This window comes from Pieris brassicae, chromosome 2 (genome assembly GCF_905147105.1).
Source record: "Pieris brassicae chromosome 2, ilPieBrab1.1, whole genome shotgun sequence".
In the NCBI taxonomy this organism is placed as follows: domain Eukaryota; kingdom Metazoa; phylum Arthropoda; class Insecta; order Lepidoptera; family Pieridae; genus Pieris; species Pieris brassicae.
In genome coordinates this window covers 22839823-22982094 of record NC_059666.1, presented here as the reverse complement: position 1 = coordinate 22982094, position 142272 = coordinate 22839823, and the positions used below count along the sequence as shown (strand labels likewise).

At 32.9% G+C, this 142272-nt stretch overlaps 8 protein-coding genes, 1 long non-coding RNA gene and 1 other non-coding gene across 16 annotated transcripts; 7 read left to right on the top strand and 3 right to left on the bottom strand.

The window, feature by feature from the left end:
- Positions 1-24145: 24145 nt before the first annotated feature.
- Positions 24146-37685, bottom strand: LOC123719986. Of its 6 annotated transcripts, none has more exons than XM_045676361.1 (11): positions 37558-37685; positions 33093-33154; positions 29092-29179; positions 28829-28933; positions 28496-28635; positions 27402-27713; positions 26798-27118; positions 26458-26554; positions 25680-25789; positions 25069-25137; positions 24146-24381 (listed from the first exon to the last, which is right to left on the bottom strand). In XM_045676361.1, the coding sequence occupies exons 2-11, from the start codon at positions 33147-33149 to the stop codon at positions 24274-24276; spliced, it is 1407 nt and encodes a 468-aa protein (XP_045532317.1). In that variant the 5' UTR covers positions 33150-33154; positions 37558-37685; the 3' UTR covers positions 24146-24273. The 6 variants fall into 6 exon arrangements, 3 of the variants coding, with proteins under 3 accessions (XP_045532317.1, XP_045532319.1, XP_045532318.1); XM_045676363.1 differs by having other exon boundaries at positions 27513-27713; positions 37558-37684; XM_045676362.1 differs by having other exon boundaries at positions 37450-37652.
- A 22534-nt stretch (positions 37686-60219) lies between these two features.
- On the top strand, positions 60220-66378 carry LOC123720338 (juvenile hormone-binding protein-like). Its single transcript, XM_045676900.1, has 5 exons — positions 60220-60372; positions 63883-64111; positions 64858-64982; positions 65265-65417; positions 66134-66378. Exons 1-5 carry the CDS (start codon positions 60264-60266, stop codon positions 66295-66297), a joined length of 780 nt encoding a protein of 259 aa, XP_045532856.1. The 5' UTR covers positions 60220-60263; the 3' UTR covers positions 66298-66378.
- Positions 66379-70089: 3711 nt separating this feature from the next.
- On the top strand, positions 70090-73774 carry LOC123720632. The gene is made up of 5 exons (XM_045677329.1): positions 70090-70194; positions 71970-72204; positions 72647-72771; positions 73267-73398; positions 73608-73774. Exons 1-5 carry the CDS (start codon positions 70104-70106, stop codon positions 73772-73774), a joined length of 750 nt encoding a protein of 249 aa, XP_045533285.1. The 5' UTR covers positions 70090-70103.
- Positions 72423-72494, top strand: Trnaa-cgc. The gene has a single exon. It is a non-coding gene; the product is annotated as a tRNA-Ala (tRNA).
- Positions 73773-75106, bottom strand: LOC123720631 (replication factor C subunit 3). Its single transcript, XM_045677327.1, has one exon. The coding sequence runs from the start codon at positions 74936-74938 to the stop codon at positions 73871-73873; it is 1068 nt and encodes a 355-aa protein (XP_045533283.1). The 5' UTR covers positions 74939-75106; the 3' UTR covers positions 73773-73870.
- A 3161-nt stretch (positions 75107-78267) lies between these two features.
- Positions 78268-90070, top strand: LOC123720054 (beta-secretase 1-like). Its single transcript, XM_045676498.1, has 9 exons — positions 78268-78654; positions 78908-79027; positions 79552-79704; positions 80740-80914; positions 87865-88112; positions 88180-88254; positions 88331-88438; positions 88516-88647; positions 88775-90070. Exons 1-9 carry the CDS (start codon positions 78520-78522, stop codon positions 89081-89083), a joined length of 1455 nt encoding a protein of 484 aa, XP_045532454.1. The 5' UTR covers positions 78268-78519; the 3' UTR covers positions 89084-90070.
- Positions 90071-96442: 6372 nt separating this feature from the next.
- Positions 96443-100159, top strand: LOC123720171 (protein takeout-like). The gene is made up of 5 exons (XM_045676695.1): positions 96443-96571; positions 97602-97827; positions 98170-98300; positions 99258-99413; positions 99673-100159. Exons 1-5 carry the CDS (start codon positions 96511-96513, stop codon positions 99828-99830), a joined length of 732 nt encoding a protein of 243 aa, XP_045532651.1. The 5' UTR covers positions 96443-96510; the 3' UTR covers positions 99831-100159.
- A 4774-nt stretch (positions 100160-104933) lies between these two features.
- LOC123720378 (circadian clock-controlled protein daywake-like) lies at positions 104934-106832 on the top strand. Its single transcript, XM_045676964.1, has 5 exons — positions 104934-105007; positions 105233-105455; positions 105701-105831; positions 106035-106190; positions 106374-106832. The coding sequence occupies exons 1-5, from the start codon at positions 104947-104949 to the stop codon at positions 106523-106525; spliced, it is 723 nt and encodes a 240-aa protein (XP_045532920.1). The 5' UTR covers positions 104934-104946; the 3' UTR covers positions 106526-106832.
- Positions 106047-108676, bottom strand: LOC123720379. The gene is made up of 3 exons (XR_006756052.1): positions 108548-108676; positions 106346-106393; positions 106047-106170 (listed from the first exon to the last, which is right to left on the bottom strand). It is a non-coding gene; the product is annotated as an uncharacterized LOC123720379 (long non-coding RNA).
- Positions 108677-114195: 5519 nt separating this feature from the next.
- LOC123720854 (trace amine-associated receptor 1) lies at positions 114196-137400 on the top strand. 2 transcript variants are annotated; one of them, XM_045677667.1, is made up of 9 exons: positions 114196-114372; positions 133884-134253; positions 134340-134465; positions 135186-135302; positions 135575-135714; positions 135829-135991; positions 136342-136473; positions 136603-136728; positions 136798-137400. In XM_045677667.1, exons 2-9 carry the CDS (start codon positions 134035-134037, stop codon positions 137260-137262), a joined length of 1488 nt encoding a protein of 495 aa, XP_045533623.1. In that variant the 5' UTR covers positions 114196-114372; positions 133884-134034; the 3' UTR covers positions 137263-137400. The 2 variants fall into 2 exon arrangements, with proteins under 2 accessions (XP_045533623.1, XP_045533624.1); XM_045677668.1 differs by lacking the exon at positions 114196-114372 and adding an exon at positions 133348-133494.
- The last annotated feature ends 4872 nt before the right edge of the window (positions 137401-142272 follow it).

The following is a 142272-nucleotide window of genomic DNA, read 5'->3' as shown; positions in this document are numbered from 1 at the left end:
GATGTCTTGTCTTATTTATTAAGTAAATCGGTTTTTTTATGATTTGCACTAGGGACCGATAACAATTAATTATATGTGTTTATTGCATGATGCATCTTATTTAGTTTTCCTTGAGTGAGAAAATAAGTGTGAGGTTAATAAACTATAGCCGAGACTGTAAGTTTCATTTATTGTTTTTCTTGATAGTAATAAAATAAATATAATATCAAATTAATCGAAAGCAAAAGATGAATTAACTTTACGCTTAACTAATGTTGCAACAAAAAACGAGCCGTAAAGGTTTCGTGATCCTGAATAAAAAATGGAATGTTTTGGGGGTCTACCCAGGTTGTCCATTAAATCTTGAACCAGGCAAAGGCTGTATCTTTATAAAGGTGACAGGTAAGTTGACGAAGATTTATCGAGCAAACATTAGCACTAGGACGTGGAACGGGCACCTTCTTACAAGATTAACGGCTTACCTTGACCCTTTAATGTCCGGGGAATGAAATTCATGAGAAATTCTTGATTTATGCCTACTTTTGGAAGGTTCGTTATGGCGATCAAAATAAGCGAAACGAAGAACAGAGTCACATTGTATCAAAGTGTAATGGTCTGTAAGAGGGGATTACACATGTTATTCATAAATCTTTTAAGCAAAATATTGCGTAATTTAGTTAAAGGCCCCCTGCCTTAATGCCGTAGTAATATATTTTCTCCTATTAAATATTAAATGCCAGAAAGAATGTTTAATATTACAACATAATTTACACATAATATAAATGTGCAAAACTATCACGTTTAAAATATGATATATTGTTAAATCTAAAACACTTAAAACGTAACCCTATTTGTACCTAAATTGAAAACGTATCGTATTAAATTCTGAAAAATAATTTCCTTTTAACGTGCTTTTCACTTACATACATTTTGTGTATATGTTAATTAGCACATTTTATTATTTAAAATGTCAAATAAAACATGGAGACATTTATATGTAGATATTAGATATGAATTAAACGCCGTTATACTTAAGTATTTACCAACTTTCTTCATTACTCTTAGTACTTAATAAGTACTAGAAAATACCTCAAGTGGTATATACTTCGGTGATCCCATGGGGATACTGAGGCCGTTCTGGATTGGACACACTTTTTCGTTTAAGTTCACGTATCAAATCGGAGTATACTACAACATAATAAATCAGCCATGCCAATCGATTTGAACTTAACACTAATTAGTAGACTTTACGTAGCATCAACAAAATATATGAACATAGCAATTCCATTAGCAATCACACTTCTAAGCTTTCATTTGATTGATATAATTTCCAATTTATTAATATTGAAAATATCAAAACTTTAATATTAAATGTGGATGAAATGATATTGTTCGAACATCAATGACTATAATAACTTCGATCGTAATTAGTACTAATTTGGTGATGAAATAGCAGTAAAACTAAGACAATGCTACCTGGAAATCTTATACAAGAAATAAATTACAGAACATATATCCTACTCATCCAATATTATTAAAATGGAAAATGATTGAAGACTTGTGACATTTTCGTACCCATAGAATTTCATCAGTTTCATATTGCACGTTGTAGATCTGATGTACACAAGAATTAAGTATGTATGTTATGTACATGACAATTGATTATTATTGTCATACCAGCAGTGTTTCCTAAGCAGTCTCTTAGGTTAACGCTAGTGTCCCATCAAAGACTATTTTAAATAACTCACACTTCACACAGTCGGGGTTAAAATGTACGGAATTGGGAACTGTTGCATTGTTGCTTTAACATACACATTATTTTCTAGTTTAAATAACTAATGCATTTGGGATACTTCACTATACACTTAGCCCATTTTTGTAAACGATATGATATATGTATTCGTTTGTATAATGTGTCCTCGCGCATTACGAGGCTTTTGTGTAAGCAGATGTAAACGGCATTGCAAGCGATCTAAATTAAAATGTAGGCTAATAAAAGAGATTTCCATTAAAAAAAACGAATGAACTCATTGCAATGAACTACTAGGCTAAAATTAGCCTCCCATTGCTTTATACGCAACTTGCGAGTACCTCAATGTTCCTCCAACAAAGGTATTAACTTCTTTGTTCACAACTTTAGTGACGAGGCTAGGATTTCAGGCGACATAATGCTGTTTTCTAAGTACACAGGTATTGTTCAGCATGTTTAAGACATTCAAGGTTCTTCTATCTTTTAAGTTTTACTTCGTTTTTAAAAATATATATCCACCAACGACACATTAACCACTCTCTATAGAATAAGCGTTAATATTCAAAAGAGTTTCCATATTTACGTATGTCGAGAGTATTGACCCTTCCTCTCCAGTATCGATAAGCACATTCACCAGAGAAGAGTAGCTGTTCGTCACGTCCGTAATGCGTCAGCATTTTATCAGAATGGGGAACGAAATTGGACAATTGTGTCACAACTGGAGGGCCCTTGCCGGCGCTGGCTTTGTAAAACGTAATTAAATAGCTCAAAATGTTAATAATCGGATAATAGTATAGTTGTAGAACTGTTATCTAATCTAACTAACGATAAATATGCACCTGAAAGAAAATACATTTTCAGTTTTCAAACTGTGTCAAATCTTATAGTATATCAAATATTACAACAAATATGAAATATTTATTTTATATGATTAAATAAATGACACACGAAAGCGTGATCCATAAACTGTCTAGACTCAGATATGAATTGCTAAAATTGTACAATTTGTAGTCTAATATATTTTTCAGTTTAACAACTTTTGAGTTTATGTGAAATATTAAAAACTTTACCGAAATATTGCTTTGTAAATTTGCAGTGAAGCTGTCTTACATCTAAGACGATCTTATTGCTTTTATCGAGAAAACTTTTATCTTAGTCAAGCTTGAAGATTTTGATGGAAGGGCGATCGCAAATATTAATAAAATTTCCTCTACCTAAAATTGGGGTTTTAAGGTTTGTATTAATAGATATAATTAAGTAATATATCACCACGGGAAGTAGTAATCGTAAAATATTTCTCTTCAATAATAATATTTAATATTACATCATAAAAATATTTGCACTAGTCATCTTAAATCTAAAGCACAATATGACCCTCCAGTGTAGATGATTTACGAACAAAGATCTTATCATAAAATGATGTTTTTGTGTTGGTAACACGAGGAAGAAATGTACGCGCCACGACCGATCCTAAACCGTTTTCACTTCGTTTATATCATTTTTTCGTCATGAAAATGGAATAGTATTATACATTAATACAAAGCTGTAAATAACTGTATTTGTATTCATGTTCATAAAATGCATATACTAAAAGAAATGTCACCTTCACACGGGACTTCACAAGTATGTTAGAGCTAAGAGTTATGTAACCGTATTACCACTACATCACAAAGTCTGTGAAGTCTATCATCTCATTGATCGCGATAAACGCAGAATGTACAGAACCAACAGTCATTCACTATCGGTGGCGAGCACCGACTGAGTGATTTACGAGGTGGGTATGAGAACGTGTTCGAATCGTGGTTTTAGAAAACAAGAAGTAGTTAGAAGGGATTCAATTATTTAAAAATAATAGAACAACACAAATAAGACAGCTCCGCACCTTTTGTAGCCCACGAGCAATTATAACACAAGCGTCTCTGAGAATACATATCTGTTGGATCGTAAATAGCAAAGAATAATATAGCGTTCTTAATGTCTAATGTATATTTCGAGTCACTTAGAATTATATTCTATATCATTTCTTTAGCAAACGTTATAATTAATTCAGCCAGGACCAGTTATCAAATAAAATGCTAAAAAAGCGAATAATTTTTTTCAGCGGAAAGATTTCCATTTTTATACTCATTAGCAGGACGAAGCAATACGAATAAAAAGTGCAAAGTATTATCATAATGTGAAATCACATTTCGGCCGAACCGCTTCTTGTCTTCGCCAACATTTTCAAAAGAATTTTTAAACAGAGGATATGATTTTATATACAACTGCCCAGCAAATCAACTGATAAGCAGTGCTTTATAATAAAACTTTTTTAATTATCATTTGCGTGACTCGAGTTGAATTAAAAGTATTATAACAACTTTGTGAGAGAGAATTGTGATACATATATTAATTACTTTTGTCAACTGTCTCCTTTGCGGTGAGGTTTCTGTGGCTGTATTCCTGCTATTGTGCGTGGCAAATTCACGTTCAACATTTAATACATATAAATAAACCAAATTATATATTTAATACACGTTTCTATCCTGTTAGTATATTGTATTGTGTGAATAGCCTATGTTACTTAGGAATAAGAAATCTTTTAAAATGAAGCCAGTAGTATCAAATCATAAGGACTGAAACAGCTTTTGAATCAAACAACCAATCCTGAAACGCATAGATAACTTACAGTTTTCAAATATATTTTTAAACTCAACACGATAAATTCGAGCGTTTTGCTTGAAATTGTTTCGTAAAGTAGACAAATGGTTGTCTTCAAGTTTCCCTCGGGGCACATAGTAAGATTTATTGTCAAACACTATATCTTCGAAGATTCACATCACTTGTGTTCGACAATAAATATTTAAATAGAGTAACCATATATTGCTTCCCATATTATACCCGAAGACAGTCAATATTTCATGTACGATGTAACAGTAAAAGCTAATATAATCGAAATCGAACAAATAATCATTTTCGATATTTGGAACAAGAAATCGTAAAAACCCAGTTATTTGAATAAGGGTAAGTAATAAAATAAAGGGGTGCCAAAATGTTAAGTTTTTACGGAAGCAAACACACGTGTAAATCGTAAAACATATTTGCTTAAACATATTATATATATACATGCTATCGTATAAGCCTTAAATGAAAATATTACATGAATAATTCGTCAGGCAAGTGGATAAAAACTATTTGTTTTATTCTACCAGGAGCGAACAACCGGAAATTAATCGGTTTTGGAAGTAATTGAGTGCTTTATTGAATGCAATTGATGTTGTTTAATTTTTAAACCTTCAGCCTTAAAATAAAATCTCATTCAGACTTGGAAACGTAATTGACGAGCACAACATTTTGCACTTTGATAATGTTTGAAACACACTCGATTTTAATCGAATAATGACATAAAAAATAACTTTAGTAAAATGAGACATAAGTATTTATAAAAGTAAGGTATTATCTGCTTTATCCTTTTGTAAATTGTGATTTGAAGGATCGGTCAAAAGGATCTTCAGTTCATGCTTCTAAGACTGCCTTCTGGATTAAATAAATTTCGATAATAGAAAACAATTTCATGAATTATGTTGAAAAAATCTCAAAGCCGAGACTAACTTCTCAGTTCCAATGTCCGACAAGCGTTATGAAAAGGATTTTCCACTCACCCTGATAAATACCTATTAAAAAGGATTACTCACAGCGAAGGGCCTGCCCAAATAAAACAAAGTTTAGGCCCTACTTATTTGTTATACTGACAACTGTCAGTCCCAACGGAGACGGAAGAACAAGTTAATTAAATGCTGTTTGAACTTTTCCATGCGACAAAATTTAATTAGAGACACCACTTGCTTTTATGTCAGATTGAAATAACGTTGTATCATGTCCATACATTCATTCATCGCCCACTGGTGAAATAACCTGTGACGGAGTGTATTTTACCAGTGTAATCGGTCAACCTCCTTCCTATAGACAACCCTTTTCCAACCCTCATATCAATGAGATGTTGCAATTTGACCACATTCATTGCTTAAGCGTCCTTAACATGTAAACCAGCAACAATAATACACAGAAATAATAGCGTAAGACAACAACCGAGTCAAACAACACTGAGAAACGATGTACTTAATATAAAACGATAATTTAATTTAATTGATGACAATAGTCTTGAACGTGTTATATTTTATTAACTTAATAAAATTTAATTCATCTGCAGACGCTAAAAGTACTTACAAAGAGAATTTATTTTCTTTAACAGTGTTCCTTTTGGGTTTAGATAGGTAGTACCCCAATTAACCAAACAATTGCTTAATTTACATTACAAATTCTACCAAATTAAACTCCCTCAACGCTTGATGAAGCTGTAGCTGAAAAAAATTGTCGGATGTTTTCCTTTATACTGACTTTAAAAGGAACTAATTTATTCATCTACGTGTTTCCAACCGCAGGACCTAAGAAAACACTTCGGATGGCTTTACTGTGTTTTTCTATACAAATGTCTTGCTCTGCTAAAAGTGGACCAGGCCATTGCGTCCTACGTTGGTTCAAAACACGCGAAGTTCACTTTTACTAGAACTTTCTTAAATAACTATTACGTAAATCACCAACTAGAATATTAACGCCATGGTTTATGATTAACGACTAAAATTTAATCAAGCATAAGATCCCTAAAGGTAGTCGTATTCCACAACTATTGCTTTGAATTATTAATCATCTCTCAATGGGACAAGATACCTCCATCATACTTATGTATATCTGTCACCGGCAATTTACCTTTAACCCAGTCGAATGTCTAAAATAGAAATTACTTTTTTAATTTGCTCTTAAACTTATTATAAATTATATTAACTATAATTAAAAAACAAAACAAAAAATATAGCATTTTTAATTTCTGTTAAACTTTATTTTATTATCGAAACTGATTTATTTTCCGTCCAAGCGAAACCATAAAATGCATGTTTGTAAGAAGAATGTGGTGCACGGAAGTAGAAATATATACATTCTGTGGGATGTAAAAATACCTTACTTGATCTGTAACAATGACGGTAGAATGAATAAATGGGAAAATTTGCGTATTTTGTCTTTCTTTATTATCATAACACACAAAGAAATATGTAGTAGAATTATTTATTGTTATATAGCTGATCGATGTTATCTTTGCGACTCGTTTGAGAAGTTTATGTCGATAATAATTGTCTTACTTATCACTAATTAAAATCAGAAATTATTAAGCGTAAAAGAAATAAGCTTAACTAACCGTATTTTCAACCTAATCAGGTTATCGATGCCCTATTTACGGTTCATACATTCCTATGGCTTCCCTTTAAGCAAAAATAATGCAAAATTCTTATCCTATAAAGATACGCGATTTTACAGATAATAATACAGCAAAGTTTATTTCAGCTATTTTCATAGCATCATGTGGTATGGTGTTATTTTGTGGGGTCATGCAATCATTCAATCGATATTTGTAGAGCAAAAGCGGGCTATAAGAGCGATCTGTGGGTTGTCCCCACGGGAGTCAGTCCGTAGGAAGTTTAAGGAATTACATGCGGACAAATATAGATACCTTTTTAAAACAATAGTAGCTTCCATAATTAAAGTACTCGTAATAAAGACAAAATTAGCGCACCAACCACAAGTCTGCATAAAACGAGTAATTCTTTCCAAGTCAATTGTATACGTTTTTTCAACAAAATGCCTAGTGAGATACAAGTGTTATCAATAAATTAATTTAAATCGTACATTAAAGTAAAACTGCTTACTAAGGCCCATCATAATATAAATGAATATTGAAACGATCCTAGTGCTTGCATATGAATTGCTCCAGTATAAAGAGGTAACGCGACTGGATCTCCCTCGCTAAGTTCATATTTCAAAGATCGTCGTGCTTGCTTAAATGTCATTCTGGTGGCGTCCATGCGCCAGGTTGTCTCTCTCCCTAAAATACAGCGAGGGGGCTGATAGCTGGCCATTCGTCAAACTGGTGACTGGTCGTATTTGAATTCGTGTATGCGGTGATGTTAGTTATTTTGTCTGTATATTTGCCTGTTGTTGACACGAGAATGTAAGTGCGTGCTCTAGCTATTACACCATGCCTCCAGCTGATGTTATGTGTAACATGGTGAAATGGTTGCAGCTCCTTACAAAAGTTGTGCAATAAAAAAAAAGCCAGTTCTTCTCTTGCTTTCTACGCCCTTGTTTTGAGAACTGGTAGTAAATGTAAAATTAGAAGCATTTAATGTATATTTCTTTTTTTGACGTTCATAAGTGTACACTGTGTTACCTATATGAATAAATTATTTTTGACTTTGACTTCAATTTACATAAAGCTTATTAGAAAAGCTGTAATCGATATTGATAATATATGACATTTTCAAAGATGATTTAACGCAAAAAGACGAAAGACTCACGTATCGATTTTAAACGTCATTTATATTGCAAAGTAAAATATAAACAGTCATCGTAGTATACAAAGGGGGCTTTTGTTTTAGAACTTTTAGAAAAGCTTTGTTGTTGCCGCCTTTTATGTTTGGGGGCGTCATTAGTACACGTCGTTGACTCAAAATTGAGCCCAAGTCCTGCCCTACCAACTTAAAAGTAGGATTTTTTGAGTATTTGATTTTTATGCAAAAAAATAAAAACACCGAACTACAACCTAAATCAATGTGGCAAAGAAGTTTTACTTATTTGGTTCGTTGCAATATTTTTTAATTATTATTAATTTAAAATAAATAAATATTTATTATAGCTAGCTAGTTTTAGTTTAACTATGTGTCAAAGTAGTATGTATAACGAAAATGGTTAGGAGTACAGCATGAATTTAAATTCCCAAAAATCCTTTCGGCTTCCGCATAATGTAGTCATAAAGAATTTCAAAGCGATTTGGGTGAAATTACGTGCTTAGACCAAAACCAACATACTTTGCATGAGCATGATTATTACATTTCTAGTCAACATATTTTATGATTAATTGCGGTTGATCGATAAACAATATATAGGATAAGAAATATTTTAGTTATCAAATATGCAATAGAAAAAAACAAAAATCGTAAATACTCTTTCAACAAACTAATCAATTGACTTGACTTTTTAAATTTATGTTTTAGTCACCAGCATACACCATAAAAAATAAACTTTTATTTTTTTCCTTATTAGTATTTTTATGACTGTTTTACAAGCATGAGTCACGTGACTTCTTTCAGATATATTCTCGGGGGAAATCTAGATCCAAGTTTCAAACTTAAGTTCTCTAGGGAGTATATTTTTTAACGAAAAGACAGTATCAACTAGTTTCTTCACGTGGAGGTTGGATATAAGGCGATTAACTCTCCTCAGACGATAAAGGCTCAAGAAATTGTTCTATCAATTCTAGAACGTATGCACCTCTGTTCAAATGTTCAGTCTGCCTTTGAGAAAACTCCGATTTTCTTCCCTTATCAATTCAGTATTGTCTCACTTCTTGAGAATTCACACTGGAATATTCATTCATCACCTGTTCTGTAAACAAAGGTAATTATGACAAATTTAAAATCTCCGGTATGGCCTCTGTCTTAACGCTCATTCAGATTTCAGCTAGCTGGTAACTTCTCTAAGTTATATAAATGTCAAGAAACATTTCTATAATTCCCTCTTCGTAACAATATTATTAATATGACCGAATCTTTTTCTACCGCTGTATGGATTTTAGCGGATTTAGATGTTTTAACACAATATAAACGCAACTTGTTAGAATTGCAGATGTTGTTTTTTGCGCACCAACGACCACCGTCACAAATATTTATTTTAGGCGGCCTACATTTGTATTTTTTTTGTATCTAATTTATTATTCCTTTGGGTGTTTCTTTTGTATTTCATCTAGACATCTTTATCAGTCAATGTCAAAGTCAAAAAACTATTCATATACGTAAGTAAGCAAGGACACTTATGAACGTCAAAAAAGAAGTTAAATTAATTCTAAATGAACACTTACAACCAGTTCGCAAGTCAAGGGCGTAGAGCGGGCAAGAAGAACTGGCAAGGAACTTTCCGCCATGTTTAATCGCTAAGTTTTGAGTCATACATATTGTTTGAACTGAAGCAAATCAATCCCAAGGATTAGGATTATTTAAATATTCGTTAATATTATAAAAAAAGCTTTACTGATTAATTTAACATTAATCAAGAAAAATAAAATAAACGAAATATTAAACAGATTCTATTAATCTGTAAAGATTGACTGATTTAAAGATATCTCAATAAAAGATTATTTGCGTGAAACACTGTAATTATATAAATTTAATAACATTTGATATGATACGATACAAATAATATAAGAATTTACCAATTTTAATATGACTAATAATGTAAAATGTAAAACTCCTTCAAAGACAAATTTGCGCGCCATTGTATGGCAGAATATGCGAAATTACTGTTGTACCACCTTTTTGTACCATATTCTTGCAATAAATTATTATTATAACGCATTCGCGAGCCCTCTGTCATTGCGAGTGTCCATGAGCATCACTAAACATCAGGTGTGCCTCATGCCCGTGTGCTATAAAAAACTTGTGTCGAAATTATAACAACCATTTCTACCATTATTTTTTTTTGGGATTACCAATTCTTAAAAGGCCGGCAAAGCACTCGCGAGCCCTCTGGCATCGAGTGTCCATGAGCGGCGGCGTGTAGCCTTGTATAAATATATCTTTGTAATACATTCAATAGGTATACTTTTCATTATATTGGGTAAACTTACGTTATTAAACTTGATGTAACGTATCCTATTAATCTCACTTTGTTATGATTTGAACACAAGCGAACTTAGCGATAATATTATTACGTGACGTTTGTAGGTATTTTTTTAATTGGTCCGACACACGTCAATGTGCGGCGTTGAAGTTTTGACCATCGTCTAGTATGAATAAATTTACAATGGTGTTAAATTTATTGACTCATTTTACCTTAATTTGTTTGTATGGACAAATGGGTTTTATATGCATATTGGCACCGATACCCTTTAAATAGAAAAAAATGCCATAACGTATGAAACATATTGTATAATGTTCACAGAAGAGAACATGTGTCACTTTAATATTGATTAAGGATTACAGTGTGAACACAATTCGACAAAAAGAGTACTTTGAATGAGAGAGTCATATTAGACTAATTTAGTTTTTATAAATATAGGTATGCGACTCAAGAATACTTAAATTACAATACAATTACTCACTATCACAAACAAGTGTCCTTTTGCAAATATTTTAAATTTATGACATTCAACTGTAGAATTCTGTTATGTCGCACGCATGCCAGCCCATCTTGCAACGAAATCAGCAAAGTAACCAGTAGTTATAAAAACACTAAATCAAATTTAATATGCTATTTCTACAGGTAGATCTCAAAATATCCAATAATATAATATTGATACAAATTATGATTAAACTTACATAAACATTAATAGAAAAACAAACGGTTTTTATTACATTAAACACTACACTACTGTAGACTCATTCTATACGTAGATTGGTCTTGCGAATCCCTTAGAAAGTACAATCCTCTATGATTCTCGTCAGGAAAAAAAAGATTAATTTAATAGTCAATATCATCAGAAATGTCTTGAAATGAAAATCTTTAACCTTTAACTTGCTTATAAGTTGTAAGAAAATGGTAAAAATATCTTTTATATAGGTATTGTAAAATACCCTAAAAATTCAAGAAACACATTGAAACTTAACAAAAATTGATGATGAAATCTCGACTTAAACGATATTTTGGCAAGGCAGGGTTAAAAAAAATTAGAATTTCGTATATCATCCATTACGATGGAGGCGATCGTTAAATCTCTTTTTAGAATACACTCTATGCTTAAAATATAACATAGGATGCTGACAAAAGAAATAATCTGCTCGTCCATCTTGCCATTTTATCAAAAACGTATTTTTTGAAATATTGTAAAACAGTAAAGAAACTACCTCATCTAAATTGCGAAACCACATCTCCAATCAGGATAGTCACCTCTAGATCAAGAAACTTTCTTGACCAGGAAAAATACATTTGGACAACGGAAACTAATTGCAAACACATCCAGATCAAAGACAAACATCATTGTACGTATTATATCTTAGTTGGTAACTTTATGCTGGTCACTTAGAGGAACACCTCATCATTGCATCTTCTGGCGTCGTCTCGGTCTTATAATAACTTTGGATATTATTTGCAACTTCCTAGCAAGTTCTCATGAGCATACCTTTTATTTTTTATAGAACAAACGGCAAGAGGAACACTTAAGTGACACCTCCGCCCATGGACCCTTTCAATGGCAGAGGGCTCGCGAGTGAGCAGTAATGGACCTTTAAACTTTCAGTTCCTACGAGTGTATAACTTGGTTGTTAAGCTTTCTTGTTGTAAATGAGCTATTGAATGAAGTTTAGCAATTCCTCCTTGATTGCTCGGATACCGGACATAAGTTCAGTTATTGAATATTTTGTAATTGTTTATATGGTATTATTAAATGCAAATTGAATGTTTGGTAGCTCATCACGCCATGTCTGGTTATGGTCCGTTACAATGACGACATTTGCCAAGATTTTCTACTATCCGCATTCTCCATTTGAGTTTAGTTTCTTCTAATAATATAGTGTCGAATATAACGGAAACGGAATATTACTCAATATTCGAAATAATTATATGAAATTATTTGCTAAGTGCAAATACGCTTCTAATCGAATGGTCATTACTGCACTAAACCGAAATCGTAAATTCGGTCATCAGATCCCCCGAGATCTGAAATTTAGCCTTAAATTTTTTGGAGTTGGAGGTGATGCAGTACAAAACAAACCCAAACAGATTTGTAAAATTTTCTGTCTCGTTTGTTTCTGCAATTTCTGGGCACCTAAATGGATGATGTATGGATGGATTGAAAATGGATGATGAATGGCTGGATGAAATGGATTATGATGATGACACAAATACATTGGGTATGAAAATATGAAAGTAATTAATTAATATACTCTTCCTATAAAAAGTTAACAACAAACAAATGTTGATTTGCCAAGACAATGCTCTTAACTTTTTTAATCATTTATTCAGTCACTACAGATGTAGGACATCCCGTGCAGGGTGAATGGATTTCTTCCTAAAATGGATTATGAAGGACCGTAGTCAAGTTTTTCAAGCAGGTACATTTTATTACAGCGCGAACTTCTATATAATCTATTTATCAGAACATGTCCCGGAACTAGGCAAACAAATGACTTCTATTTATATAAAAAAATACCCGGAAAACCCGACAGAACTTCATTTAAGGAGAAAGAATCGCATAATCATTATTTATTGAACAGCTCTCGTATTTTATACAAGGTGGTCACAATCACCTTATACCACTACTTCCTAAGGTTATCCACATTCATCATTACATAATTTTTACAAAGCTTATTTATTTTGTAAAAAAATAGAATGAGAGGTAAAAGAAATCTATTAAACGTGTATCAATCGTCCGGCAATAAAAAAGGAGCTCTACAATAGGAAAGATGTGAACAACTTGTTCACTCACAGACAAAGCGGAGTCTTTGTTGTTTAGGGAAACCGCGCTTTTTACAATACGTGAGTGACGTCACGAGATACAATGTTTTGCTCAGCTCCGAATGTCGATTTATACGAATTCTTTCAATTAATGTAATGAGATACGTTTCCATAACTGTTTTACTATTTTCCCTAAAGGTAAGAGCGTTTTAGTTATTAGGTTTCCGGGAAGCGCCGACATAGAAATGAACATACAACATAACCGACATAAAATTCCTATACACGATTCTTTTCAGTCATACCATTCACCCAAAATACGTTAGTAATATATTATGTTTGTCATTTTTTTAGCTTCTATGGCCAATACAATATTTCAAAACAATAGGAAATTACACCAGTTTACCCCTGTTAATTAAATGTGTAGTAAATACAACTTTTGAAATAATATAAAAGATAGTCTTTAATGTTATGTTCTTACTCTAATTACTATTGTAACTTTACGAATTACGTAGTTATATAAGAAACTTTAAATGTCAACGAATAACACGGTTATTCATTATTATAGTGCCTTTGTCAGTCTCTAAGTAATACGTTTTTCTTGGCAAAAACTTAATTTTCAGTGAAAGGTAACGATGCGTAAAAGCGTAATGCCACGAAACTCATAGAAATCAAATACCAACTTTCATTAAATAATATACTTTTATTAAAGCTATTGAGTTAACTTTCAACATACAACTTCAAATATATTTTAACATATTTTTTAGAAACGTCACTGGTCTGAATTTTGTTGTAAAAGTTTAGATTCTATCGTAACTATCAATATTCTATTGCCTTAGGCCACTTTTCGAAGAACATTTCAGTTGAAGATAGAATATTGGTATCACTTTCAGTCAGTTGATTAGTTATTAAACAAGAAAATTAGTTATTATTATTGTTGTTACTATATTAACTAATTGTGTAAAGGGCAGTCTCATCCGTCTTAAAGGATGTGAGGAATCTGGTATGGTTTTGGTGGAAAACAAAGTCGGGATAAAAGGCAAGTTAGTTGAAATAAGCATATAAATAACAAAAGAGATTGTAATTATTTAAATAAAATATTTATATAGAGACATACACCTATATGTTATTTATTATAAATGCAATAGTCAAATCCAATTTCAATTTTGCATTAATCATAAACTATCCATATTTGTTCTTGTCTATAAACAAATGACGTATGTACAAATATTTCTTAACTTAATAGGATGATACGTGATAAAATATATTGTAAATATGACAGGTAAGAATACAAAATGTCTCGATCTAGTTTGTAAAGTAGCTTCAAAAGGCCAACAACTCTATGTATTATTCAGTATATTTCCTGTCGCAGATTGATGAGGGTTGCGGTTACTTCGACTTCGACTCTGCTATTCGCACATATTCAAGGTAAATTAAATTTATATTTTCCATAAAATCAACAGAATCAATTAACTACAATTGTGTCTTATGTCATACAGTGTATGGCGTGGCCAGATTGTGAACATTGAATCCTCAATTGAGACAAGTTGTGGCAATTATTACAAAAATTCAAAACGTTGAGGTACTTTTAAAATTTAATATAAATAATTGAAACAAACAGTTTAATTATAAACACCTTTGTAATATTTATACGATATGATAATTACTTCGAATTTATTTATTTGCTTTTATCGTTCCTTGATATTAGGCAACAACTTTTAAATTTTAATAGTAATATAATTGATAACGAAAATTTCAAGTTTCAACAACAATACAAGCTAACGAAGTATTTGATAACTTCGTGTCCAAATTTTAAACTAGTTGCGAGCTCCACACCATATCTCTTTTCAAACATACGTCGAGAGACTGAGTTCAATAAATTGTGCGCCCAAAACTCGGGTTGAACCTAATACAAGAAAACTGCATACGACATCTACCAAAAAAACATTTTACCTATATATAATTCATAATATTACGAATTTTTTTCACTGAGTCAACTATTTATCTCCATATTCAGCGAATTACTTAAGGATTTTAATGTCGGTCCCGCTTAATCTTCGATTCCGGAAAATATGTTGAGCAAAACCAATTCGAAAACCTCATACATCCCGCCCGAGGGATCTCAGTGGTACAACTATCCTGTTCATTAATAAACGAGAAATATATGTAAGATTATATGAAATATTGTACAAAAGCTACCCAAGGGGCAGCGATTCATATTAGCACATTATTTTACCTTATCAAGATTTGCAGTGATCTTATCCAGGGCGAATGGAGATACATCCATTTCCCATTTGTAATTTGCTGTGACGTTTACCTTACATATACAAATACTATTACGTCAGTTTTAAAAGTAAGATTTTAGAATTAAAAGAGAATAAATTCAATGTCTATCGTTTCTACCATATGAATATTTTATACACCCTTCTAAAACTTTACAACCACTCAGCCGTCCCAAAGTTTCCAAAAAGTTTGAAAAGCACCGCAACTAAGCCATTTGTGAGGTCATTTTTATCTCACCCTAGCAAGTGTTCAGAGAATTTATTCTAGCCTCAATCCCTCTGGCGATTCGATAAGCACGCCCCGACGCCGTGAAATATTGCCGGAAATATATCTTAGAATTAATTAAATTGTCATCAAATTAAAAATATTCGCGAAGCTTGTTTCTGCAAGTAACCATAACTATATTTTTATTTACAATTAAGATTGCACAATTCTTAACACAAATGTATCGTATCTAACTCATAAAAGGAGTGAAATTGGCCCGAATTTTAAATTCTTATTTGCCAGACAACTTCAGAAATGGGAACTGTTACAATTTAATATTGGCCGCCACACACAGATTCAGCTCGTGCAATCCAGTATTCATCGCATTAACACTATATCACGCGTCTAATAGAAATTTCGCAAAGCGGATTTTAAGTTAAAGTCACGCCTGGAATAGACAATGGCTCACTCGAGCAGACCGTCGAGTGGAAGTCCGCCGACAAATTGCTTCTCTCGAAACCCGTATTATTACGTATATTCTAAACACGTGACTACGGAATTTTTAACAGCATCGAGGAAAAGAGGATTTAATATGACTGTAAATTATGTGTTTGCAGGATAATGTTTAAGTTTCATACCATATTTAAAAACACTTTATGGATGCACCATAAGCTTACCCAAATATGAGCTTAAAAACTGAATTATAATATAACTGCGCAGTGGGTTAGGCCACATTACTTATGCTTAAAGCAGCCGTCGCTTCGACTCTCTCGCCATCGCTCTTCAAAACTTATTGATATGGAAACTTTAAGATCCATCTTTCCTACCTAACAGTTTTTCCATTTTTCAACAAACAATTTCTTGTTTATAGCTTTACTTGTTAAATATATGCAATTTGAATTTGTTATAACGATAGCCGTCTAATAGTCTATAGACATTGGGCGTGGCTATTCCAATTAATCCATAAAATTCAGAAGTCATCCGTCACCTTGTCGGACGGTCGAAGGTAGGCCGTTTGATAAATAGCGTCAACCATCTGGATCCCTTTCGCTTTTTACAGCTTATATCCTAATATTATTTAAAACTTCCTAACACTATTCCTCTATGACTAAGTGAACTCTAGAGTTTCAGAAGATTATATTCTCTTTTATTAACATAACTTCTTTAAAAGAATTTATTATTAGATCTTAGTGATTTTCGAAAAGGTTTTTTGAATAATTTTTGTATTCCTCAAATAAAGATGGTTAATTGATTTGCAATAACCTATATAAAGACGAAATGACCATTTTTGAAATCTCGTTCAGTTTTAACATAAGACGTAATTAAACTTGAATTTTTACAATTTAATATTTTAAAACAATTATTTTATTCAATAGTGGAATCATATTACTTGAATAGTAATATTTTATCCCTTTTAAAACTACATTCGATATTTCATTAGTTATTCGTTTTCTGTATAATTCTTTTTTGAAGTACCGATTCTCAAAATACAATCTACAAATGTAACGAATACCTATAATATGAGATCAATTCCAGAAATAGCTAAGGAGATCGGATAATAAGGTCATCTAACAAATAATCTCAATAAGAATACCAAGAAACGAATCCCAACTATTTATTGGTTTTGATGCTTTCTTGACCGGCTCACTAAATTAAATTTTCTATTGAATAAAAGTCAAAAAACACCCTTACACTTTACGCAGTCTGATAATCTTCTCCATTTTGTTTTTGCCTGTCTTGGCATTTTCAGCCAAACCACTAATAGTTCTTTTTTAATTGTACCTTACTTTAAAACATAAGTTATAATAAAAGAGCAGAATATGAACCCTTAATTTATAACGAACACAATTTGAAACGGCTAGACGTTTATATAAAAAAAGATTGACTCTGAGTTGTTGAGAAGTAATGAAGAATACTTAAGTGTTAATTATGGTTAATTGTTGCTAAAAGCCAGAGGTTTCTCGCCAGAACACTTTGTCATGGTAATCATCATTCACTTTTTCAGTATCGCGCCTTGTTTCACAACAAGTGAGGTAATTAAGTAAAGGTTACTTGATATAAACTTAAGATAAATTTTAAAATCTTAAGTATTCAGCTATCGTTAGAAATCGTCTGTAAAAAAAATTCTTCTGCATAAATATGATTTTTGTAATAGTCGTCTTGTTCTTTTAGGCATTACCTGTTAAAAAGTTGACGTTAAACAAAAGTTATTATGTCCACTTTGTTGCTGGAAAGTACAAAAAAAAACAATTCCTTTAAAGCGTATAAAAGGAAAATTCACTATTCTTATATTTGGACTTTCGTTCTTGTTTTTAATCATCTCTTTAAAGTGATACAGCTAGTTGTTTAACACCTAACACGGCCATTATGTGTTTATGAACAATAAATTCGCTATTACCTACCTAATCGTTTGTAATGTTACCACAAACATTAAAATAGAGGGTAGTGAGTAAAATAAATACCGTACGCGTATAGAGCACAATGTTGTACATATTTTTACGTGAACAATGTTTGTACCTATTTAAAAGTCAATCGGTTAAGATTATTATAATGAGCGTGGAATGTTTCACAAGTCTGTATGGCGCGGTAATGCATTATGCAAAAGGCACCCGCTCATCGGCGGTGTATCGGCAGCACGGTGTAACATGGAAGTGGGATAATATTCAAATTGTTCGCACAATATAATAGGCCAACGTTCGTGCGGCAACGGATCGAGATATTAATTTCGTAACGAAATACGCGCCCATTGAACGAAAGGTCTTACTGACGACCTGATTGTGAGAGATATTCAAAACTACATTTGCATTGTTTTAATATCACTAAATTAGGCTACATTTTATTTTTAAGTAAACACTTTTTAAACGGATTGAAGCTATGTATTATTATTATAAACTTATAATTATTTACATAATTTTAATTATTTTTTCCGACATTTCGCATGCTTTACAGCGTGCGTGGTCACGGTGACTGAAGAAAAAAGGTGTTAAATGTCAAAAGTATGACAGCGTCAGCTTGAGCGTTCATTCAAACGTTGGAAAAAATTATAATACATAGCTTCAACCCGTTTTAAAAGTGTTTTCTTAATGTGTAAAATCTATCTTAACCAAAGACAATACTACATTTCATTTTTATTTAAAACTAGCAGGAGATATTTTATTAAATTATAGAAACTTGTCAGCGAAGAAGTTACATATTCCACCCTATCTTGAAAATTAAATAAATATGAGTCAGATATATAGTCAGACATCGTTCGAGAAACATTTTAATTTTTATAAAAACTCTCATTCGAGCACTTCATTAAATAATATTCCTTACCTTGCGACTCCTTATTTCTTTTATTCATCGTAAGGCTATTTATAAATATGAGAAAAACGAATATCCCATCCATATCAAAGTATTTTTTTGTTTATTTATAAATTATATATATGCAATGGTAATAAAATCAGCAGTGGTCTTGCACGCGGCACTTACTCGAATTGGTACTGAATGGACTTCCTATATGTATTAAACCAACACATACGTTTTTATTTTAGGATAAAATAGAATTTTCGAATTTCTCGTTGAAAAAAATGAAAAAAAACCCTTATCTTCATCCTCGTCAAAACTTGCCAAAGTTATATAATATTGCTAGCTATATTATGAAACTTATAGAATACAATAGTTACTATACAAACATTTATGAGTGAACTATTAGTTAAGTACCACAAAAAACCGTTCGGTGACCATCGATACACAATCTTATACTAGAATAATAGGTCCTTAGTACATACCTCGTTACAATATCTTCTTACCAGGAAGAAAGGCACACAAGCCGTAAGGATTTGGAGAAATTCTATTAGTTCTAGGGAACAAAGAGAGGTTAGACTGATATTAAGCTAATAGCTAATACCTTGCCTCACGTTCTCAAAAACGCACTAAACACTCACTATAAAATTCTAAATAGTGGACGTAACTGTTATCAATTATAATTAACAAAATATATATCAAAATAAAAATGTGTCTAACGTAACTCGATTAAATCTCAACAAAGACTCAACTAATAAATGTGACGATCGGCCGAGAAAAAATATTTGAGATAACCCAAAAATATTTCGAACAATTACTACCTAATGAGTCGTCCTGTATTTTACTACATCATTGGTGATTCAAAATCAGCAAACCTACACAAAAACGATTTTGCTTTAGCGTTTCTATACGGCTGTTTGAATTTCCCGCTCGACGCCTCGCATTATGCGACGCTAAGCTTTGCGTCTTCGACAAACAATGGTTTACGGCTTATGTATATCGTGTCTATCATAGTCTATCATGGAAAATGGATACATTAATAATATATTGTAAGTATCGAATGTATATTAAGTAAATTATAAGCGCTTATAGATGGGGGCCGGTTGCCCTGTCACCTCAGAAAGTTGTCACCGAGCTCCAACTGCATCTACCTTTAAATGTATTAATTTGTCATTCATATAGGGTATATAATATATTTTTTATTTAATATAACGCACAATAACACCTGAAGTTGTTGATCTCCGCTACTCTAAAAAATATGAAACCGAGGATCCAGTTTCGCGGTGTAATCCCGTAGCGAAGCAGTTTTTCCAAGAATGAAACGAAGTGGAAACATAATGGATGGAGACAATCCAGTACTGCATTTGTGGGTGCGCCGAGACCATTTTTCTCATTTTAACTTTAAAAAATCTTTAGAAAAACTTGGAGAATACCGGCAATCTTGAAAGTTTTAGTCTGTGAATTCCGAATATACGAGTGAGTAAAAAATCGCTCAACCACTTCGTTTCCATTTGAAGCATTCTGAAATTCATACTACGAGAACTTTATTGGGAATTGTTTCGAGCTCGCATTTACAACTGAGTCAAAATTAACATATTATACGAATTATCAAGGAGGTGAAAACATTTACTTTATTTGCATAAAATTTATTTCATTCTCTCCATACAATATTCAGTGAAGTTTCTTTATTTTAATTACACCTTTTTTTTCAAAGTTAAACGGAGTTATTTCATTTTTATGTGTTGCTTTACTTTAATTTTAGGCTGAAATTTTCTTTTTTAAATTATCAGCAGCTGTAGCACTATTGTGAAATAGCTCTACAAGTCCACTTTTTGTGCTCTACTGGTTAACGCTCCAAATAATGGTGGTGTGTGGCAAAAAGTGCTCGGCGTGAATTACTCAACGTTCAGTTGTGGAACGGCAGACGTCGCGGTGATATGAGGATATTTACTTCGTATTATTCAGTATAAATTTAATACAAATTTATCGATCATTCACTCGTGCGGTAACAATAAAATTTGCCTAGATAATCTCTTCAATATTTAGTTCAGCCCTAAGAATATTTCAGAATGTACTAGATTGAATCTAAACTTTTGCTTAAAATATATTTTATCTGTCTTAACAAAAACATAAAAAAGGATAAAATATAGAAGAAGGAAGAAAAAAGTGTAAAATATATAGTTTAAAACATATTACTACTTTATTCATTTACTTCACAACTATCATTTGGAATTCATAAGAACTGGCTTATAACTTCAAGTTAGTATTGAAACTGAGAGACTTAAGTAACTGAAGTATACCTATTATATACAATACTGTTATGTTTTGTTACTAAGTTAATATTACTTCAGTGACCAGTTAGGAACCTGAGTTTCTACCATGCATATTATATTTAACGATGTCTTTTAATAACTTCCCCTTTATAACTTTCTTGGATTATCCTCTGCCTAGAAAGTTCGTTCGTAATTTCCACAGTAGGATTATTTAAGGCAAAGCACATTATTTTTAACAGAACTATTTATATGAAAATTTATTACAAGGTTAATCTAGAAGACATATTATCTCAAATTATATAAAGGAACTGAAAACCAGAAGAAACGAGTTGTCACGTAAAAAGCGAAGAAAAGAAGGAACCAACATTTGTATTAAAATACATCGATACAATCGATACACCTTATAAAAACCACTTTATCATGGACAACATATAATGGATTATACTAATTGAGATAGTTAATAAATTCTACGCTGTCCTAATCTAATCCTAAGTCAGACAAAAGAAAACAACAAAACAGAAGCATTGTTAAATCATCTAATATAATTTTTCCTTAATCCATCTTTTCATGCAACACTCGCACACATTTGTTTCGTCTCTCACAAACACATTACATAGTCATCATAATATATTCATATATTTTTTTTAAACCAATTGTGTTGGTTGATGAAACTTTGTAAATTTAAAGAAGAGCGAAGCTTGCCTGTCACAGGTCTCTGACTTACTAGGGAGGCCTAAATCTAAATTCTATTGTACATATATCTGAACAAATAAAGAATTTTGAATTTTTTTTTTAACTTTATAGACTGAAAGATTTTCAAGTAATAAAAGTCATGGAAAAATTAAAGATAGATAAAGACTGGACTGGAAATTAAAGCCCCTCGTTTCTGATGGCAGATGTATCAGAAAAGTCCGTACATAGTAGGAAGCCCAACAGAAACTTTCAATAAGAATAATTGGTAAAAAATATCGTAGATCAGAGGAAACTATAAAAATTTGAAAGACGCGTTCATTCCTTCAGAGGTTGTACTTGTATTTAAAATAAAACTTAATATTCATTTAATTGTAGTACTCGAATGATGACTTTTTTATTTTTATTTATTCCAGAAGGCTGTATAATATGTCAACCGGAAATGTTATTTGTATGGATTTCATTGTGACAAAACAATTTGCTTTGTCATTAATAATTTTGAAAAACATAGATTTAATATTTCTACTCAAAGCAAACGTATATACCAAAGCAAACATCTAGACGCTTGATGTAAAAATATAATTTGCGATATGAATGAAACGTCGGTTAAATAAACCCCTGTCTAATCCCTCAGGCTTTCGTAAATACTTAAAGTAACAACCCTTACCTTTCAACGATTCAATAGTAACCCTATAAGATGCTCAAACAAATTTGGGTCTTTGGAAGAGCCCTTGAATACGTCGTGAGGTCTTCAATCAATTAGGCTATGCGTTTAACGATAATTTACATGATGGAGAACCGTTCAAGAACATAGATGGCTCTATTCTAAATATGGTGTTAAAATGTAAGGATTTAACATAACTTAACATTCTATCGTATTACACTTATTTTATAATAATCTTTTATGAGTCTTAGCTTGAAACTTTAGCATATGATTATTAATATTTTTTTCATTAGGTTCTGAGCGTAAGTGGTAGTAGGTTTAGATCTAGCGTGCCGTGCTTGAACGCGCGTCTTTAAGGAGCACGCTCGAGTGAACACTTCAGTATCATTTTAATATCGCATTTTTAACTACAAAACCCTGTCTTTAAACAAAAAATAAACAAGTTAACAGAAACATTAGTCTTGGCTTTTCGAAATAAGAGCCATAAAAGCTTATACGGCAGCTTTCTCGCAAGCTGTAAACAAGTTGTCTGGTTTACGATTCCACAGTGCGTGTTATTGCAAATTTACTGCTGTTTTTTATGTTTTACTTTGCTTGAAACATGTATAAATATATTTTTTTAGTTTTGTAAAATACCTATTTATTGTTTGCATGTGTGAAGCTACTACTACAACATTTGGCCGGTAGAATCTAACCACTATAAAGTTTGTGACGCGGGTTGGCACGCTAAACAATACCTTTAAGTCTGTAATACTTTTAAATGTTATAGTTTGAAATCATACAAAATCCATCACCAAATAATTTATCATTGTGTATCGTATACAAAGTTATTTATATTTGCAAGTTTATTTGAAAAAATCGCGAACGTATTTAATTCTCTTAAAAGGTAAAGCGTAGAGCGCTTAATTGTGTTGAAACACATTCATCAAAATATTTTCTCCTAAGCATATATACATTTTTAATTCCAATGTTTTTTAGATACAAAATAACTTGGTATATTAGTTGATTAAATCGTTGATTAATTAGGTCATTATACCCAGTTGCTAGCCGGTAAGCGTTGAATACTAAATTGAGTTAAAGTTATTATAATTACACAATACAAATTTAATTTTGTATTGTGGAGATTAGTATTTAGTAATTTTTTGAAATTCTTAGAATAGTTTAAATATGACTTTACGATCGTATAGAATAAAGCATTGTTCGTGAGTTATCTGATATACAAAACCCTTGCATAAACATGGTGTGAGGTTCACGAAACTAAAGCATTGTCTTTATAGAATTTGTATTTAGTTGTTCCTTTAATAATTTGTACTTGGCCAGAAATAAGCAAATTGACGAGACGAATTGGTTTGCGTTCTCATATTGCTTATTAAATTAATTTTCATCACAAATTCTAGGGCAATTTATTCACGTTATTTCCTAATTTCATTGTAAACATATAATATGATACAAATGAGGTTTGTTCTGCATAGTCTTTCGATTTGAGTAACACTTCGATTAGATCATTTTAAAAAGTAATTTTGGAAAAGTAAATGAAACTTATTATCATCGTATAATATTTATTTACAAACCGACAAGACAGTTGAATTTCAAAACACAATATTGGTACACATGCTCATACTCTATAGACACAAGTACATTGCGTTTATTTCTCTTGTGTGAAATTTTGTAGCTCATTTTGTACTAGCAGAAGGTTGTTCACCAACGACCTTATTAGCTCTTCTGCGACCATGTGGAACCCTTCTGATTCTTGACGGTGCATCAACAACTTCCTGGGATACCTATTGATAATACCCGCTGTAATCACTATTATATATTTGTATAATACGAAATTAAGGGAATGATCAGCCAACTTTTTCGGTTATTCTCTATGAATTTCAAAACAATACCCTTTGCCGGTAAATTACATTAAGTAAACTGAGTGCATGAGCGACTTTTGACAAGAATCGTTTGAAGTTAGAAGGTAGGTTTGAAGTGTTAACTCAATTCACATAATTAATTCATTCAACTTCACAGCATATTTAAGATTAATACAATTCAATGAGAATTGTACAAATACTTTGACAGCTGACAATCTAAAACGTGGATTTGGATTATAAAGCATCCTTTTAAACGTTATATTCGAGAAGTATAAATAAAGGCTACATTTCTCTTATTAACTTTATAGTTATTATAATACTATTTATCTAATTAGGAATACCGTACTCTAAATGAGCTTTAAGCAGTAGAACATCAGTGTCGGATCGTGGTTTTCCAGCTTCCCGCTACTAATGATTATATTTTTGTATATAAATGTAATAAGATTTTAATACTTGTGAATTATTTATATTAGTACATCTAAAATATTAGATTATAGTTTAGAAAAAGGGGTCGGTATGGTTAATTTCATGCAATTCCTCAAATTTTATATACAGTATATGACAGTCATCAGAAAATTCTCACTATAAACGAATGGAAAAAAATCTTACCTGAACGCTTTTCCTCGCGACGTTATTTTCGAGAAATCGATTTACGGCTCCCAAGGTGCTTATTGGAATCTAAATCGTTATACAAAATTATTCACCAATAAAAATAAATTTATTTCTATATACATTTGATAATCATTAGTATTTTAATCTAGTTTATCGTTATATTTTTCATCGACAGGGTAATCAAATCGGAAACGAAAACCTTAATAGGATATACGTTTGATATATTATTATGATGAAGATACAGAATATAAAAATAATATATCTCTAGACTTCGGAATATTTATGTTCAACATATTCAAGCAACAATTTAAGAATGAAGGAATTACAATGAAATATACATTGATAACACAGAACAATGTTACTTAAATCATACGTACCTCAAATCCTTGCGGTTACAATACTGCGCCGTATTCGACAATTACCCCTTTTTATGTTAATATTTTCAAGCAATTTTGATCATTACCTAAGCGTTAAAGAATTAGTGTTATTATAACAGGACAATTAATGTAGTAATGGTGCAAATAAATGAGCCCTATTAAACGATATAATCGAATGCACTTAGTTGTTATTAAGCCCTCGTGAAACATGAAATTAACAAATGGACTTACAGATAGTATATCATCAATAAATTTAGATGCAGTCGGTGTCTGTACTGAGATGTGTGATGAAGATGATGATGACGATGAAGATGGATAATGTTTCAGCTCAGAGACAGTTCCTGCAAAGTGTTCAAAGAAATTAAGAATAATGAATTGTTCGCGAATCACCTTGGAAAGCCTTGTTAGGGAGAAGGAATAGAGAGGTATAATAAAATCAAGAGATAAAAACATGACCAGATTTACGAGGGTAACAAAAATGATGTAATTATGTTTAGTGAAGTACTACCCGCAGACTTATGTTGCTTTATGACTGTGAGGAAATGAATAATATTATGTAATCCAATAAACAATAGAACTTTTATTGGAGAAAAACAAATTTATACCAATAGATTGTATACTGACAGTGTATTTGGATGATTAAATGATTCTTATTCAAAACAATGGTTGCTTGTTTCTATATTTTATTCCTCAGTTATAAACACCCTACATATAATATAATCTCATGTCAATAGTATAATCTAAGTAATGTACCCTCAGCATAAATATCTAGATAGTTGCATCAAGTATTCGTAGTAACTTACTAATATATAATAACTTATAAATTACACATACACAATACGGCGTATCCAATATATTTTATACTTTACTATACTTAATACTATTCGAAAATGACTGTACAGTACTGGACCAACCAGTACATCACAAACGACAATACGACTTTTTTGTTATAACTATTTTTCAGTGCTGTTTTATTTGTGCTGAGGGTGCGGTTTACTTTAAAAAAAACCTGTTTCAACGGAAGCCGACTTTTGGACAGATATATTTGTATTTGACGCTGTATTTCCGAGGAAATTTCCTACAGCTTTCAGTGTGGATATGGGTATCTGAAAATTAAAATAAACAAAAGAACTTTTATGAAATCATTTTTCAGTTATTGAACAGATTAAATTATATCTTGCATTTCGTTCTATTTTCAATTAATTTATATGTATCAGAGTTTCAGGTTAAACTTGTATAACACTATGTTTTCTCGTCCTTTCTATGTTATTAAAATATTAATAATATATCTTGAAGAGCTTTTTCGTTTAATACAGGAAAATAGACAAATCTTAGTAGGAATAACTTACATTGAAAATATCACTAAAGAATGAAGGATTCCTTTGAATAGATACTTCTTTTCTATAAACATTTCTGATTCCTCCTCCTACATGCGGATTAGCATCTACTCCAGCAGCTGCTGCAGCCTGTACACCGACGTCTAGTCGTTTGTCTATAGCCGGTTCCGATTGGTAAACTACTGTCTCGGCTGGCTGTAAGTTGCCTCCTCCACCGATGTAGCCACTGACAAACGCAGTTTTACGTACATGCGGGCGTTTGTGCTTGTGATGAGTGTGGATTATGTGTTTTTCGACAATATGTGGTGGCGGAGGTGGGGATTCTACAATAACCTGCCAAATTTACTTAATCAGATAAATATTTATAAATTTATAGTACTTTAGAACATAGAACTCATATTATGTGATGGCTGCCGCAGCAGTTATTAGAGACACGTTAGAATTTTATAAAACATTTTAAATGTGAATTAAGCAAAACAAATATATATCCAACGATAAGTGATTGATGAAGTAACACATTGATTTGGTTATTACATTTATACATCAACACATCTTAAACATCACAACAATCATATTGTTAATCATCAGGTGCACGATCAAATAAATAAAAACGAACCTTATGTTGATTAACTAATTCCTCATCTAAAGGAATGTTATATACTCCTGTGATAAAATCATTAAATCGATAAAATGGTGTTTGGTGTCTTGGTGACCATACGTTACTCACTTCTTTGACAATAACGGGAGGTGGAGCACTCTGTTTAATAAAAGTTTTATGTATCTCAACCCGTGATTCGGGAAGAGGTTGTACTTCATTTACATTAGCGTTAACATTAAATGCGGCTTCAGCACTGTGTGCTGGTATAACGGATACTTCTTTACCGCTGTAAGTGAAGCCTGATGATCCTTCAACACCAGCGTGACCACCCTAGAAAATTAAAAGTATTATAAAATTGGTTTGACAAATATGATTTAAAACTGGCCAATGTTGGAATAAACTTCAATACAATAATCAAATTTATTTTTACCACCGGAGATAGTAAATGTTTATGCAGAATAATTTCGAGTTGAAATCGCGATACACATACAAACTTTTATCCAAACATTGGTTATAAAGGAACTTGAAGTGCATCTTATTTATATTAGAGCGGTGAGACTAATCCATTTATTAGCCAAAGCGTGATGTGAATACAACGTAAAAGTTTCGTATCGCTCACAATGTCGTTGTGGGTTTGAGATTTTGTTCACTAAAAACCTTTTTTAAAGTGCTATGCTGCATCTATAGATAATAAATACAGTTCATTCATGCATTTAAATTCCATGCTTGTAAAAGTTACTGTTTTACCTTCGTTTTCGCTCTTTGGTATTTTCTTCTGTTAAATCGAAATTAAATTTAAATTAAATTAAATAATTATATGTTATTTGTTTATTAAAATCTTTAATGTACATAAAAACCAGCTACACTAAATTCTAAAGGGCTCGTATTCTAAACATAACTCAAATAAAATATCTTTATATTTCGGTGACGTTTCGAAGCAGTTTACTTCTCGAGTCACGTTTAAGATTACGGCCTAGGAAACATTCAGCCAGAGCTATAACAGAGCCTTAATAATTTTTATCTGGAACTTGGCCTTGTTTTATAATTTCCTTTCGTTTTTGTTTCTCTTCCATCCGTTTTCTTATTATTTCCATTAGATTCCCTCCACCTACCAGTCCTGAGGAAGTTATACGGTTCCCAGCTTGAGCTGTGGCGAAGCCGGTTCCAGCTGAGTTTTCAGAGTCGAGCCCACCCGAAAGTCCTGCAGCAGCTTGAATATTGTTACCTGCTGTCGCTCCAGCAAACAGTCCTCCTTTAAATGTGATGAATATAGTTAACTTGATTAACCTTTAAGCTAAAGGCCATTGTATCTATATACTTTAAAATTATATTTTATTTGTTTGTATGCGAACAATAGATGTCTATAACTAATTAAAAACATTCGTGGGAAAAAAATATTTTCCTAAATAAATCTAATGTATATAAATAATAAAATAATAACAAACCTGTAGCATGCCCGTACTTGTTCACAACACCGCCGAGTCCGGCTGAAGCCGATTGCCCTGTTGGTGTACCAGCCTCTGCGTACAGTCCTCCAAGAGTTCCATTAGCTGTGGAAGATGTTGATATTTGCGGTGAATTTGTAGTAGTGGTTAGCATTGTGGACATTGCCTTGAAATAAGTATTTTTAAGAAAATACAAGTCCAAAACCAAATCACAAATGCTTTAAGACATTAAGAGTTACTCACGATTATATATAAGTACTTACCCAATAATCCACCAACTCCAACTCCAGCATGATAGCCAGCAAAGTTAACTCCTAACTTTCCATCTTGAAATGTAATGAATTGTGGCGCCTGTAAAAAGTTTTGTCAAGATTTAATATTATAACGTACTGTAGTAAAATAATCAAAAACTCTTACAACTGCCAGGAATGTTATTTCAAATATGAAGTATGAAATTACTCCCTTTTACCTGAAAATGTATTTGACGTATATAATAGAACCGTAGAGCATTTTTATTTTGAAAATAAAGCGTGGGCATGTTTGTTCATATCGATGAACAATATAAACAAACATGTCCATTGTATTACAAATATTTCAGGATATACGATTTGATTACCACTTTATTTTGCTATTTTTTTTTTAAATCTTCTATATATTTTTCTAGAAAATTAATTAAGAACCTAAAACGTTCAGCATCGACTTTAAAACGCGACCAGTCAGTCAAAAAAAAAATGAAATTAACTAATTAAAAAAACTATATATCAGAAACGTTATTTAATACCTATGGTCATGATTTTATACATGTTAATCTTAACATTAATCTTTCATTTTAGAAGTTTAACCTATCAATTCCGACTCAGCGTCCTTAAAACTTGATCCAATTAGTACACTTAGCAAAGTACTTCAACAAAGTAGGAGGAAAATTTTAAAAACAAATTAATAACTTAAGGTTTATCAATAGCATTTCAACTTTCTTTCATGTCAATATTTTGTCTTCAAGGCTACATTTTTGCCTGATTAGTTAATTACTATAAATTATCATGTTCAAAAGTAATAAGCGTTTTGGCGATTGTATTAAATCAGTTTTTCTAATTAATTACATTGACCTTACATTCTAAGGAGAACTCGTGCATTAACCATCCAAACACATAAGTTAACATTCGCAAATATAGGTTAAGCCTCGCCACATTGCAAAATGAAAATCCGATAATTTCTATTTCTAAAGTCTAATCCAGAGATAAGAGCATTCATTTGAATAATAAGGTCCTAAATTTATTTCACAAGGTTTTCAGTCAAATAGTACTTATTAATTCAGTTTCAGCTTTCATAATGAACGTGAGTTTGCTTTGAGGCTTTATTTTGTTATTTGTGTAATTATTTACGTGACAATCGTTAGACTCGAATAGTTAGAAAATTGTGTAAGCCATATAAAACAAAGTTAAGCTAAATTATTGTTAAAGTTGGCAAAAGTCACTCTTCACACTTAAGAAATAAATTAAGCTTCTTCTTATTATTAAGAAATTAATAAGAAGAATTCAGTAACACCTCGGCATCCCCATGAGATGAAAATAACTGTACGAAACATGAAAGGAACATGCATGCACAACACACTTGCCTGTGCTATTCGTTAGAACAGATAACGCAAACATAATCATAGTACATGTTTGTTCATTTCCATGACCTAGTCATACACAATTACGCGCTGTAATAGGAACCGGTGTTGGTGCAAGAACGACGAAAAACAAAGTCTAATTGTATATATCTATGTTTTAGGTAATCAAGGACTACAACTACTACTTGCTATCGGCTTTTACTTTTTCTGTTGAATGAGCGTATTCCTATTAAATACAATTCAGAAGTTGTTGCATTGAGTTTTGTTGTTAACAGCCATTATTATAATGCCGACACGCAAACGTAGCATTAAAAAGTATTTCGCCATTTCTCTTCGAGAGGCGGAGCACGGCGCTGTTAAGGTCTTTTGTTACAATACTCTACAATAAACGCAATAACCGATTCAGTAAATTTTCAACGAAAGTTAATTTTATTGATTATTCATTAATGTTAAAAACCTTACACTTTTGTTTTTCTGTTTAACCGAAATTGTGCTTAATGAGTAAAATACCTTGACATAGTATAGACATCTTAATCCAGTATTTTCTTAGGTAAAAATAGGTTGTGATCTTTATACTTACGGCAATGAATAAGCTGCAGTGCAATAATGATCCATTGTATACAATTAATTAATAATTAAAGACAATTCATACTTTAACCAGATAAACTGCTGCACTGTGCGCAGTATATATTTAATTAACAAGTTATAATTGCAAGATTGATGTTATAATTTATTTTATAAGGTGTTCAATAAACAATTCTTGGAAAATCGTAACATATATTGTACAATTTTAGTTTTTTTCCTACTATTATTTCTATATTGATTTTTTTTAATTGACTCTTAAACTAATTTACTTATTATAAATATTCTTCTATTGTGAGACATCTAAGGCAGTAACTACCGTACAAATGTCATAACTTGGGCTGCGAAAAATATTAGCGATACACAAAATACCCGCTGATAATTTTCAGATCGAGTACTCAAAACAGACAAAATTGCTGCTGCTTTTTTTGCCTCGTTGCTTAATTTCAATATATTCCTGAATAGGCAAGCGAAAGAAAAGAGACTAAGATCCTATTACAAGGAATATTTTCTGGCCATTCTATGTTCGTTTAAATATTACATTAAAATCTTGTTTAAGTACAGGACAACTCTCATTATATAGAGCTTTATATAGAGCCTAATAAATGTCCGTTATCATAAGTCATTAGCTCTGCGAAATACATTGCTTGGACGTGTCATCTGCAGAAGTATATATTTCCCTTACTTTGAACTTAATATTATATTATAATATTTTTTTTAATAACTACCCCTGTGGGCTAATTGCTAACGTAAGCATACGTGCTCAGGTTCGACCCCAGGCAAAACTATAACTAGGTCTGCTAATGACCTACGTACATTGATGAAATATGTGTTGCTCCATGCATAGTGGAAGTGTTGAAACTTGGATATATGATATTTCGTATCTATAAATGGAGAAATTCACAGAACAACGGGTTTTATTTAATTATTCAGAGCTGAGTATACATATATTATATTTACTACGAGAGTTTTATTTAAAGCAAAACTATATCAAATTCTCTTCACTGGTTAACGTAACGAAAACAAGAACATTTAGAATTTTACTACCAGTTAGAGGAACCCGTACTGGGTTAAATCTCTAATAGTCAAAGTTAAAAAAATTATTTAAAATTCTCTATATTAATAACTACTAAATCTGGTTATTCTTAAAATAAGATACGTTTAACTTCGACTTTGACCTTGTTGTGTACTCACTACCGTGTATAATATTTCGCTGTTTTTATAAAACCTTAGTAACCAGGGCAAAACCCAAGTGCAGCCTTCGAAAATCAACTTTCTAGGTCCACTGACTCATGCATCTTCGTGGGGGATTTTTTTTTAGTTACAACAACTTCATTAACTGTACAAACCGAATTCGGCATAAATATTTACGTTTCGTAAAACTAAACTTACTTTAGTAATAGGAAAACACATAAACAGTTTATTTATCAACCAATTACCACAATGTTCCGCTTAAAGCTTAGTAAGGTAATTAGTATGATATTCATATGAGACAAGCAATCAATCACAAACGTCGATCTTTGATTCATGAGCATTTTGTGAGGATAGATAATGGCGTTATATTAAATTACATCAAATAACTGATTTTATTAAGATGAGGCTATGTTGATGAATTGCAATTCTTAACTAAAAGCTAAGACTTAAGATATCCTAAGAACGATTCTGAAAATTTCAAAGCTGTCCTTTTTTAATGAAAAATGTAGTTAGTAAAACAGTTTGCAAGAGAAAATTCCGTCCGGCGTGCATCGTTACTGAACACAACGGAATATAATCAAACGAGCGTCGATTTGTTTATTTGCGTGGTCACAACAACATCTGGTTTTTATTTTTCAATTATCCAGTCACGTATGCCTGGATATAACTATGCACTATACCGAGTTTGTTCAGCTTTTAGTTTGAAAAAATAAAAATGTTCTGCAGAGTTGTGAATTTTTGTACCTGCCGAAACCAGGTAAGTGTGTAAGATCTACAAAATTATGATATGATAGATTTTGTAAATAACTTCCGATTCTTATTACAAACATAATATCTATAGAGATAAAGGAAATTGTCTAGTCTTAAAAAACATACCGCAAAGGCCAGGGATAAAGCTGCAGCGAAGAAAACTATGGTCAGGGATGACTTCATGTTATCTGAAACAAAAGTTATGTTTTACTTCTGTGCTAACGAACAATCAGGAAAATATCACCGAGCCGGCTTTTCCCTATATTGTTATCGTAAAAGGATTTCAAAATAATGCTTTGTCTCGTCGGATAACTGAGCTTAATATAACAATCATGAACTTATGAGCTTATTGTGCTGGGCTTGAGAAACTGAAAGCTTTTTTAACACAATATTTTACATATTATATTTGCCTTTGTGAAGGTGCATTATGCAAAATCTCTTATTAAAAGCAACTTTCTTAGAATCTTCTTCTTATTTATCGATATCTCTTCCTTGAAGTTACGTTTGCTACAAAACACATTAGTGCTTCATCTTTATTAGATGGATATTTATTTCGGTTAAATATTATGTCTTTGCATAATTCGTTTATTTTAACTAATAGCGATCGATTAACATAAGATGAAACTACAGTAATTTGTATCACTGGTCAGCTGAGGAAACAGGCTGAATTCGATTATATCCTCAAACAATATTAGCGAGCGGTCGATATCAAAGCAACCGGGTGATTGGATTATACACTACGGCGCAATCAAACTTGCGAAGCGTCGCAATGCCAAGCCACCTTATACGGGGTGAACTCCCTAACTTTAACAGCCAATTACAATATCTTAACTAAAGATTTTGCCTTGGTGGAAGACATCAAGTACCAAACATTTCATTGATGAACTAAATCGATGTGTTAATTGTATTCTTAAAAACGTCAAATTAGTTTTAATTAATTTTTATCACATCGAATCGAAGCGCATCACTCCGAAACATTTTCTAACCCTGTGTTCAATTAAAGATCACAATATTGTTTCTCGCTCTGCCTCTCTATAACTTCCAGTAGCTATAGTGATACCAATCCTGACTTGTTTGTCAGTTCCAAAGTGCTGTCGCCGGTAACGGAAAATTTCGACTACATTAATAGTACAAAAATAAGCAACGTAGAAATATTAACTCGTGGTTGGAATATATTAAACGAGCTATGTCCCTTGAATTTAGTTGTGATTTATTTACACAAAATTTTGTTTCTATCATTTTCATTAGGTCGAATAAGTTAATAATTTACTGCACCAAACTATACGTTGGTACTATTAAGGAAATAAGCCTCAGCAATTAGACTGCCATACAGACAACAAACTACATCAAAAATAGTATTGTCTTTTGTATTGTGGTCACCGTGACCACGCACGCTGAAAAGCACGCGAAACGTCGGAAAAAAATAAAAAAAATAATAATAATAAACTTATAAGTTTTTAATAATAATACATAGCTACGATCCGCTTATAAGTGTTTTCTTAATACATCAAAAATTTTAATTTTTTGTTAAACAATAAATTTTTGTGTAACGTATTTAGTCTGTTCTTATAGTCAAAGACGTCAGTTCCTCCTATGTTATACCGAAGGTTGTGACTAGTTCACAAAGCTGCGTGGATTGGCTCGTACAGAATATATTACACTACATTAGCAATTATGCTTCACGCGTCGTAGCTTTGATTCAGGTATGATCTGCCTGCCAATGCGCTAGAGGAATTGATAACGCTCAGTCTGAGGGATTGTGGGCAACTCGAGTAAGGAATGCTTGAATAGTTTTCGATATTCTCCCTGAGGTATCTTTCGGAACCGCCGACACATACGTGAAATATTTACATACGAACGTGTTTCCGTATGTTTTAGAATATTACGTTTCTTTGAACGGTTTTTTGATAGAAGTTCTAGAACAACTCATGAATAACGATTTAGATGGTGTTTGTGTTTATGGGTACCACAACATTAAACAAAGAAAAAAGATTGCTATGTTTAATATGCTGTACGGACTAAGATAAATCATATTTGCATTGTTGCGTGTGTTCCATTGATCCTGTTTCTTTAGGCAAGTGATTAACCTTCAATGCGTGACATATGTCTATATGTTTTGATCTAAGCCGGTGTAGCATGGAGCCGTCCATGAGAATCACCCCTTTCAAAATTTCCCTCCTATTTTAAAAATAAAGAGTTGTTAATACTGCGTTAATGAAACACATATATATAGCTAAGGTCATTGGAATTACACCAGCGTGTAATACAGCATCCGCATCATAATATAGTGTTACTACAAGCTTCGTAATGTTGGAATTACTACACTTTCACTTTATTTTACGTAATTATTAGTGCAATAATGTTTTATAACTTCTGTCTAACAAACACAATATTCTCATCTTTTAAAAGAAAATGGATTTAAAATATATAATGTTTTAAACATTAACATTTTTATTTAATTTCTTAATAACACTAATGTATAATACGATTTTTAAATAAACTCAAATATGATTATGTTCAAACAGACCTTACGCGATCATATTTTACTATTGGCATCTAGTATGTTTAAATAATCAAAAACCAAGTTATTTACAATCCAATTCAATTTTTTTCCTAACCCATTGGCAACCGGTTTCAAATTTTGAATAATCATAATGATCAGTTATAAGGATGTTTATAATTTTATTTATTTACGAAGATTTTTTAAAATGTATTTATGATTTTTGGGACTATTTATTTTTTACACAGAAGATATAAAAACACTGTAAAGAAGAACTTGATCAACTGAAAAATCCTCGCGTAATCTTCTAATCTAATTTTCATCTTCACTCGATCCTAGCTCAAAGAAAAGTTTTATTTCATTAGTATTACCGGAAACGCGAAGTAGCGGTATATAAATTTATAGAGATAACCCTTTCCGTAATATCACTAGGTATTCAAATAAAAAACTCGTGACCTTGGGTGTGTTCTTACCAACGTCACAAACAATTAATATTCCGCAGCTATTCAATGCATGCTTTTATCGCAAAAAATATATTTTATATCATTATTACCATATATAATATATGGTATTAGACTTGCTTAGATACGAAATCTTCACGAAAAGAAAGAACTTCTTCTCAAGTGTCACAAAACATATGAACATGGCTTTACGACGTTCAAACACATCTCTTCTTGATATCATCATTGAACTCCTAGAGTAAATTATAGAGACTGGTTATGTAAATATTAATAATGAAATATATAAGAATTTAATAAACAATAAGCATGTATTTGCTTACATTTTACCCTATATCTTATTTGTTTTTACGTAAATAATTGAATAAAAACAAACTTGTTTTGGCTTTAAGGAATTAAGTTAGGACTGGGATTAACATATACTGAGGAAAGAATACACGTTTATACAGAAAACAATGTTTATAATGAAGGTTATTTATGAATCAGAAACTAAGGTCAGTAATTAAAAAGCAATTACTTATTCTAAAATTAATAGGAAAGAGAAAACTTGAGTATAATTGTTGAGACATGAACGATCCATTTCTTTCATAACGTCAGGACATAAAGGGTAGGTCTGCTATAACTAACACTCGGTTTCTACGTTTATTTAGTTTTATGCCATTTGTCCATATTTTGCTATCTATGTGCTACTAGTTGCTTCCTTTGTAAATTATTGTTAAGAAGCTACACTGCAAGCAAAAGGAATACATCATATACGAAATTACCTTTTTACTGTATTTATAATTAATGTTAACTTGACTGAAATCAAGTCCCGATTTAATAATAAATCAAATCATAAAGGAATTCCAATTTAATTTGAAAATACCATGATTACGTTACAGTACCCAATAATCGTTTGTTATCTGTTCATCTGTTGGCTATGGACGTTGATGACTTGAATTCGAAATTAATCTATTGTTTCTGGTTCGGTGTACAATAGAATGAGATAATAGACGGACAAGGGTATGCAATACCCGACGCGATGGAACTTAAACAATTAATGAGGTAAATTATCATCATTGTCCTTAATTTCGAAACAATAACTGGTTCCTTTGGTTTATATTGTTTTAGATTTTATCACTTTGTCGCCCTCTGTTTATAGTTTTTACGAATCATTTAAAATAAAGAGAGATAATATATAAGAAAAAAACTGTTAACGAAAAATAACACTTGCGTTTTAGTTTTTTATCAACCTAAATAAGGTTAAGTAACATCAAACATGAAAATAATTGTTATTACTACTTAGTTTCTGTAATTTTCTGTCATTATTCTTAGATATTTATTTAACTAAAAATATTGAAGAAACTTGTATGTAATTCCATTTATCGTCCTTTATTTACATAATATCAATATATCCTTCTTCGCAGCGGGAGCCTAAACAAACTATTTTGTTTTATTAATAGAACAGGGGCCAAACGGGCAGGAGGTTCACATAAGGCTTATTACAATAAGTAATATTGAATTCTAGAACACTAAAAATACTTACTGTGAACTATTTAACACAAAATAATCAGCATTTACTCTGCGTATACACTAGTTTTAATCTTATTAAACTGAAATGTTAAATTAATGTTTAAGACAAAACACTACGTACCGGCGCGTGCGTCAAGGAAGGCTCTAATGTTGTTACTACAAGAACAGATTTTCCATTCACTTCGTGCTGGACCAATCAACCGTTGAATATGTCCTTATTATAAGTTCATACACCTTTATATTAAAACCGGTGGCCTAATATTTAACGTATGTAGATAAGACAAATGGCATGTACCATCGTTTTTAAGGAATTCGTTAAGTTGTCATAGGGGAAGCGGATTCATCTAATTGTGAATCTCTGTGGATAGTAGGTATTTGCATTTAAATCATGCATTATCCATGAATTCTTCGTATGCGATTATATCGCACAATAATTGGTTTTAGAATTGTTATGGCTCATTCTAATAGATAATTATTTTATTTTATAATATAACACTTAAACAAAACTAAATTTATTTTAATAGATTTAAAAAATGGCTGATAGTGCCTGATAGATAGATTGTTTACTAGTAGGACTAGAAAACAGTCAAAAGTCACATTTATACTCTGACTGTAGTTGATTGCATAATTCGATTTCAGTCATTTTGTGTAAATAATAAGAATTTTAAAATAATGTAAAAAGATGATGTCACATTCTAAAATAACAAAAATTCTCTCTTACCAAGTCAGGTAATCGTTAAAATTATTTATTTTTTACAATAAGATGATAAAAAACATACCAACCCACCAGTGTGTTTTAGTCAATTAATTATAACTACGTAATTTTAATCGCAGCTTTATCGCACCATAATTTCCTGTTTTTGTAATTGAGATAATATGACGTATACTCGTAAGACTTTACGACTTCTATGGTTCAGTCAAACCTCAGAAGCAAGTTTTAAACACACGACATTTTAAATGAATACCTTTAAATACCTCAACTCTATATACATTTTAAATATTACAGAAGATGATAAAGGAATTAAAAATGTATGTTCTAGATTCTAGAATATTTAGACCACTTGGTCACTTCGTTTTCAGTATTTTGATCTTGTGTTGAACATAAATTCTCTCAAATACTTTATAGTATTTATACGAGTTTAATAATATTGTTGCTTAAAAAGACAATGTTATCATAATTAACTACGTGGTCGAGAAAATAGTAAAATTGTTTTTCATAAATAGCATACCTACAAATGTAATAAAACAACTCAACGCAACGAGCAATGTTGAAAGAAATTCCAATTTTTCAGAAAGGACCTTTCAAATTTTTCCGCTACCTTGAATCATTAAATCCATCCACAAACAAGCAGTCGGCTCATGCCTGATAATTATTGAAAACCTTTTCTTAACCCTCGTCACAACCTTTTGGCATATTTTTATATCCAATTTATAGAACTCACTCAGTTAAAGCCTAACATTAAAATAAACAAAATATTTTAACGGTTTAAAAAACGGTGATAAAATAGCAAAAGAATATATAGTATTGAGAACATGATTTAATATTAATTAATAACTCAATCAATTATACAAAACTCATGAATGTAAAATTTTATTTTATTATAGGACTACTAAACAGTTTGCAACAGAATTTGTACTGTCAATCATCTAAAGTAAGATAGGTATGGTTAACGGAGGCGCTGCAAACACCTTAATAAACTTTTTTATGACTTTAAAAAAATCAGCATTCACAAATACATTACAGCCGAAACTATTTCTAACCAATATTATACTTAGGTTAAAATATGACAGAAAAAATACGTTTACACATTATTCAAAAGTGTATTTGCATACAATAGTCATGGCAATTTGTTTCGATACTCCAGGGCATGAGTTCGGTATCAGAGTTGGAATGTAGAATACATAAAAAGCAATGGAAAATAAACATTTTCTTAGCTATGAAACATTGGAATATGTATTGAAAGTGTGAAATTAAAGTTATTTTATTTATTTGTAAATGTCTGTATTTATAAAAACAGTGTAATGAAAACAACATCGACTCGGTTCACAATAAATTACTGTAAATCCAAACGAAATAAAAATACCATAGATTATAGTTATTTAAAACAAAATGACTTTTCATTTCAACATCTGATATGGATTTTTTTCTATTTGTCTATTTTTCGAAGCTTGCGTACGTTGGTGAATTAATTTAAACTCATCGTAACTTAACTAACTTTATTTAAGTTCGTTGCATATATTTATTATTCACTAAATACTTTCAAACACTATTTATATATAGCAATCACTATAATTAATATTGTCATTATGTTATATACTTAAAAAAAACAAATTAATATTTACAGTTAATACATTAACTTTACTATAATGGTAAAGCGAAATCACACGTTAAATACAAAAACCATGACGAAATATAATGTTTATTTCTATAAACTTAATATAATCTATATTATGGTTACACTTATCCACTTGCGACTCAGTCATTTGTAGCTAGTTTTAATATAATTATAAGTTTCTTTGGCCTTGCTATTTATAACTTGGAATTTACATGAACTATAAAAGCTTCCTGTATCGCAAATTTTAACTGGTTAAAATATATACACATTTTGTAATTACCCAGGTTTTATATACCTATATTTAACGATATTTAGTAATGCGTTTCTGTTTGTATAGTTCCTTTTTTTTGAGAATGTGTCTTTCTACTGAAGGATACCTTCTGTTTCGGATACTCTATAGACAATGACTCAGACAGTGATGGCTAGTTTAATTACTGAGAATATGTTTAAACGTTGGTCAGTGAAACTAAGACATACTACTTTTTGTTCATCTAGCTAGTGACTTCAATATTAATCAAGATCAGTATTTTATTCGAGAAATATCGTCTCACACAACTTATAATGCAAGTAATAAGACACCTTAACACCCTAGTAACAGAGACACTGTCCGTGTGCGTGTTTGTTATATAAAAACATTGAATTTTAAAAAAATATACATAAACACATACATTTTCAACTACAGTGAAATACTTTAAAAATCGATAGTGATACACTTTGTTCATACAAACTAAGGCAGTATAATTGCACCTAATTTCATTTATGTCGATTCGATCAACTGCACTTCGTTTCAGAACAGTATTTTCATCTAATTATTATTTTTCTTGAAAAGATAAAGTTAAGCTTTACGTTTAACGAGTGTGAACACCTTTTTCAAAGTAAAACAATATCTGACTCAATATTTTCCATAAAAGCCATTCATTCAAGCGTTTCCTAAATCAGATTTTCGGTCTAAGTTAATTTAATAAAACAAATAACATCCAACTACGTTTTGGTGCGACCAAAACTTTAATACAAATTAATATTATTTAATAGCCATGTAATTAACAACGAAGACGGCGTATGAGCAGAAAAAGTGGTGTATTTCCACACCACAAGCGCAAGTCTGATCTAGAATATCAATTAATTACTTCCTCATGCGTTCTTGGTTTTGTCATAGGGCTTGTACAATGTCAAATTCTGTTTACTCCACCCACTAGTTATATTTGTCTTTGTTTATTTATAGTTGTCTTTTTTAAAGAGCTGTCTAAATGTCTTATTATGGATAAGTTATTGGTATTCTCTCTTGCAGAAATTTCTTTTTGGTTCCAATATGCAAAATTTAAATTAACAAAATGTTTTAAACAAAGGCGTATGCACATGTAGTTTAGCATACAAAGTATATTTATTTTGTTTATACTAGAAGTTTAATTAAAATAAATATTTGATTTTATTAAGAAGGTTTTACACATTGAATCCTCTTTTAAACGTGAATATAACAAGTTCTAACATTATTTGTTTACACCAATCACTTGATATATGATAGAGTCAAAGAAATTATTCTAAAAGAGAATGAATGAAAAGAACGAGTCGAATGACATACTTCATACACTCTACGGGCCTTTGTACGAGTACCTTTCCATAAATAAATGACACACACATAATTCAACAGTCGAGCAATTTAAATTTATAATGACGGAACATACGCAATATACTTTGTGTGCTAATTGCAATTGTGTTTACATCACATTCTGAATAATTTTGTATCCGATATTAATTTTGTAATAATATAATAAGTGAGTATTTTCTAGAAAATTACTACTACATCAAGTTAAACACCTCTTGGAGGAAAAGTAGCCATCGTAACAAAGTAATCAAAACTGCTGGAATCATTTCAAATATGATAAAGATAATCACAACATTTCTATTAAATTATTTTAATCGGATGACTATAAAAACAAAGTTAAAGATTTACTTTTGAATTGGTTTTGCTTCTTTATAAATTTCATAAATAAAATGCTTATTATTATATACAAATATACTAAATGAATAATCAAGTTTAAGTTTACGGTTTTAATTAGAGTTGCAGATTTCGTATTACACTTTGGATCCATGGTCTGGACCGTCGATAAGTTTGCATACACGTTTTCTTTAAATCTTTGTCGATCTACGTAGATAGTAATTCTGCTATAATACATTTTACAACGCATATTTTGCTTGAGACGAGTGCTGTAATTTGTTCGTAAATATTCTAAGCAGCAGAATTGGTAACGCTAGTATGGGAATTCTCTTGAGATATAGCATTATGTACTAAAAGCGTCTAATGCACCTGCAATATTCTCTTGTCTATGTTTGTATATTTTAATATAACATAGCGCATATTAGTTGTAAAACGTATTTATTTTATGTTTGATATCGTGCTATAATGTTTTTATAAACTTAACTAGTTTTTATAAAAACTGAATAACATATTACCTACTAATTTCTTAACAGCTAATACACATCTGCTCACATTGCTGTGCGCGGCTTTAAGGCGCCAATATTTTATTAAGAAACTAAGGCCCAATAGGGAATCCAACCTAGATATTTGCTAGGCTAGAACATGATAAGTTTGAAATTATATATACTATGACTTACTCCCTTTTAACCGTCGTGAATTCAAATACAAGCATACTTGCTCATACCCGTGCTTCTTTAAGATATATATAGCTATTTCGCGTAAAGAAGGTAATCATAATTAATAGGAAATGATAATAGAAGAAACAATACAAATCTGCGGCCAAGCGGCTACTTTCTCAAAAGGTTTTATAAGCACTTCAATACAATCTGGATTGTTTCTTAGACTTCTTCACGAATGTGCAATAAAATTTCTAAAATTCACGTAAAAATAACTAAACAATTTAATTCTTGTAATACATCTATGAAATATATTTGTGGTTTGATAACGACAAACGTATTTACGTACTAATAGCAAACTGAGAAGATTAATTTGAGAGCCTGAGTTCAATTTTCTACCTCAAATAAATATTTATTGTTTACTAATAATATTTTGGAAATCCAACGAAAATGAAATTAGCAATGGCTTATGAAGCTTTGTGAAGGCTGATCGATAATAATGTAATATTATACTTGTTTAATATGTGCACTATTATATAGATTTTTGAAATCTTAGATAATGTTTTCATTGTGATAGGGTATGATAGGTACGCCTACGTGGGTAGAGAAATGGATGAAAGTTTTATGACGATGAAGGATAATAACAAAGGATGCTCATAAATAATGAATAGCATAACTTGTAATGCAGACTGTGAACTGTATCATTAATTACGTTGATGGGCAATGGGGCTGCTAATGCTAGTCTTTGTTCAATAATAATAAGCGGAAAATGGCCGCTCTATCGCTGAATTAAAAGAAAACTTATATTTATAGCTTCATTGTTAGTCATTAAATGTTACAATAATATTATAAAAATAAGCTTAATTAATTGTATATTATATTGAAATATGTATTTTTAAAGTTCGCTGTCATACAAAAAAGAAGTTTGATCTGCACTAAGATCGATATTATAGTAAATCGGTAATGCTTGTAATATGTAATGTAAAAATCTGTATATATGATGGCTACTAACGACCTTAATCGTGTTTTAAACGAAATAAAAACCGTTACTACCAGGTAGGCCAAAAAGTTTTATAAAAAAAAATCTTATTTTTGATATAAATAAATTTTATTTTGCATTGTCTATATTTTCACAACATCTAGGTGGCAGCTGGAACTTAAATTCCCGTGAAATGGCATGGATTAATCTCCCTAACTCGCTTGTCTAAACTGCTCACTAAATCACAAAACTGTTTTGTAAGCCCCACGAAATGCGTTGACTGCGGTTTAAATAGAGCCAAGGGAAATTACCATTAAAGTGCTTTAAAAATTATAATTTATAATACTTACTATTCATATTTCACTTCTCAAAGAAAACTCCGTCTTTACCAAATGTCAAAACAAGTAGGTAGACAAACTTTATATCGGCAGATAAATTAAATCTGTTTCTAATGAAATATTACCATATTTATATATATAATGTTCACATTATGACTCTTGAATTATAGCAGACAAACAGACTTTATAATAACAATCATAGTGGAGTAGATTTTGAATTTCAAATTCTGTTGGGCCCAGATATTTGCGGCTGCACACAGGCCTACGAATCTAAATACTTAATTGGTAATAATATGAAATGGTTCAGGACTTTGGTCTGTGATGAAATATTCGAAAGCCAATTTCTTAGCAAGATTAACTATTAAGGATGTCACTTTCAATATAGGCACGTATAGAATACAAAAAATATGAATCTAATATAGCAACGTGAACAATAGTGTGTGAGGTGTACAAAGTTTATCACTCAAATGCTCAACTAACACACATAATACATATTAAACGTACTACTGTTTCGGAATTTGCAATTTTTATCCTCATAAAAAGCGTATCTTGTCAACCTTGCATACTGAGAATACGTTAACCGAGTACTAAAGCTGACTCGAGCTCCTAGAAAATCGTCTTATTTCCTTCTTGAAGGGGAATATCGGTAAATCAGTTCCGTTTCGCTCCATATCAGGCCCTAGAATACGATGTGACTCCAGATTTATTCAATTTCTTAGAAATTTAGTGCATATAATATCTAAAGCGCCTTTTTTAAATATCGTGTAAAGATTGTAAACTTTAACAGTCTGGTATGAATTTACAACACATGTTTATATCTTATATTGAGGGTAAAATCAATTAATTTAGTTATTGGAGATTTTTTAAAAACAATAATATTTTATTATTGCTGCTAAAATTGTGATTTGTCATTTCAAATAGATAACAAGTAGATATTCTAGCAAAAACTAAGGTAAATCCGTTTGAGTGATGAGCAGTAATCGTAATTTTTTTAAAAGCACCCTTGAGAGCTAAGTTGTGTCACGTTCTAGACACCTTTTTAATAAATTAAAAATGTGTATAGCCTATTTAACAAAGTAAATAGATGCTTAACTCGAAATTGAAGTGGGGCTTTAACGCCTAGAGAGATAAACAATGCAAACTGTGTCTGCAGGTTAAATATTCACTCAAGTTTAATGACTTGTGGGAATTTTCAACTAGATTTTTTCCGATACAAAGTAATACAAAAGTGGCGTTTAATATTTCCGTTTCCGAATACCTTATGGAATTATTGATATCATCATATTAGTTTTATTGTTATGTACGTGAGAGTCATAAATAATAGTGAAGCGGGTTTAAAATCTAGATAACCAATATTAACCGAAAATCATATTGTTTATTAACTGTCCCCAGAGTGGCATTGTTTATTATAATCAACTTATATCTGTTATAATGTAGTTGATATTCAAGTGACACATTTTATAATCACGAATCTTTTGTCGACATATTACTATAATAACCGTGATTTAGCTTGTTCAAAATTATGATTTATTTTATTACAATTGTATAATTAATTAAATTATAACGTAAAACTCCCTTCAGGGCTCCCACAACTTACTGTTCTCTGGGAAAAGTGTGCTTCAGTACGTATGTAAGTCACTGCGGTCTAACCGAGTCTGCATTAAACTCAGGTGCAGCCATTGCAACGTGTTTGAATTAGTTTAGACCTCAACTAATATAGTTACTTAGCACTTAGTAGCGACGTATATCTTAGTCAAACAGAACTTAGTTTCTATTTTGTTTTGTAATAAACGTTAACGCTAAATTACGCAAGTTCTTGCCTCCAAAATACACCACAAGTGGCCAAAGTGTCCCAAAGCAAATTAATTGTCGAGTTGGCGACAAGCCACGTCGCCGGTATTAAACGCAGTGTTGAATAATATTAATACTAGGAGATTCTGAGCCAATGAAATTATCCATCTTATTGTTAAGATCATGTACAATATATCTCGGGGCTACCACGTTTACCACAGGAAAATGGAAGACCTATAGATGCCTCTAGCTAGGAAAATCAATGTCACTTAAGTACCATTTCGAAGTAATGATTCTGACATGGCTTCATCAAAACATCGCATAAGCTCTTCCTGTCATTTCAGATACTAATAATGACAGCATTTGTCTCAGCCGCTCGCTTGGTAATAGAACCGGGTAATAAATGAGGTAATATCTCAAAATATATGTCCTGAAAAAACGAACACTCTTAGAAGTAATTTCGAATAATACGGCACTAACAATGGTTCTCATTCACCAAATAAATATATTTTATATCTACAACTACGGTATTGTGTTGGGGGGATTATATAAGATTTACATACTTTGGCCTAGATAACCACTAAACATGAAACCCTATGTGGGTTATACCCCCCCATACGTACATAGGGATCTTCTACTTTTATAAATGTAATAATTATGTAGTTATGCCATAAACAAATAGTGATAGTAAAACTTATTAAAAAGCTCGAAGCATAAACATTATGAGAAGTAATGAAAGTAATAAGATATAACTCAATAATTGAAACCTCCATCGCCCATATGAAGACCGGATATTAAGCAATATTATTAATATATAATCTTTTTTTTTTCTTGGCGAAACAAACAGAACAATTTATTGGAAATATTTTGAAGCAATATCTTTAGCAGATTTTAAATAAGGATGGAGGCAACATTTCTGCTGATTTAAGTTTCAAAAGCAAAGCCGATTGATTTTCTCATGTTTCTTTATTTCAAAAACTATATTTGTAGTCAAGCTTTGACCTGATAGATGTTTTTCTATTTAAAAGTAACTTAATAATAAAAATGAAATGTCAATGTATGTCATGTATGTGTTATATAATATATTTGCGTGTGCATTAGCAGTGGCACAGTCGTATAAATAATTGAGCTATTCATCTAATTGCTCTGATTCTTATATGCGTAACAGTTATAATGGATACCCTGTTGGTCCCTTAAGACAAACTTACACGTTAGGAAATTGAATTCAAGTTGTTTGTTAAGTTTCCGGCACAAGGTTCCGACAATTAACCGCCCGCCCAATTGCCGAATCTTCGATTTATCTTCGTGCTACGATTGAGCTCCGCCCGCCCGAGGAATAAGCTTATAATTAATTTCTGAAACTTATTTTGCTTATTTTTGTATCCATTATATCGTGTTTTTCCTGTTTTATTTTTATGAAGGCTTTTCTTTTTAATTTATCTCAATATAATAAAAATATTAACCGTTGTGTTGTAACATAAAATTATATTTTATGGGAATTTCTGAAGATTATTAATAGATAATAAAATGTCTCATGTTGGGCGTAGTAAGGACGTAATACAGAACAAGTTCATTTGAGCCCCGTAAAAGTAAAGCTATATCAGAACATATAAAAAGCGTTTGTGATGCCCTAGATTTAAAAAAAAATTGTCTCTTTTATATTTAGTACATGTTAGTATCCCAAACAAATACAAAATGATTCATTGAGTCATAAAATAAACTCGCATCCAATGTTTTATTCTCCTAATTTAAACCGACCCTATTCATAGTCACGTAAAATTGTTTTAACTTATAATAAAACGGAGTAATTAATTCATTTAAATATTAAGTTTCTATTAAATATAATGTTTCAATGATTCATTAAATAGTATTTTAGAGTTTAAATGATTTTCTGCAAACAGCTAAAATAGCTTTTACCAACAATGAATGATTTATACGTAGGTCATTTCCAGTGAAGATATGTACCCGTATATAAAACCCTTCGAAAGGTGAATTTAAAAATGGAAACGGAGTACGCTCATTATAAATTAAGAAAATAATCTATATAATTTTTTTATTATAATCTCCATTCTCCGTGTTGGCGACCTCAAAGTCTACAAAGTTGGAAAGTAATTAAAGTCGATTCAAGATCAATTTACGATATTTATTCGCTTATCATATTTCGGGCAATTGTCAAATTATATTCAGTTTAGGCTTAACTACGACACACGCGAATCACGGTCTCTGTTGTTGAAGCCTTTGCAAACATTTTAGAGTTTAACTTTATTCTCGCGACACGATTGAGAGTGCCTCTAGGCTAAGAAATATTCAAATAGCTTGCTAAAAATATGTTATTCCGGATATATTCAAATACTGCTTGTACAGTAGCATCCACAAACATGCCACTATCAAGAATGTACTCAGAAAATGTATTACATACATTTAATATTCTAATCCAAGAATATATTGAATAGGTATTTTTCTATTACAAGGAAACATTCTGAAAAATATCTTCAGGATTTTTATTTTATAAAGATATCATAATTTGTCATATCTATACTATGTACTGCAAATATTAATTCATATCGTTGAATACTTGACTGCATACATTGCAGCAATAACTCAATGTTGTCGAGACACGCTTTGAAATAATTAGACTTTGTGGAATCAATCTCATTAAAATCGCAATATCTTCGATCTATCGACTTTAATTACATCTGTGTCGTCTCCACACGGTGCATATATTAACAAATGCATATGTCAATAAACTTAAAATGTCATTAAGAATCCAATACCGACTGATTGCAGATGCTTTACCTGTGTAGGAGGCCGTATGTCCAAAGCACACTCGTAATGTGGGTGGCCCCCGAGTAAAGGTATCTTTTACCATGAGCTGAACTACTTTTCGATGCAACGAAAAGAAAAGAACGCGTTTGACCCTCAACAGTTACTGGGTATTAGCAATTGGTTTAAAATAATAACCAGCAAAATAACAAGCTGTAACCATTATTATTGTCATGGATCCAATAAGGGACACGACACCAGGAGTCTTACTTGGCGGGACTTATCCGCGAGTCTGTCCGACCCACTCACACTGGCACTGACAGTCTCCTGGACGCGCCTTCTTGGCCCTTACACGGACGGTCATGAGAGACTCCACCGAGGCAAGTTGAGTGCTATGTCGCCTGCTCCACACCTAGGGCTATTCGCCTGGCTAAGTGCCGTATTGCTGTTGGAGAACGCGAACTATTACACCGCCGGGGTCTTAGCCCGAACTGGCCAATGTCCACCCCAGAAAGGGAGTGAATAGGGAACCATAACTTTCCTGTGTTCGATACAGCGGTCGAACCAAGCAAGCAAACTTTACAAGATAGACGGTAAAGTCGTAATTAAACGGCCGATGACCAGAAATTAAATCATGATAATAATAAGGGCGTGCTTTGTCGTTATTGTTTTTGTGCTCTTTGTTTCTTTTACCTACTTTTCCATCATATATATGAGTGCTATAGAACCTGATTTTCTAATGAGGTTTTATCAAAGGCTACGTTTTAAATCCAAGTCGTCCGCTAGGCATCTTGGAATTATCGTGCCCGTCATTAGTCGTACTGGACTGTGCGTTTGAACCTCCTCACAGTTTCCAGTAAAGCATATCAACAGATACATTAAGCAAATAATATAACAAGATTAAACATATCGTTTTGTCCTATTACAAGGATTTTGATTATTGCATATTCAACTTTAATATAGAGTCATATTATCATCTATCGCTTCTACGACGATCTCCAAAACGGAATTATGTGTCAAGTTAAGATTGAAGGCGCCTCAATATTAATCTAGTTTTTTCACCTTTGACCTTAATTTGTTTATTAAATGGCCAATTCAGTTATATTTTGTGTAACGAAGTGAGCGTATCTGTCTTGCTTTCCAACGCGTGTTTCTTAAACCAGAATTAATTTAAAGAAAAGTATGAAACTCCAAAAGCGGGACATTAAACTAAACTCTAGCACAATAAAAGAACATTACCATAATATTTATAGCACTGAAACAATAAAATTTACGAGGATTGTGTAAACAAAGAAATTGGTTTTCTTATTGAGAATGCACTTAAGATTTTACTTGTTCTATTGTTTTCCATTGGTAACAAGTTCGTTTGAGGCGTCTTAACGAGAACTACACTGTACTAACTTATTTGATTAAGGTTATCCAAGGAAGTGTAGACAAACGTAAACATTTTTCTATTGTACAGTTTAATAAATCTGAGTAATTATTAAAAGTAATATGTTTCTTTAATGTACAAAATGTTAGAATTTTATATATTTGTTTTCCTTTGAGAACAAAGAACATCCTTTCATAGTATTATAAAAACTTAAAGTTACTTAAATAAGAAGCAACCCACAATGAAATCAATCTTGTTGGCATCATGCTTTGGCATGTTTTTGTTGCTCCAAGTAAATGAATTGTTTCTTTAAAATATAGCAATACTCGCCTGGTTTAATAAGAGTTATCAAGGACTATATACTATTGTAAGTTACATGCTACCCTGTACAGCGAAAGTAGCTATGTGGGGGTCAACGTATCTTTATTAATTCTTTATACATTATTATCCAAATTAGTGGTTCATATGTCAATGTAGTAGTATACCTACTATTTAGCAAGTTTATATTATTCCGATAGGACATCACGGTGACGTATTATTACAATGATGTATGTCTAGCTACTTCAGTTATGGACACAACATAATAAATAGAAATCTGAGTAAATGTTTGTCAGTTTATTAAGTTGAGCATCTCTATAGTACTAATCTCATTAGCTTAATTGCCGGATGTACCTAGTTTCTAAGCGCTATATCAAAGTTTGAAGAGTGCTCAGTAGAGTTACATTAATGTAGTACATGTGAATTAAGTGTCTTATACATTATTGTTTAAAGCTTTACAACTCCAATACGAAAGCAACAATTAATGGTCACTTTACTGTTATCATTATTATTGTATAATAACGTATATAAATATTATTCACTATAGGTACTATTACAATAAAGCTAAATCTGGCAAGTCCAGAGTCTTAGGATTCGAAAAAAATGTAAATCAATGGCCTGCCTAAACGGTGACACTTAGCGAGATCAGGTTAGCGGTTTTGGATCAGGAACTGGTAGCAGTTTCTTGTAGTGGAAGTTTTAATCCAAAAAACCCGAATACAAGATGGCCATTCTTGAGTAAAATCACCACGTCTTGTGCGTTCCATTTTTGCATTTTTTTACGAATTTTGCGAAAACATAAACTGAATTGTGTGGAGTGATGGGTGCTATGCTAAAAAAATATGTGAAAGGGTTTAAACTTGGAAAGGGGTAATTAAATAGACATTGTAGATGAACAATTCACAGGTGTAGAGCTCTGGCTTCCATTACCCATACCAGGTAAGATTCCACGGCCCGCGAAAACAGTGATTGATGGAAAGTTATCTTTGGGTGGAAACTAATTATAGATTGGGACGCTTTTAAGGGAGGTTTTTTTTTGTTGTAATCACTTATCTCACCTTTATCCTCGAAATTAGAAACGCCACTAAGAATTTGAAGGCATTTTAACCCATCACAAAAAGTGTAATTACGGAAGTCAGTCTTTTGTAAGAAATTTTATCTATTTCCTTAATTCATAGTGCATGTGTCATCAAACACTCCGGCCCCCCAAGTCGCAGGCCGGGTGCAGTCCAGCGTGCTACGCTACCAATCTATAAGTTATCTCTTAGGAGCAAAAATCGGTTGATTAAGTGCTCAAATACATTTCAATAATTAACGGAAATACCGTTGCGTTTTCTTTCCTGCCATTGCCTAATTTTTAGATAATGTGGCCCCTAACACACAAGCATTCGCGTGCTACAGCTAGTTTTAACTATAGAATGAATGCCTTACGCACCCAGATCATAGCAGACGCGTTGCCGGCTCTTCACTTTTAGCCCACCTTCAAATAGTATATTTATTATAATTATATTGAGATGTTATAGTTTCGAAACATTAAGAAAAGCTAGAAGAAGGGGGTTTGGTTATGTCATAAATGTCGGTTTAAGAATGAGAGAGCTGTCTTATTACATCACCCCCCCCCCCCCCCCGCCTTGTAAAGAATAAATGAAAAAAAAGAAACAAAGCGTAATTGCGCTCAGTTTGTCAGTAAGATAAATATTTTAATAGTAGTTTAGAATCCGGATTTAACTCCAAGTCAGATTGAGCTTTTCGTGTTCACTCAATCGTGGAATCGTTTCCAGTTAAGGCTCTGTTTGATTTATAAAGCACAGCACAACGTGTAAAGTTACTTTTTATTTGTCTTTATTAAATTATTATTATAATTAACTTATGTCCATCAACTATACGATCCCATTAGTCTGCTTTGGAGTCGATTACTGAAGTTATTATTGACTTTCGACTTCTTATATATCTGTAAATATTTTCGATAACCTTACTTGGTTCATCTAATATCTACTATCTAAGAGTCCCAGTTATCGACAGACCCATATTAATTATTACTTACAGCCATTATGGGAATAGAGAGAGATAAGACGAAGTTTGTGATACAAAGGCAAAGAGAGCTAAGTCGCAGCTGTTTTGTCGAGGTCGTATCAAAGATGATTAGAAATTGTGGAGTTTCTTAGTCGTTGAGACTGTTTATTAAATTCTGTATTTTAAAAAAAATACAATCTAATCTTAAGATATATGAGGGGCGGTCAAAAAGTTCGCGGAATGACAGGTAAGGTTTAATGATATGAAACACTGAACTATTTTTCTCTTTCAATGTATTCTCCCTTAATCCATTATAACTTATTAATACCGTCGAAAATAATGATTGTCCTGGTTGTCAAAATAGGCCGAAATGACTTCATTGTCGTTCAAAACTTTTCCACGCAGTTATGTCTTCATTTCTGGAAACAAATAGTCGCCAGAGACCAGGTCTGGGCTCTAGGATGGGTGACGCAGTTATTCAAAACCGCATCTATAAATGGCTGGTGTGCACGGGCGCATTGTCGTGCAAAAGGAACACACCTTTTGTAAACTTTCCTCGCATTTTAACTTTAACAGCTTCTTTTAGTTGATCTAGTAAAGAAGCGTAGTATTGTCCCGTCACGGAGACCACACGTTCCTTATCATCATCATCAGCATCATCAAAAGGATGCCTTCTGTATGCCAAAAGATCGTCGCCATGATCTTTCCGGCCGATTGAGACACCTTGTACTTCTTAGACCTTGCATTTTGTATGCCACTGCATCGACTCTGGCTTTGCTTGGTTCATAATGGTGAATCCAAATTTCATGACCAGTTACAATTCAGTCCATAACTTTTTCCCTTTGCTCTCCACAGCGCTACCCGCTCACATACGCAGAAAGAACATAGCATAGACTTTAGTCATGGCAAAATATTTATGTAGATTATTCAAAGTGGTTGTTTCTGATACTCCAACCAGCTGTTTTTTCCACATCTTCCAATACAAGTTTTTTGACTATTTCTAGCGTGGTAGCCTCAATCGGCCGTCCAGGTCGGGCGTCGTCTGCAATGGTCGTCTTCCTTGTTTGAAAAGGCCATGCCATTTATAAATCGTGGTTCTACCAAGAGTCCCCAGAAACAGCTAACATCTCTTGTAAGATGGTTGGAGGTGACTTTCCTTGTGTGGAAAGGAAGTTTATAACGGCTCGATGTAAAAAAAAATTCATAGTCTCTTCCCGATTTACACGTTGATAACTCGAAATATAATGACTTAGGCTTAGGCTGAAAATTGGTATTTATACTAACAATAAGTCACTCAGAGTGCCTACCTGGATAAGTGAGCTCAACCCCGCCTACCGCGCCAAAATTTAAATATTAATAATATTAACATACTACAGTGCCACCAAAAATTATAAATTTATTATTTGTGTTTATGTGGGTTTTAGTCTATAATTGTCCTTCCTTCCTGATAACGACATCAGCTATTAACATAAACTCATCCAGAGAACAACATTGGCTTAACTGTTAAGTAATCTGCACGTGGGTAATTATACAGCTAGACAGTCTTGAGCACTGATGTTATCAAAACTACCGCAAACTCTGAAGTAGTTTCAGTTGCACTAAGTTTTATGCGATACAAGTTAGCGCATTTTTTTAATGTTGCCCGCGGCATATCGTTGCATATCACTCAGTAAAAAACCTTTTAGGTTTTTATTAAAAGCTAAAGTTTCATTTATGTCAACGTTTAGTATGCTATTATGTTAAAATAAACACTACAAAAAAATAACATATCTCAATTATTCTGCATTGTCCCTAAATGGTAAGCTTATGCAAAATATTTTTTTAAACACCAATTAACTTCGGTGGCAGATTTTTGTATGGAGATGTTTTAAATAAAACTCATTATTTGAAGCTGGGTAAAAACTTTGTAACTAAGTTGAAGTTTGTAACTAACACAATTAGGGCTAGAGGTACAGTAGGGTTGAAACGCTAACAATAACTTTGCTTTGCTTATCTAAGAGGAAGAATAATTTGATGTAGGCATGGGGCATGGATAGCATCTTTTGTGACTTTGTTCATCCTGACATTCCTGGTTCTCCTCTTCCATCCATCCTGGTTGCAAAGCTTCAACACTGTGACGTTGATAGCAAAGCTTCCAGCGTGATGAATTCATATTTAAAGGGAAGGATCCGAAGAGTGTCATGTCAATCGAGACACCTCTCCGAGTTGACATCATCACAGATGTCGGTGTCCCCCAAGGCTCGAATCTCAGGTCTTTCTTATTTCTGATTTATTTAAGGAAGTAAAAAAGTATTACATGCTTTCCAAAACAATTCTCTTTAGTTCAGTGAAATGAAACGTAGAACGCAATGCATTTATGGAACTAATGTGCTCAGACGCTCGATGAATATAAATTAGATGTCAATTGGACGGGACGGCTCACCATATCTTCTGGCACTTGCCCAACTGCTTCGGTAATAAATCTTTAGACTTTCTGGTAAAACTCCAAGGACAGCTACTGGTTTCATTATCAGCTTATATCACTTCCAATTTGAATTTATTATAAGCTCTTTGGACTGATTCTCAAAATTGTAGATTAAATAAGATTAGATATTAGGTTAGAGGTGGCTTATTGAAAAAGCAAAAATATGAAATTGCTCAAGGATAACCTTTTTGTAAAAAAATCACTGAAAATAAATGCTGTTGTAGCCGATCTTTTTATATTATCAAAACTATGTTTTCTATTGGATATGTCGACAGTGTAGGACGATACTACTTTTAGCAATGAATGCAAAAAAATACTGCCTCTTAATGAATTACATATTTCTTCATAGGTTTAATAATAATAATAAGTAAAAAATAAAATTATGCGTGCTCATGATTATACTTTCATATGACTAATGAATAAATATGAAGGAGCCTGTAACTCCTTGATATACTCTAAAACTCGAACATCAGTGTACCGAAAGATGTTCGCGCCTTGTTAAATATAACAAGCAATGTTCACAGAATATTGGGTTTAAGCTGTGTGTATATTAGTTGAAAATAGAGCTATCCTTTAAAGTTTTGACTATGTAAGTATTTCTTATTTCACACAATCATAATATCAAGAGGTTTTTAAATCGCGATATTCTTTACCTTCTGAAATATCCCATTCACGTTCGTTCATTTTAACTATATATACGTAATACATTTTCACCTCACATTTAGTTACTATAGTGGGTTTGACGGTGACACACGTTATATGAATTCCGGGAAACAAAACATAGTTTTCTCTACACATCGTATGGCCTGTTGACTCCGATATGTCATGAATACGTACACGAGTTGCATTTTGTAGGCAGCGAACCGTGTATCTCATTTGAAATATGAATCAAAACTAGCTTAATTTGTAAATTAATTGTTTCCTTCCATAACAGTAAGTTTAGCCAATATACAAACGCTTTGTGAACCAGAATGTTTAGTCTAAATTTTACCGGTTCAGCGTCTGAATTTCAATCCTGAAAAATAGTTAGGTATATGAAACTGCACATGTGGTTAAATACTTTGATATATCAAAGCAAGTAAAACTAAAAATATGAAGCCCAGGTTAAATTAAATGTATTCAGCTTCGAATACGATAAAGGTAAAGTAAATATATGCCATAGTTAGTATCGCGATTTAAATCAAGATAACGGATATTGCCATGTAATCCAATTATATACGGCCTGTTTTCATTATCGTGTAGAAACAGCAAAATAAGTGACAAGAGCGGGCGCAAGGGAGGGCAAACTAATGACTAATTAGTCACTAATTAGCCGTGATCTTCTCGTCCATTTTCTTTGTACTTTCTAAAGATGCAAGACAACATGGCGGACACATTTCGCTAATAACAGTACCTTTTTAATATAGAAAGTAATTAGGAATATATTTTTAGTTCATATAATATAGGTTATATTAGATAAAGGAAGACGTTATATACGCGGTGATCAGTTTGGTCGCATTGAACAGCAAATGGTCATACAAAACCGTTTCCCCAAATCCCCTTTTATTTTTTACTACATCTAATACAAAACCATTCACGGTCGATACCAATAAAACGTCACACACGAGCGACTGGACGTAATATGACAACGAACAGTTTGACTCGAAGCTTTTTAGAAATATTGATGAATTGCGAAAATGGTACAAAAAAATTAACTAATTGTAAAAGTTCATAGGTAGACATTACTACTACTACCTATTATTCTTATGTGTACTCAATTAAAAAAACCAAAAACATATTTATGCCTGTGTTTTGGGTGACGAGTTATCAAAGCAATATATTTAACAGTTTAAAAGTATATTTAGTAATGCTACAATTCAGCTTTATTTAACATAACTTCAGTTTACTCGACATCCACTACTACACGTACGTTGAATATTGCAATTCTAAAGTAAACCCCTGGTCAAAATAAAAGCTATTATAATATACAATGCTACGAAGTTTCTCGTATTTTAGATTGCATGCCATTGAAAGCACGTGTCGACAATATAAAATAGCAATAAAAGAGTGTTTCGATCTGACGAAAACTATAACCGTTCACAAAAAACACAAAACACATGATAAAATTTTATTGTTACGTTACTTGTACATTTTGCCAATTCAAAATGATTTTGTAGCAATACTGTAAGGCTTTATTCAACCTAGGAATATAAGAATCGTATTACGCTAGACAAACGACGGTACTTTGAATAAACTGTGTATTTCGTTGTTATTTTGGTATCGATAGATGAAGAATTAATTGAGGTTAGTATTCATATATTACAATAAACTGATGAGGGATAAATATAGAAAAAATGTAGACAATTGTAATTTATTCGTAAATACACTTAGAACACGAAGCTTGTGGAATTCATAAATTTAGAATTAATTAACAATTGATTGGCTCATTAATCACACAAATAACTTTGGAAAATCCCTCGTTTACGGTATTTTTTCTTAAATATTGTTGTGTATTTACGCTTGCTCTTATTGTGAAGGAAATCAGCATGTCTTAAGATTATTTTCCTTTGGCAGAAAACTTATCTTGTTATGGATTGGTTTATTTATTATATATTGACAAAAAACTGAAAACATGGCAATGCACAAGCCCTAGCCCAAGCCCTATACCATTTTAAAAACCCGGAAATAAAAGGTAATACTATAATTTTTATTTCTACAATTTATTGATGTAATTTATAAATGAACAGCTATTTGGTCCGTAGCAAACAAGTGCGACAGTATAATTAATGAACTTATGAATACGAGAATATAAATAAAAGGAAACCAGTAAATGTAACATACAGTGTAACCACAATTTGTGGTCACATGTCGAGAGCAAGCTGACCGTTTAATGTTAACCTACTATTGTATGCATCACATAATACACGAAAAAATATTGCTTGATTCTTATGTCGATCACAACTCAATACTACCAATGTAAAGCAATGGTGAAAATAACCATGTTACAAAAAAGAGAGCAGATAGGAAAAAACCTTTTTCATACATAATAAATTAAGACTATTTACAGAGGATATTTCATTACGATTTAAGATTTTACGATTAAGACCTGGAAGGCGTGCAAAAATATATCTGTCTCGTGCCTCTCGGAGGCAAAATTATTTTCCTTTCATCATTCCTGTTATTGTGACCGCTGTCCCAATTTCCAAATGCAATTAGCAGCTGACCTACTTCAAATACTTGATTTTTTTAGCTTTTCACTGAAAATCTTTTGTTTATTCATATATTCGACGTTCAGTTTCGCGGTCATTTGGAGGGAAAGGCTAAATTAGCCTCCAAAAAGCTTTGTGTGCTCAGCAAGGCGAGACGGTACTTCACTCCGGGCCACCGCTTGCAACTCTATAAAGCGCAAATTCGGCCCCACATGGAATACTGTTCTCTGGGCGGGAGCTCCCCAGTACCAGCTCCTTCCACTAGACCGTATTCAACGAAGAGCGGTTCGAATCGTCGACGACCAATCACTTTCCGAGCGGCTTGATCCCTTGGCGTTGCGTTGAGATGTGGGGTCACTCTGCATCTTCTACCGCATTTACCATGGAGAGTGTTCAGAGCAGTTGTTCGGATTAATACCTGCAGCTGAGTTTCATCATCGGACGTCGAGGCAGAATACAAAATTCCACCCGTATCACCTCGACGTCCGCCGTTCCACGACTGAGCGTTTTTCAAGGTAATTTTTCCGCGCACCACCGCTATGTTGAACCAGCTGCCCACTGAAGTATTTCCGAACCAATTCGACTTAGGGTCCTTCAAGAGAAGAGCGTACCAATTCTTAAAAGGCCGGCAACGCACTCGCGAGCCCTCTGGCATTGAGAGTGTCCATGGGGTATCACTTAACATCAGATGAGCCTCCTGCCCGTTTGCTCTACAATAAAACCCCTGTTTATCAATATTATGCACGCCTAGAATTTTTACTGCCGACACGTGATTGTTACCTTCATAATATTGAATCATATTGTATATTTATATCGATAAGGTTGATCAGATACTGTTTATTCTCTTTTATCAGAACTTTATCATTAATTAGGTTTCCTAGAAGGTAAAATAACGAGAGTAGTACTTAGATACTGTACTCTCCTTGTTCCTTAGGGCCATTACACGTAAGATTTACTTTTTATCAAGCAAATCTGCCCCTCAACGCCTACTGCGCAAATAAGGTTGCTCGTTCGTTCACATTCTACCAGAACTAGAATTAGAAATTCGTGAGATCGGATCGAATTTTCAAGACCTCGGTATCCTAGATATTTAAGTTTGAGTTGTTTAGGAACAACTTCTTAAGAAGTTGTAAGTACAAGCAGCTGAAAATGCCCTTTCAGACTTAACACTGGTTGGTTCTAGTACTACTGGTCTTATAGATTCTTTTTTTATGACTGACTCAAATCTATGTTCCAGAAACACATCAAGGACTTTTGGCTGCTCTCAGAGTCTCTTCTTATTCCTCTTGAAGAGTCGTGTTGGTTTTAATAGCAGCAACACGTAAAATCCTCTGCAATCATAAAGACAATTTATCTAAGTTTAATCTTACGATGTTAATCTCATTAACATAGTGGAGGCGCTTCTCCATTCATAATATGTATTTTTTCCGTACGATATTTTCCAGGCAAACGGTAAATATCGTCGCCTTTGTACTGGTCTGTGGTTTGCGGTGGTTTGTACTGGATTGTTCATCCAAAAGAATAACTTGATACTGCATCCACTTAATCACGTTAATTCTACGAGATCTCGTCATTTTTAGCTTCGGGATTCATCTAGAAAAATGGCACGAGATACCGCGGGTTCCGGATCTCGCTAGATTGGTATTGCATTTGCAAGCAGAATTCTACAGAATGTATGACTTAAACATCTAAAAAAGGGTAGAAGTAACTGTTTACAGTTCCTTTTATATATTGCAAGCTATTAAAAGTAAATTTACGTTCGTACATTTGTCATCCTTCTATAATTTAAATAATACGAAAAAGAAGATACTTCAACTACATGAAATGACAAAAATGTAAATATAAAATACCAAAGGGTAAAAATGAATTTCTTCCCAGGTATAACATTAATACACCCTCTTCGAGTCCGTCTAAAGGTTGGAATGTAAATGACGAACATAAACGATTTACTTTTGCAAAAGATTTGAAACGGCTTAAGCTTGTCATTAGGGTTGGGATTGCAAAACCGAACAAACAATAAACAATTTCATTTCCCAATGAACCCTCGTTTTCCTGAAGTGCTTTAAACGATTAGAGCCTTGTTCCGGATTAATAATTAATTATATCTTGTTCTAATTATCATATACCTTTCTGGAATACCTGTCCCATGTGTTCTCTTCTTACTTTATTAATTAAGTAGTCTTAACCTTCTCAAGTTTTAGGTATGAACCTGATACGTGGGTAATTTTAAATATATTTTTTTATATAAAGCATTTTATTCACAATATTAAAAACAACTTGCCTGTATCCACCGAAGGTCCAACACGACTGTGGGTGCATGTTGCATACGATTTAGTTATATCTGGCTATCAAACTATTTAATCACCTTCCAAGAAGTTATAGATTACACGGCAGTGTAATGCTGTCAAAGGAAGGGTGGTTTAAACTTTAAAGGCAAGGTCCCTTATAGGGAGAGTTTGCATGCCCATCTTTATATGGCTGATTGTGGGGATGCATGTAGCGAAACTAGGAACAGTCTAAATATCTAAATCAAAGTTATACCTACCATAATATTATATTATCAGTATTTACTTTAACGGACCTGATAATATGTGACCTATGTATGCCTAACGTCGGAATTCTCTTTTAATTACATTTTATTTGCATTACTCTAATCAATCGTATATAAAGTAAATGATTATTGAACTGAGAGTCTGTCAGTGTTGTGAATGGTGTGGCAGGATGTTGGCGGCTCGAGGATTTATTTTGCTTGTGTCTCTTATCACGGCTTTATGTGAAGAAGGTATGAAATATAGCCCTAAATGTTATTTAGTTATGGTTCACAGTAGAATTCGTGAGATTTAGACTTTCTCATATTAACTCCACAGCTCGGATTTTAATTTACATCCATTCATTGATTAATATAATTTAAAAAGGTAGGAGGTGCACCGAAATTTTCATTTTATATTTATTTGGTATGTTTTCCGGTTTCCGCAAAGATCTTCTAAAATTATATTTTATGCAAAAGCTTTTTGAAGCCACAATTTTGGCCTACTTTTACTGGATTTAAAAGTATTAAAAGTAAATTGTAGATAAAACAAAGAATCTGGTGATATCAAAAATACCATACAATCTCTTTAAAGAAATATTTTATCTCTCATCTGAGAATTAAAAATGATTTCATAAATCCAGATTTTCAAGCATTGAGATTCCAGTTACAGTAACAGATTAAAATAATTCCAAACCAGTTTCACTAAGAAATTGTCATTTAGCTTTTAATCCTTTAACAATTTCTCATAAGAACTAATAGTTTTAAAGTTTTTAAAAGTACTAAAACATATTTTTCGAATAAAAAATCAAGTAGGTACGATCCATCATAACACTATTTACATCGTGTTTTAAAGTACTTTGAATGGTTTATCAGTTATTGTAATAAAAATAAGTGTATTTCATCAAACCATATACGTTTATTCAACATTAAAAAACACTTCCTCGTATTTTGACTTTTAAGTTTTCTTAATAGGTCAAGTAGGTCGGCATCCAAACTCGTGCGAAAGCAACATTTTTGTTCAGCGTTTTAAAGAAACAATGAAGCTCTGGATATGTGTAATATTTCACCTCCATATCGGCAGAGGAAGTGGGCTTATCCCCCGTCCGACGTTATATAAGCTAATTTATAAAATGTGTCTCGTGCGCTGTGTTAGTTGGATGATTTTAATACTTTAACAGTAATGATTATATTAGGAAACCGAGTGTAGGCATGATTATACTATATTCACGTTTCTTCAACACGTGAGGGAGAGGTCTTATCAAATGTATGTTGCTGAACTAAATGCAATTGACGCTTCATAAATTTAGAAGAAGTTAAGTTTAGTATTGTGGCGAATATGTTATCATATGCCAATGAAAGTAATATACTATAAAAATAAATTGCGTATTGTTTCTATAATAATCATTATTTAACAAATCATTTATTATTTTATTACTCACAACTGTTTATGAATCCTGCTATAGCCGGATTTAATACAATCTTTGTGATCAAACCTCATGGCCACACACAAATGGCCAATTGATACACAAGTGTCAATAGATTCTCAATGAACTTAAATTGGTCGTTAAACATGGCCAATTGAAATTTATCACAGTTATTGATCCGATTATGCTATTTTATAACATAATATGTAAGGTAGATACCCGTTATATATTGAAACACAGATGAATTGGTTTCTTATCTCTATATTATTATATAATAATAGGGGATGCTCTAGAGAGAATTCCTATTTGCAATTGTAAATGGTATTCCATATAATCTAATTATTTTCTGATTTACTTCGTAGGACATTTAAGAGGATAATCCTATCTGTTTTAAGTTTTCCATTAATCTAAATTTATTTTATTATATCGCTTTCGCTTATGTACATTTATAAGGAATTTATATTTACTTTTACACAGTTCCCAAATCAAGGGCAAATAGAGGGCGAGAAGAACTGGCAAGAAACTCATCACCACCCTTTTTACTAGTCAAGTTTTTGCATAAAAGGAAATTGTCAGGAACAGCAATCATTACCCCAGTAACTTGAGATATTAAAACAAAATGTCATAACAACGTAGTAACAAGCTTATCATCAGCGGGCTAAATAGCATAATTTAGACTATAGTGAGAAGAAAACACAAATATGTAGTCAATCAAAACTTGACATTATGTACGAGTCACGATCGGTGGTGACGAATCGTCTACAAAGTTATTAACCTATTAGAACTGGATCAAATTAACAAGCGAGTAAATAATTAACTACTTTATGAAAATCTATAGCAAGTTATTCACGTTAAATGTAAGTCTTAAATTTATTAAGTAATAATTCTTTAACTTCGCTTGGGAAGTCTTGTAAAAAATAAATACAATTTCCAAAGAGGAATATTATCTTTTGAAGCTTCGTTGTTCGTACGCTCAGCTGATGTATTTTCAGTTATTATACTGGTCAAATTTAGCGGAAAATAATAATAATTTTTGGAAATACACGATGTATAATAAAGCTTCAAATATATATCGACCAGCTTGCATCATTATGTTTAGTTCCTCAAACTTTTTACATACCAACTGCCGTGGGGAACAACAACAAATCTCTCGAATGGCCTGCTTCTGCAGCATAAATATGGATTGGACATCCGCAAAAGTCCCTTTAACATAATACCGTAGAGCATTACACTGTGAAAATGATCAGTCCACTGCAGTATTATTCTTACTGCATACCTATTCGAATGGTTATCTATAAGGTTTATATTCTCATTAGAGTTTTAAATGTAACGTTTTATACAAGAGCACAGTATTTTAAACAACATTTCTTTTTCGTCATCTTTGAATGTCGTCTCTAGAAAACACTTTACACCACAAATTGTAATAGATTTTGACTTTATTTAGTAAGTTAACATAAAGTTATTCACTTTGAACCAGTTAACTATACGTGAGATAGCATTGTTTACATTCTCCAAAGACACATTTGGTCTTGTCACGTTGAAAAAAGGTGGTGAGGTCTCACCAGCATGAAGCTCATTGGCAGATAATGGTCATCCTATTCTTCATTGAATTAAATTAAATATAAAAAGGAGCCACAAGTATTCAAGGGCCTTCTTGCGGAACCCGAAGAAGTGTCACCGTTGACAATCACTCTTTCGATCCTTCCCTTTGTTTGAATAATATTTCATGGTGGGCACAATCAAAGGCCGTCGATACGTCACAGAGAACTCAAATTTATCTTATATACAATATATATGTATATAGTTAATATTTAATATACGTCCAATATAGAGAGATGGAGCCAAATGGAGGAGATATAGGGTTTATAGAGATTTTACAAAAAAATATTATTTATTTATTTAATTATAAATATTTCTGTATATTTTATAAAGACGGTTGAATGTTTCAAGGAATAAATGAAGCTTAATAATTATTATTATATACGCGATGAACTCTGAATTTATATGGATATATTAACAAGGAGTTAAAATAAATTCGAAGTTAACAGCGATATTTATTAAAGAGTGGCCTTTCGTAAAATCAAACTGTTACATATTTTATTACTTACAACACTTTGTGAAGTAAGTTGGTGCAACACATGTCTATATTCATTATAATCATTGTCTACTACTGTTTTTGTACTCTGAATGTATGTCAAACTCCGCCTTCACAGTAATTTTATTGCTTTTACTGGCAACCCTATAGGAATCTACAGTTACTTAGTCTAATACATATAGCGAATCAAGTTTTCCTCTAACATAAAAAGGTTCCCTTTGTGACAAAAATCGACGTTTTCAGAAGCCTTCCTCACCCCATGCGACATCACGGATACAGAATGTTTACGGAAGTCAACACAAAAGTTTTTAGCGAAAACGGCAAACGGTGTGCCAGACTATGACATAAGGGCCATTGACCCTATGCACCTGGCTTCGGTTGACTATTTGCTCAGCGAGGAATATGGCGTCTGGAATCACTTATCGAACTTGACCATAATTGGATTGAAAAATCAAGATTTGTCTAAATTTAGGTTGGTATACGGAATAGTCTTAATACTTCGCGATCAAATACCAGCAGTTTATAAATGGATTTTATAATTCTATGTTCCCAAATCATCCTTGATCGCACAATGAAAGGAAACATCTTAAGCAGAATCCTTCATCCAGGAATTGACGTGTTAAACATGCCTACAAATAATATAGATAAAAAATATTATTATTAGATTAAAACATATACAATCTGGGGCGAAGATCTATTACATCTTATCATTGTACAATTATTAGGCGCCTCAGGTTGCCGCAGACAGGGATTAAGACGTGTATATTTTTAACGCCTGTTACTTTTATTCGAAAAGTTCAAACAGCAATTTGGTGCTTAAAAAGTCGTGGAAAAATTTAGGGCGAAATAGACTTAACAAAAAGCCCTCGCAATAGGGAAATCAATTATTAAGAATGTTGAAATTCATACAGTATAGGTAATTGAATAATGTGCTTGTTTAATAATTGTAACACTTCACAAAACTAATTTGCATAATAATTTACGTTAGTTATCTACCGCTGCATGTTTAATTAGTTCCGAAAATGCATGTGTTTAATGTATATACGTTTAACAACTCCTTATCAGACAATTACTAGAATTTAATATGGATGGGAGAACTACAACTAACTAGAAAACACTTTGAGTTAATATTTAACACATTAAGATATAGTGCATAAGTACAGTAAATCTATGCTATAAAAATGTAGTTTGATCTTATTGAAATTCAATGGATTACAGTTTAGATACTAAAACAAAGGCCGTGGAATTGCAAACAAAATTAGACCTCAGTATTACTGCAGACATCGAGGTTGAGGTAAAGAAACGCGTGAAATCATTTTCCGGCTCGATTTTAATTAAAGGAAGTAAGTATAAATTTTCTTAACGACGCCGTTAAACTGACCCTTTAATTAGAAATGTTATTTAGTATTTACTGTGACTAGTGAACCAAAAAGTCATATATTAACTGATAAGAGTATTTACCAACCCTACTATATTAATAGCTTATATTCTTTATATAATTTTAAGTGTTTTTTGGAAGAATAATCATGGAAGTTTGGTCCATACATTTATTACCTAACCGTCTATAATACAAAAGTGATGTTGGCGTATCTTTCGTTATGATTAAAGTTGAACTAATGTTTTAGGTGCATTGGGCACAGCCAATTACAACTATGATTTTAAAACTGATGCCAATGGTGTGACGCACTTCGAAGTAAGCCCTGAAACAATCACCTGCCAACCCATTGATGAAGTGGTAATTAAATTAAGCCCGGAACTTTTAGAATCTCTAAAAACAGGTAAGTTTTAGTTAGATTGCCACAATCATAAATTTAAAATTGTCTAAACTTTATGTTTTTTTTTTAATAATTATATTTGTTTTACTATATATAATGGTTCGCTACCCATGAAAGCAAATAACAATCATAATTTATCATTAACATGATGCCAAGATCTAACATGGACGTCACTTGTCATTGTAATAAATATTTATTGGCCTCCACTGGACGTCAGATAAATAAATATACGATTAGGAACAAAACTAATAAACTTTTTGAGCCACGCCTTTAAAAGCGGTTTATGAATATTTCGTGCTTTGACGCTTATGAAAACCTTATTTATTTTTTTATTTAAACGAAAAAAGTCTTGACGTCTGTGAAAGTTATTTAAAATGATAAATAACTAACTGATACGGCTGATTCCTGCCACTTAAGAATTAGGGTTCAATACAAATTTAATGTGTGAGATAATGACAATGATTGCTAATGGGAAACTGCATGCCGACTGGAATTTATACAAGCGCCATTCTGCACTGATAAATAATTGCTCTCTGGCAATAAAGGCAAGGTTTTATTATAAATTAAAATTAAGAAATGAATCACAAATTAGTAAGTGAAGAACAAAAAAGGCGCAAAATTAACGAATCGAAACCGTAAATATCAATAAAATGAAATTGCTATAAAAATAAAAATGCTATTAATTAGGAATTGATTGATGAATACCGATTTAATTTCAGATCCGGATATTCAACCAGAGAGGGAAATAATAAAGTCGAATTCTACTGACAAGGGTAACAGCCTGCTCTGTGCGATTGTCGAAAAGGCATATGTGACAGTAGTACATAACATACGAGCCTCTGCTAAAATACTACCCAAAGACGCATTCTTGAAGGGCGTGTAAGGTGTTCCTCTGACTTTCTAATGAAAGTACGTTAAGCTATGTTGTATTTTGTTTACTAATAATAAACGAATCGAATGTGTACAAACTTTATTATTTTTAGCCAAACATCGTAATTGGTCGCACATTCTGCGTATAAACCTCACTTGTTTTTGGCGACATACATTTTATTTTTTGAATTCATATTTTCTATATTCAATTTAGGATATTTTATATATAATATTCTCGGGCTAAACTGACTTATAATTACCTAATGTTAAGTGCCCATGTGCACTTACGCGCCAAAAGGATTGTTGTCGAATTGATACGCTGCTTGCTTGAGTCTTTATTCTTATTCATTACTAGATCGAAAACACCTTGAGTTAAGCATCAAAGCTTAGAGTTAAAAAAAAACAAATTAATTAAAACATTGTACCATATTTTTAATTCTCACAAAAACAATTCATTTTTGGTTTTATTATATCTCTAGTAAATATTTTCCTTTGGTAATTGCAAAAACTTGTATCCGGTTTGAGTATTTAACAGAAATGCATAAAAATAATCGGACATTGTTTCGTGAGACGAACTTAGTTGTATGTAAATAAATTAAATTTATTTACATTTGTACGATAAGCTTGTTTGGGCGCGTTCAATGACCGTCAACGAAAAGTGGGATTATTTTGTCATAATGGTTACATTCATTACATTTTTATTATAATCAAAGTAAGAATTAAACATAGGTAAGTTACAGACGCAATATGTTCTTAGATTTAGTCGGTAAAATGTACTTTTGACTCACTAAATAATTTTAAATTGACCTAAAATAATAAAAAACTTGACTCAGATATAATGTTATTTATGTTTTAATGTCCCGTTTAGGAAATGCCTCTCAATCTGTGACAAGCAAGTGATAAATTTAAAATACTGAAGTGCCCAAAGTACTTTACTTTAAAAAAATAAAATAATGACTCAAATCATCGACATAACTCATAAGGTCAACAACACATCAGTCATTGATATTTATTACTTATGAGTCTCGTCCCTTTTTATAAAAACTCGCGTCGAAAATTTATTATTTCAACATTTTATTGTAACAATAAATACTTAGAATGTGCTGAAGCTGTCGCATATTTGTTTCTCCAATTTGTAGGTGTCTCGGCAACTCTATCTCACAATATCAGATTTTAAAAAAATCAGGTCTTTTTGAAGTAATTACAATGATAAAATAATTTTTAATTGAGACTTGTTTTTGAGTTTTATAGGTTTTGTACCAAAATAATATTGAAATGTATTGACAATCGATATGAAATCGGATAACGAATCTTAATGAACCATTAATTTTATTGTGTTTTGTGGTGTTTTATGAGGGCGTTATTAACACTTCGTAAATTTATTACCCTTAATAAGCCAAATGAACCTTTAGCATCACGATTTTCATTCAAATTTTTAAAAGTAGGTATGAGGGATTTTCTCTATTGTGGCCAAGTTAACGACTACATATATATGTAAGTATATATTATGTTGTCGACCTTGAAAAATACATTGGCATTACGTTGAAGAATCTAGTTCAACTGACATTTACTATGCATACTATAGGAATTGCAATAAATGATAAATTCGACATGATTTAATAATATTACGAAGAATGCATTGATTATTGGTTATAAAACAAACAATTGTAATGATAATTCGTAATAATTGTAATTATATTCCAATTAACGTAGTTGACTTTGAGGATTCTACGAAAAATAAATATTTTGGTGAATAGAAGTAATTTTGAGATTGACATCATGTGATAAATTACGTCGTATTAAATTAATTAAAGCTCATAAATAGCGATTATATACATCATTTTATTACTTTTAATATAAAGTAATAAATGAACTAGCTGCCGCTTCGTAGATTTATTACTTAATTAAAATTTGAATAAAACTCGGTCTATATACGATAAAATTTCGTTTCTTCAAAAACGAGTAATTTCTTAAAATTCAAACAGATATATGGAATATTGCATTCCTTTAAGTAACTAGCTATGATAACGCCATTTCTAAAAAAAGTAACTAGTAGTACTGCATATAAAACATACTCTTCGCACCTCGTTACCAATGAAAGAGTTTTCGTGTATATTCCATTTAAATAAAAAACAATTTCAATATAAGATTGAATAATAATATATTATGCTCTTTACCTACCTCTACGTGAAGTCAGGTACGAAGTTGTAGATAGATTATATTGCAGTACAACCGCCTGGCCAGCATTATTCATGCGGTTCTGAAGATGTTAGCTTCCAACAGAGCAACTTAACTTTTAACTAAGTATTACCGGTAGAACTGGTATGCGTCGGTACAGAAACTGTGTCATTTCTAAACATATTATGAGCTTAAATAGCAAAGTAAATTTTATCAAACATTTATTTTAGTAAGATTATTTTTATTACAACAAAGGATTTTTTTAATACATATCATGTAACGATTATGTGAGTGTATACCTATACCCCAGGTATAGGCACAGTGGCAGTCGTCTATTCGATTTAAACAAAATATAAATTAAACAGACTCAGAAATGTGTCTGCCATGCAATCTATTCTAGTCTTTTATAATATTTCAGCTAATACATACGAATTTTTGACATTTCGGCTGATATAACAGACTTATATGCAATTTGATTTTTTTACGCTGCGTATTGCGAATTGAAATTATTTTTCTGGCTAGTTTAAAATATATAGCTGTCAATTTGTAAACGATTTCATAAATGAAAAAATGTTTTGAAACCGTAGCCCACTATGCAATTTGTGTTTCACGTTTTCGAGCTTAAAAAGATTTTTATGTTTGAGTAAATTGAGACCAATTTAGTTCGGTTTGAAACTTGATATTTAGCAAATATCGGCACCCTTTGAGTTAAAACTATGTATTAAACATCTAAAGACAGAAAATGTGTCATTGGAATAAAAAAGGCGTGCGGTTCATTTTACGCATTAATTATTTTAAATTTTACATGTTACACAATTGAACACAATATTTTAAAAGTAGCTATACGTCTCGAACGCAATATTATTATCGTAAGTAATTATTTTAAGTAACGCAACAAACATATATATACATACTCATTTACTGTACTCTTTATTTAAAAATTATAAAGAAATAAAATGTGTTTAGTCATTATAAGTATGCCTTACAAAATATTATTTTATTAATATAGTATTTTGAAATTCTTTATAAATTATGCCTTATTAATTAGGCCTTGGTTAAAATGAAATTGTAACGCAACTATTTTGACCTGATTATAAAAAAAAGCGTTTCGGAAGGCTTCGAATGCCTTCCAATCGAGGATAGCAACATTGTAACGATTGTTATTGTTTTAGGGAACTATATATAACTACTAACTAACTATATATACTATATCTAAAACATTATTCTAATAGTTTTAGTTATCCATACATGAATTCATTTTCACTTTGTAGATTCCTTGTAAGTAGTATATAATATAGTCATCTTGTTTATGTGCGATGATTTTCGTAGACGTACTATAAACCTCAATTAGTTCAAGTACGTTTTGTCACGTTTATTTATTTGTGAAGTGTCTTGAGAGTGATAAAGACAAAGTAATCAATAGCTGTTTGAGGCTTATAGTCAATTAATAGAGATATGATGGTGATTTTAGAACTCATAATTGGTTGACTGTAACAAAACTAAAAAAAAATATGCATAATTTAAAATTAATCTTCAAGTAACGGGACACGTTAGTGCTGCGTTTTAAAAAAATGAATCCAGTATATAAAAGTGTTGCGATCAAGCAGACCGTTTTCTCAAAGTGGGAGTCGCGAGTTCAGGATGTTTAAAAGTTATAGTGCTGTTTTGGTCCTGATTTCATTTTGTGTTTGTTATGGACAACTACCATTTTTCAGGAATTATGAGTATATATGTAAGTTAATCTTAAGTATATTATATAAACATTTTTATTTGTTTTAAACATATCTTAACGCTTTATTTTTTAACTTAAAATTGCTTTTTAATTAGTAGAATATATGAACTATAAATTTGTGGCAAATTATCAATCACGAATATCGGGAAAAAAAAGGAAATACTGAGTTTTAGACTCTCTCGATGTTCAATTTATTGTAAGACGGGTTTATATTAACTGCTCCCACACCATACCATTATTTATCCACCTACATATCATTGCCTATCTAAACGTATTAGTTGCAAAAAATAATCCAAAAATGGCTTTATAGACGTCTCATTACCTTAAGACAAAGTTGTTTTAATAATTGTTTGCATATTTTTATAATACTCGCTTACTCAATGTCGGCTACTAGCTTGAGCGTGCGTCTTTCAACCCTGATGTCGTAGGTTCGAACTCCGACGGCGAATATTTAACACTAGATCCCACGGTGAGGTCATCTTGTGGAAGCCGGCGTACGTTAAACCTCAAAAGTCTACGGATTGTGTTGCCGCCAAATTTTTATAAGTTCAGACAAGATGTCTGCTGCCTGTCTCAACTATAAATAGCTCTAACAAATTTCACAAATGTTTCATAAATAACTTCCTATCTAGACCTCTTCAATAAATAATCTTGTTGCTCCTAATCTTTCTCAATCTTAAATTATATTAATTTCTCCGTCAAACCTTGTAAATATATTAATTCGTAAAAGTTGAATTAAATGACCTCGTTACATAATTTCGAATATATTTCCTTAACTACAAAATATACTAAATCTAAGCAAATCTAGAACCTTATGACTTATTGGTACTTACATAGAGCTGTTTGGTGACAGCTATACGAAGTTGGTAAATTCTTGTATGTTTAGTGCTTTAATTAAAAAAGTAAATTCCTTTAAAATAAACCTATTCCTAATCGTATTAAATAACAATATTTCTTATTTTTATTAATTAACCTTGTATTACTTAGAGAATAATAATTTATATATTTTTATACGATCTGTATTTGGGTTTTAGCTAAGTGGGTGGATTGACCATAATAATAATCGATATCGTTGGACAATCCTTGTGCTTCCGAATAGCAATCAAGCCAAATTTTATCACGTTGCATCATCGTTATTGGCTTTGAATAACGATTATAGTAATTATAGACATTTTATTTCATGATGTTTCACGGACTTTCGGTTCCGATTATTTCACACCAGATAAGTCTACGGACAAAAGCATATTACACATCAAATTGTAAACCTCTTCCTTCCGGTTTTTTAAAGTCGGCTAAGAAAGGATGCCATGCGCTAAAATCTGTTTTCTTATATGTTAAAGGTATTATTTTAATGTTTAAGTAATTGCCTAATAATAATAATGTATTAATTGATGTTACAATACACCTCTAGGTTATATCTGACCCTACTTAATCATATACCAATTTGTTCACCAGATTATGAGATCAATTTAAGACAATTGTTAGGGATCATTCTGTACAAATATTTTATACAACAGTAGCCAATTCTGTGGAATGATATACAAGAAATATGTGAAGCTAAACGAATGGACTTACTAAAAGTACTTGATAACTCATCGTAATTATTAATTAGTTCAAACTTGGGTGTAGATATCGTGTAGGTACCTACTTGCTAAGGTCCTAGAGGTCTACGTTATTGATTATAAATTGGGTCCATGTTTTCGTTAGTATTATAATGTTCAATTACACAGTATTTAGCTATGTCTAGAGTGATATGATGAGTGTTTATTTTTCAGCGTCTACTCAGGCACCATTGCCTTTCCCAGCGTGCCGTGCTGATGATATAGAATGCCTTCGACGAGGGCTTAGAACGTTCTTTTTTCTTATGGATTCTGGTCATTTGGGCATGAGCCCTGTCGACCCCATGGTGTTGAACAGCGTGACAGTCGCTGTACCTGATGAGCAAATGTCATTTCTGTTCAGAAAGGTTAACGTCACAGGAGCTAGGTGGACTAAGCTCGTGGATAGGAAGTAGGTACACTGCTCAATTAAATGTTTAGTATGTATTACATAGTACATACATATTATTAACATACCGGTATTGTCTACTAACTATTTATATAAGTTTTAAAGTACCTGTATATTTGTCGACATCGTTCAAGAGAACTTCACTCTATAAGAGAACAAAATCAAAATTGTATTTTGAATACGTTATGAATATGATTCAAAATTTCAACAAGTAATATATCGGGGATGTAACTCAGTGGTAGAGTGTCTGCTTCGCATGCTGAAAGTCCTGGGTTCAAATCCCAGCATCTCCACATGGTATATATTTTTATTGTTATTGATAGTTTTTTATTATCTCCTTAAACTATTTTTTTGTTTATCTTAATATTTGTTCTATATTATTTAATTTATTTTGAATATAATATTGTACAATTAATTTAAAACCTAAATGTTTGTTTTGATACAGATTTCATTTTAATAATGGGAAAAACAGTGTTCGCTTTAAAAGTGACTTGCATGTTGTGGGGGAAATTACTCTGTCATTTGCTGGTCGAACGGATCCCCATGTTTCCGTCCTAACAATGGACTTGAGTGAGTAGTTTACTTAAAACCTGCTTGAACAATTAATTTTTATGTGTAAGTATTCATTTAAACATCAAGGCAAGTTGTAACTTAATTGTAATAAACATTCATTCATAGTAATTAAAGTCATAGTTGGGTGACAAGGTTAGCAAGCATCAATTTTTTTACACTCCATCTAGTGGTAATACTAAATCACGATACCTAGATAAAACTTAAAATAATAGGCACCATTTAAAAACTTTGGAAATGCTGATTAATATTAATGTTTTTTCTGTAAAAAGACTAAACGTATGTCTATATAATTTAAATATAAAACAATTGTAAAGAAAAAATAACAAAATTATGGCACAATCTGGTACGAATGAATCGGCCAAAAATGACTTCAAGTGTCTATACAGTTGATGGTAAAATTCTCGCTGAATATGAATGTCTTATATTAAATTGTTTTTATAAAATGTACATATACATACTGCGATATATACTTCCTCATATACATTTTTGCAGGTGATATTGAGACCAATATTACATATTCATGGACAGGTCAACGAGGATATGATACAGAAGACTACATAATAATCGGTCAAGAAAGAATAGCTGTTAGAAATTCAAGAACTCCATCTTTCTTTTTACAGCCTAGTAAGTTACTTAGTTAAGTTTTTAGTAATGAAAATTGATGCATTAAGAATCCCCTATTCTATAATAAATAAAACAAAAAGAACATAATTTGTTGCTGCCATATGATAAACAATTTAAATAGTTGTTTTTTATTTTCCAATTGAGTTTTTACCAAGATTTAGCATAGATTTAAGTTAATATCAGGAAATATACAAATTTTGTGGTTACAGGAGGAACTGAAGATGCTTACATGATTGAAAGGGTCCTATCAGCAAAAAGTGCTGTACTAGATTTCTTAGCAAATGAAGTGACAGTAGCATTGATGCATGCAATTGTTGATAACTTTAGATTATTTGCTAATCAAGTTCCAGTAAAAAACTACTATACCTATAATTAATAAAAATAATTTATAGAAATAATTTTTATTTATTTTCTTCATGTTCAGCTGGGTGTAGCAAATTTAAGAAAATTTATGGTCCATAGTTTACACATGTTAAAAAGCATCTCCTACAGAATCTTCAATAAATTTCTTATAAATAGCCATAAATTTTGCAACAAATGCCTCAAGATGGAAAATTGCCTTATTTCCTAATCTCATTCTGTGCTCAAACATTGCAGCTTGACTAGCTACTTGACATTTCATAGCCATGTCACAATTTATAACAAGCTCTTTTAATAAGCCAGCAAATATCATGTCAGGAGGCACACCATGAATAATAAGTTCATAAAGTTTCTGACGAACTTCACCAAGCTTCTTCGGGGATTGTTCTGAAAGAATCATAGATGCTGTCTCTTTGATAAACAATTGCCAATCCGGCTCTGGTACTTTTTGGTCAGCTTTGAATGGATATTGTTGCACCTTACATGCTTCACACATTAATAAAGCACGCCGTACATTTCGACCAGAACACTTTGATATTTTCAGCGCTAGTTCTGAGGGCAAATTCAATCCTTCTTTTTTGCATACTGTTTGCAATACACTACAAACTTCACTTTCAGTAGGTGCAGGAACTCGTATTGTTAGACAACGTGATCGTATAGCTGGAATTACACGTGATACCGAGTTAGCTATGAGAATAAGACGACAGGTCGCTACATACTTCTCCATTGTGCGACGTAAGGCATGCTGGGCATCTTTAGTAAGGTCGTCCACCTCGTTTAATATTACGACTTTAAATTCACGTTGACCAGATGAGTCAATTTGGTGTGTCTGAGCTACATTCTTAACGAGATCCATTATGACTACCCTATCATAGATTCCCACATCGGTAGGATTAACCTCAATGTGGTAATTACTGCTCACAGTCATAATTTCTATTTTCTTATTAGATGGTGTAGTAAAATGCATTGTTTCTTGTCTTAATCGTTCAACTCCTGAGCCATAAAGCTCTCGCAAGAGGCACATGATTCTAGTTTTTTTACCGGCTCCTGAAGGGCCGTATACGAGTAGATGTGGGAAATCGCTTTGTTGTACCAGACTTTTCAATCGTACGGCTTGGTCTTTATGAAAATCTAACTTTAAAAGATCTTTTGGTCGATGTTTATCAACCCAAAGACTCATTTTTATAATTACTTCACGTCACATAAAATTTTCTTGATTCCTTATGTTATTTCATATGAATTATAAGTAAATAAATTTTGTCCTTATTAAGTGTTTTCAATCTGATAATACTATAATCACAATAGAGAAAGTTATTTACAAATTACAATATAAAATAAGCCGCGAAATGTAAACCATAGACAATGTAATTTAGTTATAGAAAACCATAGATTACAAAACTCTGATAACGGTTGATGATTAAAATGATTAATTAGTTATTAATATGTTGCAAAAGTTATATCTAGACAATTTTTTACATCTTAAAAAATATATACTAAAATCAGTAATGATTTGATTAAAACTTTTGCAAGAATTTTATTGTAATTTATTATTGCATATAACATCAATGGTACATTATTACTGTTTCTTTATATTTTCGATTCAACGTCATTATATGGGATTATATATCCACCATATTATAATTGCGTCAGACATTTTACCATTATTTTAATGTTTTACTACATATGCACGTGATACTCTCAATTTGATAGTATTTAAACGTTAAAAGTCTTAAAAGGATCTGAATTTGATTATTGAATTTAGGAAGCACATGAGTATGATTTAGGTGTCTCATTCGCTCATACATTCAAGTTATACAACGTTTAGAGCAAAACAACTATAGTTCTACCGGAATCTTATGGTAAATAGGGAACTAAAAGTTTCTTGTGGGCAATACTGGGGAAATTAGATTAAGTGATTTTGACACTATTTAATTAATGAACATGAAGAATATCAATTATTTGTGATTAAGATTGTTGTTATACAATGTTGTCTAATGAAGATTAGCGGTGGTTATTATAAATCGCCCTTCCCGCATAATATCCATTATTACATCTTGCTTGATGAAACCGTTTTCAATTATCTTTACATGTTCACAAGAATTATGCCAATCATCTGCACTAATTTGTGAGGAAGTTTCTTCTGTTAATAATTTTATGTCACTTGCAGGTTTATTTACATTTTCATCATGAAATTATTTCTTCATTATACCCCAAATCATTTCTATGGGATTCAATGTTTTTTTTTTTATAAAATAGGGAGCAAACGGGCAGGAGGCTCACCTGATGTTAAGTGATACCGTCGCCCATGGACACTCTGAATGCCAGAGGTCTCGCGAGTGCGTTGCCAGCCTTTTAGGAATCTGTACGCTCTTTTCTTGAAAGACTCTAATTCGAATTGGTTCGGAAATACTTCAATGGACAGCTGGTTCCACATAGCGGTGGTGCGCGGCAAAAATTGCCTTGAAAAACGCTCAGTCGTGGAACGTCGGACGTCGAGGTGATACGGGTGGAATTTTGTATTCTGCCTCGACGTCCGATGATGAAACTCAGCTGCAGGTATTAATCCGAACAACTCCTCTGAACACTTTCCATGGTAAATGCGGTGGAAGATGCAGAGTGACCTTACATCTCTAGGGATTGGTCATCGACGATTCGAACCGCTCTTTGTTGGATACGGTCAAGTGCAAGGAGCTGGTACTGGGGAGCCCCCGCTCAGAGGTGAGAACAGTATTCAAGTAGTTTTTGCAAGCGATGGCCCTGAGTGAAGTACCGTCTGGCTTTGCTGCACCAAACTTTTTGGAGGGTTATTTAGCCTTTCCCTCTAAATGACCGCGAAACTGAACGTCGTTCGATATGTCAACGCCAAGTATCCCGATGCTGGCTGTGGCTTTAAGAAGAGTGTTTTCCAAAAGAGGAGTAGCGACAAAAGGGTGTTTTTTTCGCGGAAAACGCAAAAACTTGTGTCTTCTTGGGGTTAAATTGGACTGGGTTTAGTGTGCAATGTGCAATGATAAGGTGGTAGTCTTAAATTGTGTGGTTTTAATATTTCATCTATCTCATATAACGGCACAGACACGTTTCGTTGCCCTGTTTCAAGTAGTTTACATTTACACCAAACATCAAATTATTAGCACGGAGCCATTTCTTATATCAGTGATACGATTGGCTTGTTTGTACTCGTACTCAATATCTAGCATTATCCATAACAATTAATGAAGGTCTTGTTAGATTTGTAATTATTTTCTCTGTCACCCATTTTGTGAAATTGTCTTTATTCATATCGAGGTGGTTGTCAGCAGACACATTCGTTGAACTGTACACCAAACAACAATTTGGTACAAAGCAATTTTCTTCTCCAGCGTTTACAATGATCCCCTTTGCTCCAAGTGAAATACTTTAAGATGGACCTACAATATCTTTGCTTTTCCAGCACTTATTCACGGAACATCAACCGCGAATCTAAGTCCCATCTTAAATCTCACCTTATTTATGATGCTCTTAAACTTGGCAGGTTTCTCTTCAACAAAAACATCATCATCGTCTTTGTAGTTTTATGTCATCTCTTTCCATCAAAATGGTCCATTTTTATAGGCGTTTATTATATTCAAAACCATTTATTATTGTACTCAAACGATAGCTTAGTCATTCATCATCATTATCATCAGTCTATATACATTTCGCTATAGAGAAGCACAATCACATGCCTCCTGTAACGAGTGAGAGAAAGAGGGATTATTACTTAATATTTTTATAACCTCAGCGATTCTCTTCCTTCGTTGAAATCAATATCTTATCAAATAATTTGGAAAAGTTTAATTACTATTGGAATTTCCTTCCAAACTGTATAGAATTCCTTAATTTTATTAGCAGTCAACTATAAATCGAAACGGTTCAAGTTGATTATCTTCTTTCCCCCTCTCCTCTTTTTGCCAGGCGTGGAAAACACACCATCCTTCAATGTGCACGCCTGTGCTCCACTACACCTGATAATCCTTCAGATTCGTCGTGAAGAAGCCACCCTAGCCCTAGCCCTATAAAGAAGTTACAATTAAGTACCATAAGAAAATATAAAATAAACTAAAAGTATCAAAATCACTCAGTCCAACTAAGCGGTCAACTCTACCACGCTTTTTAAAATAAAAAATTCAGTTCCTTTACACATTCTTCTTGTTTTATTTTATGATAAATATTGAAAACAATATTTACCGCTTGAGATCGAAGTGACTTTTTCTACATTTTCACAAAAACAACAAATTTCAACAAAATCTCAGAAGCGGTTGATAGATACTTTGATTTGACGGTTTTCACTCGAAAACCATCACATCAAAATTTATAAAATCTCATTTTTTTGTATGCAATGTATAATGGATATTCACTAGAACTATAGATGTATATTTTCATTTTCCATTATCTTACACTGTTTATGTTTTTTTTAAATTTTATGGTAATAATTTTAACTTTATGCCAGTTTCAAGAAAAAGGTTGGGAAACGGTTTCTGTTTTAGTAAGTCTCCAATATACATGTTGACTCTATGTTGCTCCATGAATAAGTCTACTCTGTGGTGATAATTTGTTTATGTTTCAAATATATTGTCCAACAGCGAACTTCATAGTACACAATATATAAGCTTGAAATGTTACGGTGTCTGTAACTCCGTAAAAATATTAAAAGTATGTAGTTTTTTTCATTTCAGTTTTGTGACTAAATCAATATTGTACTTTTAACTTAAGCTTTAGATTATATAAGTATACATTCCGAAAATGTGCATTTTGAAGAGTCCCGTGTTTCAAGTATTTTTCTTTATAAATTACATCTACTGCGAAGAATTTAATCTATATGGAGAGGCAGGACAGGCTTATGCATTAGTTATTAACATAGGACATCCTCCTCAGAAGGTAATTATGAATAAAGCAATATAATAACTGGACTTAAGTTTTACTTTAAGGATTTTGGGCTTGCTGCGGTGTAAGGTTTCAATTGTCTATTGATTTTATTCGTTAACGTCTAAGGTAATAACGAGTTGTAATTTGATAGTGTTCAGTGATGTGCAATAATGCTGTCTGCCCCAACTTAAACTTTAATCATTCATTCATTTTATAAAGTCTTCTGTATATATTTAATTCTCTTATCCCTTGAACTTCTTTTCAGCTCCATGTTTTAGTTGATACAGGAAGCGCTACATTAGCAATTGCTGCATATGCAAGAAAAGACAGTAACATATATTTTCACAAAGAAAATTCAACTAGCTTATATAATAGCGGTAAAGAGGTTGGTATATAATTATTTAAACTTAGTGTCATTGTAAAATCTCAGAAATATGAATAATTAATACTCATTAATAATAATTATCCAGTATCACCACAACTCTTATAAGGTTTTGCTGGATTATATTTATTATCATAGGCATGGAGGTAATTTTTGGGTTTCACTATATTGTTGGTTTGTTCTTGATGTTGAACTACATTGAAAGTTAATTGTGAACATAAAAAATCCTATAACAGGAGTTGGAATTGCATACTTTATTTATAAGCATAACACTACTGTTATATTAAAAAATAAATAAATAGGTACTTAATGCATTATTTATACAATTTAAATTATATTCTAATTATTATATTTATTTTAAGTTTTGTTTCATTAAAGAAATTGAAGCCGAGGCTTAAATCATGTTCATTAATTTTACATTTCTGAGAACTAAAGCATTTCTTGCCCACTTTTGTCTGTAATTAAAACTGATTAATGACTATATACAGATAACAAGAACTTTCTTAATACATTATTAAATGCTTCAGGTACAAGCAAAGTATTCGCAAGGAACATGGTCTGGAACACTCGCTTCAGACTTCATACACTTCCCCTCATTGCCAACAGTACCAGAAGTGAGAAGTGATTTGGCTCTCATCACAAAAAGTTATAAATTTTTTATGAACGGATCGGGGTGGCAGGTTTGTATTTGTTTTCTATGAATATGTGTTATATACCGTGAGTCCTAGTTGTCTTTGATCAACAAAAATGTTGAAGAAATATAATTAATAGTCAGTGAGTTGTTTGTACTTCCTATATGTTAGGAATAAGTTTCAGGAATCAAATATTATGACACTATCTGGTCAATTTATTTTTGAAGCCTTGTCATATGTACAAAATAATATAAACGATTTTATAACAAATGGTCACTTTCACCAGTAAATTTGTTTTCACTGCTTTTTAGTTAATTCCGTGACTGTTTAGTCGTCGGTGGTATTAAATAACTTACGTAAATGGCATTCTTAACTGGGATGATTAAAAACTACTACCTATTTCTTTTAACAACCTTCTGTGTGATCTTTACAGCAAATTCCAAAAAGTTGCCTCAACCTAATGTTGAACATTTTTTCATATAAATTCGTCTCGGTTACTTTTATTCCCATGGCTTCTTCGGTGTCATACCTGTCGTATCCATACATTGGACAGTCGGTCAGAACATGTAACACCGACTCTTCAGCTGTATTGACACAAGGACTGACAGCGCTCTGTCTAACCCTGAATCTGTAAAAATATCAACATCAGTCACGATAGTCAAGCCCGTTTGTTTTATTTGTAACTCTCGTTGAACGTAAATTAATCAATAAAGCTTTTTATGAATTTGACGAATGTTTGAATGATCCTGATCTTTCGGATCGATTTGCTCCAGTTCAAACGATTTGTATGACTCAATACTTGGCGATTAAAGACTGACGGAAAGTTTCTTGCCAGTTCTTCTTGCTCGCACTACGCCCTCGACTTGCGAACAGGTAGTAAATGTAGATTTACGATTAATTTAACTTATTTTCTGGTGTCATGCACGAGTGGACTGGCTTTTCTATATTATGAACAAAGGTTTACGCACGTAAGCTTACGTACTTTACGTTTAAATAACGCTTTGTCGTCGAACTGAGGCGACTAGTCGACGGTCAGGTTAATCTATAGAGAGTCGTAATCTATAAGTACGTCACTCATTCCAGGGTCTGCTGGGTCTGGCGTATCTGCCGGTGGCGGCGTGGGGCGACAGCGTGGTGGTGGGCTCGTGGCTGGACTTCGTCGAGAAGGTGAACGCGAGGCCTCTGTCCTTCGAGCTGAAGCTTTGCGGCTCGACGAGTCCGGTCAACGCCACTCACTATGGAAACTTGAGAATGTTCGGTGAGATTATTCTACGTATTTGTCACGTTTCGCAACAGAGATCCACCTCCGGAGCTTCCCTTTCCGCTCGCCTCCCGGACTCGAAGCGAGAGACGGAGTCCCGGAGTCGCGTGTCATCACTTTAAGCGTCGAGTCGAACTCGAATGTACCCAATCGTATCGATAATCCACTCCATCGAGAATTGAGTCTCCCGACGTCATCCTGTAGACTGTTCGGAGACTCTCTGAAGCTCGACGAGCATTCCGTTGAATTCTTCCCGAGACCGCCGAGACAACGATGTCGTCCCTAAATCTGAAACCGAGGCCTCGGTCGTTCCGTCGGAGGAGTTCGAAGGCGTCTTCCGCTGCAGCGAAGCGGATCTCGGGGGCGATGTGTCAGCAGTCAATACGTACATCTTCGTCGCGATCGAGACTTAGTAAATTGTACTCTCCGGTTTACCGACATTTGGTCGGAGCGGCTCGGCCCATCTCCAAAAACAGCTTAATATGTCTCAGTAGTGGTCTGTAATTTACCTTTCGAAGAAGAGCCTACACTGGGAGCGTCTCCACGGCCAAGGCGTCGCCCGGTGAAGCGGTTCTCTGTCATCGCCTGGTGCATTATTGTCTTTAAATTGTAAATTCGTTCGCACACGCCAAAAGCGCGGAGGAGGTCGAGCTAAACCTTTCGATTGCTCTGTAGATCCGTTTGTTTGGAAGGCCTTCGGCGCTGGCTCGATCGTTTCCTCAACCAATTTAGTGTTGAATGAGCGCATCTCGGACCGCAAGTGATCAGACATTTGTTCGTCGAGCTGCCTCCGACAAACGACATCGTCACTGCCGTGAGTCGGAGTCTGAGGTGAGAGTTTCTGCACCGTCGTCTAGGGCAAGGTCTGAAGCGTTGAGCCGACGGGCCGAATTAGCCTCTAAAAAGCTTGGTGTGCTCAGCGAGGCGAGACGGTACTTCACTGTGGGCCACCGCTTGCAACTCTATAAAGCCCCAAATTCGGCCCCACACGGAGTTCCTAATTCCTCGGAGAGGGACTCGATTCTTTGGCGTTGCATAGCGATGTGGGTTCACTCTGCATCTTCTACCGCATTTACCATGGAGAGTGTTCAGAGGAGTTGTATCGACTGCGGGTAGCAGCTGAGTTTCATTCTCGGACGTCGAGGCAGAATACGAAATTCCACCTGTACTACGACGTCCATCGTTCCACAATCCACAATTGAATGTTTTCGAAGGCAGTTTTTGCCGCGCACCATCACTATGCGGAATTAATAAATTATTAATGCGATTTAACTTAGAGTCAAAGTATTCAAGAAAAGAGCGTAACAATTCTTAAAAGGCCGGCAACGCACCCGCGCGCCTTCCGGCATTGACAGTGTCGATGGGCGGCAGTATCGCTTCACACGAGGGAAGTCTCCTGCCCGTTCTATTCTTAGAAAAGCTTTTTTTTTTTTAGATAGAGTTAGAATTAAGATTGGACTTCACGAGAAGAGATTCAAAATTCCTCTTTCGGTTTTCTCACTTTTCTACACTCTCACTCACTTTTCTTTGATTGACTTTTCGGTGATCTTTGAATTCGCCTTTTAGTTGACATGAAAGAGTCGATCTCGTTTTTTGTCTGATCCGGGCTGAGCCGTGTCCCTTTTCTGTGAAGCGGCTTCTGAAAAGAAGATAAACTGCCTACGATTTTTTCTTTGCCCGTAACCGAACTGTCTCATCCTTAGCTCTCCGTGCTCTCTCTTCTTGCGTCGAAATATATACAAAAACCTTTTAAAAATAATAATAATAAATAAACAGAAAACAATTATTATGTGGGACATGGTACAATTAAAATTAAATTAAAAAAAAAAGTAATTTTAGTGTTACAACTATGTTATGATTGTACACGGTTACTGTTATAGTTTTTAGAACCTAAAGTCGTTACAAGATTCGTAGAAGGCCTCTGTAGATTAGGAAAAGAAAAAGAAAAAAAGAGAGAAAATCTTTATTATACACAATATACAGGATATTTAGGTAAAGTAAAGTGCATTGGCCCGCACACTGGGATTCGGAATCCAATATGGCTAGTTAATTTCTATGTGATAATGCAGAGATTGGGAAATTGTATTATAAAGGAAAGGCCCCTCGATGCAACGAAGCCTCGGCCAAACACAGTTCTCCGTTTTGGCATTGGGAATTCAAATCGTCGCTTCTTAAATGTGTCTCAAACCGATCGCTGAGATGTATAGCCAAAATGTACGATTCTGGATGACTCGAAGGACCAAAATGTACGGTTCCTGGGTCAACGGGATGCTTCAAATAATAGAGATTTATTGATTTACTCTATATTTACCACTCGCGTGTTACAATAGAATATGAGCGAAATAATGACGTGCTAATTGCTATATACCGAATGAATACAATTAACAGTCAAAGAGAGTGCCTGCGTCTGGCTATGCTCTCGGGGTGTAACTCCCATGATTTAGTTATTCGCTATGAACGAATAACTGTATGTAGAAGAGAGTGCCTGCGTCTGGCTATGCTCTCGGGGTGTAACTCCCATGATTTAGTTATTCGCTATGAACGAATAACTGTATGTAGAAGAGAGTGCCTGCGTCTGGCTATGCTCTCGGGGTGTAACTCCCATGATTAAGTTATTCGCTATGAACGAATAACTGTATGTAGAAGAGAGTGCCTGCGTCTGGCTATGCTCTCGGGGTGTAACTCCCATGATTTAGTTATTCGCTATGAACGAATAACTGTATGTAGCAGAGAGTGCCTGCGTCTGGCTATGCTCTCGGGGTGTAACTCCCATGATTTAGTTATTCGCTATCAACGAATAACTGTATGTAGAAGAGAGTGCCTGCGTCTGGCTATGCTCTCGGGGTGTAACTCCCATGATTAAGTTATTCGCTATGAACGAATAACTGTATGTAGAAGAGAGTGCCTGCGTCTGGCTATGCTCTCGGGGTGTAACTCCCATGATTTAGTTATTCGCTATGAACGAATAACTGTATGTAGAAGAGAGTGCCTGCGTCTGGCTATGCTCTCGGGGTGTAACTCCCATGATTTAGTTATTCGCTATCAACGAATAACTGTATGTAGAAGAGAGTGCCTGCGTCTGGCTATGCTCTCGGGGTGTAACTCCCATGATTTAGTTATTCGCTATCAACGAATAACTGTATGTAGAAGAGAGTGCCTGCGTCTGGCTATGCTCTCGGGGTGTAACTCCCATGATTAAGTTATTCGCTATGAACGAATAACTGTATGTAGAAGAGAGTGCCTGCGTCTGGCTATGCTCTCGGGGTGTAACTCCCATGATTTAGTTATTCGCTATGAACGAATAACTGTATGTAGAAGAGAGTGCCTGCGTCGGGCTATACTCTCGGGACGTAACTCCGACGATTTGGGAAATCGTCACGCTTATAAGTGATCGATATATACGAACCTTGGCACGTACATAGGGATCATCACGGTTATAAACTAAGAAAGCCTGAGTGAGCAAAATGTACAGCCTTGGCTCGTACAGCTTTCTTGCTAAATAGGTTTTAGTTTCTAACTGCTCCAACTTAATCAGTAAAGATTCAGCCGTTGCTCCCCATGCCGGAAGACAATACGTTAGATCAGACCGACAAAATGCTAAATAAATTATTCTAATAACTTCGTTCAGCGTCTATCGATTGAAGATATAGATTATACAATACTAATACAAATAATGTATGTTTAAGTTTTAATCGCGACATAATAAAGTTTATTTTGTTCCACCAGTGTTGCTTAACGTTAAGTCTTTGGGTCATTGGGCGGCGATATATAGATATACATATATGTGTTGGCGGTTGTTTGCACGTAGCTTACGGTCCCACAAGTCAGTTATTGTGTTCGAGGCGTATTGTAAGTGATTTTACTCGGCGCAACTTACCGTTCTGTTTTAACTAGAAAGCGTTGTATACGTATCGCTGAGACCCCAGACCCCACACCCCACACGTTGGACACGAGATGGAGTTTGTTTATTTACCAATATTAACAGCGACTAAGACCGAATTGTTATTTGCTGTGACTAAAACATTTGGATATAATATGAAATACATAAGTTATTAAAGAAAAAACACACTTAGCTCAAAAACAGTTTAAAATTGCATTTAGCCCTATGTTTTTTTCGTGTTTGTCTCAAAGTAATTTGGTTTTGTTTATAATGTATTTTAATACCTGACCCGACTCGGTGCGTTTGCAGTCAGATGATAACCATCTAATAACATATATTAAAACAAGATCGACTGATAAACTTTTAAATTTGCAAAATTGTAAACATTTTAAATACAAGCAATAAATGTTGCAATCTCGACTTAATGTCTAGATCTTTTGAATTTTTAATTTCCAAATAATGGCGATGCTAAATTATTTAAATTAGTTACTTGAGACCCACGAGTGTCAGTTTTTTTAATGCAAATTCTCGTTCACTGTTTATCTCGGACGACCTTTCAGCTTTAGTTTCGTTATTTATGTATTAACACTTCTAGTACACAGAATACGGTTCAGTTTTTTTTTTTTTTTTTATAAAATAGGGGGCAAACGGGCAGGAGGCTCACCTGATGTTAAGTGATACCGCCGCCCATGGACACTCTCAATGCCAGAGGGCTCGCGAGTGCGTTGCCGGCCTTTTAAGAATTTGTACGCTCTTTTCTTGAAGGACCCTAAGTCGAATTGGTTCGGAAATACTTCAGTGGGCAGCTGGTTCCACATAGTTGACACAATTAAATAAAAAGGGCAACTTTATCTTACTCGTAAAGCAATTTTTTCTGCAGATTTTATCTATTATATTCGTTCAAGGTTAGCTCTGATCTGCATCAACAATTATAAAGACAGATATAGGAATGATTTATTATATATTTCTTAATTAAAATTCATAAATCGTTATCTCTGCATATATTTTTTACACTTAATAAATATATCAAAAATGTATTAATTATTTTTTTATTACGTTGATTTTCATTCAGTTTTAAAAGAATCAATACTAATATTATAATTTGTGTTTCTAATGTTTACACACAAAACTACTGGACCGATTTTTTTAATTCTTTCACCATTAGAAAGCTGCATCTTCACTGACTGACAATTATATATATCTTCTATCTATAATATAAAAATGAATCGCAAAATGTATTGGTAAGCACATCTACAACGCCTCGAACAATTGTACCAATTCTTTTTTTTAAAATGTTCATTGGTTTTTAGGGCGAGTAAAATTCGAATAATTTCCGGGAAAACCCTAAAACAGCCCTTTTCTTTTTCCCATACAAACGTTTTGTAAAAAAAATGTACTGTATGAGTCAATTTGTACTTTATTGCTATTCAATAAAGTTCATATTAAATTATAATCACTCACTGTTGTCTAAGCAATTTAGGTGTGTACCGAACGTCAAAGAGTCAATTTGCAATTTATTACAGCTGCACAAAGTTCAAATTCACTATATATATATTAAATTCTCCTGTAAACTATATATGTTATAAATGTTCGTTCTCATACCCCTCTGAAACAGCTCGATCGATTCCTATGAAATTTTTTATGCATAGTCAGTATGTCTTAGAATCGGCTACTATCTATATTGCAAACCCCTAAGTGATAAGGGGTTTCCACCCCAAAAAGTTTTTTTTATATTTTTTGGATAAATTTTTTTTGTATTTTTTTTTATGATACAACGTACAAAAATACATACAACCCTTAATATTCACCCCTCTTTTATCAATCCCTATTTTTTATTATAGTAGATAGGTTATTTTAATTGAACTAAAAAAACGTTTCCTAGAAATAATATACATGGCAAAACGACGTTTGCCGGGTCAGCTGGTTTTAAATATAATATAACTAAACTCATGTTTTAATACCTAATTATATGCAGTTGCATACACTACTTTATTTAATCTCATGGCTTTAGGTAGATCATATTAGGTACATTAAATAAAATGCAATATAAAAAAAAAACAAATTATGTATTATAATATATATTCACATTTTGAATATTGCAATTTTGAAACTGAATAACCGGCTGGAAGGCGCTATAAGACAATGGTACGTTTATATTAATTTTATTTTTTATTATTATTATTTATTTTATTTTTTGTCTCCGCCAGCATCGATTAGTACGAATCTGAGTTTGGAAGATTAAGATAACTGGCTTTCGTTTTACCAACTCTATGTACACCCAGTATTTCCCAGAAATGTGACTCAAAAAGAAGGAAGGATTGCTACATGAATTTGGTCGAGTTCTATGTACTGTTTACATAATTGGTAATATTTGCCCGTTATCACAATACTCCATTTTAATATTGCAAAATATTGTACAATGTATTGGCGCGTAAATGAAAAAAAACCCAATGAACAAGGATATAAAAATTACAGAATTTAATATTTCGTTACTTTTTAATTGTAACAGTATTTATACTGATAACTTAATATTAATTTAAGTTTCATATATTAAGTTTCTCATGTAAATAAAGTATATTTTGTTGCAATGATAAATATAATTCTTTAAACATATATATTTGTCGGAGAATGAATATTTTAAAATTCCCGCCACTCTGAAGTTAGTCGTAGAATGCGGTGTGGTATGGTAAGGTAGACTGTCAAAGTTGACAATTGACAATGCCTAGTCTGTGTGATCTACCAAATGTCAATGGCGCGACTGTTTCGTGGCAGTAAGTGAATTCTTTAGTCACTTGAGTTTCGAACGTCGCCTGCGCCGGACGTGCGCACTGACTGTGTTATAATGTCGGACGACGGTAGTAACACCAATTTAGCAATTATTAATCGCGTTGAATCTGCAACATATTTATAGGGCGACTTGTAGATTTTCGCCTACCACGAGATCGGTATCTAAGCGAGTGAAACCGCGGGGCATTGCTAGTATTTAATAATATTGTGTGTTCAGTAATCCTTCTTATAGTTTGGAAAAGAGAGTGAGCGACAAGAACTGTAATAGATAACGTTTCAGACGACCGAAACGCGTCCGAGGCCGGCGAATACATGTTCCGAACCCCGATATTGAGGAAGCGTTGGTACGAGATCGGCGTCCTGGCGATCCGGGTCTCGAACTCGGGCGCAGACAGAGAGCGGGCCGCGAACGGAACGAGGGATCGGAACGACATCGACCTCGAGGAGTGTCGCCTGATAAATGCCGAGAAGAGCATCGTCGACAGCGGCACCACCGGCATCCGGATGCCCGACGCCGTGTTCCGGCGGGTGAGCCTCTCGCCTTCGCGGGTCTCGCGTTTCGGCTCACGTTTAACGTTGCGTAACCGCTCCGCAGGTTGTGGGCGAGCTGAGGAGTTCGGCCCGGACGTCGAGCACGCTCGTCTTGGACGAGTTCTGGTACCACGGGGAGGTCGGTGGCGATTATTCTTAGCGCACCTATTTAACGTAGAACGGAGCGACGACACTGTAGCGACGATCGATTTCAGGCCGCCTGCTGGCCCGAGCCCCAAGAGTGGAACCTGCCCTCCCTGGCCGTCGACATCCTCAGCTCGGAGGCCGACGACCGGTACTTCACTCTGGAGATCCCGGCTCAGGTCTGATCGATATTTCTATTTTTATCGAGACGGTCGAATCGCGACTCCGGGTCTAATCGGCGACTCGAAATCGACAGAGCTTCATGCGCGTGATCAGCGCTCGCAACAAGTCTGCGTCGAGCGGCTCCGTGTCGGAGTTCTGCTACAAGTTGGGGCTGGAGGCCGCTCCGGGAACTGTGCTCGGCTACACGGCCATGGAGGGCCTGCAGGTCAGTTGTGTTGTCGTCACCGAGTCGATCGTCTCGACGATCGTTAGACGTACTCTACATTATTATTGAAAATTTCATCTTTATCGGTGTTTCGAGAATTGAAACGGTAACGACCGGTCCGTCGCAGGTTCTCTTCAACAGGTCCGGCGGCTGGATCGGCTGGAGAGAGTCGTCCTGCGGGCCCGCGGCCCGGACGTCCGGTCCGTCGAACGCGTCCGGGTCCCTGCTCAGCGCCTGCGGCCTCGACCGCTCTCTGCCGGACGTCAACGTCTCGATAAAGGCCGCGCAGTGGACCCTCTGCGCCATCTCCGTCGTGGCGGTCGCGGTGCTCGTCTATCTCTTGGCTCCCTGCCTCAAGATGTTGCCGGTTCGACGCTCGCCCCGGTGTCAGCAGATCTCTCTGTCCCAAGCGGCCTTGGTCGAACGGGACGCGTAGAACTTCGCCAGAATTGTCCGTGGCCCACCACCACCGTGGTCACCATCCTTTTGGATAATAAATATAAATGATGCGGTGTTTTACGATTAAAACGGAACAATTGATTAAGCAAAGAATATATTTTACGAATTCATTAAAATGTAACCGCTAAATCTTTACATTTCAATTATATTCAAATATCAAACTCTGAATTACGTGTGTGTGTGTGTCATGAATATACTTAACTCAATTTTACTTATCTAAACGCATCTATGACCAAATTGATCAATTAGATTTAATTTAACGAAATTGTAATATTTTTGAAGGACTTAGGACTTCGGTTTCAGATTATGAAAAATATTGTAGATCGACTCCGTCTAGTGTTTTTGTGTGTTTAAAGGTTATTGTGTGATAACAGTTTTGTGATAATTTTATGTAATTTTAAGATTTTTATTTTTATTAGAAGTAACACCTTTCAGTATTTCAAATAATTGTAGCTCTTTCATCGACCCCCGCAACGTATCCACGAGAGAAAGAACAAAAGTAGTTAGAGCGAATGCGAGTTTAACACAGCTTGGGGCATTGGCCCGGGGCCAGGGGTTTATTTCTTATACCATTCGAATGGCCAAGACAATGTACTTACCCAATGATGAGCAGAATAGTAATTCGTGAGCAGCTGTTGAGGCCCTCGACGTGTAAGTCTTCATCGAGCGAATTAGTCATTACCTTTTTGTAGAAGACTCGGGGACTCACCCGTTGTTGTATGATACCGCGGCCCGTGTACATTTACGACGCGCGAAGGCACGCCGGTGCGTTGCCGGCCTTTTGTGACTCTTATCTGTTTTACACGCAAACAGCTGAATGGAAATCTATTTAAGTCCTTCCGATGTCGGTGAGAACTCAAAAAAATAAATCCCGTTGAATACGATGAAATCGATGCAGGTGAAAAATGTATCAATTATAAACAAAACGTAAAAATATTCGTTAATAAATAAAGTTTTTGAGTACCGGATAACGGACCGGTTTGAGTGGCCCAATTAAATGTGTAAGTATTTAAATTGTTTTCCTTTTTTGGACACAAATGCGAAACTGAATGTCTGGAACATATTGATTAACAACCTTAATGATGAGCTTCACAGAGCTTCCGATGTTTTTCTTTGTTGACGACCTTAGTTCATTCGGCGTACGGAAAGGTTTGTTATTCCTAGGCATCGGAAGCTCAGCACAACGAGGAAAAAAAATTTGGGATATGAATGTATATTACAGTTAGCAAAACAGGCCATTCCGAGTGTTTTCAATCGTTTCATAATGATACAGCATTTCAGGTGCGTGCGTGATGGCTAGTCATTTTGTGGATGGATATTTACGATATTTAGTTTTGAAGTATTTTATTAGTTTAGTTAACATGTGATTCATTTATAAATCAATTGAATGTATTGAATATAAACATTTTGTTATAAAACTGTATTATTTTTGGAATCTCGTAATGTACGAATGTTCAACTTATACTTGCCCCATTAAAAATGTAGCACTTATAAAATGTAATGCGGCCTTGTAGTGTTAGTTTGGGTATCGACGAATGGTGCTAATTTTCCTAAAAAACATAGTGCAAATACCGTTGGGAAAAAAGAGAAAAAGATGAGGATTGGTTCAGAAAACCAAACGAAAGGATTGCCAGCATTAAAAGCGCATCTAAAGGTAGCAAAATTTATGATTTAACCCTCTGCTGTTTTAGTCACAAACCAATCACCGCGGCTCGCATCTACAGTATACAATTAGATAAAATATTACCTTGGTAAAACCAACAAAATTATAAGCTGTTGATGCGAAATAAAGCTTATTTTTTTCTCATACTATTATGTATTAGTTTATGATTGATATCAATTGTTTTGTATGTATTACAGTGAAATACTTTTCGCAAGTAAAAGAAATTTTGTGTTATCTAAAAAATAAATATGTATATAACTAATTAAATAAACTTAGTTACCTAAAAAAAGCTTAAAATTATTTCGATAATGATACAATGTTTGTGTGTTATTTTATAGATGCTAGCAAAAAAAATATGAGAAAGATTTTTCTTCATCTAATATTTTAACCTTTTAATTTTTTATAATATTGTTAGTATTAGTTGATTGCTTTTAATACAGGAATAAATTTTCATGGAAATTTAAGGGGTGTCGTTTAGGTTTTGGTAATGGTATTCCTTCTTTTCGGGATTATTATAATATGTTGAACGCTGGCTCAAAAAAACGTTTTGTTTTCGCCACAATGGTGCAAGGGCGACTGACTGGTGAAAGAAACGCATGTCCTAAGTTTGCGTAAGCTAAGACGGAAAATACTGTGTTCGCGGAACGAAAAGGACGTAAGCGCCTAATGAGTTTTATTTAAATTTCTCGTAAAATATGCAATATTAATTTTTTTTAATAAGTAACGCTTTTAACAAGTCTCGGCCAAACTAAAGGGATGTAATTCAATATTTTTTTTTTGTTTCTTAATACTCGTCATTATTGAATAATTAGTGCAAAATATTTTGAATGAAATTAGACAAGTTTAGTGGTGACTTGTAATTTATTTTATCGAAGAATTGCTATTGCATTGCGTTTTGGATCAGTGTCAACCATTCAAATTATAGTAATTATTCAATACATATTTATTGTTTGTAATTAAAACATCACATAAGTACTTATATAATGAGATCCGTAGATCGTAATTAGTGATTTTAGTTGACGGCCCCCTCTTAAGATAATGCTCATGATCAAAATTAGCACCAATCGATCTGAAGGGACACAGTGTACATATTTTTAGAACTTCTAATCGGGTACTAGGGAAATACTCTCAAAGAGTCAAATTGTAGAATTTAGATAGAAATTGTAAGAAACATTTGTGAATTTTTAGATAAAGCTATTTGTAAGAGACGTTTTGAATTTTTAACTGACTACAGCGGCACTCATATTGTAACAATAAAATATTATATATATATATATATATAAAAATTGTCCTATTAAAATGTTGCGGTTAAGAACTTAAATTACTTGACTAGGTGCAGGTACCATCGCTTCTCATATCAAGCAATAAATTTTATCTCATACAGATACGGAGCAAGTATTTATATTAAGGTTTTTATTGAAGTGCCGAGTATTGGTTTGAATGTCGTATGATTTTTGGAATTGTCAGCGACACACACTCTAAGACAATATTTTAATATTTAATCTTTATTGTTCGTTGACAGGTGACAGTTGTTGTCACAAGATACATTAAAATAATGGATATGCATTATTTTCGAATTAAGCATAATGGTCGGCTTCGAGCAATTATAATCGATAATTATTAATGCATTGTAAGGTCAACCGAAATTTTTCCTTTTTTATTATACAACACTTATTGTCTATTCTCTGTGTAAAGTGCCAATTTCGTGTTTATTTATTATTATTTAATGATAATTTGGAAGATTAGATTTTAATTCTGTGCACTATGGTAATTTAGATATTAAAACGGAGACTCCTATTAAATTCTAAAATATTCGGAAAGATTTCGGTACTTTAAATGTTAGTTAAGAAAACGGTTAACGCCTTTTGTGTTGCAACGATAGTAGAAGGCAAAGTGGTCATGAATTTATTTCATAAAAGTTTATAAATAAAGATTTTGTCGTACAAACCGTAGTTTGAATTATTATTGTTTTTTGTCAGTATGCTTCCAGGCGATTATTAATGTGTGTATTCAAAAATATATAGTATGGTAGTAAAATATATATATTCAAAGACAATAATAGTTTGGAAGGAACAAGAGGGTGATCACCTATAGTAGCCTCCTAAGAAAATTATTAGTTGATAATCCCATATTGTCATTGAATGGAGGTTAAAAAAACAAAGACGCAGCTCAATTAATCACCTCTATTACACTGATAATTTATTTAAAACTCAATAAGTCTTTTGTAAGGCTGGGCAAAGGGCACATTTACTTCAATTTTATTGTTAAGGATTCCACAGCCACTTTCTTTTAACACAACTGAATGCTGTGTTACGCATGGAAATCTTCAGAGATAATAAATTGAAATACTGCCTGTTTACTTATATTTAAGTTAAAAGCAGTGCTTAACTATTTTGAAATTGCTACACAATACATATGAATCAAAATAGACGTGAAACTTTATAATATTAGAATCGAAACCGGCTTCAGAAATACTATAATAGTAAGCAATGTATATAAAAAACTAAGAAGGCCCTAACTTATCACCTGAAGTTATGTTTAGCCTTTTAGTTCGTTGTCATTTTGAAATGAATTATTTAAAACAAAAGGGTAAGATTAAATTCCACAAACACGGAAACGTTGGTCCCTTTTTGTACACCTTTGGAGTCCATAGGCGTTGCCAAACCAGATTTCAAAAATACACATCAGCTAGATATTTTTTGATGGCTGTTATAGATAAACATATCTATAATTTTGTCTGGACCAATTGTAATGATATACAGCAGTAATGATATATATTAGATAAAACTTTGGCATTGCTTTTCAAATACTAACTTACTTTGACTTCTCCTGCAATGATGTCTTAATACCTTACCAAAAGTAACATTATGCCAATCCTACCATGGAAACCTCCTGCGCCGATATTCAGTATTTTTCAATATTCAGTGACGTTAGCGTTAGGGTTTTCAAAGAAGTAGGTACCTAGGTGACACTGAAAATGTTTAGAAAATGAAAAAAGGCTTTATGAAGAAAGTTGCCTATACATTTATTGCTTTTCCAAGTAATCTCTGTTCCTCTCTTCACACGTCGCATTCGATGGAACCACTGAGAAAAGCAGTGGGCCCATTCTTCAATAGGGTCTCTTCTATGGCATTATTATCGTACGCTTTCACCGTATCTTCAGCGCCCGTAAAGCGAATACCTCGAATTTTATCTTTAGTTCTTGGGAATAAATAAATGTCACAGGGCACCAGGTCAGGACTGTATGGCGGATGACTCGTTATCTCGACACCCGTCATAGTTAAATATTCAACAGTCCGTTTTGCGGAGTGCGCCGAAACGTTGTCGTGGTGAAGGAGGATCCTGCTTCGAGGGCGCTTCTGTCGATTTTTTTCGAAGACGACAGGTAAACAGCGATTGACATACCAGTCTGCAGTAACTGTCCTTCCATCTTCTAGCACAACTGTCGCGAAATGACTTTTCTGACCAAAAAATGCGGCATACAACTTTTTTCCTTGACTTCTTCCCCAGTTGAAAGTCGAAAGGAAACACCCACTGAGCTGATTGTCTTTTGGTTTCGGGTTCTTAGCAATATATGCAGCTTTCATCGCCTGTGACGATATCAGATACAGCATTTAATTTCACCGCCGTTGAATTTATCTAACATTTGGCAACACCAGTCCATGCCAAGGTGTTTCTGTTAAAGTGAATTAAAGTATGGGGAATCCATCTGATACATAGCTTCCAGATGCCTAAATGTTCGTGTAATATTTTTTATACTTGACTCAAACCAATGCCTAGGCTTGCCCGTATCTGCTTATAGGTCATTCTCTTATCTTCCTCTATCATGCGTCGCACAGCACTGTTCATCAGTAGTCGCTCTTAAAGGACGTTCCTCACGTGGATCATTATTGAGATTGCTACGTCCACGCTTGAAACTAGTTAAACCTATTGTAAATAATTGCGCGAGATGGGGCTTCATTTAGAAATGCTAATCGCAACCTATTATTGCTTTGTTGTTGAGTAAGCCCACAACGAAATCATAATAACACAATATGCGAAAATTTTCTCGCGTTAGGTTCATTTTCACGTGTTACATGAGTTTTAGATTTACCTCCAATTCAGAAAAACAAATAACAAATGAACACAAAGAGTTCTAAAATTGAAATTCAAAAAAGTTTTCATTACACATTTTCAGTGTTACCCACGTATATTATATAAATAAATTTCTAAACTCAGACTAAAACATCAAATTATTTTTATTTGCTAATAAGATTGAAATTCTATGGTCCTCAAAGAACATAAATGCCATATGCCCGCTTAATAATTAATCCAATCAGTTTTGATTGTAAATCATTTCGAATCAATTGGAAACTAAAGGGGCATTCATTATAATTTGGTATTTAAGTTTTTATAAGGACGCGTAGATATAATGACCGTCATAAAAGACTTTACTATATATGAATTAAACTGGTTTGATAGTATCAGCATATAATTTATTTTGAAAAATAAAAATATTTTTTAATATTAGTTTATACTAACTCTGCCTGTGGCTTTATGCACAAATTTAAGAATTAAGAAATTATTTTTAAATTCTAGTTAAGTACACAAGATTATAAATGTACTTATTTGATATCATTTAAAAACTGTAATTGAATTAATAAATACTAAGATTACCGCTTCAGTTGCAGCCATTGCTAAAACTATTGCGCAAACTGATAAAATATTCTTTTTCATCAGGCGTATGCTGCTCTACTAAACACAATTTTTGTTTATATATATATATTTATGTTTTGGGCTATTCACTGAGAAGCATTCCTTAACTTTGTAAAGTTATTTTTCAGTGACGATAACAAACAATTACGTGAATAATTATTTCTAATTACTTCTATTTTGTATTTTTTATTTTCGTAGCACAATATTAGAATTGGTAAGTTCATGAAATGGTCACCCAATGCCAGGACAGCGAAATTTTTCAATTACGATATTCCATATTATTAGCGTATGTAACTGTATTCACCAGCTTTAGTCAAAGCAAAGCTTTAGCAAATTGTGCCAAATAATAAATTCTTTATTCTGTGAAATTTGTATAATAATAACTACGAAAACTTAGGGCTTCGCTACCTCCTCTAACCTCCGAAATAAAAAATGAATAACTGACAGTATTTTATGTTATATTGGCCTTACTATGCGTTTGCAATTACGTTTTCAACTACTCGCAGTTACATACTTTTATCGTTTATTGTGCATTAAACATACTAATTCGCCCTAATCAGTATGTCAAGAAATGTTTTGCTTATACCCAAACAGAACAGGCGACTTTCGCTACAAATTTTTTAGATACACTAATTTAATAGCATTCTCGAAAAAAACAATAGCTTTGTTTTGAATAGAGTTAAAAAACAAGATAATCCTACTTCGATTTTTGATTAACACAAGTTATTGCACAATACGAGATAATTGCTTTTTGAAGCACTAAAGATAGATAGCTACTCATAGATACAAAAGTATTTAAAATCATGCAAATTATTAGAAAAGACGTATTTACAGACTGCTTTGGCTTCATAAAATAATTAATAATGTTTATAATAAATGTAGATAATTTTGAGTTTCGTCGGTATAACTAAAATAAAAAAAAAGTCCTTGACGACTGAGCCAGAATTTCGTATATAAGGGAAGATATATTAGTCCGAAGTTATCAGTTGACCGTTCAGACATTCGAAGTAGTGTAGTGTTTTGAAAAGTCAAATATTACAAAAAAAATGAGCGCCATTTTTTATTCGTTCCTACTGGTTATTCAGTTAGCATTTATTCAGACTCTAGGTAAGTGACATGACAGTTATTTCGATTTTGGATATGTTTATAGAATTAGAAGTAATTTTTTAAAATATTTAGTAATATAAACGTTTGATGTATCTCAAATTAATAAATATTATTATTACTTAATATCCCATATTTAAAAAATTTCAATATAAAATTAAAGATAAATCTTCCCTTTCGAAACATAAATTGGTTGATTATCCTCTGAAACATTGTTACTATATTTGGCCCTTTCGTCGGTTTCTTTATTATCAAATTCTTCTTAAAACAAAATTCTACTTTTTCATTAAACATTCTGAAAATTTGTTGGGTGGTCCAGTGTTGCATTTAATAAATGTAATTGGTAATTAAAAATCATAATGATCATAGATTAATTAAATAATTTATTGTCTATTTAAACATATTATATCGTAGTTATTAAACGTCACTGATAAAACCGTTTGCTGTTGCTTATATTTAAAAAATAAAAATAACCGATAAAATACCAATAACCCTTATAAGTAATTTCAATGTGAAACGCAATAACTTACGTAAAAATAATATCAGGCGTTAAAATGAACTTTGTAAACAATGCAACGTGTTTTGTATAATATTAAACAACTTGATACGTTTAAGATATCGTTTACAAAGAAATTTCATTGTCATTTTACACAAATAAAAAACAAGTTATTTAACAAACAAGTAATAGGTACCATATTTAAATCCTTGCAAGAGTTGTCACCTTCAAACTACAATCTGTTAAATTGTTTATGACCCGTTTTAAACTCTTAAGTAATTGTTGTTTTTGTCAATGTTGATATTATTTAAAATATAAAAGGGCGAACTAGACAAAAATGTTTTTGAAAATCTCGTATGCTGATTACAGAAATAATCGGACATGAAGCGCAAGTTAACAAATGAGAGCGTATCGTCCACCTAACCATTATCATCAAATAGTTCGATTTTAATTTTATCACAGCTATTTCTAGGCACTGCAAAAACACCAAGAATAATAAAAAAATTGTAATAAAAAATAATAAAATTTTTATTCTAGACCCAAGAGAGTACGGAAAATGCGATGTCCGGGACTCGGAATGCCTTACCAGACAGGTCCAACTTCGGGTACCAGAAATAACCTCGGATCTAATAGCGGAGATTGCGGCGAGACGTCTTGACCCACTGATCATTGACGTTGCTGAGATTGATATCGCTGGTGTAAAAATTAATTTCTACAAGGCGGTGCTACGCGGAATCAAGAACATCGTCATTGAAAGCATGGAGTAAGTGTTTGACTTGGTCCGACGTATGCGCTTTTTAATTTGACAATAATTGTCGGATTGTGAAATATCCTTAACTGTTATTGTTCACAATGAACAATTATCGTGAATAGCCAAATATTACTTTAACCGTATCAAACGAATGCAATTATTGGTCGTGTCAGTTTGTAATTTCTTACTTCCAGAACATTGAAATTTATGAAATTTAAGCTTGGTCTACTTAGTAAGGTTTACTTTGGCGAGTCGGTGGAGTCATTTTTGACTTTACAAGTAAAATACTGACTGTCCGGAACGCTACATATTGCCAAGTGCATTGTAAGTTATAGTAAGTTTTTTTTCTTCCAGTTTGGACTCTACGAGAAGACAAATGCGAATGGTAGCTCACACCGACGCCGTCGTTAAAGGCCGTTACACTGTCGATGGAAACGTCCTCGGTTTTGTGATTAATGAAGATGGTGATGCAGAGATTAACTCCAGTTAGTATTTTTGTTGAATTTATATATTGTAAACAAACTTTTTGCGAATTTGATGACGAGGAGACGTCGCACCATGAAGTCGCATCATGAAGCTTTAGCATTTCGTGCTTTTGTTTTTATTTCGTAATAACACGCATTTAATCATAAAGGGAAATGTTTTTTTAAAATACGTAAATATACCTATTCTTAAGATATAAACATAAACTTTATTGTCAAGATATAGGACGTAGATTGGTCTATTTTTTTGTCATGCATCGAAGGGAATTTTACACGTGAAATAATGTTGAAAATTAAGTTTTTTCTAATCCCAATATTGTGATGGATACTTTAATACGTCAAATTCATTCAACAAATAAACAGACGTTATGCTTCGATACCCATTTCGTTCATAGAAAACATGAAATATTATATATTATTATAGCTTTTATTTATTTTAAATATTCTAAGATGGTTGTTTGTATGTTAAAATATGTGTACAGGAATTTGGCTTATTTCATAACACATACTGCGTTTGAACCGTGGTTCTTGAGTTCTTTAACCGGCGAATAATAATGAATTTGGAGGGTAGCTATAAAAGATTCGTGATAGTTTATAAATCAATATGCGTTCAGTTTGTATTCCTGTACGAATGTTTGTGTCAATCATATATGGGTATGAGTATATCCTATATATGTTTTTACATCTTTCTGTGTCAAAAGGCGTTTTAAGATTTTATTTTATTTACGTTTTCTAGTTTGGAAAAACTACGTTTGTTGTTTTAAGGCAAGATTACTGGATCCTATAAATAATAACCTATAGTTATATTATAGATATCCATTCATGTTCGAGCTACAAAAACCTTGTTAACCTTTAAGTATATTTTTTACTATTTAAATTGTTGTCCATTTTTGATCAACTCCAAAAGCAACAATTTTATATAAAAAAAAACTTGCTTTAATTTGTTTTAATATTTCTTAGAAAACTTCCAAATTGGTTACGTGATGCCATACGATATCGTCAAGGATTCCAACGGCAAGGCTGTCTTCGACCTTAAGAGTTTTACCTTCTCTTATGATATTAAAGACAGCGTGCAATACAATTTCACCAACTTGTTCAGGGAAAACAAGGGACTGAGTAAGCTACCAATTGTCTTTTGCCTGATGCAATTAATTTGCGTTTGGTTACATCTATATTAAGAACTTTAACGCTATAAATGACTAAGTAGTATACTATCTTAGATTACAATAAAGCTAATAGATAATACGATAAGAGAAATCCTTGTTAAATTTCCAAATATTCTTGATTTGATTTCGAAGAATGACCCTAATTATTAATTTCTTGACTTTGAGCTTTCATAAGACGAATCAGTAATAAACGATGTACTTTTTTACAGGTGACTCTATGCATCACTTCCTGAACAGGAACACTGGATGGTCCAAGGTCCTAATCACAACCTACGGAAAGCCTCTTCTAGATATGATTGCTGGAAAGATGTTCAACGCTTTTAGGTCCTACCTTTTAGAGCATCCCATCGATGAGATGGTCTATTAGATTACTACAGGATAAATACTCACAATCTGACATAACTAAAAAGTAATGCGAAGTTGTCATACTATTGATAGTTAAAGCTTCAAAGCTTCGAACTATTGAGCATTTTCATGTCATATTAACAGAATTTTTTTTATTGAATTTACCACAATGTCTGAACATGTTATGTTAATTTCAATTGCATTATTAAAATTCCTCAACACGATGTTTATTCCAGCAGTATGTACGCAAAATAAATCAATGTTTTTTTGAAATTATATACTTTGTTATTAATAGGTAATCAGGTCATCTATTGTGTATGCTTCAATCATTTTAATAGTGTAAATTCTTTTGTATATGTATTTTCTATTATATGTTCTTCATTTTTGATAATAAAATTTCATTAAAATTAATTTGTTTCAATTGCTTCATATTCGATTCTTACTTTCATTTATACTTTTACAATTGGACTTGAAGATTAAATGTGCATTTGCCCTTTTTACCTCCGTTGGGGTAAGATTCAGTATTGAAACTAAGCGCGACTTCCCTATATGAAAACTGTCATGAATTTTATCCCTATTCTTTTCTAGACGTCCAATCCAATCATACCTTGAGGGTCGAACGATCATTGTCGTCCCTTATTATTAACGAAGCAATAATTGTTACGTGTAGGTGAAGGCAGGAAGGCGTTTAAACGTGTGCTAAGTCATTGAGATTTAAACGATTTAAGCAACAATTTTAATTTAATTATTTGAGTGAATTTTCAATGCATATATTTAAGGCTTTCTTGCCAGCATGTAACAGACAGAAGCATCTTGAAGTTGAGGAGAATAAACAAAACAAGAAATGTTGACATTCGTAACAAAACAAAACTTACAGATGCACTTCTACACGCTCTAAGGCTTAAACGGAAATGGGCGGTCATATTTCTAGAGCGCGGGATAAAAGATGGACACTTGAAAAAACAAAATAGCTTAGAACTACTACAACGAGTTGTATAGGACGACAAAAGAAACGATGGACACGTGACGGTATAGAACTAGCGGGAAAAAACTGTATGAATGTTGCTTAAGACAAAAAGAGATTGGAAAATATGGAGGAGGCTAAAAGGGGACATACAAAAACTAGACTACTAAAAAAGAAAAAGTAACCGAACTTTTTTTAACAATTATACTAATATTAAGAAATGTAAACTAACTTTTTGTTCCATGGATTAATGAATAAAGCTTTAATAATAAATGACCGGTTTAACCTTGAGGCGTGATAAAAAGCATAAATCGTCTATTATCTATCTTATCTTTTAGCTTTTAAGCTAATAATAGACGATAGCTAAAGGAATTTTCTGAAAATCTTTCTAGATCCGATCTTTATTGGAATTAGTGAAAGATGAATCTCCTACACGTAGCGACATTCAAGTCCTCGAACCAACGATTAAATAATTCAGCCGTTCTTGCTATTTGCGGCAATTTGCATAGAAATGAGTTCTGACAGAAGTCACAATTCGAAACTGAATTGAAATTCCGATTATCCTGCTAGCAAATCGTGCCTAATGCTCTTTTAGAAAAAATTTAATTTTCTACGCGATGTAACTTATTCATTGAGTTGCGGCCGCCTCCCCAGCTTCATTGTTCCTTATCGTATTATATCTTTGTTTCCACCTGTATGAAAATATAGCGATGTATAGTAAAATATATTGAATTATTTAGACTTTAAAGAAATTGGGAAACGCATTGTATAAAACGTAACAGCAGCCAGGAATCAAATTTAAACTTTAGTATAAGCGTATGTATGAGCTACAATAAAAACTACTACTCTCGAAAAAAGTTTTTTTACAGAACTGAACAGACGTGTGGACACAATCCCACCTTTTAAGTGTGATGCGGCCTATTGAAGGGCGCGCCTATCCAAGAGATATATAGCCGTCGCTTGTGTTAAACTGTCTAGGGGAGATTGACGAGGGGAAGGAGTTCCACTCTTTGGCTGTTTTACAAAAAACGACGATCTAAATCGTGTACTGTGACACTTGGGGAGAAACTCCAGCGTGATCCAGCTCCAGAATCAGGAGCTATCTATAGGATCAACTACGCAAAGTTGCACAAATCGTATAATTAAGAAACAGATTTTTTTATAGTTCCATGTAGCATTCTTCGGAATGTAATCTATAGAACACTAAAAGGCAGACAACTAAACGGCAATGGTCAAGACTTCAGAGTTGAGCTACGAGTAAATGGCAGCACCAGCCCAGAGATGACTGCAGTACCCAACGCTGGGACTCGAGCTTGATAATGATTGAGAAGCTGCTGCGGCGTAAAGAACAGTCGGACGTTTGCCAATATACCACGGTTTTTTCCTGACACCTCGGAGTGAATAAAACGCCCAAATCTAACATCGGACAGAACAGAGTATCGCCAAGAAACTCGAGACGGTCAGCTATATTCAAAGAAAGAAAAGCATTTTCTTACTATTTCGATGAAATTGTTTCTTGAACGTCGTTTTCACAAGCTTGGAAATTCAAATTTCCCTACAAGATAATTACAAATTAAAATCTGGCTATAATGGAGAGACTAGGTTTACGGGTACCAAGTAGAATCCTGAGGCTTCTGTGTAAACTTTTGGATGTACCGCGCGCATAGTCAACTTGGTTAGCGAAGCGACACTCACGCGAGCAATAGAAATAATAAACAAAATTTCCATTGAGGTAGACCTATCTGTACACTGGCTGAGTTTGTTTGTCTGTTATATTTTAAGATTATTGTCTTGTTAGACAAACTTATGTACCACTAACACTCTTCATTTCTGAAGGTCGTGTTAGATAGAGGTGCTACACCACTTCCTTTACAGATTTTCTAGGCTTTCTGGATCTCTGCGTGTTACATGGCCAAAAAAACTCAGGATCGTAACAACGTGTCGAAAAATCATTATTTATCTGTAACGATCTTAGTACGTACATAGTTTTCTTAGCTGTCCAGGGAATCCTTAGCATCCGCCCCCAACACAACACAACAATTATTGATTATCATCTCCTTAGTATTGGATTTATTTACGAGTAGTCACAACTTTCTGTCTACACTCACTGAATTAGTTCGGCTAAGTCATGTTCAATTGATGTCAAGTGGGTGGTATCGTTGGCATACCTAAGGTTGATTGCTGATTTTTCCTCCTCCAATGATCTTTCTAGCAAAAGAGATATAAGAGCTACGGTTCTATAAATATTAATAAATCCGTAGCACCCTTTTTGTGTATCGGGACTAGCACCAATTCCTTTCATTATTGAACCCATGATCCATGCCATATCTGCCGTCTTCCTCTGGCACTTTTGAAGTTGGAGCATACGGATAACAATATCGACGTTTACAAGGCATGACTTTAAATTGATTTTCATAGTCAAGATACGATCATTTAATCCTGTAAATCCCACCACTGACCGGTTTATTGAGACGCAGATATGGCAATCCCGTTTCTCCTTTAATTTTCCATACCTGAGATTACTCAGTATTAACAGAGTGTGCGTAATACTATTCTTCTTTTCCGTCTTTGCCGTCTCCGCTTTGGTGGAAGCACATATTCTTCTGTTCTGTTCTGTTCGTTCTGCTCGCAGTGGAAGGCGGGCATAAGTCTTATTATTTATAGCGCCGGTAGCATTTTGTCCACACTCCGCCTACGGTTTCTTACGTTAGTGTGGCCAGTAGCATATTTCACATCATGTGACCTAGACTCAACATAGAGCCGGATGGTAGCCGGATTGCATGCTTTCTTATGCTTTTCTTTAGATTTACTTTCCGTTTAGTTTCTTTCCTTTTACCCTTACCTCCACGAATTTATAGGGAATATAGTGTAGCTGTTTCCATCTTGCCTTCTACACCGCAATTTTTTTTGTGCTCAATATCAGGGTTTAGTAATATCGTCTGCTCAGATCCTCTATCACTCTTCTGCTTGACTCACTGCTGTCGCAGGTATCACGACTTTATAGGTTACGTGAAGGTGTGAAAGAGGGGTTGGTGATGAAAGGGTATTTGACGGAGATGTTAAATATAATATATTCTGCTTCACCACCCCTTAAGTTATAATTTCTGGTATCCCATAAATCTATGTCCTAAAAGCCTAAAATATATTGGTACATTGGAAGAACCAAAAATTAAACATGACTACGATATACTTTTCGTTTTCTTTAGAATAATTGATAGTTCAATAGTCTTAGGAACCTTATTTCCACCACCACAATCATCAGATACAGACGAAAAATTACAAATATACACAAAATAATGTGATAACCTACGTTTTTAAGGCCGGTTAAAAGCGCAGTGATTCGTACCTTAATTACCCATTATGATGGTAATGGACTGACACATCAATATGTGATGTCAATAACAAGGTTGCGTAGGCTCTATTGTACTAAATCACCTCTGACCTAAAATCTATACTTATTAACTCACAATTGAATCGATATATTACAAGGGATTCGTCTGTCTTTTTATATCATTAAATTTGTAATAGTTTTATTTTATGATTGTTTGATTACATACATCTTTTAACGTCTCTTTTAAATGGCATAGATATAATTGTTAAAAGGCATATAGATAATTGTTAACATTTAAGGCTTTGGTACAACATTACTGAGTTAACTTTTTAATTAGCTATAACGCCTAAAGTGTTTTAAGTGTGAGTGTAGCACTTGGTTAGATTTCTGGGGAAACATTTATTTTTATCTGTGTGCACAAAAGATTGATGAGAGAGATCTTACTTTCTGCAAAGAAAAAAAAAATAACAGAATTGTATGTGTATCACGCTGTATTAAATTTTACTTATACTTCTAAATACATAGAAGGATTTGGTTTTGAATTTACAGTTAACCATCATAATCAGAAAACACTTTCGTCAACTATCAGTTATTAGATGGTCAAAATCTAAACTCCAGATGCAGTCGAGGCTCATTGTTATGGTGCGTCATACGGAAGCTCCAAACCGTTCCACATACATACATGATCAATTTATATGACAAATTGTGTAATGATTAATCGTCTTATTAAACCTTGGCTGTGAACAGCCTGTTATCTAATGTGACAGTTTTTATATATATATAAGGGAATACATGAATATCACAAACAGTTAAGCTTCAGAATTGCAAAGTTGTACAATCAAAATGGGTGCGATCTTTTGTGCTTTATTGCTGGCAATGCAATTGACATTTATTCAATCGGCAAGTAAGTGAATTAATAATTAATACTTTTAAACCGAAACGTATAAAATGTTTTGTCTTCAAAATACTTTAAGACGATCTAACTCTAAATATGTTTCAATATTCGTGCTGATCAGACTTCTGTCTGTTTGGGCCAATGACATATCAGTTTCCATACGATGCTCTCCTTAACCACTGGGCTAACACATCTTTACAAATATATAACGTTCAAACAATTGTTACATTTCAGTACCCCGTGTGTATATTAAATGTAGTGTTTGGGACTCTGGCTGCCTAGCCAGACAAGCTCAAATAAAAGTGCCCGCCCTTACCTCTGGAATACCCGAGCTCTTCACCGAAATATTGGATCCCATGCTAGTGAACTTCGCCCGTGTAAACCTCGCCGGTTTAAAAATGGATTTGAACAATGCCGTCATTCAAGGACTCAAGAACGCTGTTATTGATAGAATTAAGTAAGATAAAATGATATTTATTCGGTTAATTATAAATCCGTTTTTAACAGGGTTCCAAAGGGAGGGGAACGTTTACCCACAATTCAATATTTTATTCCTAAGTTTTGTTACATGTATGTATGGTCTTACTTGGGTAGAAAGTCTTCAAATTATTTACCGAAAATGACCCTTCATATGAAATATTTATGTATTATAAAATTAAAAATCGTTTAACTTATTTGTTAATATAATTTTATCCTTTGCAGTATTGACACAGCATCGCGCCAAATACAATTAGTGTACCATACCGATCTTACGATGAAATCCCGGTATAGTGCTCAAGGAAGTATCCTCAATTTGCCATTTAATGGAGATGGGGAAGCTGTAATATCAGCAAGTAAGACTGCATGAATAAAAAATAAAAAAAAAGTTAAAATATTAGCTTTACGTCTTAAAATTCTAATACAAATTTCCTCGTTAGAGACCGTTTTAAAACTGTATTTATAAGCCTCCATTTGATTGATATCAGCAAGACTAAATAATGAAATAAAAAATAACAAACATATAAATAGTATATAATACGTACGTATATATTCTCAGAAAAAGTGCATATGGAGTACCTAATGCCGTTTGATATATCAAAAGACGCTTTTGGCAGAGATGTAATTGATCTGAAGGGACTGCAATACTGGTTCGACGTTAAGGACAACGTGCGGTTTGACTTCACTAACTTGTTCTATGGAAACAAGGGACAGAGTAAGTGAACTGTTTAGCGTTATGGGCCACGCCCAAGATGTCCAAAGTCCTGACATTATTACAATGCAAATTGTGCTTGTGAAACAAAAATCAAACAATTACTCTTTTGTTTATTTTGAGGCTTAATCTCAATAGCGTTAAGTTAGGATAGTTACCTGATTTAGAAGATTGATGTATTCGCAGGTGATTTAATGCATCAATACCTGAATACAAACTGGAAATCAGTTGCATTAACCTACGGACGATCAGTATTTGACGTGCTGAATATGAAAATCTTCAACGCAATTAAATCATATCTTCTTTCGCAGCCAATTGAAGAAATATTTCTAAATTAGATTACAGTTTTGAATTTATGCACTATAAATATATACTTTTACTAACTTTTAATTAACATATTATTGCAAAAAAGCTCTCTCAGCTTCATGTTCAAATAATACAATAACGTCTTCAAAATGTTTTCATTGATTGGCACATTTAACAGGAAAAAAATATTGTTTCACAAAAACCCGAATCTGCTTGCTTCCGCTTTGGTAAACGTGATTCTTTTTAATAATACCGAAATAGCATACAAGTGAATGTTTTAATTTTTTTATATTCAAAGTGCTAAATGTCGTCGATTATTTTAAAAGCATTAAGATGTATTAACATATATTAGTTTAAATTCCCCATATACATATACTTTCACTACTTATATATACATTTGTATGATTTTAATTTACAATACAATATGGTTTACTAATAAATATAAATCGCAATATTTAGGCATTTTTCTTTACTAGAATAAAATTTTGTCCTCGCTCTCCCAATAACCAGAATTGTACTTTATTTTGCCATATTCATACCTTAGTGCGGTATACAGAGAAATAAGTTCACTTTAAGTAAACTGGGTGATGTTTTATTATTTTCTTATGAGACGTATAAAAATAAAAATTGTCTGTTTAATTTTGTAGTTTATCCTCAATTCTCACGAGACCTGCTTTTTCGTTAATATTGAATAATAAAAAAAATCATGAATACTGTTTCACTATTGTATTTTTTACTTAATTGTGTACAATGTATTTATCCGTACGGTGAGTTTGATTTATTAATACGAAATTTATACAATATTTTGTGTGTCTACTGTTTGTAACACAAATTCAATTTCAGTTTTCTCATCGGTGGAAAAATGCTCTTACACTGACTTTAAATGCTTAAAAAAATCCTTTCAAAAGGCTTTACCATTGTTTACCGAAGGGATCCCCGAACTGGGAATTGAGAGAATGGACGAGTTAGTCGTTCACGATAAAACATACAAATTGGGTGGGTTGGATTTAACCTTGAAAGATGCACGATTAAAGGGTCTCAAAACAACAGTCTTTGATCACGTGAGGTATTGCTACATTTATTCACTATATGGCTTGTATTGTGCAACATTTCCGCATACCTACTGCTTGAAACCTGTATGTTTTTTTTAACTTTTTTATAATTCGAAATTCAAAACTATGTATGTTTTTTTAACTTTTTTATAATTCGAAATTCAAAACTATGTATGTTTTTCTTTTAACTTTTTTATAATTCAAAATTCAAAACTATGTTTGTTTTTCTTTTAACTTTTTTATAATTCGAAATTCAAAACTATGTTTGTTTTTCTTTTAACTTTTAACTTTTTTATAATTCGAAATTCAAAACTATCTATGTTTTTTTTTGTTTGTAGAAACCAGTTTTTAACTTTACAACAGTTAGTAAGTGGTTAAAAACAAGCATCGGTACAAAATAATGTATAAGGAAATTGGATTATAATGATTTTCTATTTCAGCATTGATACCAACAAAAAAGTTCTGTTTACTAGCTACCACATAGAAAAGTGTTCAATGAAGGGGAAATATGAAGGGGTTGGAACTATCAAGGTCCTGCCTTTAAGAGGCTCTGGAGAAATTTTCCTTAAGTTCCGTAAGTGGGCTAAATAGAAATACACTAACAAAAACAAAATAATACCTGATTTAACTTAGGGTTATAATATTTTTTTTTTTATAAAACAGGGGGCAAACGGGCAGGAGGCTAACCTGCTGTTAAGTGATACCGCCGCTCATAGACATTCTCAATACCAGAGGGCTCGCGAGTGCGTTGCCGGCCTATATATATTTAGTAATAATTTTCATGTCTCAATATTTCAGGTAATGTTGCCTTATCCGTTAATAGCACATATGTAATGGAAAATAAAAACAATAAGGAATATTTTATCCCAAAGAGTTATACGTTTGACTACGAGGTGAAAGATTCTGCCCATTTTAATATGACTAATTTATTCTCGGGAAATGAAGAGTTAAGTAAGTTGTTTATCGCTTCACACACTATTTATATACAATACAATACATCACATCTTAGATATCCCATCTAGAACCGTCAAGTCAAATGGTTCATCAACTTGCTTTGTCATTGAGTTCAATTTCTGGAGAAAATAATTGAATTGCATTACATTTCCTCGATTTAAATGTATCTGAACCTAAAATAAGAAAACAATTATTTGATTTGACATCATAGTTACATTTCTAGGTAACGCAGTATTGACATTTCTGAATGAAAACTGGCGAGAGGTCTCAAAGGAGTTTGGAAAACCGATCATCGAAGAACAAACCAGACAAATATTTAAAAATGTGGTAAAATATTTCTCAAATTCACCTGTTACTGAGATATTTTTACATTAATAATTTTTAAATAAACTTTAATGATATATTACTAACTTTTATAACGCCTGGTAATTTATAAATAGCAAAGATGTATCAGAGCATCCGAAATGTCATACTTGCTTTTAACATCCTGTTCTGTCTTTCGTAAATAAGGGCGTCACACACTGGTTCTCACCATCAAACTGAAGATATTTTTAATAAATTTCTTCTTTTGAAAAAACAAAAATTTACATTTATTTTTAAGATCACTATTACCAAAATAGTTTTGAATTCCTGTTATCCTCATATTGGTTTCTAAGTACTTACAGTAAGTTCGCTAGATATCGTACTGACTAATCCATTTATATTACTTGTTACGATTAGAACAGAGGAAGTCAAGTGCGCTCACATTAGTATGACAAGGCTATCAATACAAGATTGCTAAGACAGTGCCCGTATGTTCGCAAAGACGTTGATTAATGCCAAACCCGACAACCAGGTGGCAGCCATTATTGAGATAACGCTAATTTATCTTATCGCATATGCCACAAATCCCTTAATTTCTATTTATTTATTCAATATGCAAAGCCTCATATAAATATGGATATCCATATTCCAATGTATTTTGGGATAGCGCGTATGAAAATAATTAATTGTACGTGAAATAAATATAATTGGAACAATAATAAATATATGACTGGCCTAGTCGTCTTATGTCGCAAAATCGATTACAGGATATTTGTAGATTTCAAATGTTTGTTATTGTATTAACCGAAATACTCAAAAGTCAAATCTTTGTTTGAAAGAAATATTTTAATTTTATACATTTTGTTGATTTTGATGTATAATTTTTTGACACGGCCGATCGCCATATTTGATTGCATCTTACTTTTATTTTCGATGTGATTTTAATACAAATTTAGTTTGTGTACACTTAATTTGACTTATTTAATAAACGCCTTAATTCATATATCACTTAGTCAATTTTTGTCCGTATGGTGAACTAATTGCAATTTAACTTAAAGGCGAATTATTTGGTATACTAAACCTTATCTTAATCATTGTAACAACCTGGTAGTCGTCCTGGTAGTTGTGCGTTTTTAAGTTTCGAATCTAGAAAGCATTGCGGTATATACTTAGGCTTACTATTGCTAAAAATTTGCCTAACATTGGTTTAAAAGTGTATCAAAATACAATTAGTCCAAAAAATATTATACCAATATACTACTTTATACAATATAATACTTTCATCATATCACACTCTATAAGGGCCTACCTACAATCAGTATTGTGTGTGGCTTGTACGCCGTGAATGCGGGCCTCTGGGCCTTTGGAGTCCTCGTAAACTCTGACCCTAATGTATATGAAACAAGGTCGCAGTCATAAAAAAAACAACATATCGGGACCATAAAAATCAAACAAGGCATGCATTAGTTATCATTGCAATTGATGCAAAGCGGTCAAATTGTCTCGAACGAAAAGAGAACGATAATTATCATAACAAATATAGCAGCAGATTTTCAGAATCAGAATAAATAGCGAAACTTATTACAATTTATTCCGAGTGATAATAAATTCGAAAATCGTTAATGAGTTAATCAACGATGTTGATCTTTCGTTTTCAGTTTCCCAAGTCGTAACGAATTGTACAGATCAAAAGTTTAGCAATTCTAATAATATTCTGCTTAATTTCACATTGTTTTCTTGAAATTTTACATCTTTAAATAAAAATTACGTTTTTTGTAAATTATTTTATACACGCAATTTTGCGTCGTTGTGTTGGTTCCTCCATATATAACGTAAGGTGTTATTAAAATGACTTAAGGATTAAAATAGACAAGCGCCTTCTGCGCGTAACACATTTCACACAGTACACTTTTGATTATGATATGAATAAATTTTGGCAGTTTGTGTCCAATTAAGCTGTAAGAAGTATCTTATATTATGTCTTATTTACTCCAGTATCTCCTGACAAGTAGTTTATTTTTGTTTGTAATATATAGGAATAAAAAATAAAAACACACAGTTCTGTTAAATTAAAATTAGTAGAGCCGAAGAAAGTATGCCGGGCTTTTAACTTTTAACTTTAACCCCCACAAGGTCTTGTGTTACCGAGTTACGGTTTGTCCTAACGCTGGTTACTTGATAATGCGTTTTAAATTAATACATTAATGAACCTCTAACATGTAGGGATTATGGTCCTATTCATTCATAATCTTTGTCAAAATAGGCTTTCACCCTACGGGTCCTTATCATGTCGAGAGTGATTTGCATAAAATTATTAATTACGCGAGCTCTACGAGCTTCAACGGGTCTTCCTCAGAAATTATATTTACATTATATAACAATTGAATTGCGAATGTTTTTAATATAACAGAAAGAATTACTAGTAAATGCAGGCTTTTTTTCATTGAAATCAAATGTATATATAAGAACATGATACATTATACTTTTTATCTTTAATTAAATACGAGAAGGTATAAGATTGTAATAGTGTTTAAACATGGTATCGTTGGAAATACATTGAAGGGAACAAAAATCTTACAAAGGTAGTACAATACTCGGGATAATGTATAATTTTGACAATTGACATTCAAGTCAAGAGAATCACTTTAGTTCCTTTTAATAATAGAAGTCACAATCATAACTCGTATATATCGGTGGACATGAAAAAGTTTTCGGTGAATATAACTGAATACTCGAATTAGCTTAATTATTCCTCAAAATGCTTCAGACTTGAGGTCGATAGGCCGGCGTAACAGTCACTTAACTGGCAGAAAAATATTATAGACATATTGTAAAATATCAGTAAGAGACAATAAACTTTGTAAAGTATATACGTATGCTGTCATAACACACATTCGTTAGCTTTTTTATTCTGTACAAATCAATTGTATCATTCCATAAATTTGGAATTTTGTCCTATGAATAATAACTAAATCCATTAAATTAATATAGAGCTAAAATTTGGACACTCCAATTTAAAATTCACTTTCAACTTCACCCATTAGTCACCACAAAACGGTGTTTTCGAGTACAACTTGTCTGCGTCCATACCAACTTTTCCAAATGTTTTGTAACAAGTTAATAAGTAGCTTACCAGTATCTGCATTTAAATTTATTACTTTATTCAGTATTTATGGTCTGAGTAGTGTTATCATAATGGATAGGCTTTGAATCGCTGCTGTGGCTTTGAATGACTCCTGGATTCTTTCTAAGTGCGCAGTTGACTCACTCGTACGGTGAAGAAAAATAATTTGCGCTCACAAGGTGCTCGCAATGATCATCTCGCATATAAATAAACAATGGTTTACAAAAGAGTTTGAATGATTAAGGATTTAACTCTGAGGCCAAAGTATTATCATAAAAATAATACACCTACAATTTTTACTCAATTTTTTTTTACTTTGTGGGTATTCAGTATAAGAAAAGACGTAGAATGATTCTCAAGTTTACCGTTAAATTAAATCAAAAATAATGATATAACTTTTTAAAATTTGTGTAATAATACTACACTATTGTGGTAGTGAAAAGGTATATACCTTTTCATAATAAAGATGATGCCTTAGCCGCTTTGTGGTAAAAAGCGAAAAACCCTTGATCTATGATTAAAAAGCCGCCGTCAACTTCCATTGTTTTAAATGTTCAGTCAGCGCTCGGCGGCCTTGCCCTTGGAAAACTGGGATGAAAACAATAGGTTAGACGGTATTAAAAAATCAATTCGCCGTTAGAAGATTTAATTTTGTGCCTTGATGTTATATAATACTACATTCACAAAATGTAATTATTTATTTATTTATGGCACCACCAACAAGAGAAAAATAAAGAAAATAAACAAGCTATGCAAATTAGAACCAATGAGTGGCGATAATAGGTGAGGAAGGAACGTATAATAAATATAATTAGTAAGTGTTTACATAGATAAATATAATATAAAAATTACACATAAAATATACCTTAGGAACCTAAGCGAGCGGCACAGACCGTGCCAGGAACGGTTCTGCGACAAAAATATGAAATATGTGAAGGCAAACAAAAATATATATTCATGGGCATTGGCTTGCCCATGCATAAAGGTATTGTAAATAATAATATTACCGATGCAACCGCGATGTATCACGCAGACTGAGAAAAGTCCCTGGACACAATGGTGTCCATAAAAGAAGGAAAGAAAAAGAGTCGGTTTCGGAATCGGTTGGGTGATTCGAAAAAATTTATAACTCAATAAATTATATTATTAATTTATATGTTATATATATTTAAAGATACGCGGGATGCACAGTTCACATACGTGAAAAGTATTTGACTTTTTGTATCGTAACGGAAGTAGCTCTTTCAAAAATGTCTGTCGTAAATCGATAACGAATCAGATAAGCCGTTTTGAAGATGTGAAATAAAGTTTAATGTTGTTCAACTACAACTACGTAACATTTTGTCAATATATGATATCGGTAATGTTTGGCATAAAAGTTGTCTATGAAACGATCATAATATACTGGTTTCCTGTAAATGAACTTTATGCCTTATCAATATGATTAACCGCCTAAAAAGTAGAACGCTGTTTTACTATTTGGCAAGCGTTCAACTTCAATATCTCTTTTCCTATAATCCAAATAAGATTGCAGGCCACAAGTCACAACCATATTTTGTATTCGGCTTGTTTTGTCATTGCCATGATTAGCTTTTAATTTACATTTCAAAGGATGTGTTAATCTAAAAACCTTGCGTGATGTGGCCTATTACTCCTTAAGATTCGATAATTTTTCAATAAAATGCGAGTTACTGAAAATGTAACCTACAAGGGAAGACACAGGTAAAGGATACTTTAATTATTTGTTTTATTTTATTGCACGCTAAAATAAAATAAATAAAAACACAGTGATAGGATTTCGATGGAACAGAAATGACGTTTTAATATATTATTATAAACCTAAAGTTGAAGTTGAGTGAATTTCAACTTCGCATTTCCCAGTGACTAAAACTAACATAGCGTATACGTCAGAACGATATTAATAACCAACATAACGGGGGTGGAAGCCACTTATAATATACGTAAGTCCTCTTTCAACATGTTTCATTCAAGGAAAAACTGATTTACGTATGACATTTATTTTTGTATGTTGTATGTCTATAGAGATTACATTTCCTCGCATTGAATCACGATCGTAATAAAATTTTCATACAAAAGGGAAACCGAACAAAACTTTACAAGATTAACCAAAGACAAGTTACAAGGGTGTAAGCAGCTTATACAAGAACTACTGGGTCTGTCAGCCACGGATTTGAATCCGCTGGGAGCGGGAAATTTTTCAGAAGCCTTCAGCCTTCAGGCTTCACAACTTTAGTGTCGACGTCGACGCCTTAGGGAGCGGTCGTGTAGCGAGATGAACGCTTGCGATCTTTCGTATTACGAGTAATTCCGATTAATAAATAAATATGAATGAAATACGTAAGTGAATGGTGCACGTAAAAAGATTTACAATATGATGCAATTTAAAAGTTTTAAGCTGTGTTTTGCAGTGTAGTTAAAGTTCTTGGTAAGTTAAAAAGAAATTTTACAAGCATCGTTCAAGGTTAACTGTCTCTTATTTCGTGTTATTATTTTTTCACACTTAAATTGTTAATTTACATCCGGTTGGCCTTTTATTGTTTTGATATATATTTAAATAGTTTAGTTTTGTGTTGTTTATTTGTTGCTTTACTAGAACTACTCTCAAACTAACACTAAACACAATTTTTTAACTAATCTGATTGGTCTCCGAAAAACCTTAACATCATTTTATGAGCGTATCTTGAGATAACGTGATTTATCGCCATCTTGTTCTATGAAAGCTTTTAGATGTCTTCATAATTTTTTTCATACTTTCTTCGATACATTATAAAGCTTTCCTCTCAATTTTTATAAAACGGTTTTTTTATGTGGAAACCTGATTAAATAATAAACAAGTTACTTTAATAATTGTAAAATGAGTATTCACAAATGGAACAATGTGCATATAGTCCAATTATTACATAGATTTGAAGTAATAATGAAACTCATATTTTTTTAAAAACTATGCTCGTAGCCGGTCTCTGACATTGACATTGACACTTATCAAATTCTACTTTTTAATTTTTTTGGTTTCTCGACGATACGTTTTGGTGTTTAGTTAAAATTAAGTGACAGAAACAATAATTTTGTCATAAGACTAAAGTTTTACTAATTTATATACATTATTAAGGATATTATTAATATATACTTAATAAATAAAGATACTTACAAATCCTGCAAACTGTGATAGGGAGGAGGTTTATGGCATTTTTTATTACCCATGACATTTGTGGGGTCAAATTCTTTTCCTGTTTTCTTGGGGTTCTATGCATTAGGCTTGAGGTTGTAAAACAACAGTTAACGTAACAAAATGTTTTATTTCAACAGTGTACCACATTTTGGAGGCTGATCCTTTTCCTAAATTTCAAATTTTTGTATAGTTACCTTTTTCTTCAGTTCGATAAATTCGTGATCTCCTAAACAAAGCCTTCGTATGTATGAGACACTGTATATTAATTATCATTTTATCATTAGTATTTAAAATTGAAATTAAACTAATTAATTAATAAAGATATAGTACAACGAGAGAAATGTGGTTACTAATATGTCAATATAGACTGAATGACAGTAATAATAACCAAAGTATTTAACTTAACACTGAAATGATTATCGTTTCACCAGGAATTTAAAACTAACACCACGGACGCGTTCATCACTAGATCCCGTTTGCTTGCTTTTAATCTACTACTAATACAACTTATTTTACAGAATCGAAATAAGTACCGCATGTCCTAATATCCTAGCTACATAACATATACATTTTAAAAATAAACATCAAAGAACTATGCTTTAGTGCCATAAAAGTAATGACTTTGAGCATAATTTTGAAGTAATTGCCATGTTTTACTATTAAGCCAACTATCGTTGCATCACGCCTCTGGGAGGATCGTCTGCCAGCAGATCTAAAAAACCATTTAATTCTGAATAATGTTCTTTCGAGAGCATAAAAGAAAAACTGACAACAATTTCATTGTGAGAAGGATCTTTATTGCGAGAGAGGTTTTAAAAGGTTTCAGACGAGTTTAACTTAATGGTATGGTTCACTTTAACCGCTATATTATAGAAATCCTTCAAGTTAATACCGTTTTATTTGTATTGATTTATTCGTAGCACCAGTAGAGCTTCTAGATGATTCGGATTATATGAATAATGGATTACATAATGGATCACACAAGCTGAGACTAAATAGAAACAGTTGCAGTAACAGTTGATGGAAAGAGAATTAAAATTAATTATATTTGTAGGCCCTTACACCTCAAATGACAATCTTGCCTTATGCCATGTACTAAATGTCGTACGGACCTCTTCGATCGGTCCTTAAGTATGATAAACCCTATGATATAATATGGAATTGGTAGGTTCAACTAATATAAAATAACTTCTTTATTGTATATATTCAAGCTATACAAGGTATATATTCCTGTGTTGTATTGACATATATCCAATTGTTTTTTGAATCACGAGTCACTGAGCGATATTTATCGGTCCGATGGAGAAATATAATCAAATTTCTGTTCCGTCATATCCACAATTTGGTGTTATCCTCCTTAGACCATGTAATTGATTTAACTTTCCTTGCTGATGGCACTTTACTTGAAAGGTCGTGAACTGATTTCGTGTCCGAAGTTAAAGCGGAAATGAAGTCTTTGAACAAAATAATGACGAATCGGAGACAATTCTGATACCCAATTAGTTAGACGACTTCTGTTAAATTTGTTTATATATTCATATCTTTATAGTTTCCTACTTTCGTAAATCTTTTGGTTACCCATGCCCAATAGGATTGGACCATAGCTATATGCCGAACTAAAAAGTACTGCAGCGAAGGAAAACTTTATTAGCAAAGCTAATACAGAGTAGATATTTTAGCGTCTCTGATTTTTATATCGAATTAGTTTGTGGTCGACAAAATAGATTTTACAACATATATAATGCATAAAATGTTAGAAAGATGAAAATAATAGGCTTATCGCACAAAATTAAAGTATTAACATAAACACTTAACTACTTAGAGCTAGTTAAAATATAAACGAAAAAGCTATGAAGTGGCCAATCTTTGTTGACAGAGCCAATGTTACGCAATTAGCTTTAACCCGCGACTCATCTAGCATAAATTTCGCTGAAATTAACTTTAAACGTTCCCATAATAATCTTATCGTTATAAAAATGGAAAAAAGTTTTTGTTAAATATAAATGGGAATTTTTTGGAAATTGGGTAAATTAAATTTAAATTGTACACATAAGTTACATTAAATAAAATAAACAAACGGCCCATTTGTACGTTGTAAATATATTTAAAACTATTCGATTAGTGATAAAATACATATTTAGTAATCGTAGTCAAAAATAACTTAAATAAAGAAAACCTGAGCAATACAATACAATTATTATAATAAATACTTTAGCATATACTCATAAATTTAAAATATTCCACAAAACAAACAATAAAGATAAATCCAATACAGCTACATTGTTTGCACGCCCCTTGGTAACAATACCCTGCTAATACTTCCATGTTTCTAATGTTAGCACTGTCAGTGGGAATAAATTCAATAATTGCAAAAATAATTCACTCGTAATATTATTAAAATATCATTAAGTAAAATAAATGAGTTATTTTAATGTCATTATTGGAATATATCAAAGCGGTTATAACTAAAATAATTTTGTTATGTACCGTCGCCTCTTAATAAAATCATAGCTAAACAAGTTATATTTATGTGAAATAATTATTAAAGGTATAATAAAAAATATAATAATATAAGCGTAGAAATTATTTAATTCAAGTTACTAAGCAACCCAATGGGCTTAAATAGGTATTAAGAACAATTCAATAAAGTCAATTGATAAAAGCATACAATAAAAGGCTTCTTGTTCATCTACAACATTGACAAATTATGTGTGGCTTCCTTTTGATATTATGCCCTCGATCTAATTCGTTTAAAACTTGTGACCAGGTTCACATAACTATATCTACTTGACAACTACATGGGTTGTAAGAAAAATACTTTCATGTTGGCCATGCAGCGTAACGTATAATGTGGAAGGAATCTGGGCAATAATTATTCAGAAATTGAATAAATATATTATATTTATTCAATTTCTAAATCACAGACTTTTATCAAAAAAATTGGCTCGCTATGTTGATGTTTGCCTTACCGTACAAGAACTAGTAACGACGAGCGATTTTATCTGTTAAAAAGTTTTATTGAAATGTATAACACAAACGTAAATATAGAAAATATGGCAAGTAGGTTAACAACATTGTTTACTCAACTATATACATTTACTTAAGTGATTTTTTAAATCACCAACAAGGTAAATATTATATTAACGCTCGACGCCAGATGAATTGCAACCATACACGTCCCGAATTACCCAACACGACATTAGAGGTCACTAAAAACCATAGTCAGAGTCATTGAGTAAATTGCTGAATACTTATAAATTACTAAATTAAATTGAATTAACAACTCGTTGAACGATTCGAGAACATGGGTTAAAAAAACTACGAAAATGTTTAGTGATTTTTAAAGTAACCAAACATTACATTTGATGTGGCTTGATTATTTAATCGGCAGCTCATGTCTGAGCGTCGTGGTCAACAACGAAGCATCTAGAGCGGACTATCTGCTTCCATCGGTTTCTGTCCAGAGGCTCTGTTATGAGGCCGATAAGTCTTTCACTTGATCGGTCCATCTGGTTGGTGAACGGCACCGTGTGATCTTTTGCCTTCTGTGTTCCAACAACGATCAGTATTCTTCTGGCAACATCCTAGGAAGATATGGAAGAAATGTTCCAAAGACTAGAAAGTAGGAACATAGGTCTCGCAGTGAATAGAGCAAAAACTAAACTGATGTTAGTAGATCGAGCCACAAAGCTTCATATTTCTAACGACTCTGCAGCAGATCTGGCTAAAGATGCCATATCACGTTTAGGCAACATCTGGAAGAAAAGTGGAGTTGGTATCAAAACCAAAACCCAAAGACTGATACGGGCCTTAGTGTTCCCTATCTTCCTGTATGGAGTAGAAATAAGGACTATCTTGACTCGGGAAAGGCAAAGAATCAATGCCTTTGAGATGTGGTGCTGGCAGTGAATGCTCCGAATAATCGATCCTGACCCATCTCCGCATACGGACTATGTTATATATTAATATATGTATTATATACGGTATGTTATTTCGGCCATACAATGCGCAGAGGCGATAAGAACTTGGTTATTTACTCGGATATTTTTCAAATAAAATTAGGAGAGGCTCTTAAACCTGAAGAGTTACTAAAGCGGACGTTTAATTAAAAATCAACTACCTCTTAATGACCAAGCATACCGTGTACAATAAATTTAATATAACTTTCATAAATACATTATTATTTTCGTTGGCAAAATATACTTTTATACTAATAGCCTTCAACATGTTATAAATCAAGTGTCCAACACGATTCTGTTTCGATTACTATAATATATCTTGTTGACTATTCGCAAGATGTATGACTAAGGAGGAAAAGATGAAAACATTTTTATTTACAACTCTATGGGATACATTCAGAAAATTTCCATACATTCAATATCACATACTTCCGACTTTTAATTGCTTCATATTATTAAATTATTAGGTTTTGATGTGTGAATGAATTTATGTGCAAACGAATGTGTGACAAAGCCGATTAAGGAATACTGCATGATCGTACGCAACAGTTTCAAACCTCATCAAAGGACAACTAGTGGGGCTTGGGGCCATGTAAATCAGTTGCTGAGTATTCCCGAAGGTGCACTAATCTATTCATTGACGACCTACACTCGATATATCTGGTTGAATGCGGTTAATACTGTTATTGCCTATTCGAATCGAAACTTCGAAGCTGTATAAAGCGTTTACTTAGGATGAGATTATCGGCTTCAATTAACATATCTAGTGATAAGTCTTTTTCATATTTGTGGATTGCAAAACCTCTAGTCATGATTGTCTATGTAACAATTTATTTATAATTTTCGTTATCCTACAGTTAACATAAATTATAAACAAGAAAAAAACAATTATACCAAAGAAATAGCCTAAGATGGAATACATATCAAGGACAAAAATCTTCAAATATTTACGAAACAAAAAAATCTATAAAAATTATTAAATACATTTAACCTAATTTTAATAGTACCTATTTCGGCTGTGTTGTGTGGTGTGTAAAATTGAGGGTATGTTCATTTGAGTACGAAAGTACGAAAACACAGACTACCCACCAAGGTTAGAGTAGAATTTGTAAGCGACGGATTTGTGCATAGTTCCATATAAAAAATATATTGTTTATTCTATACATATATTTACTCTCTGACACATATACTACACACACTATAGTCTAAATACGCAATAGTTTTAATTTATAATTAATTATATTGAATATATATCTTCAAGGAAATAATGCAGCGTTATCATTATTTATTAACCAAGTTTTATTGGTTTGTATTTTTATTATTACGCTAAAATGAAATATCCCATCGTCAAGCACATTTGGAAGTCTCTGGGCAAAGATATGCCGTGAAATGTGATCAATTTATAAAAAAAAACTTTATACCGTTTAGTACTAAACAAGTTTTGCTTTGAAATGTATAATTTAAAATAACTGATAAAGCAAAGCATAAACTTGTTGAGAGGCATATTGAAAACTGAAATGGAAATTCAACATTGCGATGGCGTACAAAGTTAAGGAAGTTACATCGCTGCACCGTATGTATTCAAATGTAACTAAATTGAACATTGTACTGAAATTTACTTCGACGGTTGACACTATGTTGCCTGCATCATTGACTTTTATAACATCGAATGTGACTTGGAGAATTGGTTATTTATTTTTGAAACCTTGTTTGTGAAAATGTTGTTCTTAAGAAGTTGGTTACAGATAAAAATGACCAAAAGTATTGAGCAAAGGAATTGCGTTTCTTGGGTTGCTTTGTATAAAATAAACATAAACATCAAGATTCAAGTTAAAGCATAGCAATAATAATACGTTTTATTACATAATTATACATATAGCACAGAAACGACCGCAGTACAAACAATTGTCTGAAATAATTAGTAAAATACCTTGGAATTATTGATTGTCGTCGATGATTTCGTGGTTTCGTGGTTAATCAGTCTCGGGAAAATTTACGCGGCCTTAGCGTTCATTACAGGATATCATAATTCAATTAAAATTAAGGTATAGTCTGAGGCGATTTTGTTTACTTCCGTGTATTTTTTATACCTTCCTAAAGATATCGTATATTTGCCAACATAAGTTCAGTATTATTTGCAGTAAACTTGGAGGCTGTATCTTCTGCTTGTTTCACAGTATCTTCTTGCTTAGATAATATTACGAGGAATGCAATCAAGACTGGATCGTGATCTTAATCAGATAATGAACATGATCCGACCAAGATCGGACCGCGAATGAACCGTGATAGATCTCATAGCCTGAATAGTCAGCGTGTGTCACACATAGAAGGCTCCTGAAGGCTCCTCCTTCTTCTTTATGATAGAAAATTCTTAAAGTAACATATTCGATCTGAAACTCGATCAATAGATCTATAAATACGTATTTAAATAAGATAACGAGGAGAAATTAAAGTTGAACGGAATTAATACGGATTGAAGCACAGCTGTTGCTCTCTGAGTGATATTCGCAATTATTAAAATAGCTAAATTACAGTTTGATGAGTTCAAAGTCTGCTCCTTGTACTATACTATACTAGATCTATTTGTTCTTAGTACTAGATGCGTTATAAGATCTACGAAGAAGTCAATTGTATAAATATATTTTTGATTTCTACAAACTTTATCATCGTAAGAAACGAATGTTTACACTTAGTGTACCTACTTCTTTTTAAGTGTCAATATCTGCCGAAGGAAAATACAATAAAAATAATGTATTAATTGCCAAATTTACATAATTATGTTTTGCAAACTTCATGAGTATGTGATTGCGAACAATATTACTGTTAATTTATTTTCCGTGGGATTAATTTGACTCGTTAATTAATGACGTCATTGATTTAATGCTGATGTCCAAAGTAGCAGATTAAAGAGTTATCCTGGTTTAACCATTAAAAATTGGGGCGTTTAACCCGCTATTAACTATAATATATATACCTATTTTTGACCTAAATAACTGGAGGCAATTCCTTTATATTGAGCGATTTACATTAAGAATTTTCCTTCACTATAACTTAAAGAAAGGGATAACACTATGACCGTATGTATGATATATGTTATCTGTATATATGATATATGTTACCTTGGTCCTTGTAGCGCATTTCCACCAAAAATATTTTCCTAAGTATCAAACGTACTGTACTTCCTAAGTTCTGAATTATTTTCTTGTTGGTGGTACTTTCTCATTTGGAATCAGTAGGAACAGGGCCTAAAGTAGAATTGTTGAGTCGCCTTTGTTAAATTATTCATAGAAATATTTCTTATTAAACATCCATAATTTATGGGAACACTCGTCATCGAGCCTAAAATTGAGCGAGTATTTGAGACAAAACCTTTGATTAATGAACCCCAATTTTGGTACAAAGTTATAAATTGAGACAGATAATTAATATTTAAAGCAATGCCGATGTGAAACTCTAATCTGAAATATTTCATTTTTTAATTCACTACGATTTCTCTGGAGACATCCTCTCTCTCGGGTACATCCAGTTTTTTGTTTTATGATACACGCGTATTTAATGTTGATATATATTGTTTATTACTTTTTTCATATAAAACCACACATATATGTAGTATACTAAACATCATACAAATTATACATAGTTGGAAACCCTTGTTATTTTTCAGTAGTGTTAATCAGTCCAGTATATAGGGCATACATGCTTAGGACATTTTAAACTTCAGAAAGGAACAAGGAGCGAAGTCCATCGGAATTTCAATAAAAAGTTTTCAATTAAATTGGATTCCGTAAACAGCCCATTGGCCGGTACGAAATTGAGACCGCTTTTAAAATACATTAATTGAATATTTGAAATATTATAGGGATGGGCCCTATAATATTTCAAATATTAACTGAATTTATGTACAATTTATATGTGTTATGGGCTATTCGATACTTTTAGTACATACACTCTTTATCATTCGTTTTAGTAAGCGTATATAAAACATATTTCAATATTATTTGTTTGCTGACGTTTTCGATTTGTAATTTTTTTTTATTAAATATACTCTATATATAGTCATATATAGTCTATCTGTCCAACGAGGCATATATTAGAATAATTATAAACGGAATAAGAAATTCTTTGAATAATATTAATATTCAGTTATAATAACTATCCATTGAACATTTTGTAGAATTAAGTACGATTTGAATAATCATATTGAATGTGTAATGAACAAAGCTTTGTGATCAAATTAGGACTACAGATCGGCACTTTGTAAATCCAACGATAAACTCAGGGATAGCAGAGATTTTAAGTAACAAATTTAAAAAAAAACATAATTTCCTACACTAAGTCCAAAAATGCTTGAATGCTTTTTTTAAAAAGCGAGTACATTCACAGTCTAACCAAATTATATCAAGTTTAAATTAGCATTTTTTCATCCGTAAGATTGCTATAAAAGTTACTTTAACAAAAGCTTTTCGTAAAAAGCTCTGGATGGCTTCGCCATCCTTGTTATTATACAGTGAAGTGGCTTTATAGCACCTTATTAAGTTTTTCTCTGGCATCAAGCAAGCATTCAAAACTTTTTCGATCTTACGAACTGTTTACAAAATCATTTTACGCGCAGTAACTTTTGTGAGTTTTATTAGTGCGGTTACCAAATCGTGAATTGAGTAACTCTTTAAAATTATTAAGTTTTGTGGATAACTTGAAATGTTTATATCTATAGAAGAATATATTAGATTTTGCAAGTTTTCTATCAGTTTAGAGAGACTAATATCAAAAATTATACCTCTTGTTCTTTTAGTAATCATCCAGTATGACGTGTGCTTTGATAGTGTGACCATAACTAATAAACAGTGGCAAATAATCAAAAGAGGTTGGTGATTACCAATTCCGAATAAATTCCACAGAAAGCGCCAAAATGGTAAAGTGCTTGGTATAAATTCATGGATATTCAAGATCCTAGACTGGTTAAACAGAAGCTCGTTTGGTGGCATCGTACTTGAATATTAATCAAATAATATAAATCAGTAACCACTGTGAACACTGTCTACAATGCATTGTCATAGTGCTTGACATTCAACACGGAGTCGGAAAAATTTTAAATTATGTAAAATAATTATAAGTTTATACATACATAGCTTCAATCCGGTAAAAAGCTGTTTTCTTTAAATATACGTTTTTTTACTAAACATAACTATGTGAGAAAAAAATATTCAACAATCTTAATACTATATTCTGGTCTTTACAAATAAAGTCACCATGACGGGTTTTTGAGATCAATAGAATCTACTCGTAGCTGGAAGGCGCTGTTTGACGCCAGCCTCAAAGCTGTTTACTAATGCCACGGGAAAGGTTTGCCAAATGTGTATTCAAGCAAACTGCTTAGTGAGACTGCCCAACTTGATGCATTGAGCAGCTTTATAGGTATTTAAGTTTTGACCATCGCTATTACTTATTCTAAATCAACTTATAAAAGTCAATTACACAACCACATTATGTTACCGTTACCGTACCGTTTACCGTATTGAACAAAGAGCGACGAATCCTTATCGAGCGGCTTGATCGTTTTGCGTTCCGTCGTTCGGATTAATACCTGCAGCTGAGTTTAATCATCGAACGTCGAGGCAGAATACGAAATTCCACCCGCATCACCAGTCGTCCAGTAAAGGTTCAGGCAGTTTTCGCCGCGCACCACCACTCTAGAAGCCAGAACCAGCTGCCTACTGAAGTATTTCCGGACCAATTCGACTTGAAAGGAAAAAAAGAGCGTACCAATTCTTAAAAGGCTGGCAACGGGCTCGCGGGCGGTCTGGCATTGAGAGTGTCCATGGGCGGTATCACTTCAGGTGAGCCACCTATTCGTAAAAAACGTAATAAAATTGTAAATCATAACACATCAGTGGTCCGACTAAGCTTCCAAATAACCAATATAAATAATCTTTCTAAAAGTGTCAATTTACATTTCGGTACAGTTATATTAGTAACTTTTGCTGCCGAAATCGTGTCAAATCAAATTTATTCTCACCACATAATATCAGTTACATGTTCGATTGTGATTTTGCAGGAAGGCTATTTATCTATACGTGTTTCAGGATAAATATTTAGTGAAACAATATCAGCTTTGTATAAGCATTTAAAAATGATATTCCATTCGAATTGCGGTCAAATATAACGTCGCTTTGCAGGACATCGTCGTGCCACTCACGTTCTGGGCGATGACAGATGGACGGTCTATTGTTACATACTGAATTTACACCCGCGAAACACGTCCGCATTGTGTAAACATGTACTCTGATTAATCTGAATAATAGATTTAATATTTTGAATTATATGTGTCCAGTTATTTTTCAGTTTACTGATTTTATTCAGAAAAGACAACATATGTTGACTTGATCCGATGTGTACACACTCTAAGTACAGGTTGAAGACGAAGAAAAAGGATTCAAACAAATATTTACTTTATACCTTATATCGTTTATTAAAAGCCGCAGCATTAAATATACTCACGTATGTATTTATGCAAAGCAGCTTACCAAGATTTTGGCTTGTTTTTAAGAAAAAACTTAAATGTGACAGACCCTAGCTCGTCACCGCAATAATTTCTATAGTTCTTGGCAGTGTTTTGCAAAATCTCAAGTAAATTGAGAACATTCTGGAAGGAACTTTGGGTTGACGGTTGGCCGCTACCCAGAAGTAATAATCACATAGTTTGGATTATTTACTCATATTAATCTCGGGAGGAATCATTTGGCTTGAGAATTCCCTTTACACATAATTAGGTTTCAGTACCTGCCTCTGAAATTGCTTAGTGATATAAAAACTACCACGTATCTTGTTTGTTTAGAGGGGTTAAATATAAAATGTTCTTAGACTAAAAAATTATCAGCAAGTAAGTAAGCGTTTGCAGCTGGGTCACTTAATTGTAGGTATAATAGCTCCACCGCATGATTTTCAAATAATGAGATCAAATTATAGCGTTTCCTATTCATGTCGTGTCGTTCGTAACAAGAATGCAATTAGAATAAAAATTTTGGATGATAAATTTAATTCTATAATAAATCGAAGATTTTAATTTTTGCTTAAGAATGGACATACTTAGAAATAAACTTATCGTAATAACACCTAACAGCAGTATAGGCGACTAAAAAGCGGGTAAGCGGTAAAGCTCATAACCACGATAAATTGTGTAGGGTCATTCGACTTATAGAACATACCATTAGTGCTCGTGGCCAGTTCCTTTGTAATACTACGTGACAAACGATGCGATAACATTGCTGGAATGGTCACAACTTTGCGGTGCGTTTTACATAAGTCGCGGTCAGCGCACATGCAAATGTATTGTGACTTACCGCAACTGCTTAATTTGTGTGGCTTTATAAGTGTATGAATTAGCATGTTTGCTATATTTACTTTATAGAATGGTTTGACTATAATAATTCTCTTATAACGAAAATTCGAATGATTTAATTATCTTATAGATTATAGAATTAGTGAATAGATAAATATAGTAATGGTTTTTTTTAATTTATTGAGTAAATAACATGTTTCAAAGGTTACATACTATTTATGGCACTAACTAAAAAAGGGACTTAAATATTTCGTACTTTTTTAAATAAATATTATCATGTAAGATTCGAATACTCAAAAATGACATGTAACAAGCAATTTGAGCAAATGCTGAAGAGATATGCTAATGCCTCCATTGATTTTCCATCTGGTGTCGATATACGCGTGTGAAAGGTAGTATTGTGCTCCCTTTATTCTGATAATGAATATTTAATGTATTCCCGTACAAAAGATACCGAATAACGTTATCTATAGAGATACAAATTGCGACATTCCTCGGCCTGTGAAATTTTGTTTATAATATTTTATTTTTATATATATAGTACATTGTCTTACGTTGGCAATTTTTATGTATTCAAACTTGAATGGTTATATTTATGTTTAAAAGAAAATGTAATTAAAATAAAGCTTACTTCAAAATTAAGACAGTTTGATTTGCTTTATTTTTTATTTTCATTAAGAATGACGTCCCTGACGAATGTCGTTGATTCTTTTTTTTTTCTAAACAGTACAATCCAGTCACGGGGTCGATGACTTCATATTTGATAATCACTTTTAAGCACTTGGTTAACATTTGCTAACTAGTATTGTCTTTTGTTAAAATAGCTTTTACACATTAAGAAAAACACTTTTTGAACGGATTAAAGCTATGTATTATTATTAAAAACTTATAATTATTTACATAATTCTAAATTTAAAAAAAAAATCCGATGTTTCGCGTGCTTTTCAGCGTGCGTGGCTGTGGTGACTGAGTGGAATTTAATAATAATACATAGCTTTAATCCGTTCAAAAAGTGTTTTTCTTAATTTGCTAACTAATAAAATTATCAGAAGTAACCGAATAAAGTGGGAGAAACTTTTTTTTATATTTTGTAAGTCATAAAGCCAGTGCCCAGGATAAGTTCGAGCCTGATAAATAGAATATAGACGCAAGCCATAATAATATATGTATTGCGTGATACAGCGAGAATATCGAATTTATCATATCGCCATATTTCTCGACTGGAGCGGAATACATAATCGTAGGTCGACAAGGAAAACTTTTTCTTTACAATGTTGTCTCTACATGTGACAAGCGATCGAAAAAGTTCACTTCTTTCCACGTCATAACTTTTCTTCATTTATTTCTGTACTTTAATGTATGACGTGACAGGCTTACACGAGAGTTTTTACGATTACTCACCGTATATGGATGTTGTACATATACAATCGTTCATATATCTGTACAAGAATGGCTATTTTCTTATTTTAATACCAATACGGCGTAAAAGTTATAATAAATGTGTGTAACCGTCACCTAATTTTGTAAGAAACATTTCACTTTAGAATACTTTAATAACTATGTGTGAATAACTAACTAGTCTCCCATTTATACATAAAAACTTTAATTTTGTAACAACTTTTTAACTATTTTCAATTTGGAATACGTATATTATTTGAATAACTATTTCGTGTCAATTATCAAATTACAATATGGACTAGAGTGTTAAGCAAAACAGGATTGCAGTGATCGCCTTGCACAAAGTGGGTATTGAGCCGTCGGTCATATTCCAGACACTTCAAAATCTTGGCATCAGCCGTATGTTCGTATGTCGCACTATCAATACATACAACAACAGTTCGTCTGTCGAAGACCATAAAAAATCGGGGCGGTCAGGAAAAATGACTAGAAAGGCTTTTAATGCTGTTAAAGCCAGAATTCGTGGAAACCCAGAAAAAAATCTTATCGCGAGAAATGAAGATTCCCGCTAAGACTCTGTTGAGTATTATAAAACTCGGTGCTTATCGTTGATGTACACGACATGCCTAAAATCAATCTTTGCAATTAAAGAGAGTGGATCGATCAAAACGCTTTCTGTCGCGATACACAGCAAAAGCACAGAAATATCCTCTTTACCGATGAAAAAATTTTCACGATAGAAGAACACTACAATAAGCAAAATGATAAAGTGTACGGTCATAGTAAGTAAAGAAGCTGCCCACGTAGTCGGAAAGGTACAGCGTGGTCATCCTCCTGCGTCAGTGATGGTTTGGTAGGGCGTGTCTTATCAAGGACTCACAAAACTAAGGTTTTGTGAAAAAGCTCTCAACAGCATATATATCAATTTTCTTCTGTGATAAAGTAGTTGATATACAAGAGTCTACCCTCAGAATGTCATATCCGAAGGTCAGTACAATGTAACAAGTTTGTTTAGGGAAAGCATTGTTTGCACTGAAAGAACTAAAGTTTCTAAAATAACTGGGTAAGATTTAGAGTCGACAATTACCGTTAGACATGGCTGAAACATATTGGACTTTGTACGGAAGTCATATCTAGCGTCCAGTCAAAGATGTAAGGTCTTATTTTTAATTGATAATTGTATCGCTAAAAAACAATCCGAATTGCGATGGTGTTTCAGTTAAAATGAGCTTATATCCATCCTTAAATCATTTTACGCATATTTTATTTCTGTGTTAAGTAAAACATTTTGTGAACAGCATTGGGTCAGTGTCGTAACAAGCAACTGTGACGTAATGGCGCGTTAACAACTTAGAAAACCTTAGAATATTGGCAGGCTTCCAGCTCAGTGTTGTCAGTGACGCCACTCTAATTAGATTTACTCAAGTATCTTAATCGTGTTATTCTTGTTAGGTGTTTGGGCTTTGGGTCAGCTAGCGGATTTCTTAATATGAGATTTCCTTTTTAATCTACGGATTAATTTTATATTTCTGTTACGTGTGTTTCTGTCAAAGGGTCGTAGGAACATTATTGCATCAAAATCAAGAAGTACAAAAAACAAATATCAGTTACAACAACAACATTAATATATTTTTTTTAGGTTGTAATTATTTTTATATTGAGATGTGACTCTTTGCAGTATACGTTAGTTCTAGATTATTACTAGTTCCCAATCAAGAGTATAGAAGAGAAGAACGGGCAAAAAACTCTCCGGCACTCTTTGATCTCCAATCTCGCTTTTTCATAGCCTCGGGGCTAAAAAACACAGCCATAACTGCTCGTATATTAAACGTAAAAATTTATTACGATTTCATAAGATTAAATTCATATCCTTATTAAAAATTACTAAATTTTAAATCATATAACAGCAGGTCACCCGTGCCCAGGCAGGCGTAAGTTAACGTAGAAATTTTTTATAATTTCAACTCCTATTTGAATAATTAGTCTCGTTACATTTTTACACGGTTTAATTTCTATAAACTATTTCAGTTAAATGTGAGACGAAACAATCCAGAGCCAACCATCCATCCATTCACATTATAATTAAGAAAACCAGTGTTTCAAATGTTTACATGGGTAAATCGTTAGTTCTAGAATGTCTGAAATACTCGTACTAATAATGATAGTCTAGATAAATACTATTGGATATGGAATTTCGATACAGATTAACAAACACATATGACCTTATTATAAATCTAGGGTTGAGATAGTAGTCTGTTCGTTTCCATGGTTACCGGTTACTTTTTCCCATGAGACAAACACTATCAAATCTGGTGCTATCGTTAGATCTATATACATAATTAAGGTACGTGTGTATCCAATTAAACTATGACATTTAATTACGACTCACATCTCAACAATAAAATCGAACAGCAAAGTGAAGGCAATATTGTTCTCCTTATCCCTATAACACTGTGCTCGACGCATTGATGTAAGTTATGACTCTCATATTATGAACACAACCTACACTTTTATATTCTCATTCATATAAAACACTCTTTCATTGCGATTTTATATGGCGCTTTTATTCCTTTGATGTGATAGTTCATTATAATATCTAAAGCGCACTTTAAATTTATTGTTCTAAAGTTTAATCTGTACGCACAGATTTATTAATTGTTAGATAATGACTTTTGTTAGTTCTTATACAGATAATTCATTAAAATGTTCACCCTAAGGAAAAAAAACATACGTTTTTAAAAATATAGTGTCGCTACGACAAAAATAAGTTTCTCACTAGCTTATCTAATGTGACGTTGGCCGTTCAATTGTGGATGCCAAGCGTCAAGCCAGCCAAGTACATGGCCAAGTAGAACGTATCCCTGACCCATATTAGCTTAAATTTATACTAATATTATTAAGGCAATACTACTATAGAATGTATAGTAGTATAATCGATGCGAATATAATAGTTAAATGTAGACTGAAGTTTTTTTAAGTTAAGGCAGTTCTTTTACGGATTAAAATCTTTGTTAAGTTATTACTGTGGAACTTGAATAGAACGTCTCTTTGAAACTGATTCAGCAGAAGATGAATTAACTCCAACACTGTGACTCTATTATTAGCCTAGATTTCCAAGTTGAAACAATAGACTTCTATCAACAAGAAATCTTAAATTCAAACCCTTGTATCTGTTTTAAAAGTCGGTTTTTCTCAACAACAGCCTCTAGGCTCTCTATGTATTTGAAATTATGTTGCTACTCTCCAAGTTACTCTACATAAACCACGATGTGACCTAATAGAATACGGTCGCGGTTAGTATTTCAATACTATTGAATATGTTAATGGGTTTATTTACACAAAAAACATTAGTGGTTTTATAATAAGATTTTTAAATATTATTTTTTATGGACAAAACATAAAAAACGTCAGGACCTAACTTACGAAACAACTATTTAAGGATTCATTTGGATATAGCTTTCATTGAAGATAGTTTTATTAAATTTTATTTATTATTATTTTAGTTTATTCAAGTGTTATTAAATAACTCTTCCAAAGAATTAGCTGTGTTGCAGCTTACTCAGTTGTGAGGGAAATTCTTTATGCCGCAGAGTAATTTCTATATCTTCACTTCATTATACTTCTCAATTGTCTATACCAGCACAGTTTAATCTAATCTTAAGAGACTAAGATTTGAATAGCCTTATAAAAACAAAGGAAGACGAATTTAGAAAATTTAGTTGAATTTCTATGTAATTAAGATGCTTTTTATACAAAAAGCTAGAAAATTTATATCACTTTTCAATTAAGAATGAATTTATTAGAAAATATTGCTTAAGCAAACTATTTTCTTTGAGCGGCGTTAATTTCCTTACGGAAATAACGTTCGATGTTTCATTTGAGAGCGTATGAAAGTTTTTAATGTGAATTTGTTATATACAATATATTTAGAAGATGCATTACTTGCTACTTTAATAGTGATCGCAGTTTAAATACAGTTTTGATAGTTGGTTAAAAATAATGAGTATAATTATTATTAGCTTAGAGCCTCGTTGGTGGTTGCTCCTCAGGCCAATACTTGGCAATTATACGATATTATGTGGCATGAAAATAGGATGTCTTGACCAGTATTGGTCGTGTTCAAACAAACATAGATGTCTAATATTTATTAGATTAGCGACCTATTCTTAGCATCTCTTAAAAGCTAAAACACATGATATTCTTTCGAAATAAATTTTTCTCTTATTTATGTATATATCAGATTTAGAATATCGTATGAGAAAACTGTTCAGAAAATACATAAAGCTTAGGTTACAACATATAATATCTTTACAACCTACACATAAAGATATTGACCATGAGTTTTAATATCAATTACTATTATTGTCGTCATTAATTTACATCTCATATATAATTCGATGTAATCCAATCTTGCGGGTTTAGGATTTGGATCCAACCATTGGTCATCCACTTCTTAGACGATCAAAGTTGTTTAGTAAAGTTAGTACACGGACGAATTTCATACAGCCATTAACCCAAACAAATTAATTGTTTCCTAGGCATCGGAAAATTCATTGCTGTTTTGCTAAAATTCGTCTGTTTGAATTATTAATTCCGAATCTGGGGAAACAGTTCATTCTTGGTTGTCTTTGAGTCAAATTACAAAAATTTGGTTAAATCTCAAAATAGAAATGAACTAAAAACTATATTAGTTTGATATAAATCTTAAACAATAAACTTTAACAGCAGTGCAAAGTAAACTCGTTTAGTCGCTTAACAGTGTTACAGTTCACACTGGCACTCGTAGTTCTTCCGTTAAGGCCTTGTAACTCCTTATCTCTTAATGTCAAGGGAGAAGAATCTTATGTAGGGTATTTCCGATTAAGAATGTCGACGTTAGGGTTTTGAAATAACTATTTCGACATAAACGTGTCATTATTTAATTAATACTGAAAGGCTTTTTTTGAGTTATTTTTATAGATCAGGGGGCCAACGGGCAGAAGACTCACCTGATTCTTAGTTAGATACCACCGCCGCCCATGGACACTCTCAATGCCATAGGGCTCGCGAGTGCGTTGCCGACCTTTTAAGAATTGGTACGTCAAATAAGTTCGTACACACACATACCCCACATCTCTATGCAATGCACAAAATAAAGTCTTATTATATTGTTTTCGAGTTTAGGCTTTATTTACGGCTTGCTGCCTTATTAAATGTACAATTTAAGCTGTGGTGGGATTATTAAACCAGAAAGCCTTGCTAGACACGAGAAACGTTATTTAAGCTCGTTGGAATTTGTATAATTGTATATCTAGTTGTATATATTACTTAGTAAAAAATATAAATTTCACTTTGTGCAAGTTTGTCTGTAACATCGTAGATCCTACACAGTGATACTATTACGATACTATTGTTTTTGTTAGCAAGCTGACATGACCGCCAGATTTTTAATTTCACTTCATGTTTTCATTTTAAGGTCATCGGCTCTTGTTGTTAGCTGCGTCAAAAAAATTAGGCTTATAACTTATACCTTATATACTTATAACTTATTAATTATATGTATTTAGTTTATTTATAGTTGTCGGTTGCCTAAATTTGTCTGCAGTTTGCTTGGTGAGTTGAAGATGCAAAAATAGCCTTTCCTACTAAAAGGTTTATGATCAGCCAAGAGATATAGTGAATGCTTAAAATTGCGTTGAGGTGGTATGCATCATATATTCCGTTAAGATAATGAACTAACATTGTTGAGATCATTGCAACCTTAGGGATATTTGAAGGAATGATGCTATAAACACTCTTTTATAACTTAAACTTGTTTAGTTTGCACAAATATTCACCTATTTGGTATGTTGATAGCTTCTCAAAGTCAATTTGAGAAGCTTGTTTGACCTATCAGGCCTGAGGCAACTTACTAAAGTTATAAGTAACTTTGGAATAGTATACTAAACATATATTATAAATGTGTTTTATACGTAATTTAAGGACAAAAAATAGGCAATGTACTTAATCATAATCATAATTTACCACATACGCAACACATCAACTAAATAGAATCATATTTCTAGTTATGATTTTATTTACTTTTATTGCAGATAAGCAGAGTAGTTAAAGAGGCAGTGAGACAAATCTTGGCCGTATAACGAAGTGATAAAGCAAAAGGAGAAACTTTTCATAGAGTCGCATTGTATAGATCTCAATGCCTTATACAAAAAATCATTGCGCTGCTCCTCGCAGGCGCCGACTATGTTTGACTCGACCAAGGGTGCATTGCTAGTGGCGCCCTCTCTTGCTAACAGCTCGTGCAGCTTGAACGGTAAAGGCTGGCCAACGACCTTCCCCGCGACTGGAGACATCATCAAAGCCTTCTTCATATTTGCCTTGTCCATGGCAATCGTCTTTTGTAATCTAGTCCTCATTTGTGTTCTTAATAATAGAAGATATATTAAGTATATAGAAAATCAGGTAAGTAATACGAGTTTGTTCTTAAAGTGTTCAAAAATAAAATTTAAATTTCATATATTTTAACTAAAACTAATATATGTTTACAGCCACGATATCTGTTAACCTCACTCGCATTGAACGACTTATTTACTGGGATTTTAATAGCACCTGTCGCGCTTCTGCCTGCCTTGTACAAGTGTTGGCCTTACGGAGAGATATTCTGTCAAATTCAGGTATGATTTCCAGCAAAGAAGTTATAATTCTGACAAGGGTGACACTTACACGTAAAAGTCATGTAATCTTTAGGGGTTTAAGAAATAAATTGCATGATACGATGTTATTAATTTTACATTCCAAGAGCATCAAAATGTAATGTAGTTAGAGCAAAGCGGAGCACTGAAGTCCCCAGTAAACCTTATTTAAACAAGAGCCGAGGAGAAAATGAGTAAAGTTCTCTTGAAAAAGTTTAAAAGTAAGCGATCAGGTTGATATAATCCTGTTGCTCAATCATTAAATAACGTAGAATTTTCTGTCAAAACAGTGTTCTAATACGAAACTCGTTAACTCCTTTTGATAAAATGATGGATTAATCAACACAATGATGTCAGATAACAATAAAAGCCTTTGTGATGTTCTATTCATGTCACGAATTATTAAGTCAAAAGATTAAATGCGGATAAAATGTTGGCAATCATCGGCTGACAATAAAGCCCGTAAACTTCTATGGTTACAGTTGTTAAGTTAACGTTAATGGCTAACGATGACCCAGCAGAAACTCAATATTTCTTAAAGTTTACGCTTTGTGAAATTACGTTATCTCTTCCTTCTTCGGACTCTCAATTCCCGGTACACGGAGCACAAAGCAGCATTTATATTACACAAGATGTGGCCACTGACTTCCGTAATATTGTTTGTGATTTCGAGAAAGCTGTACGGACAAATTTGTATTACAGGCTCTTCTACGGGGAGCTGTGAGTCAACAGAGTGCTGTTATTCTAGTCTGTATGGCGATAGACAGATATTTGTATTTGTTACACCCGAGCACTTACCATAAACACTCGAGCAAAAAGGTAAGCGGAAAATAATATTTTTGTTTACTCGTAGAACGCGACTATTGTTGTTCGTTTCCATCAAGGAATAACAAAAAAAATGTAGAGAAATGTTCCGTAATTAAGAAAAAGAATATCTTTTTTACTTTGATATAATAAACACTGTAAAGGCGTGTATACATTTTGATTTACAAATAACTAGAAGATTGCTAACATATACTACTTCCTTGAACAGATAAATCACGTTCATAAATACGAGGAATGAGTCATCCTCTCACGTTATTTCCTTTCAGGGCTGCGTCCTAGTTATAAGTACAACTTGGATTCTATCCGTTTCCTTGTTCGCGATAATGGTGCTACCGAAGACGGGTTATTACTTTAATGCCACTGGTCTAATGGCGTGTGACGTCTTCCATAGTCGAGTAGCATTCAGGTATAGTCAATCATATTAATATTCTTATTACAGATTTAATAGTCCTCTTTAAAGGCAACATAAATTAATCATAAGTCAATACTTAAGTTTATTATAAGACTAATAATTTTTCAGAATTCTCTCCTGCTGTGCCTATTATTTCCCAACTACAATGGCTCTTATGTACTGCTACGGATCAGGGTTCCACGTAAGCAAAACGAGGGGGAAGTGTGAAGATCCGCGGCCAAATGGATTAACGCAGACATGCACGAAGACACACATCGACATTGAGACAGTGGTAATATAATATTTAAAAATTTCTTGAAATGGTTCTAAGTGCATTTTACAATAATATTTTACGTATTCTATTTTAAATCATAAAAATGCGTAATCATTGTAAAATTTTTAAGTTTGACATCTTCTTCTTCTTATCCGGTACACTCTTGACAGAGCGGTCGTGATCGCTATTTAGTAGTGGTAATCAAAGGAGCAGGTGTGATGCGCTTCACGACGTTTCGCCATCGTTGCCTATTAGTGGTCATCCTGCTACACTCGTTGAGTGTTAAATTTGACATATTAACCTAGTAATACTTATGATTGCCATTTAATAAATATTCGTTTATAAAAGGCAATTTAATTTATTTATAGCATATACAAGCGCCCATACGACCGCACAGTGTTAGTACATCACGTACTATGGCTGCGATGTCCTTAGGATTTATTGTTATGGTGACACCAGCGACGATTCAGGAAGTCGTCGCCGCTTGCACTGGCTGTAAGGTACGATCAGATTGCTTTATATAAAGTTAAAAATGTTTTGAAGATCAAAGAATAACAAGATATAATATTTAGATTTAATTATTTCTATTAGATAGATCAATGCTTGTTAATTTTTTTTATTCTATACAGGTTCCTCCATCGTTGGATTTTATCATAACGTGGATAGCCCTAAGCGATAGTTTTTGGAATCCATTCCTCTATTGGCTCCTAAATAGTCATTTTAGACGAATAAGTAACGACCTTCTGCAATATTACGTAAGTTTTTTGGTGACATTTTAATCAATTTCTAATCTAGGATACAAGAAAAAACATGTTTTTTTTTAGTTTTGCTGCCGGAAAACAAAGTCGTTTCCAGGTTACGACAAACCTAAGGGATGCTGCGGTTCTCCCGTCACATCTGATGGTTTACATTCTAAAGGCGAGTTTGAAGGCCTCCGAGAGAAGTATTGGGGGGAAATTCTAGAACGCACAGTATCTTCGAGTTCCCTACATGCACTTCAAAAAGCATGCCACAGAGATCCTATACGCTGTACGGGCTCATTTAAAGGCTACCATGGATCATGTAAGCACGGATCCAGATTTTTTGACGGATACGGGCCAACAGAATACCGGCATTTGGATAGATCAGCATTTCAGATAGAGTCCTGTTCGAGACACTGCAGATTAAAAAGTTCAGATATGTGCCTCTTTAGACCCGGTGCCTTTGAATGTGGTCGTTCGAGATCGAATTTGAGCCTAGACGAAGGTAACTTCAGCAAAGCATGTAATAACCGACATTCAGAATTGTGAGAGTTTCGAAATTGTCCGGTTTTCGGGCACAGAAGTAATAGTGTTAGTGTTTATCCCGGGGTAGAACATTTTAACTCTAATATCAAATGGAAGTTCAACGACTCGCCGTGTGACGATGACAACTTTACGAATTTGGAACATAATTTAGATAGAATACGTAGTTTGAGTCACGAACGGAGCTTTTCATGTGCCAAAGAAATGGAAGTTGAAGTTAACGATTTGACTGAGGAGGATTCCGATGAAAACAAAGAGTGTAACGGTCTGCACGAGACTACGGATGACAAAATTGAGTTTAATGGAACACAAAAATTTTCTAGACATTCGTCATTATCAAATAGGGAGTTAGACGTTATCAAAGAGAGTTCTAGGAGTTCGAGTGATACTGAAGTGACTTTAACCCGATGACTTCCGAGAGTCACTTTCGATCGGGCGATCAATGTTGTGCATTTGAATATATCCCCAAAAAAGGGACATGTTTGTAAAAATTGTGCAAAACAGGTAGTAATGTAATATGTATAAGTGGACTAGTGGAACTTGGTCTAGGTGTTGTACATAATACAATTTATTTATGTACTGTTGAACTTGTAAAAAGTACAATACTTTATCAGTAATATTAAACTTAGTGTCATGTTTTAAATTTTAAACTATTAATAATAACAATATCCTTTATTTCAAAAACTTAAGTTTACTCCTAAAAAATTACTTTTAACAGTAGCTAAAATACAATGTAAAATTTTGGAACCATCACATGCTTGGTTTGTCCACCGTTGGTCTTAGGCCTCCGGTTCCACTCGTGGCTGTCGTGGGCCGGAACGGATTATGTTATTGTATTCTTCTTGGATATTTTTAAATTTTTCAGTGTGTGAACGGAAAAAATATTCTTTAGTGATTCTTGAGGGCTCAGTTCTGGCTGTCTGCCTTTATATTGTTTCCTACTTATAAAAATCTTTAAATCATTGGTTAGATCTCTATAAAACTAACGGTATTAGATAAAAAAACATTTTCATTTAGTAGTCTTATTAAAATGCCTCATTTGGTTATTTTTACTTCACTATATTAGTGAGTTTCTCCTAATATTAGTATAGAATCTTGTATATTTTATAAGAATATAGATGTGAAAAAAAAATTAAAAAATCTTGAACAATCTTTCTCCAAATCCTCTAGGGAGTTTTATATTTTTTTGTAATTATTTGTAAATATTAAGATAAATAATATAAGAATATAGATATTTGTTAAAAATAAGAGAGCTTTATCTTTCATTTTTGTTTGTTCAAATTTTGCTCATTTAAAAATTATTTACATCTTATTAATTTTAACTTATTCCATCAATATACTAAAACAATCTATTATCTATGTATATATTGAGCTAATTTACAAGTAACTTTAGACTGATAAACTTATGTCTCTGGTTGTATGTAAAGATATTGTGAACATTTTCGAGTCGCACAATTATTTCTGTGTGAATATAATGTCAGCTAAAAAAAATTCATGACTGTGTGGAAAATAAATAAATTTATATAATTTTGCTGTTTTAATATCTCTAAGAAAATACTACCAATTAAGACAAAACTATTTTTAAAGCTATTTTAACATAACTTACGTTACATATTGGGGTAAATAATGTACAATGTAGCGTCGCGCTGTAGCAAATACTATGGCGGTTACGACCGCTAAGTTACACTCATCTAAGTACTAGAATATGCAAATGCCATACTATATATTATGTTGATTGACATCAGGGATGGCTATGCGCTTAATAAAAAGGCATAAGTTCGATTTCCGCCCAAACATGTTTGGGTCTTATTGGCCCAGAATTTTTTTTAGAGAACAAAGGGCAAACGGGCTGGAGGCTCACCTGATGCTAAGTGATACCGTCTCCCATGGACACTATCAATGCCATAGGACTCGCAAGTGCACACTTTTCTTGAAGTACCCTAAGTCGAAGAGAATCGAAAATACTTCAATAGGAAACTCAGCTCTAGGTGTTAATCCAAACCACTGTGAACACTCCCCTTGGTAAATATGGCAGAAGATACAGCTTGACCCCACATCTCTACGCAACGCCAAAGGATCAAGCAGCTTGGAAATTGACTGGTCGTCGAAGATTCGAATTGCTTGCTACTACGGCGCTCCCGCCCAGGGGTGAGAACAGTACTCCATGTGGAGTACGAAATTGCGCGTTATACAATTGCAAGCGACGGTCTGGAGTGAAGTACCGTCTTGCCTTACTGAGCACACCAAGCTTCTTGGAAGCTAAAGCTAAAGAAAAACAGCCAGCTATTACACACAGAGATTTTTCTGTCTCGTATCTAATGACTTTGCGTAAATATAAATTACATATAAACTATAAATATAAGTCATTTTATTATTTTTAAGCTTGGAAATACATGCCTTGTTAGTGTAGCTGTTTATCTACTTAGCTGTAGGTAACGTGTTTACATTACACGGCTCATTTCATCCAAGCACCATCCATCACCGGCCGCTTCAAATTACCTCGAAAATTGATCTTCTATGGACAAAGTGATGTACTAATTTTAAGCAACACAAAGAAATGTCACGAATTAGTTCTAAGAACTGTAAGGCGATTGAAATACTGCCGGTCTTTAACGGATATATACGGAAATTCATGAAATTATTCATACAACTTTTACCGACCTACTAAGTACTAAGTCACAACTATACTTAGAAAGAAGTATCTTTTAAAAATTCACGAACATAGTCTTTAAAAAATCTGGGATAATGCGCCATATTTAGGACATAATTTTTAATACATTAGTTTCAAGTTCTCGTGGTTATAGTGGCCCTTAAGTAGTACTTCAATGTGGTAAATAATCTTAAAGCCAACTAACGGGAAAATCTACAAATTAAGTAATAGATATTTGGAACAAAAGGAGGACAATTTTGTACAACGAATTAGGTTAAATGAGGTTTATTTTCACTTTAAATCGGTTCTTAGAATATTTATTATATCGATGAACATCGATGATATTGTACCGATTGAACACCAAACTGAAAAAAAAACTTATCTTAAAGTTGCTATGGGACACCACATATATAGTGATAATGCGACACATTCTCCTTGTAAAATACTGTTAGACAAAGCCCCAGCACTAAGTATATATTAAATAATCAAGCAATTATTTTTTCCAAAATAGCAGTCATTTGTTTGAGTCGTGCGTGTCAAAAAATGCTCGATTCATAATGGATCAAATCCATGGACGATATATGGCTTGAAACATTTATGATCTGAAAACGAAAATACAGTCATTTTTTGCCTACCCATATATGTATGTACTTTTTGTTACCACTCAATATGACTGCTGAAGAAAATTCATTAAAAAAAAATGACTTATAAGACATCGTCAACTCCAAACCCGAAGGAATTTATAGCGTTTCCGTAGGACAGAAAATTTAATGATTGAATACCTTTTGTTGTTGATGTTATGTTTCATAAGGATAACGCTTATCCTTAACATTAAAAAGAATAATGTTATATATCGCATTTTGTAGAAAAATAAACACATTTGCGGGTAGAGTATGTGTTTATTTATTTGGATTAAACGTGACTTCATAAAACCGAGTCACACAGGGTAATACGTCATAATTTAGTAGCATTTCCGTGTTCTGTGGGCGTACGTTATTAATATGAATAGCGCATCTTAGTCTTAGGCTTAGGCTAATACGTGACCAGATAAAGAGCGGAAAATAATATTAACTTTTTAATCTTATTTACAATATGATATATAATTAAAAATCATATTGTTTTAGAAACACTTTTAAAAACAAAACCTAAATCTCGTCACCAATTACACAACAGAAAAAAAAATTAAGGACGGTGTACTGTTACAGGTTCTAACAAATACACACATAATAAACCATCAAAAGGGTTATACATTCGCACATAACGAGATTTAAAAAGTTTCATTTGCCGAGTCATTAATTTCGCTAACGAATGGGGGAGTTGTGTTCTGTTATGGGCTTGGCTCGGCCGCACTGAATGTTTGGAACGTGCTGAGTATCTTTATGCGGCCTTCTTTATTTAAACTGACACATTTTCCGTTTCTTACAGTTAACTCAGTGGAAATTCAATAGTGCGAGCTGTACACACAAATAGAGGCAAGTGGTAAAGAGTTGAAGCACATTATTATTGAAATCTTACTTGGATAGTAAGGACAACACAAACGCCACAACTATTTTTTACATTAAACTTAATGTGGTAATATAACATTTTAACTTTTCTTTACCCTCACATAGTCAGATTACAAAAGTTTTTTTATATATACATGTGTCTTTACTACGACATCATGGAACATTACGAACTAGCCTAACTTAAGACTAATAAGTAATTTAAGTCTGACCTAATTTACTAATTAGGATTGTTATCATAAGTAAGTGTCCGATAACACTACTTATAGTCTCTATTAAAGGGAATTCATTCACTGTTTTGCACTTAATATTAAATTAAACTAACACTAATTCACTAGTTCAAATGGTTTTGTCCTTTTCAATCTTCTCACTAGGCCCGTGGGGTATGTTAAAAAGTAAATAAAAAAAAAAATTGTCAAAAGTTCCAATTTAGAAAATTTACTGCGTCGAATTAAATTTTCTACTAAAAATCTATAACCTATATAATAAAATTAAAGGGAATGCGCGGATGTAAAAACATATTTGAACACATTATGACCCGATATATCGTCGTAAACATATTTAAAAGCCTAAAAATACTTTTATCTCAATTTTCACGGTATAAATGTCGAGATTCAGTTTCAAGAGCCAAGAGCCACTCTTCCACATTGAAGAGGCCCTACCAACTTCCAAGGTTCACAACTACCAGTCAGTGCTTATGCTATTTAAATTATTCATTTTCCCATTTATTTATTAATAAAATATACCACATCTCAAAAAATACAATTTTGTACAGAGTAAATTGCAATTTATTATTCTAAAATAGATGCCGAAGGAACAGGATAAAAATAACGATTTTTTTTTAATGATAAATTACTTTTAATA

Excerpts from the sequence above, each read along its gene's own strand:
- LOC123720338 (XM_045676900.1), top strand. The coding sequence starts at position 60,264 with ATGATTATTGAACTGAGAGTCTGTCAGTGTTGTGAATGGTGTGGCAGG. Across the intron at positions 64,112-64,857 it reads CAAGATTTGTCTAAATTTAG|TTTAGATACTAAAACAAAGG; the intron begins GTTGGTATACGG and ends AATGGATTACAG. Across the intron at positions 65,418-66,133 it reads TTTAGAATCTCTAAAAACAG|ATCCGGATATTCAACCAGAG; the intron begins GTAAGTTTTAGT and ends ATTTAATTTCAG.
- LOC123720171 (XM_045676695.1), top strand. The coding sequence starts at position 96,511 with ATGAGCGCCATTTTTTATTCGTTCCTACTGGTTATTCAGTTAGCATTT. Across the intron at positions 97,828-98,169 it reads ATCGTCATTGAAAGCATGGA|TTTGGACTCTACGAGAAGAC; the intron begins GTAAGTGTTTGA and ends TTTTTCTTCCAG. Across the intron at positions 98,301-99,257 it reads TGATGCAGAGATTAACTCCA|AAAACTTCCAAATTGGTTAC; the intron begins GTTAGTATTTTT and ends AATATTTCTTAG.
- LOC123720854 (XM_045677667.1), top strand. The coding sequence starts at position 134,035 with ATGTTTGACTCGACCAAGGGTGCATTGCTAGTGGCGCCCTCTCTTGCT. Across the intron at positions 134,466-135,185 it reads AGATATTCTGTCAAATTCAG|GCTCTTCTACGGGGAGCTGT; the intron begins GTATGATTTCCA and ends TTTGTATTACAG. Across the intron at positions 136,729-136,797 it reads ACGACCTTCTGCAATATTAC|TTTTGCTGCCGGAAAACAAA; the intron begins GTAAGTTTTTTG and ends GTTTTTTTTTAG.
- LOC123720378 (XM_045676964.1), top strand. The coding sequence starts at position 104,947 with ATGGGTGCGATCTTTTGTGCTTTATTGCTGGCAATGCAATTGACATTT. Across the intron at positions 105,008-105,232 it reads GACATTTATTCAATCGGCAA|TACCCCGTGTGTATATTAAA; the intron begins GTAAGTGAATTA and ends GTTACATTTCAG. Across the intron at positions 105,456-105,700 it reads GCTGTTATTGATAGAATTAA|TATTGACACAGCATCGCGCC; the intron begins GTAAGATAAAAT and ends TATCCTTTGCAG.
- LOC123720631 (XM_045677327.1), bottom strand. The coding sequence starts at position 74,938 with ATGAGTCTTTGGGTTGATAAACATCGACCAAAAGATCTTTTAAAGTTA.
- LOC123719986 (XM_045676361.1), bottom strand. The coding sequence starts at position 33,149 with ATGAAGTCATCCCTGACCATAGTTTTCTTCGCTGCAGCTTTATCCCTG. Across the intron at positions 28,934-29,091 it reads TGGAGTTGGTGGATTATTGG|CTAATGGAACTCTTGGAGGA; the intron begins GTAAGTACTTAT and ends CATCTTCCACAG. Across the intron at positions 25,138-25,679 it reads TTATTGATGATATACTATCT|ATTCCAATAAGCACCTTGGG; the intron begins GTAAGTCCATTT and ends ATAACGATTTAG.
- LOC123720632 (XM_045677329.1), top strand. The coding sequence starts at position 70,104 with ATGTTTAAAAGTTATAGTGCTGTTTTGGTCCTGATTTCATTTTGTGTT. Across the intron at positions 70,195-71,969 it reads CAGGAATTATGAGTATATAT|CGTCTACTCAGGCACCATTG; the intron begins GTAAGTTAATCT and ends TTTATTTTTCAG. Across the intron at positions 72,772-73,266 it reads CGTCCTAACAATGGACTTGA|GTGATATTGAGACCAATATT; the intron begins GTGAGTAGTTTA and ends ACATTTTTGCAG.
- LOC123720054 (XM_045676498.1), top strand. The coding sequence starts at position 78,520 with ATGTGCATTTTGAAGAGTCCCGTGTTTCAAGTATTTTTCTTTATAAAT. Across the intron at positions 79,028-79,551 it reads TATATAATAGCGGTAAAGAG|GTACAAGCAAAGTATTCGCA; the intron begins GTTGGTATATAA and ends TAAATGCTTCAG. Across the intron at positions 88,113-88,179 it reads CCGACGCCGTGTTCCGGCGG|GTTGTGGGCGAGCTGAGGAG; the intron begins GTGAGCCTCTCG and ends ACCGCTCCGCAG.